Genomic DNA, 144,179 nt, shown 5'->3' with positions numbered 1-144,179 from the left:
CCAACAGGGAGGATGTTTCTGGAGCCTGGCTTTCATCCAGGAATCGTCCTGCATGTTAGCCTGCTAGAAGCCAGGTTGAGGTCTTTGTCACAGTCATGTGGCAGGTGAGGGGGAGCCTCAGAGGGGTATGTGCTGTGCAGTAAATCACAGAAGGATGAACAACTGCTGGGCGCACAGAAAGCTGGCGCTCACTCCCCAGCCACTCCCGAGCCAGCTTTGAAGCAAGATGTATTTTTAAACACAAGCCACGTACAGAAAATGTTCCCTTGCGTGTCCCCATAGCCTACTAATGGGGCAACGGTTGGCAACCAACACCACCAGCCCGTGCTCAGGGCTGTGTTCTCAATTTTTCTTTCTATTCTTGTCCCCTGGCATACGATAGGGGTTGCTGTCCCGGGAGACTACAGGCGACTGATGAAAAAGGTTGCAGTCGACTCTTGCCTGCTCTCAATTTTAAGACTCGGATTTCGTTCAGACACTGGGCCTGTGAGTCTGTGTCTGTTTACCAAGTGGGAACTATTATTTTTTTAATTCTTCCAGCAGATTCCATGAAACTGCCCAATGTTTCCCAGAAGGCTGTTGTCCCCCTGCATCATCCTGGGCTGAGAAGGGACTACGTTAGAAAGCCAGCTACCCCCTGGGGCTCGAGAAAGCAGCCTCTGTGATCCTGATAAATTTCACAGCAGGATCAAGGGCCTCATGTCCTTTTTTAGAAAATGAAAATAGCCATTTGGGGTCAACTTTGTGTCTTCCCATTACTCTGATTAGAATTCATTTCCTTGTGCTTGTACGTGCTAAGTCGCTTCAGTCGCGTCCGACTCTTTGTGACCCCACAGACTGTAGCATGCCAGGCTCCTCTGTCCATGGGATTGTCCAGGCAAGAACACTGGAATGGCTTGCCATTCCCTCCTCCAGGGGATCTTCCCGACTCAGGGATTGAACCCCCATCTCATGTCTTCTGCATTAGCAGGTGGGTTCTTTACCATTAGCGCCACCTAGGATCCTCTTTTATTTCCTTAGCAAGAGAAAAGAAAGTCACCTTACAAGTCCAAATTATAACTAGAATGATTCCTCTACTTAATTTATTTAGGCTATCCTCCTGAATTGTCCTGGTGTGTCCCTGAGTACTATTATTATCTGTTATTGCTGTTGTTGTTTTAAAGGAGCCATTTTAACCAGGGGCTGGAGGCAACCAGGGCTGTCCTCTGGGCCCCGGGTCCTAGCCCTCACCAAGGGAACCATTCCTGCACTGCTGTGTTGTTTCGAGTTATGCAATATAAACAGCTTCAAGGAGACAAGCTCCTCCAGTTTTGTTTTTAAACCCTGACTTCACTTGCCCTCTGCAGAGCTTGGCATTTGGGTGGTTTCCTCCTGCCTTCTCTGTTTTCCTTGCTAGAAAACAAAACACCCTTCCCTTGACCCTCCCCTAGGACCAGCCCTTTCCTCCCCAGACTCAGCAATGGAATGAGCCACTGCTGATGGAAGGAAATTCACCAGGAATTGGTGAAGAAGCTACTGAGGAAGTCTAATACACCCCTGCTTTGTCTCTGCTCAGTTTGGACACCTCTTTCCCCCTGGTGCAGGCTCATCAGCTTGGATGCAGAGTGGGCGTCCAAACTGAGCAGAGACGAAGCAGTCCCAGGTGTTAGATTTTCTCTGTAACTTCTTTGCCCATTCCTGGTTCCCCCAAGTCAGGAGTGTCCCCAGAACATCTGAAGCATAATTCTGCTTAGCGTATGGATTCACACCTGACTTTTCAGGAACACAGCTGATGTGCAAAACATGTGTGACTGGAGTTAGGAGAAAAGTTCAAAAGGTATTGCAAACATCAGCTCCACATTATTTTGCTATTTGCATCCCCTTAAAACAAATATTTGCAAAGCGTTTCATCGCTCATTAGACCAGACTCATGGTTTATCCTCCTAATGACTCCATGCAGTGGAGAAACCCTGCAGTCTTCTCGCTGAGTTTGGCTTGGCAAAACGGCATACAAGGCACAGTTGGATTATAATACAATTTTAGTCACAGGTTTCCTAAAACAACCATCCTAGGCTGAGTCACTGATTCCTTTATTTACACAGTTGTCTTAATGTAGACACGGAGAAGGCAATGGCACCCCACTCCAGTACTCCTGCCTGGAAAATCCCCTGGACGGAGGAGCCTGGAAGGCTGCAGTCCATGGGGTCGCTGAGGGTCAGACACGACTGAGCGACTTCACTTTCACTTTCCACTTTCATGCATTGGAGAAGGAAATGGCAGCCCACTCCAGTGTTCTTGCCTGGAGAATCCCAGGGACAGGGGAGTCTGGTGGGCTGCCGTCTATGGGGTCACACAGAGTCGGACACGACTGAAGTGACTTAGCAGCAGCAGCTTAATGCAGACAACCAATATTTTCAGAATAGTTATTAACTATCAAATTTCTTATGGTGGTGATCCTACTTCCATCCATAAAATTTTATTTTGCAATATTCCATCTTTCTCTCTAATCACCTCTAATGACTCAGGCTTGCCATCTATCTGGTGGGGGTCAGCACCTAACCCTAACCCTAACCCTAACCCTAACCCTAACCCTTTTCATCCTTCCAGAAGTGTGAGGTTGGGTGGAAGGCATAGAGGTTTGGAAAATCGAGTGCCCAGGGCATGGAAGTTGTGAAGAGGGAGTGCAGTGGTAGGAATGGCCCGGGATAGAGCAAGAGGAGCCCAGTGCTTGGCCCTTCCCACTGGATTCCAGAAAAGGACAAGAGAGAAAGAAAGAAAGAAAAAGGAGAGAAAGGAGGGATGAAGGAAGGGAGGGAAGAAGGGAGGGAGGGATGGAGAGAGAAGGAAAGAAAAGAAAGAAGGAAAGACAAAGAAAAGGAGAAGAAAGGAAGACAAAAGAGAAAGAAAGAGAGATGGGAGAAAGAAGGAAGGAAAGAGAAAGAAAAGAAGAGAAATTATAGCTGTGGTTGGGGGGGAGGGGTATGAGGAGGGGGGATGTTGGATAGGCCTGGATATTTTTGCATCAAGAAATGCTTCCAGTTCTACCAATTGAAGCTCAGCCAGGGCCTCCGACAAAGCCACACAGCATCCTCTTGTCTCTTCAAGCCTTTCAGAATTTCTCTGCATTTTTCCAGCAGTAGGAGCAGCTGCTGCCAACCCTGGCCCAGCCTCTCATTTGCCAGCTCGCAACCCTACCCACTCGTCTCCTTCTGTTTATCTCCTTCAAGGTCGAATCCCAGTGCACCTCAACTTTTCAGGGAGAGCCTCAGCCCTGAGTGTCCCGGGGGCGGGGGCGGGGGGTGAGGGGGCGGGGCTGTGAGCAGCACGGGGAGGGAGGGGATCTGCTGGGGCCTTGACTTTCTCACCCATGTTTCAGATGTGCTGGGGTGTAATGGTAAACAGCGTCTCCCTTGCTGCCAGAACGGCCTCTCCACCCCAGTCCTGTTCCCGTCACCCTAGGGGTTCCAGTAATAGGGCGTAAAACAAACAAAGAAAAACAGTAATCTGGTGTTCCAATTGCATTTTTTGTTTTTAGAAAATGTTAATGATAGGTTATTTGATTACCCTAGGTTTGGCTCTGCCTGCTCGGCATTAAGCACATCTGGTATTTAGTAACAATATAAGTAGCAGGAGTTTTTTTGGCACTTGAAAATAAGCTCATCCAATGTTGCCATGCAGTTTGGAAACTCGTCAGAGAGGCCAGCCAAACTTGCGGAGATACAAGACTTTTTCTGTAGGCCGGGCGGCTGGCCAGGACAGCTAAAAAATGTGAATTGGCTAAGAACTGCTGCCACGCAAACACTTCTGGAAATTTCTGTGCTTGGGCCTGCCAAATCCATTATGCACAACATGAATTACAAGACTTTCTATCTCTCCAAGCAGTTGCTTTTTGAGCTTAATTCTCCTATGCACTTTATGAAACATACACACACAACCAAAATGAGAAAAACACCCTCCCCCAAATCCACTATCATTATAAAAAAAAAATCTCTTTCCATTGGGGCTGCCAAGCTCACAACTTTTCCTGAATTAGGAGAAATAGCCTCAAACTTCGGGTTGAATTACATTAAATCTAACACGTGGGAGACAACTGGGCTTCCTGGAAATTCTAGAAAGGAAAGATGTCTCGCATCGTGGAGACAGCCTAATGTCTAGGTGGGAAACACAGAGTAACAGAAGAACTTGGAAGGAGAAAAACATATACACCCTTTACTCAGCCTGTCCCGTCACCAGGGCTTGGACTTTAATTGGGATTTGAATCAGACCAGGGAGCAAACCTTTTAAGCAGAATGTATTTCTTCGGCATGGAGGCTGCGGCCCTGCCTGGAGATGTCTGGGTCTGCCTTGAGGTCTGGCAGGCCTATCAATCATCCGGGCAGGATTTGAAGCAGAGGGTGGGCCCCGGAGGACAAGCCACAGCTGGCCAGGGGGAAGGCAAGCAGGAGAGGTACAGCCAACACTTCTAGTCAGATCCTGGGTCTGCCCGGGCTTCCCTCCCTCCCAAGGCTTAAAAAGCTTTGCATCATTTCTTTTCTGCTTCCAAATTGAGACTTGCCTCTTGCTTGTGATTCAGAGGTACTAGATTACTCAGACTCTGCCCGGGATTGTTGTCAAGGGCCTGGAGCTCCACTCCTATTCTCCAGAAGCGCTGGGATGACATTTTTCATAGGACACACATAATAGCTACTATGAGATAATCATATTAGCCCATAATGAGACAGAGAGTACAGCTAAATCCTTCCGACTCCCACTGGGGCTGACGCTTTCTCCATACACAGCCCTTTTCGTGAGAACTGTAAGGTCGCTGCAGGTCTTTTTGTCTGTCTTAGACAATGGTGTCAATTTCACTAAGTCCCAACTCTATGGCCTTCAAAAAGCCCATGGTCCCCACGATGTCATTGACCCAGTGAATGAATAATTAGCTACTCTAGCGTGCCTCAGTTTCCCTCTCTGTGTGCTGTGGGTTCTCCCAGGGCAGGGGAAAAGTCATGTGATTGGACATCGGTCTCTGCCTCATATTTTTGTCACTCTGTGACCTCCTTTGAGCCGCAATCTCTTAAGTCTCAGCATGGCATCCTCTTTTCTAAAATGGGGCCAGTACCAGCTTTCTCTTAGCGCCACAGTGAGGGACCAAGTGTGGTCATAATTACACAACTTCTTTGTAAACTGTAGCGCAGTATACAAATGTGAGTTGTTCATAGCATCTTTCAAGTCCTAATTGTAGAAATTTGATCACTTACGTTACTGGGGAAGTGACATAGAGACTTGTAGTGGGGTGAGGGTGGAGGATGGGGTCCGAGCAGTCCATGCACATGAGCAATGGAACCCGGGTCTTTATCGGGCTGTCAGTGAGAAGAGATGCTCGCTTTCTGCAGCCGTTACAGGACGACCTCTCTCGGTATAACTCTTCGTTAAAGTGTGTCCCCTCCTTCCTCTCCCTCTCCCTCCTGTCCTCTCTCTTTTCTTTTTCTTTTTTTTCAGGAATCAATTGGTAGCAATCACTCTTAATGTCCCATTGGACTAGATTGACCTGAGATTGAAGGTGAGGCTGCCAGTTGCTAATTAGATTTCCTTTCCCATCGTGAACTGTATCCCAGAACCATCGCTCACACGAAGCAGTTAAACAGGTTTGGGCATTTGAAAAAAAAAGAAAGAGCCAGGGCCCCAAGAAAGCAGTCTTGGCCTCATTTCTATTTGGCTCACATTGTCTGTCCTGTTCTTGCTTAAATTTGGATTACAGGACACATTTTTCTCAGTTTCCTTTTCTCATGTTCCTGGATCTTTGTTGTAGAATTGTAGGAAACACAGAGTCAGGGGAGTCAGCCAGAAAGGATCTCTTTCTTCCCGGGAAGGTCTGAGGCCCCATCTCAGACACCACGTGTGCGCGGCGCCTGTCTCCCCTTGGCCCCGGCCTCCTCTCCCCCGTGATGGTTGTTGTTTTCTTCTCGATGGCCATCATTCAGGGCTTTTAAATTCTGATTAGTTCAAGGGCCTTTTCCTTTCTCAGTCTGAAGACAGTCCCCCCAGTCACCACCACCACCACCACACACACACACACACAGCTCCCCCGGAAACCAGGCCTGCCTGGTCCCTGTACGCTGGGGCTGCCCAGCAAAGATCCAGAGCTTGTGAATCAGTCTGAGTTCAGTCAAAGCGGAAGTGTGGACAGAAAGGAGCACAGAAGGCCACTGTTCAGCCGCTGCAGAGGGAGAGGATGGAGGCTGGGGCTGGGGGAGGGGGCGGGGAGGAAGGCACAGCCATGCCAGCCGCTCCACCCTGGGCAAGGACAGTGACACCATGCAGGCGCACGTCTCATTATAGCACCAAGATGGCTTTGCCCGCCCAGCACTCAAGAGGCCAGGTACCATCTCCCCGTTCTAACCAGTGGGCACCAGTGTTGGTACGGTCACCAGGATGAGCATGGAGTTTTCTGAAACCAGAGTCAAACTGTGAAGCATTCCCCTGACATTGTAACACCCAGCCAGTCACTCCTGTCGTTTACCTTTGAGGTTCACCTCTGTGAATCATAATCATAAATATTCATGGAGCATCCCTCCTCTCTTGGCCCGTCAATGTGAAGTAGCTTCATTCTCGTGGGAGCCCTATCACCATTCTGCAATGAGGTAGGCAACATAATTATCCCTCACTTTCAAATGAGGGGGCAGAAGCTTGGGTGGGTGAAGTGGCCTGGCCAAGCTCACAAGCTGTAGTCGGTTGTGGGGGTGCTGTGTGGGGCAGCCTGGAAAGTCACTGTGTTACCAGTGCCTGGGGCTTGGCGCTGTTCACGTCTCACCCCTGTCCTGTTTCATTAATACTGCTTTTGCCCTGGATGTCAGAATGGTCTCCCCACAGGGATACACGCAGAGATGCATATCCTTCGTTCCTCCTACACGTGAGGTCAGCTGAGCGCTGTGTCATGTCACCAGCCTCGTCTCCCAGTTGCATGGTGACTTCTCAGAGTGGGTCTGAGACACCTTCCACCTGGCCAGGCTTCGTCTCCCTCCCTCCCTCATTCCACTCACTAGGCATCATCACCACCATGAGAAAAGTCTGCTCTTCTCCTAATCAGGTTAACAGGAGAAAGGATCACTAAAATGTCACCTTTCGGGTCAGATCCATGGGTCAGTGTTGAATACATAAACCATTCCATCTGACTTGTTTTTTCATTTATTTTTTTCTTGAGGTAACAGTTGACCTACGGTGTTGTGTTAATTTCTGCTGTACAGCAAAGTGACTCAGTTATACACATGTATGCAATTCTTTTTCATATTCTTTTCCAAATTATGGTTTATCACAGGATATTAACTACTGTTCCCTGTGCTACAAGCAGGACCTTGTTGCTTATTCATTCTATAGGTAAAAGTTTGCATCTGCTAATCCCAGACTCCAGTCTATCCCTCTCCCACCCCTCTCCCCCTTGGCAAGCACAAGTCAGCTCTCTGTGCCATCTGACATTTTTAAAGTGAAGACTGTTTTCCAGAGCTGATGCCATTTTCAAGTATTCAATATTCGCTGGGTACCTACTGTGTGCTTACTATGTTCGTAAGAGTCCAGACACTGTTTCAGGCACTGCCTTGAAGTGTCCACAATGCTTAGAATAGGATTAGATACCCCTTGAAATCCCAGCGTTTCAGAGAAATCTTTTCCTGTGACTTGGCACAGAATCCAACTTTTCCTCTCCAAGGTGATGGCTCTAACCCTGAGAGAAATTTAAAATGCCTTCTTGGAATGGTTATCCGATGTTTCTAAATGTGATTGCTAATGGCATTAATCAGTCCTTCCTATAAGCAACTGGTTGAGCTACTGTGTGTATGAGAAAAGGACAGACAGAGGGAGACGATACAGCTGTCACTACTGTTTCTAAATGACAAGACTGATTTTATATTATCATGGTGTAATTATTGGCATTACATATCACCTCTACATCTTATTTACATCTTGTTGTTCAGCCACTCGGTTGTGTCTGATTCTTTTCGACCCTGTGGACTGCAGCACGCCAGGCTTCCCTGTCCTTCACTAGCTCTCAGAGTTTGCTCAAATTCATGTCCATTGAGTTGATGATACCATCCAATCACCTCATCTTCTGTTGCCCTCTTTTCCTCCTGCCCTCAATCTTTCACAGCATCAGGATCTTTTCCAATGAGTTGGCTCTTTTACTTATACCTTGGGTTTGTGAGACATTACAGAAAAACCCAAACTTTTTGGCCTACCCAATAATACTCAAGAAGTTAATTTTTTTTTTTTTTTTTTTTACAAACCTTAGGTTTGACAGATACTGAATTCTGTTTCCCAGTAACTCCTTCCTAGATCATGAGTGTATTTGTTTTTTATTGCCCTGTAACAAATTACTACAAATCTAGCAGCTTAAAGACACACATATTTATGATCTCACAGCTGCCACAAGTGCACTGTGTCCTCTGCCCAAGGTCTCAGGAGCCTGCCATCAGCCTGTCACCTGGAGCTGGGGTCTCAGCCAGGCTCAGGGTCCTCAGCCAAGTTCACAGTGGTGGTGGTTTAGTTGCTAAGTCGTGTCGATTCTTTACAAGCCTATGGACTGTAGCCCGGCAGGCTCCTCTGTCCATGGGTTTCCCAGTCTAGGATACTGGAGTGGGTTGCCATTTCCTTCTCCAGGGGATCCTCCTGACCCAGGGATCAAACTGCATCTCCTCCTTTGCAGGCGGATTCTTTACCACTGAGCCACCAGGGAAGCTCACCCAAGTTCACAGGGCAGAATTCATTCCATGAAGCTGTAACTCTCCTGGCAGTTTACATCTTCAGAGCCAGCCAGGGAGATAGAGAATATGCTGCTTAGAGTCTCTGACCTCTAGACCTTCTTTTAAACGGCTTGTCTGATTAGGTCAGACCCACCCACCATAATCTGTCTTTCGATTAACTTACAGTAACTGATTAGAGATCTTAATTACATCTGCAAAAATCCGTTCACCTTTGCCACATAACATAATGAAATCACAGCAATGATATCCTATCACCTTTGCCAGATCCTATTGGCTAGAAGCAAATTAAGGTCCTTCTCACTCTCAAGAGGGAGAGATTATACAAGAGCAAGGGGTCTTAGAGGTCATCTTCGAATCTGCCTCCAACAATAAGCTACCGGAGTATAGGAAGGTTGTGATACGTTTTTTGATGTGGCATTACATTTAGCAGAGTGATAGGCACACAGTAATTCATGGACACTGAAAACTTAGCAACTGACAATAAATTCAGATAGTAAATATATGAATATAATAAATTCATATTTTTAAAACTGGGGTATGGTTGCTTTACAATGTTGTGTTAGTTTCTGCTGTACAATGAAATGAATCAGCTATATATATACATATATCCCCTCCCTCCTGGACCTCCCTTCCAACACCCCCATCATCCCACCTCTCTAGGTCATCAGAGAGCACCAGGCTGAGCTCTCTGTGCTACACAGAGCTTCCTACTAGCTGTCTATTTTACACATGGTGTATATTTGTTGTTATTCAATCGCTAAGTCGTGTCCGACTCTGCAACACCGTGGACTGTGCAGCACACCAGGCTTCCCTGCCCTTCACTATCTCCTGGAGTTTGCTGAAACTCATGTCCATTGATTTGGCGATGTCATCCAACCATCTCATCCTCTGTCATCCCCTTCTCCTCCTGTCCTCAGTCTTTCTCAGTATCAAGGTCTTTTCCTGTGAGTCAACTCTTCACTTGAGGTGGCCAGATTATTGGAGCTTCAGCCTCAGCATCAGTCCTTCCAATGTATATTCGGGGTTGATTTCCTTTAGGATCGACAGGTTTGATCTCCTCGCTGTCCACGGGACTCTCAAAAGTCTTCTCCAGCACCACAGTTTGTCAGTCCTAATCCCCCAATTTACCCACCCCCAACCCCTTCCCCATGTCTCCAAGTACCTACAACTGTGTCTCTATTCCTGCCCTGAAAATAGGTTCATATTTTTAAGACACGAAGTTTCTTCCAGAGCACACTCTGGAAAAGGTCCTTTTTTCCCTCCATAGGTCTTCACGGGTTGGGATGGAGGGAAGTGTGACTAGTTACCGATCCAAAGCGTCTGTAGTTGAAAGGAAGGAAAAATGAGCTGGGAAAGTGAGGCTTCATTCCAGCTCCTCCTCTGAAAGCTGTGAGTGCTTCCTCAGCCTGGAAAGTGGAGGAAATAGTACCCGCCTTCCCTGGCAGGGTTGCTGAACAGGCAAAATGACGCTGGGCAGAGAGGGCTTTGAAAAAACAAGCTGTGGGTACAAAGGTTTTATTGTCCTGACGCAGATTGCTATGGAACTGGTGATTAATAATACACTGTTATCTCAAAAGGTGGATGTGTGATCACATAACCAAGATGGTTTTTTTTTCCTTTGTTTTTAATGATAAGCAGGGAGGCACTCTCAAGAGACAGCCCAAGTGTCTCCCAGAAACTGGGGGATCCCCTCTCTGAGCACACGTTAGAACCCCTTCTGAACTTCCTTCAAAGTTTTACCCCAAAGCTGTTATATAACACAGGGAGCTCTGTGATGACCTAGAGGGATGGGATCGGGGGGCAGAGGGAGGCTGAAGAAGGAAGGGATAAATGTATGCATATAGCTGATTCCCTTTGATGTACAGCAGAAACTAACACAACATTGTAAATCAATTATACTCCAAGTGAAAAAAACAAATAAGAAAAAGTTTTACCTCAAAGTTGAGCTCTAAATCAATAACCTCTTCTGCCTGGATGGACCTAGAGATGATCATACTAAGTGAAGTAAGTCAGACAGAGAAAGACAAATACCATATGATGTCACTTATACTGCTGCTGCTGCTGCTAAGTCGCTCAGTCGTGTCCGACTCTGTGCGACCCCAGAGACGGCAGCCCACCAGCTCCCCGGTCCCTGGGATTCTCCCGGCAAGAACACTGGAGTGGGTTGCCATTTCCTTCTCCAATGCATGAAAGTGAAAAGTGAAAGGGAAGTTGCTCAGTCATGTCCGACTCTTAGCGACCCCATGGACTGCAGCCCACCAGACTTCTCCATCCATGGAATTTTTCCAGGGAAGAGTACTGGAGTGGGGTGCCATTGCCTTCTCCGGATGTCACGTATAAGTGGAATCTAAAAAATAAGATGCAGGTGAACTTATCTATAAAACAGAAACAAAACTACAGACTTGGAAAATAAACTGATGGTTACCAAAGGGAGAGTAGGGGAGGAGGGATAAATTAGGAGCTTGGGATTAACATAGACACATTACTATGTATAAAATAGACAATCAACAAGAGCCTACTGAATAGCACAGATAACTCTACTCAATATTTTATAATAATAATAATAACCTATATGGGGAAAGAATATGAAAAAGAATGGATATATGTATAACTGAATCACATTATTGGACACCTGAAACTAATAGAACATTGTAAATCAACTATACTCCAATATAAAATAAAAATTAAATTTAAAAACTCTCTTCCACAGCATCCGCAGCCAGATTGCACGGTCCCCTGGTCCTCTGTGTATCTGGACCTGGCACACTAATGAAGGGAGATAGACACTGGGGAGTCGGAGGCCAGCCCGAGTGGTACAGCTGCACAGAACCAATGCACATACAGTCCTGTCTGGGAAGACAGCTTTGCAGAGTAAGGGCCCGCTGAGCAGGCTTCCCTTCTCCAAGGAAAGAGTCGGCTACTAATGTGTTAAGATTCGATTAATGCAGGAAATAAACACATAATAAATAATAACAGTGTAATAAGCATGGTTGTCATTGCAATGGTTCTATCAGTTGAAAATATGAGATCTGGAGGATAGGTTTCTTAGGCTTATCTTGCTCTTATTTAAAAGAAACTGACATATGTAATTTATAAAATGGAAGGAAATTTTAAAAGAGTTGAATACTGACTCATTTTTCCCAGTTTAACCACTGCCTTGTTCTTTTGACTGAAAAAGGATGCTTATTTTTGTTTTTTAAGAACTGATATTTAGAGTCCAGGGCTTCCCAGGTGGCTCAGTGGTAAAGAATCCACCTGCCAATGCAGAAGACATGGGCTCAAAATCTAGGTTGAGAAGATTCCCTGGAGGAGGAAGTGGCAATCCACTCCAGTATTCTTGCCTGGGAAATCCCATGGACAGAGGAGTCTGGTGGGCTACAGTCCATGGGGTTGCAAAGAGGCGGACATGACTGAGCACGCGCGCACACACACACACACACACACACACACACACACATTTAGAGTATTTTTCATGTCTTCCATCCCTAAGTTCCCCCAAGTCAACATTGCTGCTGCTACTGCTGCTAAGTCACTTCAGTAGTGTCCGACTCTGTGGGACCCCAGAGACGGCAGCCCACCAGGCTCCCCCGTCCCTGGGATTCTCCAGGCAAGAACACTGGAGTGGGTTGCCATTTCCTTCTCCAATGCAACCCAAGTGAAGTTGCTCAGTCATGTCTGACCCTCAGCGACCCCATGGACTGCAGCCTACCAGGCTCCTCTGTCCATGGGATTTTCCAGGCGAGAGTACTGGAGTGGGAAGTCAACATTACAGACACACAAAGCCATGCCTGGGTCCTAAACTCTCTGGGAAGTGACATGACTTAACCTCCATCCAGGGCTGTGGTCAAGCCAAACAAAACAAGCATGGAAAAGCAAAGAAGCATTTTTAATGATCTGGAAGCCAGCTCAGTTTATGATTTGCACACCTCTGAGCATTCAGTTCATGGAACCGTCCTAACAGCTTTATCTCAGTGTGATGTTGCTGACTCCTCAGAAAGAAAGTGTGAGAACCCAGATTATTACTCCTCGTGTACTTGTAGCAAGTTAAACAGCATTCTAGGACACGAAGCAATTTGAGTAACTTTCCTCACTTCAGATATTTTTGTATCTGAGATGCTTAAAACAGAATTTCTACATGACACAGGGCCATATCTGAACATGGCAAAGTAAGAAACAGGAAGCTAAACTTCTTGAAATAACTGCCTGGTCTGGACTCTGGACTCTCTTAGAATTTTCAAATGAGGAGATCTTGTCATCTTAAGCCATGTTGACAAACTGATACCGTATTTTTAGCGTGCCTTGAATGGAAAACATGAAAGATATGTGAACAATATATTTCCAAATATGTCACATATTTATAAAACATAGAAATGCATGACAGATTGAGTAGGATATGTGGAAAAAATAACAGCTGTGGCACACCCAATTTCTTAGCAAATTCATACACAACAAATGACATTCATATCCCATGTTTTGTAAAAATCTATTTTTTAAGCATTTTAGAAAAGGATGTAGGGAATGAAAACAAAAGTTTGCAGGAGAAAAATCACAAGATGGATGTAAATTTAAATGACATGTCACGTAATGATCATGTATAAAACTAGCTCGGAGTAGGTTACCCACTTTCCTCAGCATGCCATCTTTTGATGGAAATGATATTCAATAAAGCATTAAAAGTGATCTGCATTTTAAGGTGGCCTAAAATGTGAGACATGAGGGAAAGCCTATGGAAAGTTTCAGGATATAAAACAATTTGTGGGTCAATGTTGTTAAGATTTCCTTGGATGGAGTAAAATTGGCATCAGAAGGCATAGTTGGTTGGCACCAAGGACAAGATTGGCTTCTGAATTAAGAAAAGTCTGACCAGACACATCCTGGTAAGTTCTACAGCAGAGAATTAGCATGAGAAGCAGTAATTTTTAATATTTATTTACATGGCTGCACCAGGTCTTAGTCACCACAAGCAGGATATTTCGTTGTAGCATGTGGGATCCGGTTCCCCGACCAGGGATTGAACCCTGGCCCCCTGCATTGAGCGCATGGAGTGTTAGCACTTGACCACCGGTGAAGTCCCGAGAAGCAGTGTTTTTAAGGGAATAGTTTTAGCAGTTTTGAGTATAATCGTGACAAAGCAACCTCTAAGGGTAATAGTATGAATTCCTTCTATTGATAATACAGATATTTGTGCTTTCAAATGAGTTTTCTCATTTTCAAATCCATAATCTAATTTGAGCTGTGTAGCAAGTCTGGGAGGCCTGCAAGAAAGGTTTTATCATCTGCATTTTTCCTCCCAAAGAAACCAAGAGTTTGTGACTTCAAGGTCATGGTTAGAAAGAGGAGAAGCTAGTCCTAACAATGAGGATGTTTATTCTTTTAGGATCATACCTGGGAGAGATGGGGTTAGATATTTTTTTTCCTTCCTCTTCTCTTTACTTTTGTTTTTCCCAAATTTCCTACAATGAACAAATATGATTTTAGAATGGTAAAATGACATTAAATGTTACACTTTTAAATATTTATATTAAAATCCCTACTCTCATGCTTTCCAGTCCACTTTCTTTTCTTGCGTTCCTACTTGAGGACTTTCTGTGCCATCCATGGCTGACCTTCCCCACAGGCAGGAAGAATTCGATTCAAAATGCAGGTCTTGATTGCTAGGCTGAGCTGGTGTTAGTCAGTGTAGAACAGACCAGCCTGTGAGTATGGAGAACTAAATTTGCATCCTATTTTCTACAATGCTGGGAAGTCCCCTCCTATCTGTGTGCCCTAGTTTCCTGTTCTGTATCCTTTCTGCCAGATAGGAAGTGTTTCAAGATTCCAAAGCAAACATCGCTTTATCAAAGAAAGGTGATGCTAAAATTACATTCTTATGTGAGACTGTTAAAATGTTGAAATTCTGCAGTTGAGTCTTCTGCTTAGCCTTGGCCTCACTGAAAGGAGATTTTGGGTAGCAGGAGGGGGGCCCGAGAGGGCAGAGTGGGCGGGCATGGGAAAGGATGGGGGGGAGGGGCGGTGTCAGTTGAGTTGAAATTGACCTCATCAGCAGGCATCCCAAGCTTCCTCTGGTCCTTCCCTTGTAAGCAGTGCTCTAAAGGAACATTCCTGACTAATGGACATGCCACAGAAACTCATACAAGGGGACCATCTGATCTTAGTGTCACTGATAATAATAGACCACTTCATGACCTTGGGCAATCAACTTAGCCTCTCAATTTCCCACTTTCTTTACCTGTAAATAAATGATCTCCCTGGGAGCTAAAGGATAATTGAGATCAAATTCCTGAAGGATGTTTAACTCCTTAGAATTCATCAGTTTTCACACTGGAGGAGCTTTTGGACTTTTCTGAAAATCTAATGAAAGGTGGGAGACTTCCAGAAAAATACGTATATAGCCATAAACTTTTCATATAAATTCATGAGGCTTATTGACTCCCCAGAGCTTAAATTTCCTTTGGGTTGGGAAAAAAAAAGCTTCACTATCTTAGAAGGAAAGTGTTTTAAATATGTCAAGGGTGAATCGTGTGTCATTGCTATCACGTCACTGCCATCCGAGTGGACTTGATTCCTGAGTCTAAAGTGCTGTATCATCATCATTATATTCATCTCATTATTATTAAAAAACAACTCTATCTCCATTGGTGCTCATCCTTCCCTTTCACCCCACCCCCATTTTTATTATTATTTAGACTCTGAAAGTCTTGGAATGAGGGAAGCTTTTGCTGTTGGTCTTCTGTGTAAGATTTCACATCAGTTCCTTCCATCTAAGTATGACCTAGAAAATAAAGAAGAATGTGCATAATTGAACTGAGCTTTTAAAATGGGTTCTTCTTTATCACTCTTGGACAGTTAAAATTGCCGTGCCTGAGAAAGAGAAAATGCAAAAGTGGCCCCTTAGCCCATTATAGAGGACACTTGACATAAGCATTCAATCCAAGGCTGATTAAAATTTGCATAATTCATCTTATTATTTATTCTAAAATAATTGAAAAGCAGTGGTCTTGAAGATAGAATTTTTCAAAAGCAGTATTTTACGCAGAGGTTTTAAAAGGAATCAGCCCATTTATTCGATAATGAAAAAAATCATTATTTTCACATTCCCACCTAATGTCTTCTGTTTTCTTCCATCTTCATTTAGCTCAGCTGGGAATTAGGCATATTCCTTAGTTATGCTTTAAAAAAACTAATAGTATGAAATAATAGTATCTTTTGTCGACAACTGGCCTTATTCTATGGAAAGACACCTGAATGCATTTTTAGGTGCTGCTTAGCTTTGTGTTGGTCTTTCCTTCCTTTGCCTCCCTCGTTTTTGACACAATGTATAGGTTTTCAGCACACCAGAATCTGGGGTTCTGTCTCACTCTCTGTATACATATTTTTTCCTTTACTATCTTCTATAAAAGGAGCTTGCTATTGATTGCAGCTGACTGAGCCGCTTGAGTTGATATCCAAGCAACGCTAACCCAGAGAGGGATTAGCATTACATCAGCCGCCCGGCGAGGGAGCCTGGCAGCCGGCCCGCCTGTAAAAACGGAACGCGTTTGCGTCACTGATCCCTTGGTAATGCTTCTTGGAGCCTTGTCAGCTGTCCCCTGAGGTTGTTTCCTTAATATGTCAACAGACATTCCTGAATCTTTCATGCCGAATGGTTCTTTTCCTTTTCCAAAAACACTTAGATGACCCAGCAGCTGGTGCCTCCTGTTGCTGGAATCTTTCAAAATGTAATTTTTTTTTCATGAAATAGGTGTTTTTGTTCCGTTCCAAACATTCGAGGGGGATTTAGGAAGGTTTCGATTTCTGCTTCTCCACGTTAGAGAACCTATTTTTGAAGAAACAGGGCAGCCAGTTTAGGGCAGAGAGCTGTTTCTCTGCTTTTATCATCCCTGGGAAAAGCCTTTATTCCCTCACCAGCTTATCCAAACCCTCCAATTACCCTGTGACCTTGTGACCTTTCATAGAGCAAAATGGCTGGTTGAAAGACCCAGCTGAAATTTGCCTCCATTTGTGATTTGCTCTCTGATCTTGCTTTAAGAAAGTCAGCCAGACCTTGTGGGCAGTGACCTTGAGCAGCCCCTGCATGCTGAGAGCCACAGATAAGAAAGATGTGTCAACCACTGCCCACGTGATACCTATTTCCTCATTTTCCCCACGTCATTATTTGCTGATCTGGTAACTTGATCTCCACTTTCATCCTGGAATATTTTACTTTGAAGAATACCATAGCCAAGACCCTGGTGCTGGAAAAGATTGAAGGCAAGAGGAAAAGGGGGCAACAGAGGGTGAGATAGTTGGATGTCATTACCGACTCAATGAACATGAGTTTGAGCAAGCTCCAGGAGCTAATGAAGGACAGGGAAGCCTGGCATGTTGCAGTCCATGGGTTTGCGAAGAGTCAGACACAACTGAGCGACTGAACAACAACAACAAATAGCCAAGTGGATAAGAGAGCCTCCAGCTAACACCCCTGCCTTCTCTCTTTCTGAAAAGTGAGCAGAGCTCCTTGAAGTTCAAGGAGCTTCCCCTGCACAATAACCCTCCAGATTGTTATGCAGTGGCTATAGCAGTTAATCACGGTCAATAGTTGGAACATCGTAAATTTGGAGAGAAGTCATTTGGTTGGTGGGGAGGGGCATTGTTATTAAGTTCACTTAATCATGAGTGACGATGTTGGAGGATTTGGGGGAAAAGCCACTTCCGCTTGTGTGAGCATCAGTCTCCACCGTGGAGGGGCGCCTTTCATCACCAGCTCCCGGGGAGGTCGTAGGTCTGGTCCTCTGGAAATGCACTGAGAGCCCTGAGAGTTTTGTGGCTCTGAAATCTGCCTCTGAGCAGGGCTGTGGAGGATGCCACTTCCTCCTGCCAGTGGATGGAACAATCCCCCTTCTGTTCTATAATCCCTGTGCCCTTGGTGCACAGCCTCCTGGGAACTCGGCCATCATCCCCACTGAAGAAGGTCCCCTGGTTCACAGGAAAAGAATGGAAATGGGGCTGCCCAGGAGGGGAGACATTTAGAATCACTGGGTCTTAGCACTGAAAGGAATTTTTAGAGACTGAGTGAAACCCAAGCTCCTCATTCATTTTGAGAATGAGAAATACGAAATCCAGAGAAGTTGAATGACTCTGCTGGTACAGCCAAGTTGGTGTCAGGGCTAAGAACTGGTCTCACTGCCCAGGTCTGTGTCTTTCTCAGCATGACTGCCTGCTCTCCTCCGGGGTCAGTCCAGGGGTTAGACCATGGTCCTCTTTGCCAAGTGCAGTGCCCTGTCCAGTGGAATGTGAAGCCCAAGGACCATTGAGGCTATGGGCAGTGTGGATGTGAGCAGTAAGGATGAAATTCAACTCCGGGTGGGGTCGGGGCGGGGGTCATCTGCACCCACATCTCTCTCCTCCTTGCTTCACTGGGTACCCACAGAAGAGCTCTCTGGTCTGCACTCCACTTGGATCAGCAGGAGCCCATGGTCCCCAGACTGCACTTGTCCCCTGGTAGGACTGGAAAGGCAGCAAGGGAGCCCAGCAGTCACCACAGGGCCAGAGACAGAGAACCTGGGTGGTGCTGAGACCGCCTTGAACTAGACTCTCACTCTCTTTCCCTTGAGAGCCAAGCGGGAAAATAGCATAACTGTGTATAAGGCAGTGGAAAAAAGATGTGTTAACCCTCACCCAGAGCTTGTACATCCAGAATCAGTTTTCTCATCCTTTTCTTCCCTTTTGCCAAACTCCATACATCCCCCATGGGCTGAGATGCTGTGAAGCTGGCCAAGCCTGGTGGCTACAATTCAGAGCAAAGATTTTGAGGTCCAACCTCCTGAGTATCCACCTAGCCTCTGCCACTTGAGCGCTGTGTGATTTCGAGCAGGATTTTATTTTCTGGAAGCCTCAGTTTCCTCATCTGGAAAATGGACACCATGCCAGTTAGTTTAAGAAATACCCTAAGGCTTAAATAAGAGGAAGTTTGCAGTGGATTTGGCTAAGTGCCTGGCATGAAAGTGATGGGTACACCTCAACTGCTGTTGCTGTTAGCACATAGAGAACTTCACCAGACAGAATTCATAAGAGAATTTACTTTATTGTTTTTTAAAGCGTTCTCTTCGATGTGGACCATTTGTAAAGTCTTTATTGAATTTGTTGCAATGTTGTTTCTGTTTTTATGTTTTGTTTTCTTGGCTAAGAGGCATGTGGGATCTCAGCTGCTGTGACTAGGAATTGAACCTGCCCCCACTGCAATGGGAGGTGAAATCTTAACCACTGGATCACCAGGGAAGTCCCAGGAGAAAATTTAGAAGGACAGATCTTTGCAGTTAGCAAGTGAGACTGCATCAGTCATCAACATCTGGTCTTGGTGAAAAGGAAGGGCAGCTGCAGACAAGGAGACCGACTGGTGGAAACAATACAGATAACCTGCACCTTGCTGCTGCTGCTGCTGCTAAGTCACTTCAGTCGTGTCCAACTCTGTGCGACCCCATAGACAGCAGCCCACCAGGCTCCTCTGTCCCTTGGATTCTCCAGGCAAGAACACTGGAGTGGGTTGCCATTTCCTTCTCCAATGCATGAAAGTGAAAAGTGAAAGTGAAGTCGCTCAGTCGTGTCCGACTCTTAGTGACCCCATGGACTGAAGCCTACCAGGCTCCTCCATCCATGGGACTTTCCAGGCAAGAGTACTGGAGTGGGTGCCATTGCCTTCTCCGGACCTACACCTTGATGGGGCTACATATCAACATTGATCCCTTATAGAGGGTGGAGCCAGCCTGTCCTAGCTGGGGAACCCCAAATTCTGCTTTCAGTGACCTACAGCCCTAGCTGGGGGCACCTAGGTCTAGCAAGCAGTCCAACCATAGGGCATGACTGCAGGGAAAAGAGAGAAGCAGCACAAAAGAATGGGGGACTTCCCTGGTGATCCAATGGTTCGAATCCACCTTCCAATGCAGGGGACGTGGAGTCCATCCATAGTCAGGGAACTAAGATTCCTTACGCCCGGAGGCAACTAAGCCCCGGAGCCACAACCACTGAGCCCATGCGCCACAAGAGAACCTCAGGCGCTGCAACTAGAGAAAAGCCTGCATGCCGCAACTAAGACCCAGCACAGCCAAAAATAAAAATAAAAAAAGGAATGGTGGCATTCTCATGGCTGTGGTGCAGAGAGGGTTTGACTGATCTCTGAGAAGAGGACCTAGTGTTTTTCACTATCACTATATTCCGGATGCAAACATATTCTCGGGCAGGAGAATTGTCCCTAAAGGACTGGTCTACCAATTAAGAGTGAGAAACTCTTTAGAGTCACGCCTGGACTTCCTCGAACATTCCTCGTGCACACACTCACGGACACAGACGTGCATACAGGGTGCCTGACCGAGGGGCGGGGGGACCCAGCATTTGTGGGTCTATACTATGCTGGTCAGAGCTCCCTGGGGTCCTTAGTACCTGGAGAAGTGACAGAAGAGGCGAGGACTGGCCTCACTGCACCAAGGATCAGCTAAATGAACCTGGTACCCAGAGTTTTCCTTTCCCTGCAGAGGGACTGAGGCTGAGAGAGTGGAACACAGGAAAAACCGGAATGTCCCCATTTTCCTTCCCCAGTGTCTCTCTGGCGGTCATGACAACAGAAAAGGGGCTGACGGGAGTGGATCAATCTTTCTCTGGCTCTGGAATGAGTCATTTGGCAAATAGCTTCATGTGGAAGTTACAAAACCTCTAGGGTCACCTATGGAAACCCCAGTCTTCAGAAACCACAGCAAGGTTTCTGTTTTGTTTTGTTTTGTTTTGCTGTTGAGCCCACTTCCGCAGCGGCAGGGATACAGACGAATCACAAACCGCACACCAACCGCGCACATGCATCCCACCTGCGGATGTATACACGGCCTTCGGCCTGGAGGACCCCGGATGTTCCTTTCCATCTGCCATTACAGGTTCTTTTGTGTGTTGCCTCTTGGGTCTCTGTTGTACTAATTTGTCCCGGCCACACCCAAGATGGGGGGTGGGTGCTGCTACGGTCCTCTGAAGGGCCTTTCCTGTGGGGTCAGGAGAAAGCTTTTACTATAGGCATGTTTTAAGGGGGAATTTTCTTGCTTTGTGTTCCCTACACAGATTTTAAGGGTTTCTTTTACCCCCTTGGGGATAAAAATCATTACAAGAAAAACCCACAAAACTTTTGACGCCTGTGGTATTTCTGCTCTTTGGGCTGTTGCTGCTGCTGCTGCTAAGTCGCTTGAGTCGTGTCCAACTCTGTGCGACCCCATAGATGGCAGCCCACCAGGCTCCCCCGTCCCTGGGATTCTCCAGGCAAGAACACTGGAGTGGGTTGCCATTTCCTTCTCCAATGCATGAAAGTGAAAAGTGAAAAGTGAAGTCACTCGTCGTGTCCGACTCTTTGCGACCCCATGGACCTACCAGGCTCCTCCGTCCATGGGATTTTCCAGGCAAGAGTACTGGAGTGGGGTGCCATTGCCTTCTCCGCTTTTGGCTGTTAGTCTATTGAAAAATTTTTTGAAACAAAATAGCTCACGATTTTTCAATAGCCACCTTCTATCCCAGTGCCTGCCACGTATACAAATTCAGTCACTCAGGAAGTATTTTTGAGCATTGCCTGAGTTTGCTGAGTATATAGCTTTGAACAACACTGATACATTTCTTGGTTTCAGGAAGCTTACATCACAGTAATAACTAAAAAACCTTCACAGATATGCTATGAACTGAAACTAGAATTAAGGCCAGATGAAGACCCACTTAAACTTAATGGCCTACCTATATTAATATATATCTAACTATTGTTCTCAAGTCATTGTTCGTGTACACAGGGGCTTACCTTGTGGCTCAGTCGCCAAAGAGTCTATCTGCAATACAAGAGACCAAGTTCCATACCTGGGTCGGGAAGATCCCCTGGAGAAGGAAATGGCAACCCACTTCATGTATTCTTGCCTGGGAAATCCCTTGGACAGAGGAGCTTGGCAGCATACAGCCCATGGGGTCGGAAAGAGTTGGACACGACTTAGGGACTAAAGGTACCTACCTACTAGTGTACATAGATATACAACAGGCATCCCCCGAACGTTGCAGGGAGAGGGAGCTGTGTCACTGAAAATTCTGGACTCTGTGAATTCTCCTACAGTGATGACAAAGGCTTAGGTGCAAGGTTGAAAAGGGACCACCCAACCTGTGGGAAAAAAAAATGGGTTTTGCTGAAGCTTTATCTTGGAAAAGGACTTAGAAGTAAATACCATTTAAACAGTTCGTTTTTCTTTAGAGACATAGAAAACAGCTATTTAAATAGACTGCTGATTTTGTGAATCTGCTGATTTTAATTGGCAGCTCATCCATGTATTCATTTATTGTATACCAAGGCACTGTGCTTTATGACAGAAACACGAAGTGTATAATAAGACATGGTCTCTGCCCTCCTGAAGCTTATAATCCTGTAAGAAAAGCAGACATGGAAGCAATCTAGTAGGTGCTATGTTGAGGTGAGAGTGGGGATGGAGTCCACCCTGCATGAGCAAGGCAGTGGGAGGGTCATCAAAAGAAGACATCTCAACAGTCTCTTCAGCACACTTTTAAAGATGCCTCTTTTAAGAGCTGGTACCTTTTCCGCATCCTTGTCTTTTTTTGTGTTTCTTTGCTGCATGGCATGTGGTGTCTTAGTCTCCCAAACAGAGATTAAACCCACACCCTCTCCACTGAAAGCACAGAGTCTTAACCGCTGGACCACCAGGGGAGTCCCACACTGTCCTTTTCTCTGTGATGTTTGTCTATGGTAGCTGTAAGGAATTTGGCTGCATGATCCATACACCAATAAACAACTCTACCAGCCCTTAGATAGAGTAAGCTGCTTAGTATTCTATTTTGTGCAATCAGAGATTAAATTCCAAATTCACTGGCACCCGAAGATGAAACAGCTAATTATATACAGTAATTGCATTTAAAATCCATGCCTTTGAATGACTGATGAAATCTCTTTCAAATGCTCCTAAAACTCAGTATGCCCAGCAACCAACTGGGAAGAAGTGGCAGTAAGTTTTTAGTCTTGTAATGTGGGTATGGTGCCATGCTCTTTCACCCCTGTGCTTTCCTTGAATTCAGCCTGCGCATTTAAAGAATACTTTTGTCCAAGAGGAAGAAGTAAAATTGTCTTTGTTTGCAGATGAAATTATATTATATATAGAAAACCCTAAAGACTCCAGCAAAAATTGTTAGAACCAATAAACAAATTCAGTAAAGTTGCAGGATATAAAATCAATATACAAAAATCAGTTCAATTTCTCTACAGCAACAATCTTTCAGAGAAATTAAGAAAACAATTACCTTGACAATAGCATCAGAAAACATAAAATACTAAGGAAGTGAAAGAACTGTCTACTGAAAACTATAAACATTGATGAAAGAAATTAAGGGAGAAACAAATAAATGAATTAGAAGAATTAATATTGTTTAAAATTTATTTAAACTTTATTTTTAAACCTAGGAATCTACAGATTCTGTGCAATCCCTATCAAAATACTGATGGCATTTTTCACAGAACTAGAACAAACAATCTGAAAATTTCTGTGGAACCACAAAAGATCCTGAATAGCCAAAGCAATCTTGAGAAAGAAGAACAAATCTGGAGGCACCATCCATCCTGATTTCAAACTACAGTTGACCTTGAACAACACACAAGGTGCCAGCCCTTTACACAACTGCAAAGCTGCATGTGGCTTTACAGTCAGCCTTCCTCTTCATCCAGAGTTCAGTAGCCTTGGAGTCTACCAACCAGGGATCAGATTGCATTCTACTGCAATTCATATCTATTGAAAAACATCTGTGTTTAAGTTGACTCATGTAATTCCAGACTCCTGTTGTTCAAGGGCCACCAGTATATTACAAAGCTATTATAATCAAAACAGCATGGTATTGGCATTAAGAACAGACACATAGATCAAAGAAACAGCATAGACAGCTCAGAAATAAACCTATGCTGTGCTGTGCTGAGTTGCTCAGTCATGTGTGACTCTTTGCGACCCCGTGGACTGTAGTCTGCCAGGCTCCCCTGTCCATGGACTTTTAAGAATACTGAAATGGGTAACCATTCCTTTCTCCAGGGGATCTTCCCAGCCCAGAGATCGAACCCATGTCTCCAGAATTGCAGGCAGATTCTGTACCATTTGAGCCACCATGGAAAGCCCAGGGAAAAGATAACCTTTTCAAAAAATGGTGCTCTAAAAACTAGATTTCTTCATGCAAAAGAATGTCACTGAACTCCTATCTTACATCATACACAAAAATCACCTCAAAATGGATTAAACACTTAAGTATCAGATGCAAAACCATAAAACTTATAGAATAAATTTTATAGAAAAAGCTGTTAACCTTTGTCTTGGGTATGATTTTTTTTTTTTTAACACCGAAAGTAAAGGCAACAAAAGCAAAAATAAACAAGTGGGACTATATCCAACTAAAAAGCTCCTGCACAGCAAAGGAAACCACCAACAAAATGAAAAGTCATCTGTGGAATGGAAGAAAGTATTAGCAAACCATATATCCAATAAGAAAATATTTGCAAACCATATATCCAAAAAATAATAACATCAAAATTATACAAAGAACTCACACAACTCAATAGCAAGAAGCCAAATAACCCAATTTTTAAAATGGGAAAGGGATATGATTAGATGTTTTTCCAGAGAAGATAGTCTCATGGCCAGCAGGTGCATGAAAAGATACTCAAATCACTAATCGTCAAAAATCAAAACCACAGTGAGATATCACTTCACATTTGTTTTCTGTTATCAAAAAGACAGGTGATAACAAATGCTGGTGAGAACGTGGAGTAAAGGGAACCCTCATACACTGTTGGTGGAGACTGGACCAGCTGCTATCAAAAACAGTATGGAGATTTCTCAATAAATTAAAAATAGACTTACCATCTGATCCATCAATCCCACTTCTGGATATACATCCAAAGAAAGCAGAATCATTATTTCAAAGAGATATCTGTACACCCATTTGCATAATAGCCAATAACATTATTCAGAACAGCCAAAGTATATAAACAACCTATGTGCTTGGATGAATGGATAAAGAAAATGTATACACACACACTATGGAATATTATTCAGCTTCAAAAAAGAAAATCTGCCATTTGAAACAGCATGGATGGATCTTGAGGGTGTTATGCTAAGTGGAATAAGTCAGACAGAGAGAGACAAACGCTGCATAAGATCACTTATATATGGGATCTAAAGAGAGAGAAAAAAAAAAAAAACACTGATTACATAGAAACAGAGTAGAATGGTGATTGTCAGGACTGGGGAGGGAAATGGGGAGAGGTTAGTAACAGGGCACAACCTCTCAGGTATAAATGAGTAAGGGGACTTCCCTGGTGGCCCAGTAGTTAAGACTGTGTGCACCCACATCAGGGGGTGTGGATTCGATCCCCAGTCCGGAAACTAAGATCCCACATGCCACGCAGCATGGTCACACACAAAAAGAAAGAAATAGTGAGATAACCTATATCTATAGTTAAGATAAGATGTAATAGGTAATCTATAGTAGGCATAGATTGTAGCAAGATGACATGAATTTATAATAATTGTGTAATTTCATGATAGCATGATAGCCAATTTTTGTTAATATTTTAAGTTTCTTATGTAATCGTGGTTTACACTTCAAACATCTATAATTTACAGCATTTTAAATCTTTCAAATAAATACTTAAGACTCTGGGGTATTCTTACTCATAACCTGAGTCACTGGTTATTAAAATGGATTCAGTCACGTATTAGAATGTATTTATAGAATCCATGCTTACTATAAACACCACAGGAGGGGAAGGGACACAGAATATACCCAGGGCCTGCACTCAGGCCAGAGCTTCTGCTGGGGAGCTCAACTCAGGAAGTGGTGGTGTGTTTGGAAGACATTCAGTTTAGTTTTCTCCAAACATGATGGTTAGTTGAAGCTTTTGGAATTGTTTCAGTTGGATGGAAAACGGAGGAAGTTATGTCAGATGAATCATTTCCCTGTGTGTTGCTTTACAGAATCACTTCCCCTGAATAATTAATAAAAGATTGACAGGAAGAATGTCCCCAGAATAACTGGCAGGCAGTTTCAGCGGGGGAACTTTTATTTTTCTCAAACTGAGCACTTAGTTTTTGCCATTTGAGGATTTTAGACAGACATGGAGGTAGCCCCATAGAGCATCTTCAGAGCAGCTCCCAGTTAGAACAGGGCATGTGGAGTCCTGGAGAAGCACTTTCGTCCTTTTACCCTGAAGACCCCTGGAAATCAGCCTTGGCTTTGGGAAGAGCCCTGCCCCATTCTCTAGGAGACTCTCCAGCATCGCCTGTTCCACACACTGGTTTTGGCATTTTGTGGCCATGACCAGCAACTTTACAATGAGATGAAGTTTCCAGTTTCTAAGCAAATAAGTCAGGCAGTGCAAATTCAAAGGGTATAAGGATTTTTTTTTTTTTTTTTTTTTTGCTGTTTTTACATAAGACGGTGCCAAAAGTTTTCAAGGACTATACAGGAATCCTAAGTCCCATTTGGTCAAAACACACTCGGAGCTCACACTATGTTGAATTGCCCAGAATCCTACAAACACACGTGGGGACAAGAGAAATATTTGCTTTCTGGGTCAGAATGCTCCCCCTCTTTTTCTTTCCTGTACTTCTCATGTTTTTGCTTTTCCACTAATTTTATGCTTTCTTGCTCCTATACTCCCATATCTGTATTACTTTAGCCAAAGAGCACTGGCTGATTCAGCAGCCATGCTGATATCCATTGCAACTTTATTAATAATCTTGATAATATTAACACAAAAAATATAGCTCTGGTACTAATTAGGTGGATGACCTCCCACAAGGCATTTAGACGCTTTGCACATCAGTTTCCGGATCAGGTTAGAATATTTTTAGTTGTTTCAATGTCTACACGCTACAGTTCTGAAGGACCTAGGTGGGCTTGGGGCAGGACCATTCACAGATTGATGAGAACATAACCAAGGGCTCCCTGGATGTCACTCCGGACACTCTGCCTCTCTGTGCCTCCTGCCTCTCCTCTCTCCCTGAAACTAATCTGTCTTTCAGCCTATGCGTAATGAGGAGAACAGTATGGGGGATGCTTTGGGGCACATGGGGTTTCTCAATTCCCCCCTGGGGCCACCAGGTGAGAGATATAGCTTTTCAGGTGCTCTGGACCGTTCTTGGTGATTTAGACACATCCCTGCTTAGAGCAGATTGCTTCTCCTAATCTGAGACCTGCCCCCCAACCTTGCAATGTTCATCAACTTTTTTCAACATGGTTGAAAATTTTACTATTTTGAGTCCATAAAACCGTAACAGAGTATTTCACCATTTACCTGGTTAATTTCACGTACAGTGGATTGTTCTGTCTCATCGCTGTCAGGATTTTTTTTTTTTGCCTCTGGGAAGTCACCTCCTGCCAGACCACTGTGGGCTAAGGCCCTGGGGAGATGCTTCATGTTCGCTCTTCTGAGGGGACAAACCTCCACCGGGCATACCTCCAGGGCAGGAGCCAAGATGACTACAGTAAGTCCCCTACACGTGAACCTTCTCTTTGTGAACTTTCAAAGATGCGAACGTGTGTTTCCACGTCCAATCACGTAAGTTAGTTCACATGTCTGGTGTACATGCACTTGCATTGCCTATAAGTGGTTGTGCTTTTGGGTACTTTACAGTACTGCGTAGAGTACAGTAGGGTAGTATCCTTATTTCAAGCCCAGGGTGTCCGAATGCAGGCTTAAAAGCAGCGGTGATATGGCCGGTAGTGCTAAGGAGCACCAGCTATTGTACTATACCACTGTGCTTTTCAAGGTACTGGACTGTAAGATGAAAAACGTTCCTTAACTTTTTGTGCTTTTCTTAATGTATTTTGTGTGAAAAGTATTATAACTCTATTACAGTACACTACTATATAGTCGATTGTGTTAGTTGGGTACCTAGGCTAACTACGAACAAACTGGACTTCAGAACGAGCTCTTGGAATGGAACCAGTCCATACGTAAGGGATTTAATGTATTTCACACAAGAGCCGAGGTGCCTTAGCTAAACCCTATCACCCCATGGCTGCCCATCTACAACACGGTGCTAAAAGGGGACCCACCTCTCCAGGGACTGTGGGCACCCTTGAACTGATTATCTGTAGCAGGACGTGACTGCTAAGTATTATTATAGTAATAGAGAAAGAGCCTGCATTAGCATTTTTAAGCCCTGGGGACACTTGAAAATCAGATCCTCTCAGAGCTGCTGGTAATGGCTGCCTGAGAGCTGGGGAACCAGCTTCTTCACCATCCCCAAGCCGCCAGCATTTAACTCATCACGATGCAGAGCAATTTGGGTGACATTAGTTGGGAAGGGGGCTGCGGAGCTGAAAGGGGTGGTAATTAAAAAAAAAAAAATTCTTGTCTATTTGTTCATTTAATCAACAAATAACTGAATGTCAGTGTTTGCTCCTGGCAGGGGAGCGGCCCCCTGCAGCGCAGCAGGCAGCCTCTGGAAAGCGAGGGGCAATTCCGAGGGTGGGGGCTATTCCCAAGCTGACAGAAAGCAGCAGGATCCCTGGGGCAGATAGATGATACAAGTGCTCGGGATTCTCAGAGCCCTGGCACAGAGCCTGGCACCCTGTAGACGCCACAAAATATTTATGGAATAGATGGATAAATGAATAAAAAAAAAGAAGGAAGGTCCAAATGGAGTGGAGAGATAAATCCAGTCAAGTCAGAGGTGGCAAAGCCCAGGAGAAATGACCACATGCCAGGGTGTGGAGCCTCAAAGGGAGAGCCCGATGGTGGCATGGGAGCACATGTTCACATCTTTGAAAGTTCACAACAAGCGGGTTCACATGTAGGGGACTTACTGTCGTCATCTCGGCTCCTATCCTAGGTTCTAGGGGACAGACGGACAGGGAGACAGAAATGCAGCCAGGTCCTGGAAAATGAATGGAGCCGAGGAGCTCCTCTGAGCAGTGGTGTTGAACCCTCTGGGCACCGGCCTAGGAAACTTGTTCCCTCTCTGTCCACATATGGGCCACACCCTGCCGCCCCCAGCTTCTCTCCTGAGGTAGGTGCTTCCCAGCGTCGCCACCAGCAGTTTCTGACTCATCCTTTCATTTCTATCCTTGCTGTATGTTTTATAAACAAATTTTTATTTAATCCTTAAAGCCATGATTTGGTGGTTGACACTGGCCCAGGTTTTCAGATGAGCAGCTGAGGCTCAGAGAGGTTAAGTCACTTTCCTGAAGTCACACAGCCAGCACAGGTGGGAGCTAGGAGATGAACCCAGATCTATCTGGCTTCAAAGCCGGGATTTGTTTTCCCCACCAAGGCATTTCACAGACTTAAGAATCTCCCAGTTGCGAGGGCTTTGAAAGGTCAAGGTGAAGAACCCTCTGAAAAAAATGCAAGAAATCCTTTTCTAACATTCTCCATAAGTTGCTCATGCTCTCACTTAGGGAAATAACTAACATAGACAAAAAGAAAGAAGATGGGAAGGAGGGAAGAAAGGATAAATGAAAAAGAGGCAGAGAGAAGACAAAAGTTTAACTTCAATGAATGTATTCAGCGTTTAATTGACAGGAAAACCTAGCAAGAAGCTACTTTAATTTCAGCATACCTGAACACCTTGTATTTTAGGTTTAGTGTTCTTCTTCTTCCAGGTCTTAGGTATGGCATGCAGGGATGCAGCATGAGGGATCGAGTTCACTGACCGGGAATCGAACCCCAGGCCCCCTGCATTGGGAGCGAGAGCCTTAGCCACTGGACCACCAGAGAAGTCCCTAATGTTGTCTTATATGAAGTTACATTTGGAGATGGGCCCACCTGCCTTCTCCAGTTGAAGGTCTCCAAAGGCCTGGTCTGCCAGGCTGTGTCCTGGCCTCTGCCCTCAAAGACGTGCTCTTTCTTTCCCAGGCGAGATTTTGCTTCCTCTTGTTGTTCAGCCACTCAGTCGTGTCTGACACTTCATGATACCATGGACTGCAGCACACCAGGCTCTCCTGGCCTTCATCATCTCCCAGAGCTTGCTCAAACTCATGTCCATTGAGTCGGTGATGCCGTCCAACCATCTGTCGTCCCCTTCTCCTCCTGCCTTCAATCTTTCCCAGCACCAGAGTCTTTACTAATGAGTTGACTCTTCACATCAGGTGGCCAAAGGATTGGAGCTTCAGCTTCAGCACCAGTCCTTCTAATGAATATTCAAGACTGATTTCCTTCAGGATTGACTGCTTTGATCTCCTTGAAGTCCAAGGGGCTCTCAAGAGTCTTCCCCAACACCACAGCTCAAATGCATCTATTTTTCCTCTTGTTAAAGGTCCTAATTTGCCGTCCTCATAATGAAGCTTCTCCATCGCATGCCCCATTTGAACCATCCATATCAGTATCAGCCCAGGGGTGAGGCATCCATTTGGCCTGCCCAGGCTTCCTGAGCAAGACTAAACTAGGGAGATGGTAGAAAACATGCTTCAGGCACCCCCAACTGGCTTAGGGAAGGGCTGATGGATTCCCAGACCTCAGGAAGACAGAAATTCCAACAGACTGGAGTTGAAACGGGGCACACATACATGACTTTGGTTACTTCCTGAGGTTATTTGGGGTGAGACAACTCTCAGAACTAGAAGAGTAACAACTCTGTCTAAATATCCTGGTTTCTAACAACTATCCATAGGCAAAAAAGAAAGAAAATACTCTTGCTCTAAACTTTATATCTTACACAAAAAATTAACTCAAAAGTACCTGTGCTGTTTGGTCACTAAGACATATCTGACTCCTTGCATCTCCATGGACCACAGCCCAACAAGCTCCTCTGTCTTTAGGATTCTCCAGGCAAGAATACTGGAGTGGGTTGCCACTTCCTTCTCCAGGGGATTTTTCCAACCCAGGGGTCAGACTCAGGGATCAAACCCTGGTCTCCTGCTTGGCAGGCAGTTTCTTGACCACTGAGTCACCTGGGAAACCCAACTCAAAAACAGATGGACTTAAGTTTAAAGTGTAAAACTATAAAACATTTAGGAGAACTGTTATCATGATCCATAAAAGAAAAAAAATAAAAGGAAAAAATCATTATACTACTCTGTTTTTATGTATATTCACATTTTCCCCTAATAATTTTCATTGTTTGCTATATAGAAATACCGATCTATTCATCATGAGCCTCTCTGGAGTTCCAGGTGGATGGAGGGAGGGGCAGCCTGCAGACAGCACCCTGCTACCCCCCAAAGAGCTGACAAGGATGGGACAGGTTCAGGGCCACTGCCCAGCAGTTCCTAACACTTGGAAGCATGCTAAACAACAGAGGGAATCTAAGAGACCAATAAGGCTGGCCTCCTGCCCTCAGGTTGCTTAGTGTCTAGACTTGGGTCCAATCAGAAGAGTTTAGGGCTAAAGTATGTGAAAATAACTGTAAGGTTGCGTGCATGTGTGCAAAGTCACGTCAGTCATGTCCAACTCTTTGTGACCCCATGGACTGAAGCCCACCAGGCTCCTCTGTCCATGGGATTCTCTAGGCAAGAATACCAGAATGGTTTGCCTTTTCCTACTCCGGGAGATCTTCCCAACCCAAAAATCCAACCCATGTCTCAGGTCTCCTACATTGGCATTCAGGTTCTTTACCACCGGCACCACCTCAGGGATTATATTCAATACCCTGTGATAAACCATAATGGAAAATAATATGAAAAAGTATATATATAAATATATATATAGTAAACTGACTCACTGCAGATGGTGATTGCAGCCATGAAATTAAAAGACACTTACTCCTTGGAAGGAAAGTTATGACCAACCTAGACAGCATATTATGGAGAAGGCAATGGCAACCCACTCCAGTACTCTTGTCTGGAAAATCCCATGGACGGAGGAGCCTGGTAGGCCATAGTCCATAGGATCACAAAGAGTTGGACACAACTGAGTGACTTCACTTTCACTTTTCACTTTCATGCATTGGAGAAGGAAATGGCAACCCACTCCAGTGTTCTTGCCTGGAGAATCCCAGGGATGGGGGAGCCTGGTGGGCTGCCGTCTATGGGGTCGCGCAGAGTCGGATACAACTGAAGCGACTTAGCAGCAGGAGCAGGAGCAGCATGTTAAAAAGCAGAGACATTCCTTTGTCAACAAAGGTCCATCTACTCAAGGCTATGGTTTTTCCAGTAGTCATGTATGGATGTGAGAGTTGGACTATAAAAAAGCTGAGCGCCGAAGAATTGATGCTTTTGAACTGTGGTGTTGGAGAAGACTCTTGAGAGTCCCTTGGACTGCAAGGACATCCAACCAGTCCATCCTAAAGGAGATCAGTCCTGGGTGTTCTTTGGAAGGACTGATGTCGAAGCTGAAACTCCAATACTTTGACCACCTGATGCGAAGAGCTGACTCATTGGAAAGGACCCTGATGCTGGGAAAGATTGAAGGCAGGAGGAGAAGGGGACGACAGAGGATGAGATGGTTGGATGGCATTACCGACTCATGAGTTTGGGTAAACTCCGGGAATTGGTGATGGACAGGGATGCCTGGTGTGCTGCAGTTCATGGGGTCACAAAGAGTTGGACATGACTGAGCGACTGAACTGAACTGAAACTGAATCGCTTTGCTGTACAGCAGAAATTAGCACAACATTGCAACTCAACTACATTTTAATAAAATAAATTTTAAAACAACTTTTCTGGCATACATATGTATCTCATTTAATTGTCACAGCAATCCTGCAAGATTAGTCTTATTATTCCCCTTTCTTGGTCCACTTAGGTCTCAGAAAAGGATTAGGCTTAATGAGAAATGTGCCCCAAACCACCAACTTGTAAGTAAGTAACTGAACCTTGACTCAAGTTCAGAGTTGATTTCAAACTACAGTGTCTTCAACTGCTTTCCCATAGCACTCTCACCAAGATTAGTCTGCAAGGGTTGCCTGACAAAGTACCCCACCCTGGAGGGCTTAGACGACAGGAATAGCTAGAAACTCAAAGTCTGAGGTCAAGATCAGGCAAGGCTTATGGAGAACTCTTGCCTGCCTCGTCTAGATTCTGGTGGGGCAATCTTCACCTTGTAGCTGCAACGTTTCACCGCTCTCTGTCATCACGTGGCCTTCAGTCACTGTGTCTGTCTTGGTGGCTGTTTCTTTTGCCCTTACGAGGACACCAGTCACACTGGATCAAGGGCACACCTACCACCTCATGACCTCATCTTACCTTGACCACATCTGCTCAGACCCTATCTCCAAAGAAGTTCACATTCACAGGGGGTTAGCACTGCACCGTATTTTTTGGTGGGGGACACAATGTAACCCAGAGAATGAAATCTAACTGATCCGGGAACCGAGGGCAGGAGATGCAGCGATGTACCCAAGCTACCAAGCCCTCTGGCGGGAAAAGCGCTCTTTCTTTTTTCACACTATGAATGAATTGGGTAAACCTACCCTGTAGACACAGGAGAAATCACATAGACAATAATGAAATTTGGGAGGGGTTGGCAAAAACCTGATATTGATTCTTTGACATGTTTGCTAAAATAGAGCATAAAGCAGTCAGTAGGGGCCAGGGGTGAGGGAGAAAAAAGGAGCCAGCAATCAAATCACTGCAAGTCATCTGGGTGACTGTTCATTTATTCCATTATTAAACACAGGCACATGTGCAGTCAGTACAGTGAAGGGTCACTCACCTGGTAAATTTCCACCGAGTGGCCGCCATTGTCAGTGTGAGCTTATATGGTCAGTTGACATCCTTGTCTCCTGTCTTCTGTCATATGTCTTTGGATAATCCTGAAAGATAACTTTGCTGTACAGTCTTTCAGAAACCAAGATTTGACCTGTTTTTTTTGGAACATTGGTCATCGATTTTTCAGATTAACCTCCTTTGGGAAGAACCAGGACGTTATCAAGGGAAGAAAAAGTATATAGGAAAAATGTAACTATACTAAACATAATATGATAATTCAGGTCACCTCTGGAAATTCCTGGGAAGTAGTCACGTCCAAATTATGCTTCACATTCTAACCAACGGGCCTTGGTTACATCTCCATCACCCTCAAGCTTTCCAACGTCTCTTTGCTGTGCTGGTCTGTGCTTAGTTGCTCAGTCCTGTCTCTTGGTCGTGTCCGACTCTTTGCGACCCTACGGACTGCAGCCTGCCAGGCTCCTCTGTCCATGGGGCTTCTTCAGGCAAGAATACTGGAGTGCGTTGCCATGCCCTCCTCCAGGGGATCTTCCCAACCTAGGGATCAAACCCAGGTCTCCCACATTGCAGGCGGATTCTTTATAGATTCTTTACAGAGCCACCAGAGAAGCCCAAGAATACTAGAGTGGTTAGCCTATTTCTTCTCCGAGGATCTCTCCAACTCAGGAATAGAACCAGGGGCTCCGGCTTTAGTCCCAAGAAAACAATAGGACAACCAGGAAATGGCAGAGTAAAGTCCATGAGAACATGGACTAAATCATCTGGGTGTAGGAGACCTATATTTGTAGAGGACAGAGTCTAGGGGCCCCCGAAAATAGAAGGTGTACTGCAGTAACATTCTGAACAGAGCATGAATCTTCAGGAAGTAGTTGTTTAAAACAAAATAACTTCTCAGTTCCCCAATTTTCTCTCTCTTTACAGCTCATCACCTCAGTCATCCTTCCTAACACCTTGACACAAATGCCTTTATCCTCTCAGTCATCCTTTCTATCAGCCCAGGGCTGTATGGTGCCCTCATGGACCCCAGACCCCCTCCCCAGCTTAATAAAGCATGTTCAAAGCTCCCACCTTCCACCCTGACGGATGACGACATAAGAGCTGAGGGCAGTCACTGTTGGGACATTAGCATGTCACACTTTCAGACGTGTGATGAAACAGTTATTAGTTTATATAATTTTCACTTCATATTTTGAGAACAATGAGTATCATCTTGAGTCAGTTGAGCATGTTGGCATTTACCAAGTGTTGAATGGGCAAATCTATAGGGCATCAGCCTGCTCATTTGAGTTCTGATTCTTGGACTCCTTTCCCTCTCTCCCATGACCTTAGTTCTAGGTTTGCCTCAGGATCCAGCAAGACCACCTCCTCTTTCCACTGAACATTCCTCAAATTGTCACAGCCTCCAAAAGAAGTCCCTCTCCAGTCTTGCACTATGGGGTTTGTTCAGAGATGCTAGCAAGAGATACATACCCCAAAGATGGGATGGGAAGAGTCACACTGACCCTCCTTCACTTAATTAAGGTGCACTGTAATAAAACCAGTCCTTGGAAGTTCCTGTCCTCAGCTTACAAACATATATACCTGCAAGCCTGCTCGTATGGCCGCAAGAATTGAAGGAGCATTTTAAAACCCTGAAAGGGGACAAACCTGTGACAAGATGGGGTTTTCAGTATTTCCTATAAGCAAGCTTCACCTTGAATATTCAAAAGGTACTCCTTGACTCATGATGGGGTCATGCCCCTTTAAACCCATCGGGAATTGAAAATGCTCTAAGTAGAAACTATATTTACACACCTAACCTGCCAAACATCGTATCTTAGCCCAGCCCACCTCCAGGGTGCTCAGAAGACTTACATGAGCCTGCAGTTGAGCAAAATCATCTAACACGAAACCTATTTCATGATAAAGTGTTGAATAGCTCATGCAATTGGTTGAATACTGTACTGAGAGTGGAAAACAAAATACTTATCTGGGGACTCGATGGTTGTAAATGTATTAACTGTGAACACGCATGACAACGAGGCTGATCGGGAGCTGCTGCTCGTTGCCCAGCATCACCAGCAAGGATGGAGAGTCTCGACCCAAATCGCTAGCCTGGGGAGAGATCACAATTCAAAATCTGAACTTCTTTTTCTACTGAATGCCTATTGGTTTGTTGTTGTTGGTTTTTTTTTCTGCACTGCTCAGCTTTCAGGATCTTAGTTCCCCGAGCACGTATTGAACCCGTGCTCCCTGCAGTAGAACGGTGGGGTCTTAACCACTGGACCGCCAAGGAAGTCCTGCATGTTGCTTCTGAACTGTCACGAAGTTGGAAAATCACTAAGTTAAACCAGCATAAGTAGGGGACTGTTTCTTCCACTCTTAGTCCTGGAACTGAATATTTATTTAGACTTCCACCATTAAGGGAAAGGAGAAAAATAAGAACACCTCAGTCCAGTTTTCTGAAAGAGATCTAACTCATTACAGAGCACACATGTGTTCTCACAAGCGAACGTCTCTCTACATATAATTTATATTGACATAAATTATATACACAAATTTATAACACATATCATATATCTCATAATATACAATTAAAACATAATTATAATATATAAAAGTGTATGTCATATGTGTTTATATATATTTGATAATATATTTAATTTTTTGGAGAATATTTAGAGAATACTTTCCTTTATTCCCCTTCCCCAGCCTCATGGATATTCAGGCCACCATTTCCAGCCAGCAAGGGAAGAGAACCATTTCTGTCTTCCATAGTCGTTTGAACTTGAATTCTTGCAAGGTCTTTGGATGGTCTTGGAACCTGGTTTCTTCAGAGTTCTCCTAATTCCCTCAATTAAACTGGATAATTTCAAGTTGGTTGTATGGAGGGTCTTTGTAGTTTAAACCAAAACAAGACGTTCCCTACTTGGCCACGTCACTTGAAGGACATCTTCTTGACCTTCCTTCCCTGGCCTGGGACAGGAGCAGGTGCAGCCCTCATGTACGGATAGCCCATCCCTGGGATATGCCAATATAGGCTGGCCCAGTGGCCTGCCTCACAAGGGTGTTTTGAGGAGTTACTAGTTAGTGGATGTAAAATGCTATATGAGTATAATGTACCCCAAGTAGTGAGATTATACTTGCACCCCAGTGTTCACTGCAGAATTATTTACAATAACCAAGACATGGAAACATCCTAAATATCCATCAACAGAGGAAGGGATGAAGAAGATATGGTACAAATAAATAATGAAACATTATTCAGCCATAAAAAGGAATGAAATTGGGTCATTTGTAGCAACACAGAGACTGTCATACAAAGTGAAGAAGTCAGAAAAACAAATACTGCATATTAATATATATATGTGGACTCTGTAAAAATGGTATAGATGATCTTATTTACAAGGCAGAAATAGAGACACAGACATAGAAAACAAACATATGGACACCAAGGGGCAAGAGGTCGGGTGGGATGAGTTAGGAGATTGGGATTGACATATATACACAGTTGACACTACGTGTAAGATGGATGGGCTTCCCTGGTGGCTCAGTGGTAAAGAATCCACCTGTAATGCAGGAGACCTGGGTTTGATATCTGGGTGAGGAAGATCCCCTGGAGAGGGGAATGGCTACCCCTTCCAGTATTCTTGCCTGGAGAATCCCACGGACAGAGGAGCCTGGCAGGATATAGTCCATGCGGTCTCAAAGAGTTGAACACGACTGAGGGACTAAGCATGCATGCATAAAATAGATAACTAATGAGCATCTACGGTATAGCACAGGGAACTCTACTCAATGCTCTGTGATGACCTAAATGGGAAGGAAGTCCAAAAGAGAGGGGATATATGCATATGTGTAGGTAATTCTCTGTGCTATACAGCAGAAGCTACAACATTGTAAAGCAACGTTCAATAATTTTTTTTTAAGTACTATAGAAACCTAAATTGTTTCTGAAAATGCTAAACAATAAGACATTTCTCAAAAGAGCCTCAGTCCCTCCAGTATTTTCCAGGAATCCAACTCAAGCAGCTTTACACAGCCATTATCACTTAATTACCAATATAAATCTCACTAGCAACTTCCATAACTTTGTTTGCAAATGAATATGCACACCTCCTAAATCATTCCCTCCTTTTCTCTCTCTCCCCAGCTGGAGTGGAGAGAAACTGTAGCAGCTGTGATTTGCAGAGGCTCCTGGCCTGCAGTGTCACCCCGGGCCGCCCGTACCTGGAACATGGCACTGCTGAGGCTATGGAATTGTACCTGGTTCCCGCTCAGCCCCATAAATCCCCCCCTGGCATCGGCGGGGGCAGGCGCATGGCAGAAACCTGGCTCCATCTGCTTGAAAGGTTTACAAACCACAGTGAACTTTTTAGTGATCTCAGGCCAAGTTTCCGGTGTGTAATGAAAACTGAAACCCAGTGTTGGGTTTCCTTACCAAATTCACACAGGGCTGGTCATGACAAGGGACTAAGTGTGAGGCGGCAGGGCACAGCTAGGACACACAGCCATCAGTTCTATTTCTGGCTCAGCCACCGACTTGCTGTGTGGCCTGAGGCCAGTTCCCTACCCTCACGCCACCAGTTACCTGTCTCCAGTATAGAGGGGGAGCTCTTTACCGGAGCGTTATCTTTCTGGTTCAGAAAGGTGTTTTGAGATAGTAGCATTCCTCTGCATCCTTTTTAGTTCTAGCACACAGGCACTTGAGAATATTATGACCATCCCACTTGTGTGTATATATCCATTTTTTAAAAATTTTAAATAAAATTGAAACAAAATCTATTCCATTTATTTAGGCCCTCTGTCTGCATTCCGAAGTCTTGCTCTTATTTCTTTCCAAGCTTCAGATTCTGATTCCAGGCACATTTGTATTTACAACTTATGGAGAATGATGGGGAAGGGATTATTGAATGATTTAGAGGGTTTATCTAAATGACCTCCCAGACCTCTCCCAACTCAAAGGTTCTGTGAGTCTATGAAATGCCTTAATGAAGAACAAACCCAGGCTTTCAAGTCAAAACTACCTGTGTCTATTTTCTAGCTCTCACATTTACTGGCTGTGTGACTTCTGGCAGGCTGTGTGACTTCTGGAGAGCTACTTAACCTCTCTGAGCCTAGATTTCTCATCTGAAAACCTGGGCCAATGCCAAATACTAAGTTGTTGTCAGGAAGATGAAATAATAAAGTACTTTTCAGACATGGGACAGGGTGCCAGACAAAGAGTAGGTGCCAAGGTTTTGCTTGTCTTGATTCAAACAAATTTCTGATTGGGTCAAAAATGTAGGTCATATTTGAATATTGTCTTTGTCTTCCCTTCCAGGGCCCTACTTCAGAAAGAGAAAGAAAGAAGGAAATAAACACTGACTCGCTGAGGCCCTTCTGAAAGCATCACCCATGTATTGAAATATCCCTTCCAGTCAAAAACTAGGTTATTAATTATACATTGCTATTGGAACAGAAAATCAGAAGAGGCCTCACTGCTTATGACCCAGAACTTGACCATTGTTTGATTTTGATTATTTCCTGGTATCTGCGTAATGTATCCCAAATGTGAGATTTGCAGTGTTGAGAGTCCAACCAACTGTAGCCTGAATGACTGTCCGTAATATTTAGTAAATGCCCTGGAATTACTGTTCATTTCCACTCCAGGCAGCGCATTTCTAGGGGATTATTTCACTGCATGGGTGGCCCAGGTCCCTTGGCCTTCAGCCTCACAGCTCATTCCACAGCTCTGGGCAAGCAGTAACCACCCAAAAATGCGAGTCTTTCTTCCCGGCCCCAGTGGCGTGAGTAACATCATTAATTCTTCGGGGCTGAGGTCTGGGATGACGTCAAAATCTTCTACCCCACTGTGTTAGCTGACAGAATACCAGAGTAACGAAGTTTTGGCAGTTTGTTTTCACGCCAGCAACGTGCCTGCCCTCATAAACAATCTTGGGATATTTTTTTCCACTTCTTTTCCAGCAGGATTGTGGGTTTCAAAATGGAAGCAAAGTCCTCCCTGCGTCTAGCTCCAGTTCTGAGAACAAATGGGCAAGAAGGCTCTGAAATTCTACAGACAAGGGGAAATGCTGCTGACGTGTCCCCGAGAGGGACAGGACAGGAAGAGCACAGCTGTGCCGTGTGCTGTTTCACATGCTCCTTTGCCGATGAGCTTTCTAAAGTGTAAAAACGTTGCAGGGCGCTCCGTAAGAGGAGACACACAAACACATTTCCTCTGGGCCCCGGGCCAGCGCTGGGGCAGGCAGAGGCCGCGCAAGTGCACTGTGGATGCCGCGCGCCATCTGGTGGCCAGGAGCTGACATTGCGGGCACCATCCGGGCTTTTACACCATTGATCTGCAGTAATTTCACGGAAGGAGCATTTTTGTTGTTCAGTTGCTCAGTCGTGTCCGACTGTTTGCGACCCCTTGGACTGCAGCACGCCAGGCTTCCCTGTCCTTCACCATCTCCCAGAGCTTCCTCAAATTCATGTCCATTGAGTCGGTGATACCATCCAACCATCTCGTACTCTGCTGTCCCCTTCTCCTTCTGCCTTCGATCTTTTCCACCATCAGGATCTTTTCTAACGAGGTGGCTCTTCGCATCACGTGGCCAAAGTATTGGAGCTTCAGCTTCAGCATCATTTCTTCCAATGAATACTCAGGGTTGGTTTCCTTTAGGATTGACTGATTTGATCTCCTTGTAGTTCGAGGGATTCTCAAGCGTCTTCCCTAGCACCACAATTAAAAAGCAACATTTCTTTGACACTCAGCCTTCTTCATAGACCAACTCTCACATCCATACCTGACTACTGGAAAAACCATAGCTTTGACTAACGGAGCCTTTGTTGGCAAAGTAATGTCTCTGCTTTTTAATATGCTGTCTAGGTTGGTCAGAGCTTTTCATCCAAGGAGCAAGCGTCTTTTAATTTCATGGCTGCAGTCACCATCTGCAGTGATTTTGGAGCCAAAGAAAATAAAGTCTCTCATTGTTTCCATTGTTCCCCCATCTACTTGCCATGAAGTGATGGGACTGGATGCCATGATCTTTGTTTTCTGAATGTTGAGTTTTAAACCAACTTTTTCACTCTCCTCTTTCACTTTCATCAAGAGGCTCTTTAGTTCTTCTTCACTTTCTGCCATAAGGGTGGTGTCATCTGCATATCTGAGGTTATTGCTATTTCTCCCGGCGATCTTGATTCCAGCTTGTGCTTCCTACAGCCCAGCATTTCTCATGATGTACTCTGCATAGAAGTTAAATAAGCAGGGTAACAGTATACAGCCTTGATGTACTCCTTTCCCAATTTTGAACCAGTCTGTTGTTCCATGTCCAGTTCTAACTGTTGCTCCTTGACCTGCATACAGGTTTCTCGGGAGGCAGGTAAGGTGGTCTGGTATTCCCATTAAAGGAGTATATTGTGGGCTTTTAAATTCTGTTGGGAGTGATCATAGGGGATCCTGAAGGAAGACACCAAGGGCCAGGTGTTCTAAATTCCGTTTGTTCTTCTACAACTGGATGTTTGATGTCTCAGATTCTCCTAGAAACAGAAATAATGATCCCTGGGAAGCACTCAGCTCTGGGCCATCCAGCATCTCATGTCCTCGGGTCTTCCTGTCTCTGTCATGATCACACAGACCTGGACACAAGAGTCTCCTTCTTTCCACTGCCTGGAGCATGCTTAGGTTCTCTTCTCCAGCCTTCAGAATCCAACATTTCCCAAGGCTTGCTTCACAGCATCTCTACATTCTCAGGATATCTGCTTCATTTTTTGTGCACACTAGTGTTTGCAAAGCCTGTTCCAAGAATACTGGTTTTATTATTCAGAACTGTATCTTCTCATAACCAGTGTAGGAGGGTTCCTTTTTCTCCACACCCTCTCCAGCATTTATTGTTTGTAGACTTTTTGATGCCGGCCATTCTGAAGAGTGTGAGGTGGTACCTCTTTGTAATTTTGATTTGTATTTCTCTATTAATTCAGATCAGTTCAGTTCAGTCGCTCAGTTGTGTCCGACTCTGCGACCCCGTGAATCGCAGCACGCCAGGCCTCCCTGTCCATCACCATCTCCCAGAGTTCACTCAGACTCATGCCCATAAAGTCAGTGATGCTATCCAGCCATTTCATCCTCTGTCGTCCCCTTCTCCTCCTGCCCCCAATCCCTCCCAGCATCAGAGTCTTTTCCAATGAGTCAACTCTTGGCATGAGGTGGCCAAAGTACTGGAGTTTCAGCTTTAGCATCATTCCTTCCAAAGAACACCCAGGGCTGATCTCCTTTAGAATGGACCGGTTGGCTCTCCTTGCATAATTAGCAGTGTTGAACATCTTTTCATGTGCTTTATAGCCATCTGTATGTCTTTTTTAGAGAAATGTCTGTTTAGATCATTAAAAAACTAAACATCTGGCAATCCCACTCCTGGGCATATATCTGGAAAGAACCCTAATTTGAAAAGATACATGCACCCCAATATTCATTGCAGCACGATTTACAATAGCCAAGACATGGAAGCAACGTAAATGTCCATCAAGGGAGGAATGGATAAACATGTGGTACATATTAATATATACAATGGAATACTATGCACCCATTAAACAAGAATGAAATAATACCATTTGCAACAATGTGGGTGAACCTAGAGATTATCCTACCAAGTGAAGTCAGTCAGTCAGAGACAAATATCATATGGTATCACTTATATGTGAAACCTAAAAAAAAATAATACAAATGAACTTATTTACAAAACAAGAGAACTGTATCTTTAAAAAAAAAAAGGCATTCCAAGTTTGAGAAACTCTGGAATTAAAATAAGAATTATTGTAGGACATCTGAAGAACATTGACATATTGACATTGTAGGGAGTATTTAAGAAAGAACTATGATTTTTTTAGTTTCTACACTTGACATCAAAAATTTCCCCCTCTCCACTTTCAACTGTATCTTGAAAATAATCCATTTGATAAAGCAAATTTAGCAAGAAATTAGTCTAGCCTATTCCTTGACTCATGATTAGATAGCCTTATTTTAAAAGTGATTCATTTCTGGTAGTCTCTTGTGGCTATATAACAAAGCACCACAAACAGGGTGGCTGAAACTGCAGAAATTTATTTTCTTGAAATTTCTTTTGAAGCTTCTCTCCTTAACTTGTAGACGGCCATCTTCTCCCTGTATTTTCATGTGGTCTTCCCTCTGAATGTGTCTATGTCCTAATCTCCTTTCTTACAAGGATACCAGCCATATTGGACTAGGGCCCACCCTAATGACCTCGTTTTAATTACCTCTTTAAAGATTCTATCTCCAAATACAGTCCCATCCTGCGAGACTAGGGGTGGAGGTGGGGTTAGGATTTCAGTGTATGAATGTTAAGGGGGACACAGTTCAACTGATAAGACCATCTTATTTTTGTATCTGTTGGAGATAACTTGTGCGTCAGTGGAAAACAGCATTCTTTAGAGCAGGGTCGGCAAACTACAGTCAGTGGGCCAGATATAGCCTGCCACCTGGGTCTATAAATAAAGTTTTATTGATACAAAGCAATACTCGTTCCTTCCTGGATTATCTATGGTTACTTTTTGTTTAACAGTAGAGTTGAGTAGTTATACCAAAGGCCACATGGCTTGCAAAACTGAAAATATTTACTACCTGACCCTTTATAGAACAAGTTTCCCAGGTGAGTATATACCTCAGGGTCATCTAATTCTGACTCTATAGGGACTCTGCATCTTTCGTTGCCTTTGAGCTATTTTACAGCTTATTAGGTTGTAGAAAATGAAGAGCAATGTAAAATAATCCTTCCCTTAGACACAACGAGGGGCTTCCCAGGTGACGCTAGTGGTAAAGAACCCGCCTGCCAATGGGGGTAGATGTAAAAGACGCCGGTTCGATCTCTTCCCTGGGTTGGAAGATTCTCTGGAGGAGGAAATGGCAACCCACTCCGGTATTGTTGCCTGGAAAATCCTATGGACAGAGGAGCCTGGCAGGCTACAGTCCATAGGGTTGCAAAGAGTCGGATGTGGCTGAGCATGCACGCACACACATTAGACACAAGGAAGCCAGCTTTGCCTCCACTTGCTCATTCCTTTCAACCTTCCTCAGCCACAAATGTGCCTGCTCTTTAGATTCTCTTTTGAACTCGTTGTGACATCCTAACAGTTCCCTCACTGATCATGACTTCAATAAAATCTTTAACACATGTTGATTCTATATTGGGATAAGAGGCATCATTTTCCTGCTTTGAAAACTTTCCCTTAATGTATTGATGTCATTATTCTTGGGTGTGCTCATAACAATGGGATTATAAAGGACAATGTTTTTTTGTTCTTAAAAGATACACACTGAAGCATTTAGGGTGGAGTGTCATGCTTGTAGTTTACTCATGCTTACTTTTACACAGCTTGGCATGTGTGTGTGCACGAATTCTCACACATACTATATATATATATAGAAAAAGAAAAAAAAGAGAAAGTATATATAGTAAAATATAAACAACCAGTGAATCCAAGTGAAAGCCATATGATGTCTTTGAGTGGTGTACTACTCAGTCAACTTTTCCATAGATTTGACAATTTTCAAAAATTAAAAAAAAAATTGGAAGAGTAAAGTTGTGTCCTGCTCCCAGCTAAGTGTGTAGCTGGCCTGTGTCCTGTACTTATGGATGTCCTTTACTTCAGAGAGCAGCCAATTACAGACACTTGTTAGCCATCTGACTCTTGGCAGTGGGTTCCACAAATAAGAATAAGTAAATGAAATATTGATGTTTCTATTGTCATAGGCCTCCATTTTTTTCAGACTTTTTTTGACACGCTGCAGAGCATGTGGGATCTTAATTCCCCAACCATGGATCGAACCCACAGTCCCTGCAGTGGAATTGCAGAATACTAACCACTGGATCACCATGGAAGTCCTCCATTTGAAACAACAAAAGTTAACGGCACCATGTGAGCAGGATAATGTAGAATTTTTTAAACTAGATTTCTCATACTCCCCAAGAGTATTTTTAAAGGAAATGAATCTTTTAGGATGAACCCAGAATCTGAGGACCACTTAGAGCATGTTCATGTACAAGCTTTCTGGGAGTGGGTGGGCATTGAGGTTCATATCTCTCAACTGCTGTACAATTACTGCCCTCCCTCCCCTCAGCTTGCCATCATGGTCGTAATATGGTTAAGGACTCCATGAATTGCAATTGTCTGCTGCTTGAGTTGGGACTGTAAGATTTGGAGCTTTTAACATCCTTCAAGGCATGATGGCAAGGTAACAAAGCAGGAAGAAAGCCAGCTGAATGCTCAAACGCTGTGTCATTTAGTGTGAAGGTTTGGGATTGAAATTTTCTGCCTGAAGGAAGCAGAAAAAAATGAGTTTTTACAGAAAGCTGCTGTTTCTAAATCTAAAAGGCGCACTAAAAATAGCTGAAGGGACTGAGCTGCCCAGAGGCTTCTTGAGTTGCCCAGTGGGAGTTCCTGCTTGGAGAATCTGTCCTTCAAAGATGCTGCTCCAAATAGCCCCGATAGCTGCGTGTGTGGGGCTCTCTCCAGGGCTGCCTTTCATCCGGCCACAAGGAAGCAGGGGCTGGAGTAGACAGAGATGCTTCTTAACTGAAGGAAGGAACAAGACTTTCTCCCTCTGACAGAGGCTGATGGTTCTGAGAGAGAAGCACCATGTGGGCGGAGACCAGACCATTCTGAAATCAACCAGGAGCACATGAGCTTTGGCCATGACTAACTTCCCCGTTGGCTCAGACGGTAAAGAATCTGCTTGCGATGCAGAGGACCCAAGTTTGATCCCTGGGGTCAGGAAGATCCCCCAGAGGAAGAAATGGCACCCCACTCCAGTATTCTTGCCAGAAAAATCCATGGACAGAGGAGCCTGGTGGACTACAGTCCATGGGGTCACAAAGACTTAGCCACGACTGAGCGACTCACACACACACACACGCACGCACGCACACACTAACACAGACTCTAAAGGAAAATGTCTTTATCCATCCCCACCGATATCACTCTCGTTAAAGCCCTGATTTTTTTTCTTACCTGGGCCATCTGCCATATCCTCTGATCAGGGCACTCTATCTCCAGTTTAGGCCACTCCAATTCATTCTACTTATGAACTCCAAAACCATGTTTCTGTACCCCAAATCAGTTCAGATTTTTCTATTTTTAATTTAACTTGAAACAAATCAAACAACCAATAAGCCAAGCAAACAACAACAAAAAACCCCAAATTCTTCAATGATCACTACCTTTTCTTGAATTAACCTAATACCCTTACCCGGCCCTGTCTTTCTAACTACATCAGCCACCTCTTCTTTATCTACTTCACCAAATGCCTCCTCTCTCCACCAAAATCTGCAGAGAGAAAGAGGAGGCATTTTCCTGTCTACATTGGGCTGACAAGAACGGTGTGGGTCATATTCATTTTTCTAAGCCCCCATAGTTCGTCTAGTCAAGGCTATGGTTTTTCCTGTGGTCATGTATGGATGTGAGAGTTGGACTGTGAAGAAGGCTGAGCGCCAAAGAATTGATGATTTTGAACTGTGGTATTGGAGAAGACTCTTGAGAGTCCCTTGGACTGCAAGGAGATCCAACCAGTGCATTCTGAAGGATCAGCCCTGGGATTTCTTTGGAAGGAATGATGCTAAAGCTGAAACTCCAGTACTTTGGCCACCTCATGCGAAGAGTTGACTCATTGGAAAAGACTCTGATGCTGGGAGGGATTGGGGGCAGGAGGAGAAGGGGACGACAGAGGATGAGATGGCTGGATGGCATCATCGACTCAATGGACGTGAGTCTGGGTGAACTCCGGGAGTTGGTGATGGACAGGGAGGCCTGGCATGCTGCGATTCATGGGGTTGCAAAGAGTTGGACACGACTGAGTGACTGAACTGAACTGAAGCCCCCATAGTGTTTAGTGTAGAGCCATTCCTGTAAAAGGTATTCAAGAAATAGCCTTTGCAGTATATACTCAAAAGAATTGAAAGTAGGGATTCAAAAAATGCTACAAATGAACCTATTTACAAAACAGAAGTAGAGTCACAAATGTAGAAAATAAACTTATGGTTTCCAAAGGGGAAAGGGAAGTGGGGAAGGGGTAAACTGGAAGATTGGGATTGACATCCGCACTGCTATATATGAAATAGACAATCAACAAAGATGGACTGTATAACAAAGGAAACTCTACTTGACACTCTGTAACGACCTACCTATATGGCAATAGAATCTGAAAAGAGAAGATATATGTATAGGCATACCTGAATCACTTTACTGTACACCTGAAACTAACACAGCACTGTAGATCAACTATACCCCAATAAAAAATTAATTAAAAAAAAAGAAAACGGAGACTCAAAGAGACATTTGTACATCCATGTCCACAGCGGCATTATTCACAAGAGCCAATAGATGAATGGATACACAAAGTGTGTTAAATCCATACAAAGGAATATTACTGAGCCTTAAGAGGGAGGGAATTCTGACGCACGTTACAGTATGGATGCAGTTGGAGGACACTGTGCGGTGAAATAAGCCAGTCAGGAAACAACAAGCACCGCGTGATTCCCACTTATACCGGATCCTTAGGAAAGTCACAGTCATGGACACAGACGCACAGTGCCGGCTTGGGGTAGGTTGGGTCGGGGCGGGGTGGAAAGAGGGGGAGTTGTTTAGCAGGCACAGAGTTTCAGTTTTGCAAGACGATTGCACAGCAGTGTGAATGTACTTGATGCCACTGCACTGTCCACTTAAGAATGATGAAGAGGGCACATTTTATGTTATGTATGTTTTGTGTGCGTGCATGCCAAGTTGCTTCAGTCGTGTCTGACTCTTTGTGACCCTTTGGGACCACAGCTCACCAGACTCCTCTGCCCGTGGGATTCTCCAGGCAAGGACACTACAGTGGGTCACCATGCCCTCCTCCAGGGGATCTTCCCAACCCAGGGTTTGAACCCGAGTCCGTCTCCCGCGTTGGCAGGCGGGTTTTCTTTACCACTAGTGCCACTGGCGAAGCCCATGTGTATTTTACCCCAATTTTAAAAGAGAAAGAAATAGGCCTGGAACGCCGAGTTAAGGAGTTTTTGGATGATTTCAGCTGTATTTTTGTAGTGCTGCTCTTTCAACATAATGGCTAGACTTTTAAAACATGCAAATCACAGCCTTCAACATTCCCTTCTCCCCTCAAAAAGCCCTGCAGTGATTTCCTATCAAAATCAAGACTGAAACTCTTAATCTAGTCTATTGGCCTACCAGGCCAGCCTTGTCTCTCCCCCACATTCTGCCATTCTTTTGTCTTTCACAGGCCTTATGTCTGCTCCCTCCCATCTCAGGGTTTCCCCCAGGGGAACTGGTCAATTCCCCTTATTCTTTAGATATCAGCGGACGTACCTGTTATGAGGAAGTCCAGACCAGACCGGGACCTCTGGTTGCAGGCTCTCAGCACGCTCTTGCTTCTCGTACATAGTGCTTGTCATAACAGTTATTAATTAAAAAAAAAAATTTAGATTGTAAGCTCCCAGAGGACAGGACTACTCACTGACCTCCACATAGTGTGGGTACTCAAGTATTTGCTGGGTGAACAAGTCCGTTTTCAAGTTGTCCTTATTAATGTGGACTCTTTCTGCCAGTCCCATCTGCAGGGGTGTGACAAGTGCTAAGACCCAGAAAATGTAAATATATTTGCATACATCTAAGGTCCACTTTATTTTGGGGGGCTCCAAAATCACTGCAGATGGTGACTGCAGCCATGAAGAAAAGTTATGACCAATCTAGACAGCTTATTAAAAAGCAGAGACATTACTTTGCCAACAAAGGTCCATCTAGTCAAAGCTATGGTTTTTCCAGTAGTCATGTATGGATGTGAGAGTTGGATATAAAGAAAGTTGAGCACCAAAGAATTGATGCTTTTGAACTGTGCTGTTGGAGAAGACACTTGAGAGTCCCTTGGACAGCAAGGAGATCCATCCAGTCCATCCTAAAGGAAATCAGTCCTGAATATTCATTGGAAGCTGAAGCTGAAACTCCAATACTTTGGCCACCTGATGCAAAGAACTGAGTCATTTGAAAAGACCCTGATGCTGGGAAAGATTGAAGGTGGGAGGAGAAGGGGATGACAGAGGATGAGATGGCTGGATGACATTACTGACTCAATGGACATGAGTTTGAGTAAACTCCAGGAGTTGGTGATGGACAGGGAGGCCTGGCGTGCTGCAGTCCATGGGGTCGCAGAGTCGGACACGACTGAGCGACTGAACTGAACTGAACTGAAGGTTCACTAATGTAAGCAACACCAAGCTCTGCCATAGTCCCTAACCAATGGGAACCTGTATTCACAGAGAACTGTGATCATGTGTTAAAATCATGGCCCTGCCCATTCATTGGGACATTAAGTATCCATCATATCAGTTATAGATAGAAAAAGAAGTTGCCCAGGGACTTCCCTGGGGGTCCAGAGGTTAAGAATCTGCCTTGCAATGCAGACGACGTGGGTTTCATCCCTGGTTGGGGAACTAAAATCTCACATACCTCAGACCAACTAAGCCCACACATTGAAACTACTGAAACCCAGGTGTCACAGCTAGAAAGTCTGTGAATCAGCCATGAAAGAGCCCACGTACACAATGAAGACCTCGTGTGCTGTAAATGAGACCCCACGGAGCCTGATCAATTAATTATTGAATTGTTAATTATTTACAAAGTTGCTCAAGTACTAGATTTAATGCTAGTTTACCAATACCTGGATTTTCAAATTGAATGTAAACAAGATCAAGGATTATTTATCTCCTCTGCAGGCAACCTTTGCAGTTGCAAAAGGAATTGGGTGGGAGTGGGTCAGGATGGGATCAGGGCTTCCCAGGTGGCTCTAGTGGTAAAGAACATGCCTGCCAATGCAGGAGACATAAGATCAGGAAGATCCCCTGGAGGAGGCCATGGCAACCCACTCCAGTATTCACGCCTGGAGAATCCCATGGACAGAGGAGCCTGGTGGACTGCAGTCCATGGGGTCGCAAACAGTCTAACACGACTGAAGTGACTTAGCATGCATGCAGGTGGGGGGCACATTTGGCAAAACCTGACAGTTGTCATCCTCCCACTGTTTCTTTGTCCTTTTAAACATTTTGACTCATAACTCTCCTCTCTCCAACCCCTGTCCACCTGCCTACCAAAGTCTTCCTCTTGGATCTGACCTCCTGAAGTTAGATTCAGATTCTGCTCTCACCATCTGCTGCTGGGTATGGGGTGGAATGCTGTGTGTGTGTGTGTGTGTGTGTGTAGGAGAAAGCAAGGTCTTTTTCAAAGTCTGTTCATCTGTTCTCTGGGTAGAGGATCTTAAAGAACAATACACCCTGAAAAGATCAGCCTCCTCCTAGCATATCTCCTATATGTCCATAGGTTGAGTGGCTGTCTGCCTCCTCCCACCCCCCTTTTTTTATCTTAACTTGGGGAGCAAGATGTGTGTGCATGTTCAGTCACTCGGTCTTTGTGGACCCACATACTGTAGTCCGCCAGGCTTCTCTGTCCATGGAATTTTCCAGGCAAGAATACTGGAGTGGGTTGCCATTTCCTACTCCAGGGGATCTTCCCAATGCAGGGATCAAACCCATGTCTCTTGCATTTCCTGCATTGGCAGGTGGATTCTTTACCACTGCACCACTCGGGAAGCCTGGGCAGTGAGATAAATCTGCCTTGTTATGCTGATATTTGTAAACTATGCAGTTTAGGGAGCATATAGTGGATGAATACTAAATAAATTCATCTTGATTGATTGATTAGTTGATTGTGAAGAATTAAATAAAGAGCACCTATTTCCTACAGACTCAGAAACACTGAAATATTTATTAGCCAATGAGAAAACACTGAACTTAAATAAAAGTACCCATCATTAGAAAGATATGAGATTATCAACTTAAAATCACAACAATCTTTTAAGATGAACTTGAAACACTCAGCAAATACACCTTTTTCTTCTTAATTTATAAGCATTGCATTTAGTAAACAATGTTCTCAGACATACTTACATGTTTGGGAATTTGTATTGGTCATGATTCTCCAGAGAAACAGTCCCATAGGATATGAGAATATAGAGAGAAAGAGATTTATTTTAAGGCACTGGCTCACACAATTATGGAGTCTGACAAGTTCAAGTCTGCCGTGAGGGCTGGTGGTGGGACACCCAAGAGAGCCAACGCTGCAGATGAAGTCTGAAGGCTACCTTTTGCAGTGCTGCCTCTTACTTAGGGGTCTGAAGTTTTGTGGTTGCTGGTCTATTCAACCTGATTGGGTGTGGCCCACCCACATTAGAGAAGGCCATCTGCTTTACTCAAAAGTATGCGTGTGTGCATGTGTGCATGTGTGCTATGTCGCTTCAGTCATGTCTGACTCTTTGCAACCCAATGGACTGGAACCTGCCAGGCGCCTCTGTCCATGGGATTCTCCAGGTATGAATACTGGAGTGGGGTGCCATGCCCTCCTCTAGAGGATCTTCCTGACTCAGGGATCAAACCCCCGTCTCCTTCATTAGCAGGTGGGTTCTTCACAACTAGCACCACCTGGGAAGCCCACTCAAATTTATACCAATGATTAGTCTCAACCATAGATACCTAATTTGACATATAAGGTTAATCATCGCACCTCATACGTACACATTCACAAAGAAAGAGAACCCAATAGAGAACACACTTAAGTGAGGAAAAAAGCGTAGCGCCACCCTGCCCGAGATCCAGAACCAAGCCTGAAAACCATGTTGCAGAGGTGAGGGGCACTGATGGCACCTGCTCTGTGCCGTATAAACCAGTCCTGTCTTAATGAAGCAGGAAAAACAACAACCATACGATACCAATGCACGCAGCCTTGAAAACTGTCTCAAGACCTCACCTTTGGAGCCTTGTCACAGCCCCAGATGAGGAATCAGCAATATCTACTTACTGTTTTCTGGCTCTAAACCCAGGATAAACATTTAAATCTATGTGCCAAAGCCTCTGTTAGGTCTCCTACTCACCCAGCAGGGAAAGGAAATTCCCAGGATTCCAGGAAAAGCTCTTTGAGTCACTGTTATTATTGGTGAGAATTTGATTGGCCTAATAGGACCACGTCTGGCTGAAAGAAGCAGGTAAAGGGCTTTCTGTAGTGTTCAATCGCTTATCAGTGGGCTAGAAAAATAAAGACAGCCAGTAATGGATTTTACCTCCTTCTTTATTGCAGATGTAGCTGTTCAAGGCCCCTCCAGGGCTCTTCCACTGGCGACAATTCCCTGGGCTTCAACCTCTCCTGCAGTGATGAGCTTCTCGATACAGAATCATAATTCATCATTTAACAGGAATCCTCGTGTGCCTGAATATATTGCCACTGCCTCCCTAAGTCAGACACAGCACAGTGAGATTCTGCCAGTGACAGAAAGCCTGGGAGTTCTGATTCTGCCTCACAAATAGAGTGGATGAGCAGGCTTTGTCCTGCACTCCCTGCCTGCCAAACTCGGGGATCTGATGGGAACCGTGATACCCAAGGCCTGTGGACTGAAGCATCCCCTGGGTAATTCTACCATCACTGCATCAGGGAAGCACACTCACGCAGGACCACTTTGCAGAAAAATCAAAAACGGAAGGAAGGATGGGAGGAAGGGTGATTCTCAGATTGTTTTAAAAAGGTATGCTGGTGGAAAGTTTGATGGATTTCAAGGCAGTTTCCTTGGGATCCCAGGTGAGATACAGATGTATTTTGCCCAGTATGGGCATGTCCTTCCTGGGGACCTCAGTCATATCCCATCATTTTCATAGTTAGGCTGGTAAATTTCCCAGCACCCCCTACCTCTCCTTCTGTGCATCTCCAAGTGAGTGAGGCCATCTCGAGTGGAGATGAGACAGTATCTATCTATAGCAGGGTGGTTTTCTGAGTGTTGAAAGGATGGCTTGTCCTGAAAGTTTTTATCCTTTCTCTCCTGTAATTCTTGTGAACATCTATAATGAGTGACTAGGTGCTAGAGCAAGGCCAGCATTTCTCAACCCTCTTGCGGAGCTTTTTTAAAAAAATTCATATGGGACTTCCCTGGAGGTCCAGTGATTAAGACTTTACGTTTCCACTGTAGAGGACACAGGTTCAAGCCCTGGTCTGGGAACTAAGATTCCACATGCCATGTGGCACAGTTAAAAAAATTTTTTTTGGAGGCTTGCACCTTGCACTTGAAGTTTCTGGTTTCCCTGGTCTGGGATGAGGCCCAGACATTCTGTGTGAACACGCTGCTCCCAGGGATTAAAGATTCCCGATGATTCTACTGGGTCCTGAGATGAGAATCTCTGAGTTAGGCCAACACAAGTAACAATCCTTTTTTTTTTTTTCCTAGAAAGGCAGAGCTAACATGTACATATTCAACAGATGCTAGTGACAGTCCTTACAAACTTTAGCTTGACCAGCCCCTTGAGTATGAGTTGAGGAAGAGGAAAAAGGCCAGCGGATGCCCAGAGCCAATCGTGTAGCCTCCTCCTTCTTTGTTGGATCAACAAGGACCCGCAGGGCTTGGTCCAGCCAGTGTGCGTTTCAAGGCAGGAATGCTGGTGCTTATTTGTCAGAAAGAGACTCGTCTATGAGGAAAGAATAAGATGCTCAAATGAACTGAGCTTATACTACTAAATAACACACAACTGGGTAGGAGTTCTTAGCAGGGAGGAATGCGTGGCTGCACTTAACAGAAAAACCAACAAAAGAAGCTTGAGCAAATAGGGGCCGATTTTTCTCCTAGAAGAGTAAGCCCAGAAATGAACACTTGCTGGCGTGGGCTGAGCACCTCCAAGGAACACAGGCCCCTTCTCAGGCTCCTTCCTTGCGCCTTTCATGTGGAGTTTGCCCTTTGCTCCTTGTTCTCTTGTGGCTTGGAGATGACAACTGGAGATGCAGAGAACACACTGCGTTCAGGCAGACAGGAGTAGAGGAGGGATGAGGCAGCGATGGTCTCTTTTATCAGAAAACAAAAGCTTTCCCAGATGGGGATGTTCCTGATGGTCCAGTGGCTAAGACTCTGCTCTCCCAATGCAGGGAGCCTGGGGTTCAGCCCCTGGTTAGGGACCTAGATCCCACATGCCGCAACTAAGAGTTCACATGTAGAAACTAAAGGTCCCAAGTGTCACAGCTAAAATCTGGAGAGCATGCATGCTAAGTCACTTCAGTGGTATCTGACTCTTTGCAACCCATGAATGTAGCCCGCCAGGCTCCTCTGTCCATGAGATTCTCCAGCCAAGAACACGGAGTGGGTTGCCATGCCCTCCTCCAGGGGATCTTCTCAATCTAGGGATTGAACCCACATCTCTTACATCTCCTGCATTGGCAGGTAGGCTCTTTACCACTAGCGCCACCTGACCTGGCATAGCCAAATAAATAAATATTTTTAAAAATTAAAAAAAGAAGAAGAAAAGTGTCATCTCTTAAAAAACAAAAACAAAAAAAAACCATTCCCAGACTACACAAGCCACCTTCCACTTCAGTCTCATTGTCCAAGACTGGGACTCAGAGCCAGCCCTCGCCTCTAACTGTAAGGATGGTTGGGTCTTGTGAGCATGAGACCTTGCCCCAGGGGTTAACATATTGTCATCTCAAAGGAAACTGGAATTTTGTGAGCAAGGGAGGAGAAAGTATGAATATTGGGTTAATAACTGATGGTGTCTGACACTGAGCTCCACGGGGAATTTGAGTTTTCTAGATGTTGCCCTTCACACAAACCTATTACCAAGACTGTGTTGGCAATTTTCTCCTTGGAGATTCTCTGAAGGGTTTTCATGGGAGACATCACAAAGCAAGAATCAGGACTCTATCAAGCAGCTTGCTCCCATTCTTTGATCCTCAGAGGTTCACTGAAGATGCCAACTGAAATCTCGCTCTGCGATTGCTATTTTCTTTCTTTCTGTAGCCGTCTTCCACTTTGCAGCTCTGACACTAAATGGAAAAGATGGCAAAAGCACACTGCGTTGACAATAGCACCATCTTCTGTCCAGAGAAATGTCAGCTTCTTGACAGATCAGAGTTTTGGGTCGTGCCCGTCATTCCAGAGCAGACACGCATGTAAGACACTGCACTTAAGAAGAAGTCTTTTGAGTGGGGTCTTGAGCCCTGTGCACCAATCTTTTTAAAGGTATTTATTTTATTGAAGTATAGTTCATTTACAATGTTGTACTGATTTCTGCTGGACAGCAAAGTGACTCAGCTATACACATGTACATTCTTTTTCATATTCTTCTCCATTATAATTTATCACAGAATATTGAATATAGCTCCCTGTGCTATACAGTAGGACCTTGTCATTTATCCTGTCTGTAATAACAGTTCGCATCTGCTAACTTCAAACTCTCAAGCCATCCCTCCGCTACCCCTCCAACCTTGGCCACCACACATCTGTTCTCGATGTCTGTGAGTCTGTTTCTCTATCACAGATGCATCCATTTGCGTTCTATTTTAGATTCAGCATATAAGTGGTATCATATGATATTTGGCTTTCTATTTCTGAATCACTTAGTATAATAATCTCTGGGTCCCATCCATGTTGCTGTAAATGGCATTATTTCATTCTTTTTATAGTTGAGTGGTATTCCATTGCATACATGGAATCATGGTAGATCATGGCATCCAGTCCTATCACTTCATGGCAAATAGATGGGGAAAATGTGGAAACAGTGTCACATTTCATTTTCTTGGGCTCCAAAATCAATGTAGGTGGTGACTGCAGCCCTGAAATTAAAAGATGCTTGCTCCTTGGAAAAATAGCTATGACAAACCTAGATGGTGTATTAAAAAGCAGAGACATCACTTTGCTAAAAAAGATCCATCTAGTCAAAGCTGTGGTTTTTCCAGTGGTCATGTATGGATGTGAGAGCTGGACTATAAAGAAAGCTGAGTGCTGAAGAACTGATGCTTTTGAACTGCAGTGTTGGAGAAGGCTCTTGAGAATCCCTTAGACTGCAAGGAGATCCAACCAGTCCATCCTAAAGGAAACTAACCTTGAATATTCATTGGAAGGACTGATGCTGAAGCTGAAGCTCCAATACTTTGGCCACATGATGCAAAGAGCTGACTCACTGGAAAGGACCCTGATGCTGGGTCTCGCTCATATAGTCATGGATTCATGCACCACTCTCTCCAGCACCCCGTGGACCCCAAGCCTGCCCCATGCTCTTTCCTTGGGCAATACATGTGTGTGCTTCTGAGGGAGAAACTCCACCTGTGCTTTGCCTTGTGGACATGAGTGTCTGTGAAAGATTGAGGGCAAGAGGAGACGGGGGTGACAGAGAATGAGATGGTTGGATGGCATCACTGACTCAATGGACATGAATTTGAGCAAAGTCAAGGAGATTGAAGGAGAGGAAGCTTCGGGTATTGCAGTTCATGGGGTTGCAAAGAGTCGGACACAACCTAGGGACTAAATGGCAAGTATTCCATTGTACTTATGCACCACATCTTCTTTACTCATTCATCTGTTGATGGACATTTAGGTTGTTTCTATGTCATGGTTATTGTAAACAGTGCTGCTATGAATATAAGGGTGTATGTATATCTTTTATAGTTTTTTTCCTGGATGTATGCTCAGGAGTGGGGTCACTGAATCATATGGCAACTCTGTTTTTAGGTTTTTGAGGAAACTCCATACAGTTCTCCGTAGTGGCTCTACCAGACTAATTGCTATTTCAACATCAAAGTGTGGTGCCAGTGTGGACACGTGTTAGAGTACCCTGCCTCCTCTTGAGCTGCTTTACTCTTGCTCATACAGTCATGGATTCATGCACCCTTGGACCCCAAGCCTGCCCCATGCTGTTTCCTCGGGCAATACATGTGTGTGCTTCTGAGGGAGAAACTCCACCTGTGCTTTGCCTTGTGGACATGAGTGTCTGGCAGTGGTCTCTGAGGACCAATTCCTGGGATGTGCTCCATCCTCCACCTCTGGCTCTCACAGCTGACCGGCCATCTCTCCTACTGTATAGCACAGGGAACTTTACTCAATGCTTTACAATAACCTAAAAGGTAAAAGAATCTGAAAAGAAAAAAACCACATACAAGTACGTATCACTGAATCGCTTTGCTGTACACCTGAAATTAACATACCATGGTAAGTCAAGTATACTTCAGTTAAAAAAAAAAAAACTAGTCATAAACCCTAATTCACTTATGAACAAAACAGGAAATTCGAAAGCAGTTGGGGAAGCAAACTCTTCTAAATGCCTTTCACCACACGACTTCCAGTGCAACCCCACATCTTCATGGGAAAGAACAGGGGTAACTGGCTGTTTCTCACACAGGTCTCCTCTGTCCATCAAAGCAGCATATTGTTGCATGTTGAACAAGGCAACAAGGACTTCAGCTCTCAAATGCTCATGTTTGAGTCATTATGTCCCAGAGAAGACTTTCAAGATGGTGGAGGAGTAAGATGGGGAGACTCCCTCCCCCACTGCTCCCTGCAACAAATACATCAGAGGTTCATCAGCATGTGGAACGGTTTCTACAGAGCACCTTCTGAGCGCTGACAGAAGACCTCAGACTTCCAAAAAGGCAAGCCAATCTCACAGTGAGGTAGGGCAAAATGCTCTGCACCTGAAACTAACTAGTTATAAACTAGTGTCCCTGGAAATTTTCCAACTGATCAATTTATAACTCTCTCACTGTAAAATACGGAATTTGTATTCACTCTGTTCCAAACGCTTTTTGAGTGGCTACCATGCTTCTGGAACTACATTTGGTGTGTAGGCTACACAATAAATTAAAACTGAAATCCTCATTTGAAAAGGAGATCATGAGCTATGCCAGAAGCACACAAATTCATTCATTCATTCCTACCACATTCCTAGACCTTGGGAGTGCAGATTATGCAGGTAGTGAATCTAATTGCAATTGCAGATTTTGCGTTCTTGATGTTTTAGAGGTAATGTAGCAGAGTGCACAGCTTTGAGTCAGTTCTGCTGCTTTTTCATCGTGTGACACCGAGGCAAGGTACTTACTCTCTTCCCTGCTCGGTTTCCTCATCTGTAAAATGAGAAAAATAACAACACTTCACTTCTGAGTTGTTTTGAGAATTCAATACAGTATTATAGGTAAAGATATTACCATATATTCTTTTTAAGTATGATAAGTAACTGTTAGCTATTGTTATTACCACAATTGAAAGCTTGGGGAAGATAGAAGTACCATTAAGGCATTGTGAAGGGCTTCTTATAGATGCCCTATAGTTTGGGTCTTCCCTGAGGAGTAGGGGATAAACATTTCTTGAGCATGATACAACCAGAGGTGCAGATGCTGGGACTAGTGTGATAAAAGATATAGCCCATGATATGATATGACATGATATGAATGAGTGCTCAGTTATGTCTGACCCTTTGAGACCCCATGGACTGTAGCCCACCAGGGATTTCCCAGGCAAGAATACTACAGTGGGTTGCCATTTCCTCCTCCAGGGGATCTTCCCTACCCAGAGATCAAACCTGAGTCTCCTGTGTGTCTCCTGCACTGCAGGCAGATTCTTTACTGCTCAGCCAGCAGAGAAGCCCATAGCCCCTCATAGCCACCCATAGCCCCTGATAAGCCCTCAAATTGCTCACGGGGGGAGGAGACAGAGAAGTAAACCTGTGGTTACAACAGTGTGACAAATGCTGCATAAGAGATATGCTAGGACGTTTGGGGAGTTTGGAAGAGGGGGACACCACCTCGGTGGAATGGGTGTTGGGAGTGGGAGTGAGGTTTAAGGAATGGCTTTCTGGGATTTCCCTGGCAGTCCAGTGGTTGGGATTCCATGTTCCAAATGCATGGGGCACAGGTTCGATCCCTGGTCAGGGAACTAAGGTCCTGTATGTCACATGACACACCCCCAAAATAAAAAAAAAAAAAAAAAAAAGAAATGACTTTCTGGAGAAATGACAGTGTGAACTGTGTCTTAGTCAAATGGAGTAAGAGTCTTCCAGAAGAGGGAAAGCCTTTTGAAAGACAAAGTGAGAGCACATGGCATGTTCTGGGGACTTCAAAATCAAGGTGCACATGGGGCATGAGGACAGGAGGCTGGAGAAGTAGGCAGGGCCACCTCAAGAGGCATCTGGGATGTCATGCTAAGAAATTCAGCCATAATTCTGGGGGTCATGGGTAGCTGTGGCTTAATTTTAGGAAGGTCATCCTGGTAGCAATGTGGCATGTGCCCTTGGGTGGAGAGTGAATCAGGCAGAAAGTTATTGTTGTCATCTTAGTAAGAAATGAGGGGAGTCTAAAACTTCTTCTGTCAGCGCTCAGAAGGTGCTCTGCAGAAATCGTTACACATGTCTTTAAAAACCTTTTCCTGGAAGCCTTCAGTGAGTTCAGGCCTCTTGAGCACTAGCTGCCTGGACTCCTTGCTTGGCATCTGCAATAAACTTCCCTGCCACCTGGTGTCAGTAGATTGGCTTAACTGCACATCCAGGCAAGTGGACCAAAATCTGGCTTGATAACATTTTGGCTCCCAGGTTTTTTGACTTGGGCAACTGAATGAGTTATGGCCACTCCCCTAAATAGGAAATGTACAGGAAGAAGTACATTGGTGGGGATAGTAACAATGGGGGAAGGGATGAAAGAATTAAGATAATAAGGTGACCTTCTTAAAAGTGGAGATTGAGAGTGATGTCTTGAGGGACATTCAGTTTCGTAGGCAGTAGGTACATAGGTTTGGAGTTCGGGACAGCGATTTGGGTGCTGGACATCTAGAGTTTTTTCATCACTAAGCAATGTAAATCATAGTAGAATCTGGAGTTTTAATGAAGCTATTCAGGGAAATTTTAGAGAGTGAGAAGAACAGGAATCTAGAGATGTAAGTCTGGAAATATCCATATGAGCAGATCAGGAATAGAAAGAGGAGTCCTTCCCAAAAGGATGGAGAAGAAACAGCTGGGGAAATAAGAAAAAGAAAAAACAGAACAAAGGTATATGGTGAAAACTAGAGGAAGACAGACAGGTTTCAAGAAGAGGAAACCCTTAAGAGTCCTTTGGCAGTTTCAATCTTTAAAATTTTAGCCATTCAGATGGGTGTGAAGTACTATCTCTTTGAGGCTTGAATTTGCATGTCTGGGAGGAATAATGATTCTCCATACCTTCCCAGATGCTTACATTAGCCTATCTTTATTTGCTGAAAGTCTGCTCAAGACTTTTGTCCATTTTTGATAGATATATAAAGAATATATGTTGAAGGAAACTGATGTTTATTTATTCGGCCTTGCTGCAGGGCATGAAGGATCTTAGTTGCCAAGCCAGGGATGGAACTCATGTGCCCCCTGCAGTGGAAGCACAGAATTTAACCACTGGACCACCAGGGAAGTCCCCAAACTGATGTTTTTTAAATGCTGAAGGCAACTGATATTTGCTGACACAATCTAAATTGTTGTCATTGTTGTTTAGTCATGTCCGACTCTTTTGCGACTCGGTGGACTACAGCCTGCCAGGCTCCTCTCTCCCTGGGATTTCCCAGGCAAGAATACTGGAGTGGGTTGCCATTTTCTTCTCCAGGGGATCTTCCCGAACTTGTCTCCTGCACTGGCAGGCATTTTCTTTACCCCTGAGACACCAGGGAAGCCTTACAATAAAAACCTTTATGCATGCGGTCAATGGAAAACAGAATGACTCTGAAACATGGAAAAAAATCTTGCATATATGATGTTGGATAACTATATATTTAAATTATATAAAACATAAAATATAAAAATCAAATAACTTTAAATTGCATAAAATACACTTAAACTTAAGTAACTTTAAATTACACTTTATCCATTATGTTCATTACACATAAAGCTCTTTAAAGGGGCAACTGTGACTTCTCCATGGACTAAGGGAGAGATCTTTGTGGTGTGGTTGGAAGGCAAAGAAAACTCACCTCACTGATTCAGTTTGCCTAGGATTGAGCCATAAACCAAACCAGTATGGTGCATGCTTAGGTGAGGTTTTTCTGTTTCTGTATTTAGCAGTAGACGCTGTCAGAAATACAGAAAATACAGACAAAAGAACTATTTGGGGATTGCATGTGGAAGCACAAGCATTGTGTGGGAAGAACTGCATGCTAGAGTCAGCTTGGGCATTTGACTGCCAGTACTGGTGTGGGCATCTCGTTTTCAGCTCTATCCCGAGCTCATTCCTACAGTACTTTGCACGGCTCCTGAATTATTCTTGTTTTCAGTATTTATTTTTTTATGCAGCTGTCGGGAGCCCACTGCAGACCCACTATATCAATGTCTTTGTGGGTGGTGCCAGGCTGCTCCTTTTTAAAAACAATCTAGGTGATGGTGAGCGCACCTTCCAAATGTTCCTCTGGCCCATTCTCATGGCACTCTAAAATGATTTAGAGCCCCCGGACAGGCCAATCTCCAATTAAGAATCGATGGAGTTGGTGTAGATACTACATTAACGTTTCACGAGAGAGCCTCTTTTCCTTAAAAAGTTACCCAGGCCATTCTGGTAGGACCCGCCCAAAGCGCCGCGACTTGGACCAAGGCGAGGCTGCAAGCCTCCTACCTGCGGGCGGGTGCTCGGGACAGCCGCGCACGCGCACGCGCACGCACTCGCGCACGCAGGCGCCTTCCTTTGGGCGCCCGGGGTCGGCGGCGCGCGGGGCAAATGGAGTGGGTGCTGGCGGATGCGCTGCTCTCGCAGAGCCGGGACCCCCGGGTCCTGCTTGGGGCGCTGTGCCGCGGGGAGGCATCTGCGGAGCGCGTGGAGACCCTGTGTTTTCTTCTGCAGCGACTGGAGGATGAGGAAGCGCGCGGCGGCGGCGGCGGCGCGGGCGCGCTCCCGGAGGCGGCGCGCGAGGTCGCCGCCGGGTATCTGGTGCCGCTGCTGCGGGGCCTGCGCGGGTGCCCAGCGGGCGGCGCGGATGACCCCGGTCCCGCGGCCCGCCAGCGCCGGCGCGTCCTGAGGGCGGCAGGCGCTGCCCTGCGCTCGTGCGCCCGCCTGGCCGGGGGCCCGCAGCTGGCGGCCGCGCTGGCCGAGGAGGCGCTATGTGACCTGCTCAACGCGGGGCCCGCGCCCGGCCTCGAAGGGGCCGCCGAGGCGGCCGTGGAGGTGCTGGTGGCCGTGGGGTCCTGCCTGCGGCCTCGCGAGGACGCGCCCCTGCTGGAGCGAGTGGCGCGGGCCGCTCTCGCGCTGGCGCTGGGTGGGGACAAGGCGGGGCCGTCCCCGGACGCTGCGGCGCTGGTTGCCGGGCGGCTGCTGCCGGCTCTGGGCCGGTGCGGCGGGGCGGCGCTGCGGGCTGTGTGGGGCGGGCTGGTTGCGCCCGGGGTGTCTGAGGGGCCGGGCCGCGTCGGGTCGCAGCTGCTGATTCTGAGCGCCCTCGCCGAGAAGCTACTGCCAGAGCCCGGCGCAGACAGCGTGCCTGCCTCGCGCGAGGCGGGCCTGGACGCCCGGCGCTGCTGGCGCTTCTGGAGCACGGTGCAGGCCGGGCTGGCCTGGTCTGAGGACGCCCTGACGCGCAAGCGGGCGCGCTACCTGCTGCAGCGGGCTGTGGAGGTGTCGGCGGAACTGGGGACCGACTGCGCGTGCGCCCCCGGCGAAGGAACCGGTACTTGCCTCTGCTCCCTGGCCCATCCCTACTTGACTTTCTGCGAGGCCGGCCTTTCTGCTTCCGGTGCTGTCGCCGCGATTCGTACAGAATTTGGTTATTCTCGTGGTCCCCATAGAACCTGATAAACCTTGGGAACCTCATCTCCAGGGTGTTCTCTGAACTGTAGCAAATCACTGCAGCACTGTTAGAAGAGTCCCCATTTAGGATAAATTCTCTGACCCAGAGCGGGTGGAATACTGCATTCGTGGAATAATTTAGGAACTAGTCCAGCAGGATATTAACAGACCAAAATTGCACTATATCGTGGGCTCGTTCAAATAGAAAAGAAGGGATAGCACCCATCAAATTGAAAGGAAAAGTATTTGCATGTACTGACCTTCGAATTGAGCCTTGAGTATTAGAATTTTGTCATGGGAAACCCATCACAATCCTTCGGTAGTTCTCTTAGGAGGATTTATTAATATTAGTTAAGTATATGGGCCTTAAGTCGACCTTTGGCGGAAGGTATTTTTGCAGTTGATTTAATAGAATGAGGTATTAATTAATTTTACATTTTGAGCCTGTGCGTCCTACCAGTTTTTTACAGGATAAAAGTGGACAAAATAGCAAGGCCTCCCTTTAGTTTGGTTTGTTACTGTTGATCAGTTTGTTCACTGAAATGTGTGAAAATACACCTAAGTCATTTAAATTTATTTTGATCTATCGAAGTCCAAAATGAATTGATTGAGTCAAAACTGCCTCAGTGGATGGAAAATTTCTATCCTTTCAACTGTGGCTGCCTACTTATTTATTTATACTAGTAAAAGAGTTTTGTTCCGCTGAAGATGTGAGTAGATTATATTTTTATACACGTTTAAAACATCAGATAGTAGATATTTTAATAGCCCGCAAGTTGATGATCATCCAGTGAGAGCTGTCGCTGGAAAACATTTTTATTTTATTTTAAAATTTATTTATTTTAAAGCATCAATCATTCTGCAGTTTTAAAGATAAGCAATAGTCTTATGTTTGCCTCCCATCTATATTTCCTTTATTTCAAAGAGCAGCCACTTTTACCTCTTTGAGCTGATTATTTTGGTGTCTATCCCTATATCTTGACATAATCTAGTAATATAAAACCCATTATCTTACTTGCAATTTTGATTAAATGTGAGTTCAACAAAATTATGACTATGCAAGTACTGTTCACCAGTGATCTATGTAGTAATCTATGATTTATTTTTTCCTTCCTGCAAGTTTTCCCTGTATTTGTCATTTATGTTTGGTTGCCTCCATACTTAACCACTAATTCAGCCCCAGATTCTTAGTCGTTTAAATCTTTCCTGTACTAGTGAGATCATCAGTCATAAATTTTCCTGAAGAAGTCTCTAGAAGAGACTTTTAGAAAAGAGACTCTAGAAGAGACTTTAGAAAAGTCCCATTACAAGCTCAGCCTTGTGAACACCACTGACATTCTTAGATCTGCCTTCACTTTTACCTGGGGGACTCCCTTCACCTGCTCCTGTGTTGAAGCTCTTTTCCTGGAGTTCTTACCTTCAAGACCTTGAGTATCTGATAATTTAATCAAAGGATCCTTTATGTCTTTTCTGTGAATTCCACCTGACACTTTTTTAGTTTCTGTCTCCTGGAAATCCCCATCTGTTTGTGCCTGTTCACCTTTTCCATTAGATCCTTTAACATACTAATCACAGGTATATGTAGGTTTTATTTTTGGACCATCTTTGAATCTGGTTTTGTTTTCTGTTTTATCTCTTGGCAATGAGATTACTTTTTTTCAGTAGCAACTGAATTATTTATGCCTTAGAGATAGGTACTCTGTTAGATTGTTGGGGTTGAATCACTGGCTGAGCTGGCTTTGGATTTTGTTATTGCTGTAGTTGGTGGATTGTTGTCTCCTTATGTTTAGAAACATAAACTTTTCTATTTAGGAACTAAATCTAGAAACTGATTTTCTTTTTTAAACCATATCAGGCCCAAGTCTGTTTTGGTGGTCTGAGAAGAAAAAAGATGAGCTTCTAAAGTTTTGGGAAAACTATATTTTAATTATGGAAACTCTCGAAGGAAATCAGGTAAGTGTTTTCATATTTTATCAAATCATGTACAGGTGCAGTTTCTTTTTTTCCCCCAAACATTCTGTAGAACCAATACAGAAAGGTCAGCTTGGATATAGCATAATGGAATGCAAGCGTACCTTGTTTTCCAGTATGAGTGAGTGAAGTCGCTCAGTTGTGTCTGACTCTCTACAACCCTATGAGCTATAGCCTGCCAAGCTCCTCTGTCCGTGGGATTTTTTAGGCAAGAATACTGGAGTGCGTTGCCATTTCCTTCTCCAGGGGATCTTCCAGACCTAGGGGTCGAACTCAGATCTTCCATATTACAGGCAGACTCTTTACCATCTGAGCTACCAGGGAATCCTGTTTTCTTTTCCAGCATAGATTAAGGTTAAATGTAAACTCAGGAAGGAGGAGAGTGAAAGAGCTGGGTTAAAACTAAATATTTAAAAGAAAAAACTAAGATCATGGCATCTGGCCCCATTACTTCATGGCAAATAGAAAGGGAAAAGGTGGAAGCAGTGACAGATTTCCTCTTCTAAATGCTCTAAAATCACTACGGATGGTGACTGCAGCCATGAAATCAGAAGATAGTTGCTTCTCGGTGGGAAAGCTGTGACAAACCTAGACAGTGTGTTGAAAGGCAGAGAGATCACTCTGCCAATGAATGTCTCTATCGGCAAGGCTATGGTCTTCCCAGTGGTCACGTACGGTTGTAAGAGCTGGACCATAAAGAAGGCAGAGAGTCAAAGAATTGATGCCTTCAAACCGTGGTGTTGGAGAAGACTCCTGAGTCCCTTGGACAGCAAGGAGATCAAAGCACTCAATCTAAAGGGAAATCAACCCTGAATACTCATTCAAAGGACTGACACTGAAACTGAAGCTCCAACTTTTTGCTCACCTGATGTGAATAGCTGACTCTCATGTAACGTCCCTGATGCCTGGAAAGATTGAAGGCAGGAGAAAAAGGCGTCGAGGATTAGATGGCTGGATGACATCACCGATGCAATGGACATGAACTTGGGCAACTTGGAAAGATGGGGAGGGACAGGGAGGCCTGGCGTGCTGCAGTCCATGGGGTTGCAAAGAAGTGGACACAACTGAGGGACTGAACAACAACACAATGTAAACTCAGGAAATTAAAGAATACTTCGGTTGACTTAATTTATCAACCAAAAGGATTTGGTCTTATTTGATCTTCCCTTGACATTTACTTCTAAAGTGTTTGTTAGGTTTTAGTTTCTCTATGTTATAAATAATCTCCAAAGAAATACACAGTGAGGAAAATGTTACTTAAAGTCTGAGGTCAGTTTTTATTAAGTAATAGTGACCCTTTGATTTTGTAGGCTTGCTTTCTTTTCTTCCTTTCAGTTCTTACATCTTTGCATTCTTTGGTTCTGAGAGTAGAAACCTGAAAAATCATTTTCAGTTGACTTTGAATTAATCTTAGTAGGAACATGGAATTTTTAAGTTAGGAGGACTCTCTTTAGAGATTAACATTTCGATTTACATTCATTAGAATCATCTGGTGCCTTATTAAAGTATCAGTTGCTGGATCTGGTCTGCAGAGTTTCTGATTCATTAGGTCTGTGGTGTGGCCTGAGAATTGAAATAGTTTTACATATTCCCAGGAGACACATATGCTGCTGTTCTAGAGACCACACTTGGAGACCTTGTTATAGGAGTTCCCAGTATGTAAGCTGCAGATTGCTGTGGGACCAGCCATCATGGAGTCACTGTGAGGTGTCAGTCCAGATGCACTGACTGTTGACTAAAATAAAGAAGTACTCATATGTGCTAAATGTATGTAGGTGTGGGGATGAGGACTAAACGAAAACATTTCTAAATTTATATAAACTATGGTTTTCCTTAATCAGTGCATCCATAACACCCTCACTGTTAAGAAACTCTTAAGTTAGTTGCCTTTAGTTTCTAGGATATGTACATTAGACGCTGGTATCTGCAAGAGTCTAAGAAAAAAGAGCATTGAACCCTGAGCTGGCTCTATGTCTAAATGTGTGGCCTTGAACAACTTGAGTGACTAGAGAAAGCATTTCAGTATATTTTCATCTTTGTAATACTGGTGTTATCAGCCCTGCCTGCTTCCCAGGACAGTTAAGGATTACATGACATAATTTATGATACTCTATAAATATAATGTTACTGTAATTATGTTCTAGGTTATATTTATTAGCTTTGCCATACTCAGTTTTGAATTTGTATGATTTAAAAACTGGAAAAATCAGGCACCTTCTGCACATTTTTTTACATGGGTGTGGTGGGGTCAGGGAGGGTGGAGGTTGTGGGGGGAGGAACAGAAGAGTGACTTAAATAAATGTATAACAATACTTTGGTTTTTAAAGGTGAATTTTCATTTCCTATGGCTTTTTGCTTTTGTTTTCAGATACATGTTATAAAGCCAGTTTTACCAAAGCTAAACGGTCTATTTGAATATGCAGTGTCGGAGGAAAATGGTAATGGCTGGTTTATTTTGATTTTTTATGATGCATCATTTACCCCCTTATTTTATAACTAATTCTTGTTCTTTGTGGAGAATGTTATATGAATATATAAATTCGCTGCTACCGGGAGACAGCTGCTAATATTCCAGATACCTTCCTTGTGGATTGAGTGTTCATAATGTTTTTTCTGACTCAGCAGTATATCCAAGTGCACTTACCTATGTCCTTAAATAGTCTTTGAGAATTTAATTTTAAATGGCTGCAGAGTTTTCTATAATTTAGAGGCATGTAATTTTATAAACTTAGGATTATGGAAAATTTCAAACATTTACAGAAGGAGAAGAGTTTGTGTGATGAACCCTATCACCTAGCTTCTGCAGTGATCAGTTCCTGTCTTACATTGCATGGGGCCTCACTTGCTCACTCTTCATCAAATGATTTTGAAGCATATTCCTAGACAGCATATCATTTCATCTGTAATTATCTCAGTATATATCCTTAAAAGATAAGGACTCTTTGGTAATGTTTTATGTATGGTGTATTATTCATTTTTTAATAAGCGTTGTTTGGTATTATATATTCTAACTGCTTTCCAGCTTTGTTCTCTTAATATATCTGTTTCATTGTTAAAGTTGCTTTCTTAGCATTTCAGCCATTGTTCTGTAGGTTAGACTTCTGGGGAAGGGAAAATTCTAAGGTACTATTTTAAATATAGTTTTTAAGTCCTTAATCAGTACTATATTATGAGGGCTTTTTAGGAGAAATAAAATGAAGATGGAGCTTCCTAAAATTATCTTACGAAATTAAGTTTAGATAAATGAGACAGCTAAATGCAGGCTAACTGTTTTGTATTCATATGAATGATGAAATGCTGCATTATCGTGTTTACACATGAGAGTTAACCTAGGTAAATGGGTTTCAGTGCCTGCTTTAGATAATTACAACTTTAATAGTGTGACCCCTTAGGAATTGAGCTTTATTCAGCTGATTGCTATGGTTGTTTTCTGATACACTAGAATTTTTCACAGACCATAAGAATCTATAGTCCCACCTGGGGCTAGAATTTAATTAAATCCTGTTGTGACTTCACTTATGCATTTACTGTTAAAATGATTCTCTTATTACCACATTTTGCCCACAGCTCTCGGCAAAACAAATCAAATAGCAGTGACAGATTTTGAAAAATTACCACTGCCAAAGAATTGAACAAGCATCTTGATGTAAATAACACACACAAAGGGACTGATGTATTTATAGAATGCCATGAGTTTAAAATGCTGAATTTTTTTCCTAAAAATATTAAGGATATTTGAAAAGAGTTAGAGTATCTCTAAGGTACATACTTATTTCATTTTTTGTTTATCACTCATTCATGTAATTACTTAATAGATGCATACTTAGTGTCCAGTACGTACTGAGCACTGGGGTGAAGTGGTGAGACAGAAGAGCTATTTTCACTTGATTTTTGGTCCGTTTTCCAGGAAAAAATGGTTTTGATTATAAAGTTCTAGAGAGATGACAAAAAAATGACAGCAATGGAATACTAGTAAGGCCATACCTTGGTGAGGCAAGCCAGCCAAGGCCTGCCTTAGGACTGACTAGAGTGGAGCAGACAGCTCTGGGTGCAGAAGCCCTGAGATGGGAGCGGCTCCATGGGGTAGAGCACCCGACTAGTGAGGCAGGCTTAGTGGTGCTGGAGGGGTGGCCTGAGGCTGGAGTAGTTGTCAGGGGCAGTTTCATGCCTGGTTTGGATTTTATTCTGAGTTTTGAGAAGCCACTCAAGGGTTTTAAACAGAGGAGGGACAGTTTCAGATGAAAAATGGATTGAAAGTAAGGTGAGAGAATTGGTTGAAATCACCCCAAACCTAAAGTTCCAACCTGTGTGTATGGAATCATATTTAATTTTGTACACTGTAGTCACCCTGACATTTGCTTGCAGTCTTTCTAAATGACACTGAAAATGGAAAATCGAATACTGAAGTGATTTTTGTTATTCAGTAGTTAAACACCTTTGAACGTGATTGTGGTAATGAAGTTAATGTATTTGTGTGTGTGTTTATTTATGAATATATAGTCTATGTGGAGCCATGTAATGTGAGAATCAAAGTCAACTTTGGGTGTTTATTTTCACAGGATGCTGGCTCTTTCACCCATCCTGGCATCTGTGCATTTATAAAAGAATGTTTGAAAGTGAAAATAAAATCCTGACTAAAGAAGGCGTTACCCATTTTTTGGAACTGTATGAAACAAGGATTCTTCCATTTTCACCAGAAATTTCTGAGGTAATGGCACCCTCTCCCTCCCTTGTTCCCTCTGTCAGAAGATAAGAGGAGAAGGCATTTGTTGTATCTTATGTGATCTTCAAAAGTACATACTGGGGCTTGAAAATCGCAAATAACACTTCAGAGATTTGCTGAAAACAAACCCTATATCTCTAAACTAGGCTCTCATACTTGGGCTTTGTCGACAGGCTGCTGCATCATTACCGTGATGAAAAGTAGTCCTTGGTTATCTGTATTCTGAACAAAAGTCAGCAGCGTGAACCCTGGACTAGAAGTATGGTAGTGATACTCTCTCCATGGTTCTGAAGCACTGAATTATTGCTCTTTGTCTAGTGGTGCTACTCCTCCGGTTCTGAGTCAGTGAATTACTGTCTGCTGTACTGAGCAGGGGTTGCTGTTTGAGCTATGTTATTAGAATGTGTACTTTTCCTCTTGTCAGAAATCACACAGAGTGATGACCCTGTGGGAATTACAGCTGTGATTTTAAGTCCTGTTATGATGACATGAGTTGGATGATCATAGACTTAGGAATAGTAATTTACCTGTCATTTAGAGGTAACCTAAATGTCCCTAATTATCCACGTACATGTACGGTGTTTTAGTATGCATCCTTTTTCTACATTCTCCTAGCCTTCTTGCGCTTCCTGAAAGCATGCTTTTGTCTTCTAATGTTTTCGAAGATATGGTTTTCCCCATTTATCATCCAGGTACAGGGGCTTAAGTTTTCTCTTGGGTATCTTTCTGTTTTTCACTAGTCACTACCTTTATTTTCTACCATGTGTCCCTTCTTTGGATTCCTTTCTTCTTTCTCAGCACAGCATGTGCTCTCTTAGTATTCCATACATTTTTATCAGGTTGGAAAGTTTGGTTTGATACCTGGGATTAAGGTATCCTCCAAGGCTATCATAAATCAGCCTGCAGCATAAGAGATTGCTTATAACAGCTCTTCAGTAGGCCTGCGTAGGATGTACAGTTAGGGCAAGTTGACTTTTCAAAATTACAGTTACAGCGTAACGTCAGATTTTTTTTTCCTTTTTTTTTTTTTAGTTTATCATTGGACCATTAATGGATGCACTTTCAGAGAGCTCTCTATACAGCAGGTAAACATGCATTTTATTTAGCAGCAATGCAGTCATATGTATTTGATTATAAATTTAACTTGATTATGAAATATGACCAGATTGTTAAAAATGCATTTGGTGGATAAATATATGTTGCCTCGTAGACATTCAGCTTTTTCTTACCATGTTGTCCCTTCTGGGTTTGTGATTCTTCTTGTCCTTCTAGTAGTTGTATCTGAGGTTTTCTCTTTTTCTTTTCTTTCCTACTCTGAACCCATCCTTTCTTGGGTTTTGGGGAAGGACACCTCACATAGGCACTTTCTTTCCCTTACTCCTGACTTCTGCCCTCTTGGAATTTATGGTGGCTTTGGCTAACCAACACGACACTTTTTTTTCCTTTAACTTTCAGTTTTGACTTATAGAAAAGTTGTGAGAATAATACGGAGAATTCTGACTTACCTTTTATCCACATTCCCTAAATGATAGTGTTTGACCACATTTGTTTAATGGGCATCTTTATGTATGTATATGTGTCTTTGCATCTCCGTTTCTCTGTTTCTTAGCTCTGTCTGTTGAGCAGACTCACCCATCTACATTTCAGCATCTGTCCTTCCATCCATATTAAAAACCATCCGTCACACCAGTATACCCATTTCTAGTCCACTACCACGGGGTTCGTTCTAACGTTTTCCTTTCCGTGTCAGATGGTGGAGGCCATTCTCTACTACATGTTGCTCATTTAATACCTTTACGCTTCATCAAGCTTGATACTGAGAAGAGTGTCAGCATTGTGCCTTTCCTCATTTTTTGAGCTTTATCTGTACTCTTGAATTGTATCTTCAGAAATTTCCCTTGCTTTTGAAATTATGTTGTATTAATATTTCTAATTCTGATAACTAAGTTTATACTTGCTAGTCTTTTGTTTGATATATCTCTAATAGAGCAAGCCACCCTGGTGGCTGGCTCAGTGGTAAAGGATCCACCTGCAGTGCAGGAGACCCAGGTTCAATCCCTGGGTCGGGAAGATCTCCTGGAGAAGGAAATGGCAACCCACTCCAGTATTCTTGCCTGGGAAAAACCATGGACAGAGACACCTGGAGGGCTTCAGTCCATGGGGTCACAAAAGAGTTGGACACGACTCAGTAACTAACACTTGCACTTTTGCTCTTCTGATAGAAAGTACTCTGACAGTCAACTTCTTTAAAGATTTTAAATCAACCTGTGCTAAGTTACATTAATATTCAGTCCTATTTACTATCAAAAAAGCATATCAATGCTTGATTTGTCAATTACTTTTATTTTTCAAATAACTCATTACTACTGAATAGCTTTCTGAAGCAGACAGCTGGAGAGCAGTAAAACCAACTTGGTGGTTTCTGAGAGTTGACAAACACATTTATTATGAAATGCCTTCGGTTTGCTCCCACACTAGTGTGTTCAGTTAACAGATAATGTTCCTGGCAGAAGCAAAAGAAACAAAAATAAAAGTGTCTTTAGTAGATGTTAGCAATCAAATGCTTCTGCAGAAGTGGTTTATTACTAACATATGTCTTTTACTTAATACTTAAAGGTATTAAATCATTGGAGTATGTGTTAGAAATAATAAAATATAATTTTAAATTACCATTTCTAGACTTTTCTTAAAATGATACTGTTTGGCAAGGTTGATGCATATGTGTCAGATAAAGTGTCATAAAAGGAGATCTATGCCTGCTTAGTATAACCCATTACTAACTCACATCAGTTTTTCAGTAATATCCTGATGTTTTTGTAATCGGAGGGATTCTTAAGATTTTACTGAAAAATAAAATGCAGGTTCAGAAGAAGATGGTTTTATTGTTGAAAGACATTTGAGCCATATTGCACTTAGTTTCAGTATGCTTAACTGTCAGTAGATTTTATATATTTGTTTTTTAACCCCCTTTGTCTATAGGTCCCCAGGCCAGCTGATAGGAAGTGTTTCTCCATTGGGACTGAAATTACAGAAGTTTTTAGTCACTTATATTTCTTTTCTTCCAGAAGAAATAAAGAGTATGTATCAGTAAAGAATTTCTTTTTAACTTATTAGCTTAAATTGAAAAAATTTTTTAGAATGTTGATTATAAGCACCATCCTTCTAGGAGAGTCCTGCTGTTGGCTGATGTTAAGTCGCTTCAGTCGTGTCCGACTCTGTGCGACCCCACAGACGGCAGCCCACCAGGCTCCTCTGCCCCTGGGATTCTCCAGGCAAGAACACTGGAGTGGGTTGCCATTTCCTTCTGCAGTGCATGAAAGTGAAAAGTGAAAGTAAAGTCGCTCAGTTGTGCCCGACTCTTAGCGACCTCATGGACTGCAGCCCACCAGGCTCCTCCATCCATGGGATTTTCCAGGCAAGAGTACTGGAGTGGGGTGCCATTGCCTTCTCTGAGGAGAGTCCTAGGATTATTATAATCAGTATTGTCAAACTAGTTCCTTTTTTTCAGGATAATGCAAATTTTGTCAGAATTATGCAAGTGTCCATTGAAATTGAGTACACACTTTCACCTTTGTATATAGCACGGTACCAGTATTGGGATCTGTAGCATGGAAGCGATTATGGAATATATACTGCAGTTTGCCATTCTTTCTAAGTATCTCTATTCAGTTTAAAAAATTAGCAAAATAAGTCAAAGAAAAAAGGAACCTGGGCTTAGGAAAAAGTTATAAACAGAATATCCATTGTGTCAAAATTGTTGCTTTATACATACTGACTTAGAAAGATTAAAAAAGAAGAAAACTTTTTATAAGACCTTGTATCTTAGAAGTGTCCCACTTCTTCGGATTGAGGATGTGTGTTTCTTTCTGATGAGCTCTGTTGGTAAGCAAAGCATGGAACCCGTGTTGCTTTGTTTGCTGAGTAGCAAGATTTCCCCTACTAAGCCTTTTCTTCATTCTAGGCTTTGTGATGTAGAAAGTGACCCTGGTTATGAAATATATATATATATTTTCCTTTTGTATTTAATCTGCATATAGGATGAACAGTGACCAATAGTAATATGTATTCAAAAGTCAGGAAAGAAAGGGAAAAGATGGGCGTTTGTATATCGCAACCTTAGATTTATAGAAATTTGATTGTTTTGGTTACTTTGAAAAAAATTAGAGTGGAGAAGGTAACTGCCAGAACCATTGTTTAGTTTGCTAGCATTTGGAAGTTTATAGCCTGGGGATTAATTTTCTGACCACATGGGCACGTCCTGTGTGTATACCACAGTGTGAACGAGATGTTGGTGGTCAGCACCCCGCAGAGTCTGAGAGCCTGGTGTTTGTGGTTGTACCAGATGCATGACAGACCCTTGTTAATGTGGTGAGTGAGTGAGAAATAGAAGCTCGACAGTTGCCATCTTCCTTGTGTCGTGAGAGAGGCGTTAGGCAAAAGATGGGAACTTAAATAGTCCAGCAAGAATGAGGGCAAGTAAACTGTCTACTTACAGGTTTTACTTTGTAATTTTTTTCTGTCAGTGATTCCCAGTGAATATATTAAGCATACCTGGCTTTGGGCTAGGCATTTTGGGAAATACAAAATACATGTCATATCCTTTTGGGATTGTCCAAGGATTTCTTAAAAGTGATTTCTTAAAAGATTTCTACAATGATGATCTGAGGAAACAGGCATTTTCATTGACTATGTGACTTAAAGACCCTTAAGACATCACATATTAGCAGAGAAAGTGGGATAGAGCACCATCCTTGTGTATCTCAAAATAGTTAAGTAATTGTAGTGTAGATAAGAAATAACCTGTGAGAAAGAGCTAATATTACTGTTTGCAGATTCCAGAGGCCAGATACCAATGGTATTTTTCTTTAACATCTCCAACAAAAGAATGGTTTCCAACAGTAAAAAATTTATCTTTTACCTTAACTTAAAAAATATACATACACACACAACACACACACACACACATATATATATAAAACTGCTTGTTATCAGAGTATGTACAATATACTAGAATACTCACCTTACTAAAAGGGAATGAATTTGAAATAACATTGATTTTTTTTTATCAGCTTTATTGAGATATAATTCACACATCATAAAATTTACCCTTTTAAATTGTTCAGTGGTTTTTAGTATATTCACAAATTTGTACAACCATCACCACTAATTTCAGATATTTTCATTATCCCCCAAAGAAACTCCATGCCCATAAGTAATCATCTCATTTTCCGTCTCCCCCAGCTTCTGTCAGACACGAGTTTATTTTCTGTCTCTATAGATTTGCTTATTCTAAACATTTCATATAAGAAGAATCATATAATATATGGTCTTTTATTTTATGTCTGGTTTCTTTTTGCTTGAAAGTGAAAGTGAAGTCGCTCAGTCGTGTCCGACTCTTTGGGACCCCATGGACTGTAGCCTACTAGGCTCCTCCCTCCATGAGATTCTCCAGGCAACAGTACTGGAGTGGGTTGCCATTTCCTTCTCCAGGGGATCTTCCCAACCCAGGGATCAAACCTGGCTCTCTCGCATTCCAGGCAGACGCTTTAACCTCTTATAACGTGTATCATTCCTTTTTGTAGCTGAATAATAATGTAATAATAATATTACAGATAATTCACACTCTATCCATTCATCAGTAGATATTTGGATTGTTTCTGCTTTTACTAATATGAATTACTCCTGTGGCTATTCATATACAAGTTTTTATACGAATATAATATTTCACTTCTCTTAATTATATACCTAGGGGTGGAATTATTGGGTAATATGGTAACTCCGTTTTTAATTTTTAGAAGAGCTGCTATTACATTCTCACCAGGAATGTCTGAGACTTCAGTGCCTCCACATCCTGTTAACACTTGTTATCACCTGTCCTTTGGATTAGAGCCATCCTAGTGGGTGTGACGTTGTATCTCATTATGGTTTTATTTGCATTTCCCTATGTAGTGTCTGATGATTTGAGCATCTTCTCATGTGCCTGTTAGCAACAATGATGTCTTAAAACTTTTTCTTTCAGGTAGTTTCCTGTTAAAATTTATTCAGAAGATGACGAGCAGACATTGGTGTGCTGTTCCCATTTTGTTTCTATCCAAGGCTTTGGCAAATGTCCCAAGATGTAAAGCCTTGGGTATGGAAGGACTTCTTGCCCTCAGGTAATTTTCTCTTGTGTATCTTCATATGTGGTTATTTGTCATAACTTTCCTTAGTAAATTAAGTGTTCTCTGCTGCTTTAATCCATGGTGAGTGGTTTTAGTTAATATTGGCATCCTGATTTTCACTCTTAATTTTATAGAAGCAAAAAGCAAATTAAAAAATCTATTCATGGGGATTTCCCTGATGGTCCAGTGGTTAAGACCCCACACTTACACTGCAAGGGGGCACAGGTTCAGTCCCTAGGTGGAGAACTAAGATCCCACATGCTGTTGAACTTAACTTTGTTTTATGAATTACTAATTTAAATGTTAATAAATGCCATAATATATACTGTTGGATTTTGACCACTTTAAAAATAAGGCCAGTGTTTTTATTAAATATCGGTATTGATTACCAATTATTTCCAAAATGTGCTTTGAAAGTGTCTTGTTAGTTTTTAAAGATTCTTTTTCATATTAAAATTGTACTCTACTAGAGGCCTTACTTATTTAATAGCTTTGCAGCTCTCCTGACAGTGACTTTCTGCGTTAGAAAGTGTAGATATTATAAATCAAGTTGTCAGTAGCTACAGATGATCACAGTATTCTCTGAGCCCATGGGAGTGCGTGTGTTTTCTCCACCATCAGGGATGTTCTGCAGTGCACCATGATCACACATCAGATCCTGCTGAGAGGGGCAGCGCAGTGCTATCTCCTCCAGACCGCCATGAATCTGGTAGACGTGGTAAGCTGATCTTTCTTACTCACCTTAACTTCAGTTTGAGAGTCTTTCTCAGTGAGTGGGAGTTCGTTAAAGAGTTTACACAGCAGGCCTGTGATGCTGTCATTAGAAAGCCCTGTTCATAAGATTGGCCCTTGGCTGGCATCTGGAACCTGGATTTCAGGAGGGCTCCCACCATCCCGGTACCATGCCTGCAGGGCTCATGAAAACAGTGTGATCTTCACTGAAAACTGCTTTCCTTCTGGGGCTCTGAAGTTGTAGGTGCCGTGCGCAGGGCGTCTGTGTGACCAGCGCCCCAGTGAAAATGCTGGGCACTGGTTCTCTAAGGAGCCCTTCTGGTAGGCATTTTACCTGTTGGTAGGGAAGCTTGCGACCATACTGGGAGACTATTCTTGGAATCTTTCACCTGGTTTCCTCTGTATTTTTTCTGCACATCTTCCAGGAACTTGACATTCAAAGAACATCCTTATTCTTTTTTTCACAGAGCTCCAGTAACACACTATTATTGAGAACAGGGGTCAGCAGACTTTTTTGTGAAGGGCTGGATTGATATATTTTAGGTTTTTTGAGTCATACAATTTCTATTCAGTTCAGTTCAGTTCAGTCGCTCAGTTGTGTCCGATTCTTTGCGACCCCATGAACCACAGCACGCCAGGCCTCCCAGTCCATCACCAACTTCTGGAGTCCACCCAAACCCATGTCCATCGAGTCAGTGATGCCATCCAACCATCTCATCCTCTGTCGTCCCCTTCTCCTCCTGCCCCCAATCTTTCACAGCATCAGGGTCTTTACAAATGAGTAAGCTTTTCACATCAGGTGGCCAAAGTATTGGAGTTTCAGCCTCAACATCAGTCCTTCCAATGAACACCCAGGACTGATCTCCTTTAGGATGGACTGGTTGGATCTCCTCGCAATCCAAGGGACTCTCAAGAGTCTTCTCCAACACCACAGTTCAAAAGCGTCAATTCTTAGGTGCTCAGCTTTCTTTATAGTCCAACTCTCACATCCATACATGACCACTGGAAAAACCATGGCCTTGACTAGATGGACCTTTGTTGGCAAAGTAATGTCTCTGCTTTTGAATATGCTGTCTAGGTTGGTCATAACTCTCTTTCCAAGGAGTAAGCGTCTTTTAATTTCATGGCTGCAGTCGCCATCTGCAGTGATTTTGGAGCCCAGAAAAATAAAGTCTGACACTGTTTCCACTGTTTTCCCATCTATCTGCCATGAAGTGATGAGGCCAGGTGCCATGATCTTAGTTTTCTGAATGTTGAGCTTTAAGCCAACTTTTTCACTCTTCTCCTTCACTTTCATCAAGAGGCTCTTTAGTTCTTCTTCACTTACTGCCGTAAGGGTGGTGTCATCTGCATATCTGAGGTTATTGATATTTCTCTGGACAATCTTGATTCCAGCTTGTGCTTCTTCCAGCCCAGCACTTCTCATGATGTACTCTGCATATAAGTTAAATAAGCAGGGTGACAATATACAGGTTTGACGTACTCCTTTTCCTATTTGGAAGCAGTCTGTTGTTCCATGTCCACTTCTAACTGTTGCTTCCTGACCTGCATACAGATTTCTCAAGAGGCAGGTCAAGTGGTCTGGTATTCCCATCTCTTTCAGAATTTTCCACAGTTTATTGTGATCCACACAGTCAAAGGCTTTGGTGTAGTCAATAAAGCAGAAATAGATGTTTTTCTGGAACTGTCTTGCATTTTTGATGATCCAGCAGATATTGGCAGTTTGATCTCTATTACAGCTACTCCAAAGCAACCATAGACCATTTACAAATAAGGGGGCATGGCTATGTTCTAGTAAAACTTTACTCACAAAACAGGCTGTGAGTGACTTTGCCAACCCCAGATTTAGAGCTGCTGCTGCTGCTGCTAAGTTGCTTCAGTCGTGTCCAACTCTGTGCAACCCCATAGACGGCAGCCCACCAGACTCCCCCATCCCTGGGATTCTCCAGGCAAGAATACTGGAGTGGGTTGCCATTTCCTTCTCCAATGCAAAAAAGTGAAAAGTCAAAGTGAAGTCGCTCAGTCGTATCTGACTCTTAGCGACCCCATGGACTGCAGCCTACCAGGCTCCTCCATCCATGGGATTTTCCAGGCAAGAGTACTGGAGTGGGGTGCCATTGCCTTCTCCTAGACTTAGAGCAGGGTGTCTTAATTGGAGATGTGTGACCTTAAGGGAATAAAAAGATTTGGGTGGTTTTCTGAAGGCTGAGGGTAGTTTTTGTGGGTTTGAAAAACAAAGATTCACTTTTGATGTAAATAATAAGTAATTCTTATAGGATGTTTCTGGTTTTTGCGTTTAGATTATACCACTTTATCTCAGAGATAGTAATCTCGATTTTAAGGAAAATAGATTTATAAAGTAATCTTTCATTTTATATAACGGTTAGCTGTTTATAATCAAACTCTTCATTTTGAAAGTTGAATATTTCCTTTTTAAAAATATAGCTCTTGATTTAACTAATAGTATTCTACTTCAAATAATATGCTAGATTGGTTTTACAGTGATGTTCATTCAGTTAAACATTTTTCAGTGAGTAATTTTTTAAAACTGCCCTGCCCGCAGGAGAAAGTGTCACTCTCTGACATCTCAACTTTTCTCATGTCAGTGAGACAAGAGGAGTCATTAGGACGAGGAACTTCACTGTGGATGGAGGTGAGACTGAAAATAATGATAAGGTCTTTGAAGACTTTGTGAAAAATGGTTTCTGGTTGAATTCACTACTGGCCTTTCTTGTTATCTGTCAACAGAGGTTTTTAAAAAAAGTTTATTTGCTTTGAGTGGACCTAACCAATAATGCTGTTAGAATTCCTGTGGAGAAGTGGGAGACAGAAAGTGAAATAGAGATGGAACTATTCTAGAGAAGATAGTGTTACTGGGCAGATCTCGATTCCAGATACGAGTACTGAAAGTCCTGATGGGAGTACTGATGACGTTAGACTCGAGAACAGTGACACAAATATCTACTCGGGTTCCCGACCCTGACATTTCGGTGATCTGTAATTCTTCTGACTTCTTGCATCTCGTGCGTCATGAAACCCTAAGTGTGTTGCAGTGGATGGAGAAAAGTCGTGGTGATTATGAGTAAAGTTGGTATAAACATTTGCATACCGATTTTTGTGTGACCGTGACTTCTTAACTCATTTGCGTTGGTTTCAAGGAACACGGTTTCTAGATTGTGTAAGAAGCATATGTTTAGTTTTTTTAAGAAACTGCCTTCCATATCCATGATTCCTCCATGTCAGGACCCATACAACCATGGATCATGAAATGCCGTAGTATTTACTATTGAAAAAAATCCATGTGTAAGTGGACCTGCAGTGTAAACTCATGTTGTTCATGGGTCAACTATATTTTAAAATGCACATATGATAGAAAATAAACTTGCAAGGAGGGTAGGAGCTTTCCTTATAACTTACATTTCAAATTCTACATTCTCTCAAAAATAAATCCTTGTTTTAGTATATGAAGACGAAGTGCATTTTAAGGTTGTAATTTGTTTTACATAATGTGTTGTTATTCATAGAGATGTTCTTTACAGCACCTTATCAAAATGTACATTTTATATTAGATGCTTTAAAAATTCTTGCCTGTTAATGAAGTTTATAAGTTCTTTGAGGAGTTTAGAAAACAGTCACACACGTATGTGAATATACTCACATACATACATACATACGAACATTTTTTCTGTATGAACTGTGTGTGAAGCTCAATCATGACAATAAACATTCTGTTCCTTTGTTGTGTTCAGTTATCTAAATTCAGTTTATTGTGGAAGAAAGAAAATTAATTAGGGAAATTAGAAGCCCTTTGTTCAGTTAGACTTTCAAAATAAGTGATAACTGTTTTCTTTTTCAGCTTTGTGATTGGTTGCGTATTAACGAAAGCTATTTCAAGCAATCCTCAAGTTGTAGCTCCACTGGACTTCACGAGACTTCTTCTTTAAATGCTTATGTCAGGAACCTAGTGCAAGAGTATATTAGGTCATCTGCCTGGGAAGGTAAGTCTGAGATCATTTTTATGGACTGATGTAACCAAAACATTTTCTAAGAACTTTCTATTGGTTTTTCAGATTGAAAATATATGCCAAATATATGCTGATTTATGGATGTCAAACTTGTATTTCAGCCAAGTAATGTGAATAAACTTTATGTAAAAATACTGTTTCCTAACTTGCACTTTATCTGTTCTAGAACTTGAGATTTTAAACCATCTTAAATGTTTTGAGAAACTAGTAAGTTGTCTGAGAAGGAATTGAACACAAATACATTTATTAATTTATTCTACAGTTACTGAATCTTTGTCAGCTAGATTTTGCAGATGTGTGTTTGGAGCCTCTGTAGTGGAAATATTTGTAGATAAATCTGTTTATCTTTTGTTTGTTTTCCAAGTGTTACATTTAGTGTCAGCTGATTATGAAAAGTAGTTTTAGAGAAAAATTGTATTTGAAAGAATGGTTTTGTTAGTTTCTTTTTTTACCAGATACTTAGGAGAACATCAAATGCACTGAGTGAGGGAAGAACTATGAGTAGATTCATTAATTAGGATTCTTTCTACATTTCTAACGCTTCCTCATCATTAAAGTCATTAGTGATAATTTGGGTAAATTGCGTCTTTGAATTTAACATGTCTTCAATTTGCTGGCTTTGTCTCAGACCAAGTCATTTTTATCTCCTGACTTCTCTAATCTGATTATGGAATAGGTCTTAAATGATCAGATAATTATCCTTCCAAAATACATGAGTTTATCTGTTTGTCCTTTTTGGAACATTTTGCTTTTGTGTTTTATTGTCTCTCTTGTCTAGTAAATTTACAGTTTCTTGGAAGGTTCTGTTGTTAGGCCTATGCTGCTGCTAAGTCGATTCAGTCGTGTCCGACTCTGTGCGACCCCACAGATGGCAGCCCACCAGGCTCCCCAGTCCCTGGGATTCTCCAGGCAAGAATACTGGAGTGGGTTGCCATTTCCTTCTCCAATGCATGAAAGTGAAAAGTGAAAGGGAAGTTGCTCAGTCGTGTCCGACTCTTAGTGACCCCATGGACTGCAGCCTACCAGGCTCCTCCATCCATGGGATTTTCCAGGCAAGAGTACTGGAGTGGGGTGCCATTGCCTTCTCCGTGTTAGGCCTATAAAAGTAAACAAATTTTAGTCCCTATTGGAGGGAGCATAGATTAAACTCCCTGAAATATCTATATAACTTGTCTTAAAACTCAGTCTATAACAGCATCAGGTCTGATTAAATCATTCAAAATTGGATAAAATAAGATTTTTAGAGTTTCTTCCTTAACATTTCTGGGACTTAAACTGTTTAATATAAGTTTTTAAAAAACTGATCTCAAGTGCAAAGGAGGCGTGTGTGTGTATGTGTAATATTTTGTTTGACTCTTAATGCCCTTGGCTAAGTGCCTTTATAAAATTTTAGTTTGATTGACAATTACTGGGCAGTTTTCAGAACAAGGCAATAAATTCCAAAGCAAACATGATTTAGCTTGAATTTTTGAGCATAAAATACATATAACACTCAGATTTGTTTTTATAAAAAAAATCATCAGCTCAAACATTTTTTAGTCAAATTCTACACCTAAAGTAGTGTTTTTCTTTGGGTTTCATGTGATCGGTACAGATAGATTTTACACTGATTATTCAGCAACTGTATGTCAAGTGTTTTCGAAGTGCCAGACACTGGAGTTACAGAGATAAAAGATATGTCCTCTACCCTCAGAGAACATTGGCCAACAAGGGAATTGATAAGTAAACAGCTAATCTTAACACGATGCCTTGAAAGCCATAAGCACTGGGATGGGGCCCCAGGGTCGGGGCTCCTGATCAGAACTTGTAGACCTGTGGGGGATCAGGAGAGGTCGCTGGATGAGGTGAACAGAAATTAAGGTGGAAAGGGAGGAGTATCCTGCAAGGCTTGGATGCACTTACATCCAGGGAGCTTGAAAGTAGATAGACCTCCACCAGTGTCTGTCCAGGTTGGAATGGTTAAGAGGTGGTTAAGAGAGGATGGATATATATTCGGTAGCTATATATGTACCATATCATATATATGATGTGTACAAAAAATGCAGCAACAACTAAAACCACACAAAACCAGCATCATCAATAAGCAAAAATGTTGGAACACTTTCAGAGCAGGGTTTCTGAATCAGAGAAAGTGAGACAGTTTGCAAACAGCAGTAACAGTGGGTCAGAGCTTGGAATTGTTGAAATTAACCAAAGAGTGAAATATATTGAAGAAATTTATACTTACACAGTTCATCAGAAAGGGTGCCTACTTAAAATGTAACCAAGATACCTGAGGAAAAATCCCAAAGTAGTATATACTACAGCTGAACAACCATTTTAGAAACAGCTTTATTGACATATAACTGACATACATTAAATTGCACATATTTAAACTTTATACAGTGTGATGGGTTTGACCTCTGTGTATTGCGTATGAACCATTAGCATAGCAAGATAATGAACCTGGCAGTCACTCCCCAGTGTCTTCGTGCCTCTTTGTCATCTGTGGCTCCTGCTCCTGCCTGTTCCTCTGCATCCGCAGACCACCTGGACACGCTTTCTGACACTAGTTTGCATTTTCTAGAATTACAGTCAGTTTTTAGAATTCGTAGTAGCAAAATTTGACTGATAATTCAGGGTTAACTTGGCATTAAGATGACTAAAGATAGCCAGTGACCTTTCGTTTCTTTAAAACCATTCTTTCAGTGCTTTTAGTATATTACTCTGTCTTCTTGCTTGTATTGCTTCTGACAAGAACTCTTTTTTCATTTTTATCTTTGATCTTCTGTATATAATGTGTCCTTTTTCTCCTGTTTCCTTTGGTTTTCTTTGGTTTTCTTCGCATTATGACTCATATTTCCTTGCCTCTTTTTGTGCCTGATAACTTTTAGCTGGATACCAGATGTGGTGAATCTTAACTTATTGGGATGTTGAATACTTTTGTATTCTCACAAGTATTCTTGAACTTTGTGGTGGGATCCAAGTAAGTTAGATGGAAATAGGTTTGGAGTCTTGTTTTCAAAGTCTGCTAGGCAGGACTGGAGTAGTGCTCCGTCTCAGGCTAGTTATTCCTCACCACTGAGGCAAGAATCCTATGTGGACTCCACTTAGTACTCTGTGCATCATGGTGTTTTCCAGTCTGGTAGGTAAAAACAGACACTATTGCAGATTCTGTGTGGTTCCAGGCACTGTTGCCTCGAATCCTCTTCCCTTGGCCTCAGGTGGTCTCCAGTCTTGCATGCACTGATCTGTACTCAGCTAAATATACAAGGGAGACCCTCGGTGGACCCCCAGATCTCGGTGGATCTCTCTTTGTGCAGAAGTCTCTCTAGTACTCTTCCCTGAGAACTCTGGCTGCCTTAATTTCCCTGACTCATAGTTTCATTTCCTCGACTCAGATTGTCCACTGGACTCCACTGGAGTTCTCTCTCTCTTTCTTTTTTTTTCTTTCTAAATTCCATATATATGCGTTAGTATACTGTATTGGTGTTTTTCCTTCTGGCTTACTTCACTCTGTATAATAGGCTCCAGTTTCATCCACCTCATTAGAACTGATTCAAATGTATTCTTTTTAATGGCTGAGTAATACTCCATTGTGTATATGTACCACAGCTTTCTTATCCATTCATCTGCTGATGGACATCTAGGTTGCTTCCATGTCCTGGCTATTATAAACAGTGCTGCAATGAACATTGGGGTACACGTGTCTCTTTCCCTTCTGGTTTCCTCAGTGTATATGCCCAGCAGTGGGATTGCTGGGTCATAAGGCAGTTCTATTTCCAGTTTTTTAAGGAATCTCCACACTGTTCTCCATAGTGGCTGTACTAGTTTGCATTCCCACCAACAGTGTAAGAGGGTTCCCTTTTCTCCACACCCTCTCCAGCATTTATTATTTGTAGACTTTTGGATCGCAGCCATTCTGACTGGTGTGAAATGGTACCTCATAGTGGTTTTGATTTGCATTTCTCTGATAATGAGTGAAAAAAATGCCAACCAAGAATTCTATACCTAGAGAAAATCTTTCAAAGTCAAAAGCAAAATAAACTTTAACATTTAAGGATTCATCACCAAAAGATTCCTTAACACAAAAAGTACTAAGGGAAACTCTTTAGTATAATTAGACTAAAGAAGAATTATACAAACAGAAATGTGAATCTACAAACTCCGATACTTTGGCCACCTGATGCGAAGAACTGACTCATTTGAACAGACCCTGATGCTGGGAAAAATTGAAGGCAGGAGGAGAAGGGGATGACAGAGGATGAGATGGTTGGATGGCATCACCGACTCAATGGACATGAATTTGAGTAAACTCCAGGAATTGGCAATGGACAGGGAGCCCTGGCGTGCTGCAGTCCATGAGGTCACAAAGAGTTGGACACAACTGAGTGACTCAACTGAACTGAGTATAAAGGAATAAAAACCACTGGAAATGGTAACCATATGAATACATATATTATTTTCTTGTTGTTATTTAAATCTCTCTAAAATAAAACAGATTGTTTAAACAAAAATAATAATAATTTATTGTTGGGTCTATAATATATGTATAAAAGTAAAATATATGACATTAAAGCATAAAAGCCAGAAAAAAAAAAAAAAACAAAACACCATTCTTGCCTATACTTTTCCAGCCTCAGTGAGAGAAGGGGGAGAAGGTGTAAAGAATTCTTTGCCAGTGGTTCTCAGAGCATGATTTCCAGACCAGCAATATCAACATCACCTGGAAACTGTTTAGAACTGCAAATTCTCAAACTCTATCCCACACCTGCTGAAACAACTCTGGGTGTGGGGTTTACCCTCTGTGTTTTAAGAGGCCCTCAGGGAGAATTCTAAACCACATGCTGAGGTTTGACACCCATTGTTCTGTAGCCTGGATTTCTCTTAGTATGGCAGTAGAGGACTCAGGAAGCAGCCCTACAGCAAAAATCTCTGCTAGAGTGTCCTCCACTGGGGTAGTCAGGCACTCTGTTGTTACTGACCTAGTCCTGTGACTCTCCTTAAAATCAGGAATCTTTAAAAATCCATTAAACATCTGATTTATAACCTTCCCTTTCACTTATCCAAAGTGAAAAGTTGTTTAGGACTTCAAAAAGTGCCACTGTGATTGGAAACATTCTCAAATAGCACCCCTGCCCCACTCGCATCTCCTAGAAGGGCCTCAAAAGGTATCTCACTATATGATTGCTAGAAAATGTAAGGAACTGAGTAGCGTATTGGTATTTCAGTTTAGTCTTTGTTAACGATGAGTTTTTATATGTAAATGTGGGATATAAAGCACTTAACGTGAGTAAAAAGGGTTTATCATTCTTATGATAGAATGATAGAGAGCAGGTTTCAATAATTCACTCTTATAAAAAGCACATAAATTTAACCTACTAAATTATTTTGGAAAGCACCAACATTTAGATTATCTAAAAATACACATTTCTTCAGTTCAGTTCAGTTCAGTTGCTCAGTCGTGTCCGTCTCTTTGAGACCCCATGAACTGCAGCATGCCAGGCCTCCCTGTCTACTGCCAACTCCCGGAGTCCACTCAAACCCATGTCCATCGAGTCAGTGATGCCATCCAACCGTCTCATCCTCTGTCGTCCCTTCTCCTGCCCTCAGTCTTTCACAGCATCAGGGTCTTTACAAATGAGTCAGCTCTTCGCATCAGGCGGCCACAGTATTGGAGTTTCAGCCTCAACATCAGTCCTTCCCATAAACACCCAGGACTGATCTCCTTTAGGATGGACTGGTTGGATCTCCTCGCAGTCCAAGGGACAATCAAGATTCTTCTCCAACACCACAGTTCTAAAGCGTCAATTCTTAGGTGCTCAGCTTTCTTTATAGTCCAACTCAATTCACATCTATACATGACCACTGGAAAAACCATAGCCTTGACTAGATGTACCTTTGTTGGCAAAGTAATGTCTCTGCTTTTAATATGCTGTCTAGGTTGGTCATAACTCTCTTTCCAAGAAGTAAGCATCTTTTAATTTCATGGCTGCAATCGCCATCTGCAGTGATTTTGGAGCCCAGAAAAATAAAGTCTCTCACTGTTTTCGTTGTTTCCCCATCTATTTGCCATGAAGTGATGGGACCAGATGCCATGATCTTCGTTTTCTGAATGTTGAACTTTAAGCCAACTTTTTCACTCTCGTCTTTCACTTTCATCAAGAGGCTCTTTAGTTCCTCTTCACTTTCTGCCATAAGGGTGGTTTCATCTGCATATCTGAGGTTATTGATATTTCTCCCGGCAATCTTGATTCCAGCTTGTGCTTCTTCCAGCCCAGCATTTCTCATGATGTACTCTGCATATAAGTTAAAAAAATAATCAGGCTGACAATATACAGCCTTGATGTACTCCTTTTCCTATTTGGAAGCAGTCTGTTGTTCCATGCCCAGTTCTAACTGTTGCTTCCTGACCTGCATACAGGTTTCTCAAGAGGCAGGTCAGGTGGTGTGGTATGCCCATCTCTTTCAGAATTTTCCACAGTTTATTGTGATCCACACAGTCTAAGGCTTTGGCCACTAAATGGTATTTATAACATTTTAAAGAATAATATACAATAAAGTTTATTCTTTTGTTATGTTTTTAAACTAAGTTATCCTCCATGCAAGTGTGTTTTTAGTATTATCTTCTGTACTAGTCTAACACATTTGTATCAAAATAAATTACTCCCAATATATATTAGAATATTTGAAAATATGTTTTAAGTATTTGAACCTCTGGTCTGGAAAACTAGATTAACTAAATCTTTCTTGGAAGTTGAGGCAAAGAGTATCATCTTATGATAGAATGAAAAGGAGCTCTAGCTATGTTTTACTTTACTTTACCTGGCTTTCAGGAATAGGAAAATACTGATTTTTATCATTTAACCACGTTCTTCCAAAAGTTGTTCTAGAAACTTTGCATATATTACTTAATTTTTAAAATAAACCCAAGAAAAGTCACAGGTTTATTTGGTTTAATTTTGTAGACAATGACCTGAGCTTTCTGAGAGGACAGTCGGCGGTCCCAGGCTCCCATAGCTAACAAGCAGTGCACCTGAGGTTCAGACAGGAGTCTGAGATGTCAAAGCCTTTGTATCTGTATCCACCCCATCCCCTTTCCAGTTCCATTTTAGGGAACTCTCACCTCTCATCCGAGATGCCAGAATTGCCTCTTAACCGGTTACCCTGCATCTAGCTTCCTCTACAATCTCTTTTCCACATTATACCTAGAAAAATCTGTTTAATATAGAAACTTTGATCTTACAGAAGTCTCCTCCCTGTCTTTGTATCCATTCACTTAGACCTCTAGTGGCTTCCTTTTGCTTTTGGGGTGAAGACAGAAACCCCTTACAAGCCTATAAAGTCCCTGGTCTCTCCTGCCTGTTCCTGTAAGGTCATCCTTGGTGCTCCCTCCCACTTTATACCCCAGTCCTTTACCTGGAATATGGCATGCTGTCTGCTGCTTCAGAGCCTGGACATGCTCTTCCTTCTGCCCAGGAGGGTCGTGTCTCCCTTCCCCTACCTCATTCTTTCCTAGCTTTTGTACCCAGCCCAGTTGTCCTTGCTTCAGGGTGCCTGTCTTACTCTCTAGTTGCACGATTTAGAACACTTCCTGCTACTGTCATTCTACATTTGTCTGTACGTTCTTTGATGAATGCTCTTCTCTTCTGCACTGTGAATTCCACGAGTATAGGAGCCATTGGGTCTGAGGCCAGTTCATGGCATGCACTCGGCATGCAGAGATGTCTTTGTGTTCACATTTAAGTGTATAAAAATGAACCATGCTGTGGGGTGTTCTACTGTATTTCTTCTCAGCTGTATTTCTCTCGTGTAATACTGATAAAACATATTCATTTAACTGTTTTATTTTGAAACATCATCTTTGAAGGATTTTGTTAATGCTTTGCAAACCTTAATTATTGTTATTTAAGGAGGAGAAAACAGCTGTATGCCTGATTGGTTTGAAGCCAAGCTTGTTGCTCTGATGGTGTTGCTGGCCATAGATGTAGAAAGAATGAAGAGTCAATATAGGTAAGTGTTTCTAAACTTGAAAAAAAAAGGTGTTTTTTTTTTTTTAAAAAAAGGCTAATCCTGTTTGTAGTCCATATTCAGACTTTTCAGTGATTGGTATGGAATTGATCACAGCTTATTAAAGGAGGAAATTAGAATATGGCATCATACTTAAAGAAATGTTTAAAATTAACAATAAATGAATAGTGCCAGAGTTTTGAACTTCAGAAGTGAAAAACACAACTGTGTATGCACAAATCACTGGTTCTGTATAAGAATATTAGAAGGATGGGTTGTAAGGTCCTAGCGTAAGATTAAGTAAAGACAGTTACTGGATTTTACCCCTTTATAAAATATGTAAATTAAAAAAAATAAAGTAATAACAGTCCCATTTATATTTTGAGAAATATGAGCAGATTGTCACCAGATTATAATTATTGCAAAAAGCAGCTTCCTTAGGTAGTCTCTTTGCATATACTATAAATCTCTTTTCTAGACCAAGTTTCAGTACTAAAGTTGGTTATAACAGATTTTCACAAATCTTTAGTTCTTTATATTTTTTTGTTAACATGTCTCATTTCCTTGATTGGTATATATTTGTTTTGTTTTTTTTTTCTGAAATATGGAAGCGAGGTCTCAGCATTTTAATTTGCTGATAAGTTGGATCTAGGATTTTGTTCATACTTCTGCCCAAAACCAAGGACATGTATTGTTCTTGTGCTTTCTTCTCCCGTGAATTGCTGCACTCACTGGGAAAGCATGAGTGGAAAGCCCCGTCCTAACAGGTCGTCCTTAAGAGTAATTCCGTCCAGTGGAATCTTTAGCTAACCAAAACTGTAGGTGGAAGACAGTTTCTTCATGCTTTTGAAATGCTTGATTTGGGCATGTCTTTTAATGTCTAGTGAAAAGCGGAGGACACAGAATGTATTAAGGATATTCTTAGATCCTCTCCTGGATGCCCTTGTGAAGTTTGGTACAAATGCCTACATGCCCTTGCTGAAAACTGACCGATGCCTGCAGTTGCTGTTGAAGTTACTGCACACTTGCTTGTTGAAAGGTTCCGGTACCCAAGATGGTGAGGATCAATAGCTTCTGTTGGTGTTTTGCCACGTATATCATTGGTACTCAGGGTATATCATTGGTACTCAGAATGAGAAGAAATACCTGACCTTTTTCTTTAACCTCATACATTCAGCAAATATTTGCTGCGTGGTGCTGGGGAGGCAGCGTTGAAGGAGCAGACTGCCCGTCCGGAGCTGACATGTTAGCATTTGCATTCATTGTGCACTGTTGATTCCATATTGATGGAATATGATTTCATTTGCTTTTACTTGTTTTGTTTGTTTGTTTCTATAGGTTCTTATTGATTTCTAGACTATTGAAAATAATCACTATTTCATATATGTTCTAAGCCTAGATCTGTTTCTTATTGACACTGTGTAACAGGTTATAGAAAATAAACTAAAGCGTGAGAATAGCAATAATTTTATAATTACTTGTGCACAGAGGAGCGTGGAGGGCTACAGCCCGTGGGGTCGCAGAGAGTCAGAGACGACTGAGCGACTGAGCACGCAGGCACACACGTGTCCTTAAGCACCTCTGTGTAGAAAATACTTCATCCAGGAAGTACATTGTTGGTAGATGGAAGCACTGAGCACTTCCTTCCTTCCTTAAACTAAGATTTATGTAAAACAGTATTTCAAAACCCATGGACATTAGATATTAGAATTATCAGTGGGTAAGCCTTGGTTCCCAATATTTCTGATCAATTTCATTTGGAATTTTAGAAATTTTCCATTTGGGAAAGAATACTCTAGAGAAGCTTTGGTATCAGGTTAAACTGGAGGATAATATTGAAAGGTTAGATTTTCATATAGACTTGTGAAATATTATAAAAGCTAGTGTCTGAGTTCTGATACTTGTGATAATGATAGCAGAGCCAAATGCTGTGCACATAGCAGTAACTTTTTATAAGATCTTACTCCTTTAGGGCATAAACTTGTGTTCGTTTGACACATCTCGACTGTTGAAAGCACTTGACTCAGTACCCTCAAGCCCAAGACTGGGTCACGGGTGCCTTTTGGAAAATTATTGGGATATTTGATACACGCAAGAATATGAGATAGTTGTATATAAATTATGATGCAAAATAATTATATATCTGTGAATGCACCACCATTGCATCTGTTGCTGAGAACGAATTTGCCCATAACTTCTCAGTCTCTGCCTTTTCCCTCCTCGTTTTGGTTTTTATCTGTGTCACTTCCATATACTTAAAAAGTGATTTTACCACATAAATCAGTTTTCTCACAGTATATTATCTCATTTTCTTGCTTTTAAGCCTTATAGAAATGGTACTCTACTGTAAGAAGTCTTCTGTAACTTTTTCCACTTAGTGCTCTTCTAAGATTAATCCATGTCCTTTCACATAAATACTTCCTCATTTTCCCAGTGGTGTTACCTTCTGCTGTGTGATGACACCACAGTTAAGTGTTCTGTTATTGCTGGACGCTGGATTGCATTTAGTTTACTGCTTTTGTGTACAGTACTGATTTGAACACTTGTCTACATGTCTCTTACAGCTTGTGTGTGTCTCTCTAGTGTATGTACCCCCAGGACCAAAATGAGTGGTTCTTAGGGTATGTGTGTATTCAGCTTTTAAGATAGTACAAAATTGTTTTTCCGAGTAGTTGTGTACATATTTTGTGTTCTCCCTTGCAGAATATAAGTTCCCATCGCTCCTCGTGCATCTCTTTTATTATACTGTGAGTAAGAGCCAAGGAAATCCACATTTAGTTTTGGTAGTAGTTGACTTCCAGATAACTGGCAAAACATGTTAGTTTAGTTAACTTTATTTGTAATTGAAGTCTAGTTGATTTACAATGTGTATTCATTTCTACTGTACAGCAAAGTCAGTTTATACACACACACACACACACACTTGCTTTTTTAAAATACTCTTTTTCATTATGGTGGTGGCTCAGACGGTAAAGCGTCTGCCTACAATGCGGGAGACCCGGGTTCAGTCCCTGGGTCATGAAGATCCCCTGGAGAAGGAAATGGCTACCCAGGCCAGTATTCTTGCCTGGGGAATCCCATGGACGGAGGAGCCTGGTGGGCTACAGTCCAAGGGGTTGCAGAGTCAGACACGACTGAGCAACTTCACTTTCACTGAATGTAGTTCTTTGTGCTATACAGTAGGACCTTATTTATCTGTCCTATGTGTAATATCTTACATCTGCTCATTTAGACCTATTTAATTAAAATAGATCTAGCAAATAATTTAGCAACTAACTGCAAGTCCTAGGATAAATGAACACATAATGGTGAAGTCAGAAATAACGAGGTGAAGTCAGCCCTCCATATTGATGGGTTAAACCAACTATAGACTGAAAATATTCAGGGCAAAAAATTCTAGAAAGTTCCAAAAAGCAAAACTTGAATTTCCCATGCTTCAGCACATTCTGCAGCAGACCTTGGCTAAGCCTGGATCTGCTGTGAAATGTGTAACATTAAAACACACTCCTGGGAAATGCAGACACATTTTCACCTACTTACGAGCCATAGCGGCTTATGTGGGAAAACCCATTTTACTTAAAACTCCCCCAAAACATGTCTTAAAATGTTCACAATAAACTAAAACCTAATTAATAACTTTGGTGAAATGGTCTCTGCTGTCTGTCAGCTTAAAGCTCTAAATAAATGATGTTCCGATGATTATTTTTTTTTATTCACAGTAACTGTACAATGTTTATTTTTATATTTGAGGAAACATACTATTAGTCAGATTGTAACTCTCCCCTTGTTACATTGGATTCAGTTCAGTTGCTCAGTCGTGTCTGACTCTTTGCGACCCCATGAATCGCAGCACTCCAGGCCTCCCTGTCCATCACCAACTCCCGGAGTTGACTCAGACTCACGTCCATCGAGTCAGTGATGCCATCCAGCCATCTCATCCTCTGTCGTCCCCTTCTCCTCCTGCCTCCAATCCCTCCCAGCATCACAATCTTTTCCAATGAGTCAACTCTTCGCATGAGGTGGCCAAAGTACTGGAGTTTCAGCTTCAGCATCATTCCCTCCAAAGAAATCCTAGGGCTGATCTCCTTCCGAATGGACTGGTTGGATCTCCTTGCAGTCCAAGGGACTCTCAAGAGTCTTCTCCAACACCACAGTTCAAAAGCATCAATTCTTCGGCACTCAGCCTTCTTCGCAGTCCAACTCTCAACATCCATACATGACCACAGGAAAAACCATAGCCTTGACTAGACGGACCTTTGTTGGCAAAGTAATGTCTCTGCTTTTGAATATGATATCTAGGTTGGTCATAACTTTGCTTCCAAGGAGTAAGCATCTTTTAATTTCATGGCTGCAGTCACCATCTGCAGTGATTTTGGAGCCCAAAAAAATAAAGTCTGACACTGTTTCCACTGTTTCCCCATCTATTTCCCATGAAGTGATGGGACCGGATGCCATGATCTTTGTTTTCTGAATGTTGAGCTTTAAGCCAACTTTTTCACTCTCCACTTTTACTTTCAGGGCCAAGTAACTGACCTCAGCACACTTCTGTCCTAAGTACAGGCTGAATTTGTCACAATAGTGGATATGATCCTCTTTGCTGAGTGTTACTTTTTTCCTGAGTTGCTTTTGTTTTCAGGCTTTGATCTTTTGTGTCTCTTTGAACTTTTCTTCCTAAATTAGGTTTTAATTAGTTTTTAAATTGTGGTAAAATATATGTAACAAAAGGTACACTTTAAACCTTTTTAAGTGTATGCGCAGTGTTGTGCAACTATCACCAGAGCACACCTCCAGGACTTTTTCATCTTCCCAGCCAAATCTCTGTACCTGCTAGATAATTACTCCCCATCCCAATCTTCCCTCCCCAGCCCCTGGCAACACCAGGAATTTCTGTCTCTGGGAATTTGACTGTTCTAAGTGGAATCATACAACACTTATCCTTTTATGTCAGGCTTATTTCACTTAACATTAGTATGTTCAAAAGGTTCATCCATGGTGTAGCCTGATTCAGAATGTCATTCGTTTTTAAGGATGAATAGTACTCTGTTGTATGTGTGTGCCATGCTTTGTTTATCCATTCATCTGTTGGTGGACGTTTAGATTGTTTCCATTTTTTGACTATTCAAATAACACTGCTTGAACATTAATGTACAAGTGTCTGTTCAAGTCCTTGCTTTCAGTTCTTTGGGGTACATACCCAGAAGTGGAATTGCTGGGTCATAGGGTAATTCTCAGTTGTGTCTGACTCTTTGCGACCCCATGGATTGCAGCACTCCAGGCTTCCCTGTCCATCACCAACTCTTGGAACTTGCCCAAACTCATGTCCATCAAGTCGGTGATGCCGTCCAAGCATCTCATCCTCTATTGTCCCGTTCTCCTGCCTTCAGTCTTTCCCAGCAGCAGGGTCTTTTCCAGTGAGTCAGTTCTTCGCATCAGGTGACCAAAGTATTGGAACTTCAGCTTCAGCTTCAGTCCTTCCAGTGAACACCCAGGACTGGTTTCCTTTAGCATTGACTAGTTTGATCTCCTTGCAATACAAGGGACTCTCAAGAGTCTTCTTCAACACCACAGTTCAAAAGCAACAATTCTTTGGCACTCAGCTTTCTTTATGGTAGAACTCTCACATCCATACAAGTCTACTGGAAAAACCATAGCTTTGACTAGACGGACCTTTGTTGGCAAAGTAATGTCTCTGCTTTTTAGTATGCTGTCTAGGTTTGTCATAGCTTTTCTTCCAGGGAGCAAGCGTCTTTTAATTTCATGGCTGCAGTTACCATCTGTAGTGACTTTGGAGCCTGAGAAAATAAAGTCTCTCACTGTTTCTGTTGTTTCCCACCTATTTGCCGTGAAGTGATGGGACCGGATGCCATGATCTTAGTTTTTTGAATGTTGAGTTTTAAACCAGCTTTTTCACTCTTAACTGTTCACTTTCAACAAGGGGCTCTTCAGTTCCTCTACAATCATGGTAATTCTGTGTTTAATTTTTTTTTTTGACTGTGATGTGAGGCCTGTGGGATCTTAGTTCCCTGACCAGGGATTGAACCTGGGCCCCAGCAGTGAAAGCGCCAAGTCCTAACCACTGGACAGCCAAGGGAATTCCCTTTGTGTTTAAGTTTTTGGGGAATCACATGTTTTTCATAGTGGCTGTACCATTTAGAATTCCAGTTGGTGGTGCACAAGGCTCTAATTCCTCCACATCCTTGATAACACTTGTTATCTTTTATTTTTCTTATTTTTGATAGTGGCTGTCCTCATGAGTATGAAGTATCATGATTTTGACTGAGCTAGCTTTTTGATCAATTTAGGTACTGCTTTTGGCATTCAGGTTGTGACTGTCAGTTACAGGAAACAAAACCCTAAACATCATTCTGAACCTCTGCACAGTTTGTATATTGTGATGCAGTGTTAAATTTGAGGATGTGGCAGTGACTGGGGGTCTAAGTGAGAGGTTCTTGAGTCCTGTGGTAACTGACAGGAAACACGATGGTAACAGCAATGCGAACACTGGAAACATGAATAGCACCAACTTCTTCATGTCACTTTGTTCTCTCTTTTTCAAGCCCTAAACCTTCCCTTGTAATCTCAAATTAACTTTCTTTCAGTCTAATGGGTTTGAATGAGTCTGTGAAAAGTAGATATTTTTTTATGCTATAAGTTTGAGATATGAGTTGAGAAATAAAAGGCAGAGATTATAGAGGAGAGGAGTTTTCTATTCTTAACTATATTCATTGGTCATTTTCTGGGTTCGTAAAAAACGTTAATTCCGGACTGTTTGCTGGTGGCTGCTTAAACTGGCAAGTGACTCATCCATGAGACACTTCAGAAGCCATAATAGGGCTGTCTTTATAATAGGTAACATGAATGTTTAAAATTAATACTGTGATTTTTAATGCGGTGTGTAATCTTTTTAAAAATTTATCTGTGAGTGATAGATGGCAACATTTTGCTAAATACCTATTTAAATCTTTTGCCTAGTTTTAAATCGAGTTGTTTTCATAATCTTGTATATAATAAGGAGAGTTTGTTATGTATTCTATTAATAGATACAAGTCTTTTGTTGAATATGTGATTTAAAAATATTTTCCCCAAATCTGGAGTTTCTGTTTTTCACTCTCTTAACAGGATCTTTTGTAGAACAGAAGTTTTTCTTTTGATGAAGTGCAGTTTATTTATTACATAATTTTATTTCTTTCTTTTTGGCTGTGCTCGGTCTTCATTGCTGCATGAGCTTTTCCTCTAGTTGCAGCAGGTAGGGGCTGCTCTCCAGTTGCAGTGCCCGGACTTCTGTGGGGCACAAGCTCTCGAGCACAGGCTCAGTAGTCGTGGTACAGGCTTAGCGTGTGGGATCTTTCCAGGTCAGGGATCAGTCCCTGTCTCCTCCATCGGGAGGCAGCTTCTTTACCACTGAGCCACCAGGGAAGCCTCTGCTTTATGGTTTTTTAATTCTTAGATCTAGGATGTAAGCAGAGGTAATTTGTTAAGGTGGGAGGTGAGGTTGAGGTTTGGTTTTTGCCTATGAGTTTCCAGTTGCTCCAGACCATTTGTTGATGAGATTTCCCTTTTTTTTGTTGAATTGTCAAAAATTAGTTGGCTGTGGTGGAAACAACCCAAAATAGATGGATGCGTGAATAGATAAGCGATATATGACTGTAAAAAGGAACACAGAAGTACTGACACATGGATGAATCTTGGAAATAATAAGTGAAAGGAGCCAATTGCAAAATGCCATGTAATATGTGATTCCATTTACATGAAGCATCCAGAACAGGCAAATCTAGAGAGACAGACAGTATATCAGTGACTTAGGGCAGGCAGAGGAGGAGGGTTATGGGGTGGTGGCTCAAGGGGATGGGCTTTTCTGTCTGTGGTGATGAAAATGTTCTAAAATTAACTGGTGATGGTTGTACATATCTCTTGACTGTACTGAACACCACTGAAGTACACATTCTTAATGGGTGAATTGTAAAATATGCCATTTATAGCTCAATAAAATTGTTTAAAAACAATTGGCCATGTTTCTGTGGATCTATTTCTGGCTTGTTTTATTGATCTTTATTTTTGTCCCTTTACCAATACTGTACTATTTTGGTTACTGTAGATTTACAATAAGTCTTTAAATAGGTAGTGTGATTCTTTCAAATTTATTCTTTTTTGTCAAAAGTATTTTGAGCTCTTCTAGTGCCTTTGCCTTTCAATATAAACTTTGTAATCAGCTTGTCTGTATTTACAAAAAAAAAAAAAAAATCCTACTGGAATTGATTGGAACTGAATTGAATATAAAGATCAGTTTTTTTTTGAGAATTGCTTTCTTTATTGAGGCTTATAATTCATGAATATGGTTTATCTCCCAGTTTATTTAGGCTGCCTTTTATTTCTTTCATCAGAGTGTTTTTTTAAGTCTTCAGCATCTATATCCTGTACAGGTTTTGTTAGGTTTATGTAACATATCTTTGGGGGAAAGATTATTGTAAATGATATATTTTTTAATTTTTTGGTTTTGAATTGGGCTTTGCTAGTATACGGAGAAGGCATTGGCACCCCACTCCAGTACTCTTGCCTGGAAAATCCCACGGATGGAGGACCCTGGTAGGCTGCAGTCCATGGGGTCACTAAGAGTCGGACACGACTGAGCAATTTCACTTTAAGTTTTCATGCATTGGAGAATGAAATGGCAGCCCACTCCAGTGTTCTTGCCTGGAGAATCCCAGGGACTGGGGAGCCTGGTGGGCTGCCGTCTATGGGGTCGCACAGAGTCGGACACGACTGAAGCGACTTAGCAGTAGCAGCAGTTGCTAGTATACAGAAATGTGATTAATTTTTGTGTGTTGACCTGTATCCTGCAACCTTGCTGAAGTGTACTTATTAGTTGAAGTTTTTTTTTTTTTTTTTAAGATCCTTGGGATTTTTTTGTAGACAGTGATGTCATTTGTGAATGAGGACAGTTACATTTGTAGGGTTTTTCATGGTTTATCCTTTAAATTTCTTTAGAATCTGGGGTCTGAAGTGATTCATTTGTAACTCCTGACTGGTGGTGGTGATCCCCTCTCTCTTTTTAAGACTGGCTAGTATTGACCTTTTCAGAGAAGCAGCTTTTGGTTTCATTGATTTTTCTCTGTTGATTTTTCTCTCTTCAATTTCATTGATTTCTGTTGTTTGCATCTTTCTGCCTGCTTTTGGTTTATTTTGCCTTTTGCTGAAGTTAAGGCAGAAGCTTAGATTATGATTTTAGATCTTCTTTTTTAAAATGACATCAAATGCTATGGATTTTCTTCAGTTTTGTATTATCTGCATCCCACAAATTTTGGTATGTTGTATCTTTAGTTCAGAATTTTTTTTTTTTAAGACTTTCTCTTTTACCCATGAGTTTAGAAATGTATTTGGAGATTTTCCTGTTATCTTTCTGTTATTGCTTTTTGTTTTAATTCTGTTCTAGTCAAGAGAGCACACTTAGTACAATTTCAGCTTTTAAGAATTGTTATTTTGTTAGGGTATGGTTTATTTTGGACTATGTTCCATGCACACTTGGAAAGAATGTGTATTCCGCTATTATTGGATGTGGTGTTCTGTAGATGTCAATTATATCCAGGAGTTTCTTGTTTTTCAGTTTTATATTCTTGGAATTTAGGAGTGTTGAACTCCAACTATAATTTTGGATTTGTCTCCTTCTCCTTTTACTACTGCCAGCTTTGCTTTATGTATTTTGAAGGTCTGTTGTTAGGTAGGTTGTGCTTTTTCTTGGGAGTTGACTCTTTTATCATTACGTAATGTCCCTTTTTATCCCTGATTGTTTTCTTCACTATGAAGCCTACTTTGATAGTAGTATAACCACTTGTACTTTCTTTTAATTAGAATTTGCATAGTACTTTTTTTTTCTGGCTTTGTACTTTTAGCCTATTTAATGAACATTATATTTAAAGTGAATTTCTTATGGACAGCATATAGTTGGAGCTTGATATTTTGTCTCTTCTGACAGTCTGTGTCTTTTATTTGGTCTAAACTATTTGCTGCTGCTGCTGCTAAGTCGATTCAGTCCTGTCCGACTCTGTGCGACCCCATAGACGACAGCCCACCAGGCTCCCCCGTCCCTGGGATTCTCCAGGCAAGAACACTGGAGTGGGTTGCCATTTCCTTCTCCAATGCATGAAAGGGAAAAGTGAAAGTGAAGTCCCTCGGTCGTGTCTGACTCTTAGCGACCCCATGGACTGCAGCCTTCCAGGCTCCTCCATCCTTGGGATTTTCCAGGCAAAAGTATTGGAGTGGGGTGCCAGTGCCTTCTCCGAAACTATTTGCATTTAATGTAATTATTTACATATTTAGTTTTAGAGCTGTCATTTTTTGTATTCTGTTTATTTTCCTGTTTTTCATTTCTTTCTTCCCTCTTCTGGCTTCTTTTGAGTATGAACATTGTTTTGTCTTCCATTTTCATTATCTTTTGTGTTTTTTCCTAAATGTCCAAAGTTTTTTGTGTGATTGCCTTGGGGATTATGATGTGCATACATTTTTACAGTCAGCTTAGAATTAACATTTTACCAACTTGAAATTCATGTAGAAATGTTACTACTTTATAGGTCCCTTAATCTCTTCTCCTTCATTTATTATAGTTGTCTTACACCTACATTTGTTAAAATCAGTACCAGACAATGTTGTATTTTTTGCTCTTAACCATCAAACACATTTTAAAGACTCAAGGGAAGAGTCTCTTGTATTTACCCATTTACAGTTTTTGCTGTTTCACCCTCGACATTCCGTGTTTTCCTGTGGCACTGTATACCTTTTGTTTAAAAAATGTCTTTTAATATTTCTTTGGAAACAAGTTTGTCGGCAATGAATTCTCTTAATTTCCCTCCATCTGAAAATGTTTTTATTTTGCCTTCTGGAGAATATTTTTGCTGAATATGAAATTCTGGTTTGCTAGGTCTTTTCTTCAGCAATTTAAAAACGTTCCCTTTGTTTCTGACCTCCACGGTTTCTCATTAGAACTCTGTAATCATTCACACCCTTTTCTCCCCAGGTAGTAAGATGTTTCTCTGTGCACTCAGTACTATGTCTTTGTTTTCAGTTTTGGGGAACTTGGCTGTACCATGTCAGATTGCCTTTTTTTTTTTTTTTTAAACCTGGCCATGCTGCACATGCCGTGTAGGATTTTAGTTCCCCGACCAGGAACTGAACCTGTGTCCCCTGCAGCAGAAGTGTGGAGTCCTAATCACTGGACCACCAGGGCATCGCCCAATTTGCATATTTTACTGATCTGTTTTCAAGTTCACTGCTAATTTTCCCTTACATTTCTTTTCTGTTATTGATCCCATCCAGTGAGTTTTAAAATTTTCAGTTATTGTACTTTGAATTGTAAAATTTCTATTTGGTTTGTGTGTAAGTCTTCTATTTCTTTGGTGAGACTTTCTGTTTTTCCATTCATTTCAAGAATAAGTATTGAGTGTTGAGGCATGTTTTAATAGCTGCTCTAAAGTCTCTGTCAGATTATTCTAACATGACTGTCATCTTGGTGTCGTCGTTTGTAGATTCTTTTCCCATATGAGCTAGGAATTTCCTCATACTTTATCCACCCAGTCATTTTGGATTGTATTCTAGATCTTTTGAATATTGTGTTATGAGACTCTGGATCTTGTCTAGCTCTGTGGACAGTGTTGATACGTTTGTGTGGCAGTCAGCCAGACTGGCTTGGTTCAGGCTTCAGTTTCTGTTGCTCCAGCTTCTGTGGGTGCTGATTCACGGTCAGTTTTGCTTTCAAGCCTTTTGCAGTGCTGTCTTGACCTGTGCCCTGAGTGCTGCATCCAGCGGCCAGGCTGGCACCTGTGTGGTTGTCTGTTCAGTGCTGAACGTGGTTGACCTTCTGAGTAGCATCATATCCAGGGCCAGCAGTTCAGGGGTGAGCCTAGCCACCCTCCATATACCACTTGCTGGGGCTATTTTCCTGATCACGTCCGTCTTTGGAATCCCCTAACTACTCACTGTCTAGTTCTCTGAGTTTCTCCTTTTTAATTTCCTGACCAGAAAGTGGGGGCTCAGTCTGCTGCCCGCCTTCGTGACTGCTCCTCCATCAGAGGGTCCAGTCTACAGCGGGACCAAAGCAAACTCACCACTGTTCAGGGTTATTACTTGCTAAATCCATCTGCTGCTTTTGACTTTTGAGAATCTTCACGTGACTGTTTTAGATATCCTGTCCAGGCTTTGTAGCTGAATTCAGTGAGAGAGGGCAGTGTACCTTTGCTGCATCTTATCCAGAACTGAAGCTCTTCAATGGTTTTTAAGATTAATTGTAGATATCCCAACTGTTATGTTATCAGAATTCATTTTTGGTAAGTGAGTCACACATATACCTAACAGAGTTGAACTTTTGCTAGAATATATGAGATGCATTGTATCAAATAACTTATTTCTGTAATTTTAATTGCATGCTTTTTTTCCTCCATACAGATGAAGTATTTACTCTTCTTCAGAACTTTATCATGTCTACTACAGAGAGCATTTCTGAATTTATTCTCAGACGACTTACTATGAATGAACTAAGTACTGTAAGTATTTACTTGAGTAACTTCAGTCTTTTCTTCAGTATTTTGAGTGATTACTGACTGGCAGGCACTGTTATTAAGTTGAAAGGAAAAATTAATGTGATATTTTCTTGAAAAGTGGCCTTGAGTGGCAGAAAAAATTGAAGCTTTAGAGTCTCCTAGTTCCAGTTCAATCAGTGTAACTGATCCTAGGAAAATCATATAGCTTTTCTGAGCCTCAGTTTCCTCATCTGCAAAGTGGAGATAAGATATCTGCTTCCTAGAATTTAGAGAGTACCAAATGGTATAACATATTTGAAGTACTTAGCATAGTCAATGTGTATTTGGCCCCAGGATCCAGAGATTCTGACTTGGCAGGTTTGGGATGGGACTGGGTGTCAGTACACATAATATATTTTTATGTCTGTATGTGATCTTCAAATGAAGTTAGAATTGGGAACAACTAGCCTGAGGATGGCAACCCACTCCAGTGTTCTTGCCTGGAGAATCCTAGGGACGGGGAAGCCTGGTGGGCTGCTGTCTATGGGGTCGCACAGAGTCGGACATGACTGAAGCGACTTAGCAACAGCAGCAGCAGCAGCAGCCTGAGGTGAAGAGGATGCTCCATGAAGATAGGTATCCTCTCTGTCTGTGGCTCACTGCATAATTGTTCTTTCTAGGACATCTGAAAAAAAAATTATAAAGTTTTCTCCTTTTCTTCGGGAATATTTTGAAAATATTAATTTTATAGAAATGGCTATAATTCTTAATTTGGGAGGGTTTGACATTCTCTAGGGCAGATGTTGGAGAAGGCAATGGCACCCCACTCCAGTTCTCTTGCCTGGAAAATCCCATGGATGGAGGAGCCTGGTAGGCTCCAGTCCATGGGGTCGCTAAGAGTCGGACACGACTGAGCGACTTCACTTTCACTTTTCACTTTCATGCATTGGAGAAGGAAATAGCAACCCACTCCAGTGTTCTTGCCTGGAGAATCTCAGGGACGGGGGAGCCTGGTGGGCTGCCGTCTATGGGGTCGCGCAGAGTCGGACACGACTGAAGCGACTTAGCAGCAGCAGCAGGGCAGATGTTGAAACAGTTACAATCATTACATTGTCAATAGAGTGAGAAAGCATACCTATTTTAACAGCTTTTATTAGAACATCCAATTAAGGACATTTGTTTGATAGCTGATAAGCAGTGTGAAAATACAAAAAGGCAAGTTTTATACAAAAACACCTGAGATATTTTGATAAGGCAAGGAACAAACTCCTCTGGAGGGGAGTGTGTTTATCTTTAGCATTTTTCTTATTCAACCATTGTTAACAGTAGTTCTGCTACACCTAAATTTCCAAGAAGACATTTAATAAAGAAGTAACTTTTCATATTTCGTTCCCCTATCACTTTATTGTTATCAGTATTACTTTTCCATTTTATTATTAGAAGTTTTCAGACGTACACAAAAGTATAGTGAACCTCCTTGTCCCCAAGGGGGGACAGAAATAATATTTTTGTTTGTTTGGAGTCTGAAGCTAAAAATAGTTTTAAAAAGGGGAAAGTTAATGTGATTTTGTCTTTCAGATTTTAGAAAGTGAACTCATTTCCAAAATAACTTTAAATTATTATGTAAATCCACTCTGTAATACATTTGGAATTAGAATTCCCAAATAAGTGCATTTGTTTGATAACTTATTATAGTTTAATAAAAGTCTCTTCCCCACTTTCCTTCCCCTCAGCAGCGTGATAGTCAATATTTAACAACAGGCTCTCCCGCAAATGTCCGTTCTCTGATGTGTAGCCGTAAAAGTCCGTTTTTCAGGCGTGTTTGGGCCCCTTCTTTGCTCACTTCCTCCTGTCTAGGTGGCCTCATCTGCATCCCCACGTTCAGTTGTGCCAGGCACCTCACACCCGTGTCCACCTCTGCCTGTCCTTCTGGCTGAATGCCGTTCAGCCAACTGCTGTTTGATACCTTGAGCTGGACTTTTCACACATACAGTGTTTGAAATGGAACCTCTTATCATTCCTGTAGGAGGTTATCCACCCTCCCCCACGCCCCTAGGTTCACTTCTCAGTGGATGTGTGTGATCCAACAGGCTTCTTTAAGCCTAAGACTTGGGAACCCTCCCTGGTACCTTTATCCATCACTCTCCCCCGCTGTGTTCAGTCTGTCACCACGCCCTGGAGTTGTCACTTCTCTCTGCACTGTATCCTGGCACTTGGCAAAGTGCCTGGCATCTAGTGGTTGCTCAGTAAACACTGATAAACTGAAGGAGTCCTGTGCTTCCTGTGTGCCACGGGAGCCCGAGGGTAGAGTACTTGGCACCGTAATAGTGATCAAGGCCACCACTCAGGGCCCATCTCTTCAGCATGCTTTCTGTCACTTAATTCTTCCAAACCAAAACCTTGTGATGGAGAGATACACCCTCCCCAGTTTACAAATAAGGAATCTGAGGCCCAAAGAGATTAGGTCTCTTGTCATAGGTCACAGAGCTAGACTGAAACCAGTCTGCCTATGTGTAGGAGTTTAGAAGACCTGCATTTAATTCTGTTGCCCTGCTTACTAGCTCTGAGATGCTGGGTAGGTTGTTTGACCTCTCTGAACTTAGTCGTCGTCTTAGGCAAGTGGGACAGTGACCATTCCTCGTAAGAATGGAGTGTTACAAGTGCCGAAAGCAAAGGAAATGGCGGTTGCTATAGTTGTTGTGATTATTTATGCTGTGTTAGCATGGAGGGCGGAGCTGTGCATCCCAGGCTGTGTGTGTGTGCTGGGCTTCCCAGCTGGCACTAGTGGTAAAGAACCTGCCTGCCAATGCAGGAGACTTGAAAGATGTGGTTTTGATCCCTGGTTTGGGAAGATCCCCTGGAATGGGAAATGGCAACCCACTCTAGTATTCTTGCCTAGAGAATCCTGTGGACCAAGGAGCCTGGTGGGCTACAGTCCATGGGGTCACAAAAAAGTCAAACACGACTGAGCAACTTAGCACACACACAGCCTGGGAGGCTTAGTTCCTGCCATCCATGCTAAGTCTGTTCAGTCATGCCCAGCTCTGCGACTGTACGGGCGGTAGCCTGCCAGACTCCTCTGTCCATGGGATTCTCCAGACAAGAGTACTGGAGTGGGTGGCCAGCATGCCTTCCAGGATGCTCATAATCAAGGTGGGGAGCCAGCTGCATGCTGAGTGAGTCGTGATGTGTGCTGTAACTGTGCTGAACACAGAGTCACTGTCTAAGCACAGAGGAGGGTGTGCTCAGCTCTGCCTGGGGAGTTGATGGAAGGCTTCTTGGAAGAGGTGATTTCTCCCCTCTTCAGCGCCATCTTTCAGTACTTTTAGGTAAACTTAATTTCTTTCCTGTCTGAACTCTCCTGGTTTTGTGAAAATCGTGGACCCTGCTTGTTAAGTGTTTTTTGTGTGTCTTAGGTTTCAGATCTGGATCGCTGCCATTTGTACCTGATGGTGTTAACTGAGCTTATAAATCTCCACTTGAATGTTGGGTGGAAAAGAGGCAACCCTATTTGGAAAGTTATTTCTCCTTTGAAAAATGCATCCATTCGGCATCTTCAGGAGATGGACCGTGGACAGGTAATCCTCTTTGCTTCAAGGCTTATAGTTATGTTGAATAAGGCATGCATGGAATACATACTTGACTATTAACAATATTTTGATACACAAAAAGCATCTGCCAAAATTTAATTTTGAAAATAATACCCTTTGTTCATAATATTTGATGAAGATTAAGACTCCTATCATAATATATAACATATATTATAATAATAGAACAACTCCTGTCATAATAGGTATATAGCAAAGATATGGTGTTCAGTTCAGTTCAGTCACTCAGTCGTGTCTGACTCTTTGCAACCCCATGAACCTCAGCACGCCAGGCCTCCCTGACCATCACCAACTCCGAGTCCACCCAAACCCATGTCCATTGAGTCGGTGATGCCATCCAACCATCTCATCCTCTGTTGTCCCCTTCTCCTCCTGCCCTCAATCTTTCCCAGCATCAGGGTCTTTTCCAATGAGTCAGCTCTTTGCATCAGGTGGCCAAAGTATTATTGGAGTTTCAACTTCAACATCAGTCCTTCCAATGAACACCCAGGACTGATCTCCTTTAGGATGGGCTGGTTGGATCTCCTCGCAGTCCAAGGGACAATCAAGAGTCTTCTCCAACACCACAGTTCAAAAGCATCAATTCTTCTGCACTCAGCTTTCTTTATAGTCCAACTCTCACATCCATACTTGACTACTGGAAAACCATAGCCTTGACTAGACATACCTTTGTTGGCAAAGTAATGTCTCTGCTTTTTAATATGCTGTCTAGGTTGGTCATAACTTTCCTTCCAAGGAGTAAGCATCTTTTAATTTCATGACTGCAGTCACCATCTACAGTGATTTTGGAGCCCAGAAAAATAAAGTCTGACACTGTTTCCATTGTTTCCCCATCTATTTGCCATGAAGTGACTTCAGTCAGTCTTAAAATCATTTGAGTGGATTTTCACTAGGTCTTTTTCCCAGGTACCCGTCAGGGACACTTTAAGGTGTCCACATTCAGCAGTGTGGTGTCGGAGCCTCCATACCTAGCCTTCTCCCTCATTTTCTAGCCTAGTCGTGCATAGCCTCTCCCCCTCCTTCCCACAGGACACCTGTGCTGCATTCCTGCTAGGCCAGCACAGGGCCTCCCAGACCACAGGCACGCGCCGCATCCTGCCTCATCTGGGCCTCCCCATGTTGGTCCTTCCGCTGAGAATGCCGTCCCTTCAGCATACACTTGCCGGTAGCTGGTCCATCCTTAATGTCCCAGCTCAAATTACACTTTCTCTTAAAGGCCTCGGATTGGTGTCTCATGCTTTCCTTCATTTATCTATTGCTTTTTATGCCTTCATTTTTGTACTTATTTCCATTTTACTTGTTTTTGGAATAATTTATGTGTATATGTCTTCTCCATTAGATTTTAGTACCTAGAGGCAGTTCTTAACATGATACATAATAAGATGTAGTGGTTATGAGCAGAGGCTTTAGAATTAGACTTCCTGGTTATGAATCCTGGCTTTATCCTTACCAGCTGTGTGACCTTGGGGAACTTACTTAACCTCTCTGTGCTTCATTTACTGCACCTGCAAAATGAGGGTTATAGGGTTGCTGTGAACATTAAAGCTAGCTCATTGGTGGTACACCTTTAGAACAGTACCTGGCACGTGGAAAGTCATCGATAAATGTTAGCTCTTGGCAATTAACACATGGTAAGGGTGTTTTAAAGTTGAGCTGAATCATAATCCAGTCTGGGCTGCTAATTAAAATAGCTCCTTAATTCCTTTAATAATCTAATTTTTGAAGTAGTTTTCAAGAAGTGTCCTAGAAGAAAATTATAAGGAGGGCTGATTAATCCTTCAGTATCCTATCTACTGCATATTAGTGTAATGAAGGGACATTGTGAGTTCTGAATGTGGACCAGAACCGTGAACCAGACCTCAGTGATCTTTAAAGATTGGCTTGCTTTCTTTAGTGATTCACTGAATTACATGAAGGTTAATAGAGCCCATATTATGCAACTCAAAAGTAACCCTGAATTTTATTTCCTGTATTGGCGGTGTTGCTGAGTAAAATTGATCTGTAGAGATACTCAGTTTACTTTGGGGGTGGCAGGGGCAGGTGTGGGATGGAGTAAGTACTAGAGGGTTCCTTTCTGTAGAGGTGTTAGTGGTGGACAGTACTGGGGAGAACAGCTTTGATCTCTCAAAGAACCTGTCCAGGTTTTTGCCTGCACTTCTAGTTAGAGATTGATTTTCTCTCTGTACGTACAAAGCCAGGCTATCTTGGTCTCCTTCCTTTGAGCTCCTACATGTAGAGTTCCAAGTGCTTTATGTGAAATAACCAGTTTATTTAATTTTCACAATAATTCTGTGAACTAGATTCTGTTACTGTCGCCACAGTACAGCAGAGTCAACCAAGGTGTGGTGTGTGTCCACAGTCAGCTGATGGTAAGTGCACAGTCAGGGTTCAGACCTAGGTTGTGCGGTTCATGAATCCAGCTCTTGTCAATAACTGCTGTGCTGCGTCACCTTGCCAAAAGCAGAATACAGCTGACTGAGGGAATTGTGTATGTATGTGCAAGGAGCCTGGTTTTTTCCTTTTTAAATGAATGGATGTCTCTCTCTCTCTCTCTCTCTCTTTTTTTTGGCGGCACCATGTGGCATGCGGGTTCTTAGTTCCCTGACCAGGGATCAAACCTGTGCCCCCTACAGTGGGAGTGCAGAATCTTAACTGCTGTACAGCCAGGGAAGTACCCCCACGTTTTGTTTTTAATTCTAGTTCAGCCAAACAGTTGAAATAAGACTCACTCATAGGAAAGTTGTATCCGAATTGTCTTTTAGTGTGAATTACTGAATTGCCATTGTTGTTGTTCAGTCACTAAGGTGTGTCTGACTCTTTGTGACGCCATGAACTGCAGCACACCAGGCTTCGCTATCCTTCACTATCTCCCTGACTTTGCTCAAATTCATGTCCATTGAGTCAGTGATGTCATCCAACCATCTCATCCTCTGTCTCCCCCTTCTCCTCTTGCCTTCATTCTTTCTCAGCATCAGGGTCTTTTCCAGTGAGTTGGCTCTTCGCATCAGGGAGCTAAAGTTTAGAGCTTGAGCGTCAGCCTCGGTCCTTTCAGTGAATATTCAGGGTTGATTTCCTTTAGACTGGTTTGATCTTGCTGTCCAAGGGACTCTCAAGAGTCTTCTCCAGCACTACAGTTCAAAAGCATCAGTTCTTTGGCGCTCAACCTTCTTTATGATCCAACCCTCACATCCGTACATGACTACTGGAAAAATTCATAGCTTTGACTGTGTGGACCTTTGTCAGCAAAGTGGTGTCTCTGCTTTTTAATATGCTGTCTAGGTTTGTCAATAGCTTTCCTTCCAAAGAGCAAGCGTCTTCATTTTGTGGCCGCAGTCACTGTCCGCAATGATTTTGGAGCCCAAGAAAATAAAATCTGTCATTGTTTCCACTTTTTTCCCATCTATTTGCCATGAAGTGACGTCACTGGATGTCATGATTTTCATTTTTTGAAAGTTGGGTTTTAAAGCCAACTTTTTCACCCTCTTTCACCTTTTTCTAGAAGCTCTTTAGTTCCTCTTCACTTTCTGTCTTTAAAGTGATATCATCTGCATATCTGAGGTTGTTGATATTTCTCCCTGCAATCTTGATTCCAGCTTGTGAATCATCCAGCCTGGCATTTTGAATGATGTACTCTGCATTATAAGTTAAATAAACAGAATGACAATATACAGCCTTGAGGTACTCCTTTTCCAATTTTGACCCAGTCTGTTGTTCCATGTCTGGTTCTAATTGTTGCTTCTTGTCCTGCATACAGGTTTCTTGGGGGACAGGAAAGGTGGTCTGGTATTCCCATCTCTTGAAGAATTTTCCACAGTTTGTTGTGATCCACACAGTCAAAGGCTTTAGCATAGTCAATGAAGCAGAAGTAGATGTTTTTCTGGAATTCCCTTGTTTTTTCTGTAATCCAGCAGATGTTGGTCATTTGATCTCTTGATTCCTCTGCCTTTTCTAAATCCAGCTTGTATATCTGGAAGTTCTCGGTTCACACGCTGCTGAATTTTTATTCCCACTTTGTTTGTTCACCACCAGTTTGTACAGAAATGGTACAACCAAGTGACGTATGTTGGATTTCCTTTGCTTTCCTCTGATATTCAGCAGCAGGCACCAAGCAGAAAAGATGGGCATGAGATTCCGGCAGACTGGAATTCACGTCCGTACTGGTTACAAAAGGTTGTCCCATTTCCTCCCCAGGAGCCCACACTGGGTAGACAGATTCAGAGAGCCGTTAGCATGGCTGCCTTGGCCATGGTGTGTGAGGTCAGCCAGAAGCCAGAGCTACAGCTGGACTCTCTGGATGTGGGTCCCCCAGAAACGTTCATCTCATCACTGCAGCTCAATCAAACTCTGCAGAAGCCCCACACAGAGGAGGAGAGCAGGTATGTTCACCACTTGGACAGCAGCATGTACACTAAAGGCTTCTTTTTGCTAATGTTTAAAAATCCACTTTTGTCTCGGTCATTGAGGTCATTAGTGGTCGCTCACCCTTACTTAAATAATTATTTAAGCTTTGAGAACAGGCTTCATTCAGATGATAATATATTATCACATTATTTATCTCTATTACTGGAAACCCATTAATTTTTACGCATTTCCTTTTCAGTGAATCATTTAAAGTGAGTGAAAACACCTGCTTTCAGAGTAGTTAGGAAATTGAGTTTTCTGCGGTTTCCTTGTTCTTTGGTAGACAGAATAATTTAATAATGGCTGTTTAATTTCTCCCCTTGCCCACTCCAGTACTCTTGCCTGGAAAATCCCATGGACAGAGGAGCCTGGAGGGCTGCAGTCCATGGGGTCACTAAGAGTTGGACACGACTGAGCGACTTCACTTTCGCTTTTCACTTTCATGCATTGGAGAAGGAAATGGCACCCCACTCCAGTGTTCTTGCCTGGAGAATCCCAGGGACAGGGGAGCCTGGTGGGCTGCCGTCTATGGGGTCGCATAGAGTCGGACACGACTGAAGCGACTTAGCAGCAGCAGTAGCAGCAGCTTGTAAGGATAGTGTACTACTACATGCAAAAGAAATTGAGACAGACCTAAGGAAGGATGGGGTTTGTGACTTGACTTTTTTGTCTCAGTTTTTTTGAAGAGTCATCATCTTCCCAAGGATGGGGGAAAATAGCTGCACAATATATTCATGATCAGTGGGTCTGCCTCTCTTTCTTGTTGAGAAAATGTCACACCCTTATACCAGCCTCAGAGGGTGAAATTCTGGAACCCACTCTACCTGCTGTTCCAATGGCAGTAAGGACTTTGCAGTCTGCACTGGAAGCCCTCACAGTTCTTCCTTCTGAGCAGGTCTTACCTGTGTTCCATTGTATGAAAATTTTGGTTCCCAAGGTAAGATATAGTGAGACATAAATTGAAGAATAACCATTGGAACAGACATCAGTTTCTGAAATTGTGATAAATCGTGTGTTTCTTTCTTTTTATTTTCCCCTACCAGCTTCTGACCACCTCTGAATCACTCTGCATAGAATCTTTTGACATGGCATGGAAAATCATAGCCTCTTTAAGCAACACTCAGCTGATATTCTGGTCTAATTTTAAAGCTTTTGTTCAGTTTGTTTTTGATCCCAAAGTTCTTACCATCGCTGCGAAAATCAAGGGCCAGGCATATTTCAAAATAAAAGAGGTAACTTTTTAAAAATTGAGATGAAAACGCCCATAGGATTTAGCATCTTAACCGTTTTCAGGTGTACTGTTTTTCAGTTGTGTTAACTTTATTTGCATAGCTGTGACAGATCCGAGAATGTTCTCATCTTGTGGAACTGAAACTCTGTCCCGTTAAACATCTCCCCCTTCCATCCCTCCCCACACGCCCCTGGCAAGCCACCATTCTACTTTTGGTTTCCATGAATCTAATCACTTTAGAGAAAAGAGGGAACTTTTTGTTTTCATTTTAATTTGTGTAGCCTGTAGCACATGAGGAAGAGGAGAGGTATATTTGTAACTGCATATTAGTTTGTTGTTATTTTTTCATTCAGTCAGTAAATATTTTGAATCTCTTTTAGTGTCATACGTAAGAACAAGAAAATCTGTTAGATGTAAAGGAGTAGGTGCAAAATGGTAGCCCGTGCACCATATCTGCCTTCCAAATAATTTGGTTCATCTAATCAAGTTAAAAAATTTTAAATAGTTGGCAGCTTTTAAGAATTGGGAAATTTGCACAAAAATCTCTATTTCTTCTTCTCTTGGAAAATTGCATGATTGGCCAGCCCTGGTCATTTCTACATGAGAGCAGCGGCTGGGTGTTGCCTAGTACTTGACTCATCCAGGTGGGCACACCCTTTCTGCTGCTTCACCCCAACCTCGGCTTGATTTCTTCTGGACCCTGAGGGCAAATCCAGGTGCCATTTGTCAGTGCATCTGTGCCTTTGCTTTTCTCGCACAAAGAAATATTTTTTTGAATATAACCTTATTGAAAGGTCTTTCTGGTTTCTGGAGCCATCTGTGTTTACAATCACTGATGCACAGGAGGGGACACGAGGCAATGGGACTGCATCGTGCCCGGGATGCACATACACTCCCGATCCAGAGGGGCCGATGGGAAATAAGTCTGTATATTGCCCTGCCGTCACTGTGCCGCCTCTGTCCTTTCCTGCCACACAGTGCACACTCAGAGATGGTGGCTTCTTTTGCTTTGGGGAAAGGGAAGCCTTGGCAAGTGTAAAGAAAACTGAACATGTCAAGGGTGAGGTGTGTCTTCTGCCTTTCATTCTATTTACTTTGGACAGTTGTTCCTCTGGGAAAGTTCTGGGTGAAATCAGTATCAATAACACTTACTTTTAGTATTAAGAAATGAAAAATTAGAATTCTGTGATTGGTTTTCATCTTTCAAACGATAAAGTTTTTAATTTTTTAGACTATTTATGATTATGTTGAAACTATCATTTGAAGCCATTCAAGTAACAAGTTTTGGCAACACAGATTAAAAAAAAAAAACTTGATTGATCAAATGATAAAGTAACTATTGTATTTTATTCCAGGTTATGTACAGGATAATTGAAATGTCTGCTATAAAAACTGGAGTCTTCAATATACTGATAAGTTATTGCTGCAGATCTTGGGTAGTTTCTGCTTCAAATGTGTCTTTATCAATTGCTAAAAATTACAGTGAACTTGTCCTTGAGGCATGTATATTTGGAACCGTGTTTCGGCGTGATCAAAGGTAAAAGGTGCCATTATTGCAGCCTCTCATAATTTTTTATATTAAGTATCTATTTGGGTAGAATTGTGCCTTTATATTAGCGGAGAAGGCAGTGGCACCCCACTCCAGTACCCTTGCCTGGAAAGTCTCATGGATGGATAAGCCTGGTGGGCTGCAGTCCATGGGGTCGCTAAGAGTCGGACACGACTGAGCGACTTCACTTTCACTTTTCACTTTCATGCATTGGAGAAGAAAATGGCAACCCACTCCAGTGTTCTTGCCTGGAGAATCCCAGGAACGAGGGAGCCTGGCAGGCTGCCGTCTATGGGGTCGCACAGAGTCAGACACGACTGAAGCGACTTAGCAGCAGCAGCAGTGCCTTTATATTAAGATTTTCAATTAGAAAAATATTACTTAACTTTTTATTTGGGACTTTAATTTTTTTCCTCTAAAACTTGTTCTTTGTTGCATGTTTTTTATGGAAAGACTTATTCAGGATGTACAGACGTTCATAGAAAATCTTGGACATGAGTGCGCAGCAAATGTTGTTATTGAAAAGTAAGTGTGGTGGGTCTTCCCATCTTGCTATAATTGGAATATTCAAAATGTAACATATGAGAGATATTCTGTGTAAGATATTGCATGAGCCTTCACAATTGTTAGAAATTATATTCCCTTACTAATATATTTTCTTCAGATCTGTCACTGTTTACTGAAATTTGATAAACTTAAAAATTAGTGCAGAAGTCCAGCATAAATAAGAAAATAACTATGGGAAGCATACAATCCCTATTCCCTTCTTTCTCTGGGTGGAAGATTGATCATCAGAGCACAAGTTTATTCTTTTTTGGTTAAAAATCACTATTTAACAGTCCCTATGCTCACGCAAAAATAAAACTAGTTGAAATAGACTCTAAACTTTTGATGTCTGGGATAAACCAATGATCTAACACTGAAATCATTGAGGTTTTTAAAAAGTTTTTATTTTCTCATGTAATTTTCAAAACTGTGTGTGTGTAGGTGTTTATAAATAGTATTGTCATGAGTTTAGAGTTTAGGACAATAAATGATAATTGTGTCTAGTTACCAAACGTGTTAATTATTCTGAGAGTCATACCTGTGTTTTAAACCGTCTGCCACTCTTCATTAAATATATACATTTGTCATTGCTCATTGTCTTAATTAATTTTTTGTTTTCTTGGCTGCCTTAGTATAACAATAAGTAAAATTTTTCAGTTGATGGTTCCAAAATATTTTGATTTCTACTAGACAGGCATAGTTAATTTAAAATAACACTTGTTCACATTATAACAGTTTTAATGGACTTGGAAATGCTCACTAAGAATTTCAGTGAGTTTATCTTTCCACATTTGGATACTGAAAATGCTGGGCTGCTCAGCACACAGTGCTTCCTGAGTTTGCCGTTCACTTAGAGACGTGCATTCACAGCACACAGTGAGAACAGCATGATGCTGATGTGCATTCTGGCCTCTGGGCAGGAGGTGTCTGTGGTCTTCCAGGAGCCGTGTCATAAGCTGCGATCTCTTTTGTCCACAGACAAGATATTATTGACCCAGTATCAGTGTGTGCATTGTTTTACCAGAAGTCTGGGTAAATTTGGGTTCTTTCAGACTTTTTGTACAGGCACTCCTGTTAATGCATTTTGTTTATCTTCCACTGTCTATCCTAAATTTACATTTATCCTAAATGTTTATCCTAAATTGTCATTAAATATGAAGCTACTTAAAGTTTTGATATTTCAAAACTAACATCTTACATGTTTTTTTTTTTAAATTTTGAAGATGTATTAACATCATCTATCATTTTATATATTTTAGTACCAAAAGAGAAGACCATTATGTGAGAATTTGTGCTGTCAAATTCCTGTGTTTATTAGATGGCTCAAATATGTCTCATAAGTTGTTTATGGAAGATCTTGCAATCAAGCTATTGGATAAAGTAAATATGCTTTGTTTTACCTTTAAGTATCTTAACTTACTTAAAGCACTGGCAGTGACATAGCAAAAGTAAATGTAGCATTTGACTGGGTTTAGGCAAAACGGACCATTAAAGCAGGAGAGGGCTCTGATGGCGCAGAAGGGCTCGCTGCTGCGCTTCTCCCGTGTCCGGTGTTGCCCTCACCTGTTCATTTACTCCTGTCTTAGTGCTGTTTGCGTCACAGTGCAGGTCCCATTTTTCCAGACTTACGTAGTCAAAGGGCCTGGAGGACCCCACGGACAGAAGAGCCTGGCGGGCTACAGTCCACGGGGTCGCAAAGAGTCAGACACGACTAAGCAACTAACACTTTCGCTTTCAGTGTGTGGCTAACATCTCAGGCTCTTCTCGCCCACGTGACCCCCGACCTCCCCTAACTGGGCACGAGGAGAGAGAAGGACATTTCCAAGTACTTTTCAGATTAAGCACAGGTGTATGGTTCCTTTTCTAATTTTAAAAGAAGTTTAAAAAAAACAAAAGTGGGTAAATACATTGTTTTGAAAGGAAACTTTAAAAAATATCATAAGAAAAAATAAAAAGTGTCATAAGAAAGTGTCTTTTTTATCCTTCTACCTTTCAAATAATAGGCTCCTGTGCCCAGTTTATACCTTTTAAACTTGAAGTTGTCATTGATTTTGTTTTCATTACAGATTCAGTGGATAGTTTAACATTGATCCCTCCCTCCCTCCCTCCCTCCCAGGATGAACTGGTGTCCAAATCAAGAACTCGATACTATGTCAACTCTCAACAACACAGAGTGAAAAACCGAATTTGGCAGATTCTGCTTGTACTTTTCCCCAAATTTGATCAGGTATAACGTTAAGTATATTTGTACCTCTAAGCATAATGTTTTCATATGGAACCTGTTATATGCTTCTTTAAAACTGAGAAAGTAAGCTGCTTAAAATAGGTATTTCAGTTCTTAAAGTTATTCAGAAGTTTTTAAATAGAATATTAAGACAGTTAGGTGTCATGGAAGTAAATTGGAAACTGATTTAAATGGTCCCACTTAATATATTCTTCCATTAGTATTTTATTATAATATTTTAACATATATTTATGCCACAATAAAACTTTAAGCTGTGTTTTTTTTTTTTAATAGTGACTGTTTCTTAATTAAAATTAATAGCCATTCACAATGGTTAGGACTTCAGATTTTCACTACTGTGGCCTGGATTTAATCCCTGTTCAGGAAACTGAGATCCCACAACCCACGCAGCATGGCCAAAAAAAATATTAATAGCCATTTCCAAGTTGATAAGACACTAGATTTGAATTGTTCCCATCACAAAAAAAGAAATTATTATGTGACATGATAGAGGCATTAGCTAATGGTCTGCTAATGACCATTAGCAGATGGTCATACTGTGGTAAATAAATGCATTGCATCAACATTCTGTAAACCTTCCCCTTGTTATATGTTAATTATAGCTCAAATTTTAAAATTAATAATGATAACAGTTTAATTTGTCAACTTTATTTTTCTCAGAATTTCTTGAATAAGATTATTGACAAGATTTTCCAGGCTGGCTTCATCAATAATCAGGCATCCATAAAATATTTTATAGAATGGATTATTATACTGATTCTTCATAAATTCCCTCAATTTCTTCCGAAGTTCTGGAACTGCTTTTCTTATGTAAGTAGAGGAATTGTTTTCATGTTTTTTAAATGAAAAAAGATTTGGCCTATGTTGGGAGATTGTTTCACTTTATAGATTTTTTCCGTTGCCCTGCCCCTAATATACTGACATCCTAAATTGTGTTCGCAGGATTTGAATTAATTTAGGAGACAGAAAGCTCTGGCATTTATCTTGAGTAGAGCATAATTTTTATTTGAGAGTTTTTCTATTCCAATGAAACAAAGATGGAAAAGGCTTCTGTTATTAAAACATGTGGGAAATGGGTGCCTTCTATATTTTTATTTACCGAGCGGTGTCTTTGTTTGATCTTAGAGATAAGAACGATGAGTCTGCCTTCTATACACAGTCTCTCCTTAACCAAATGATTTCTCATCCCCTGTTGGTAATGATGCTGAGCTGCTCATTCCTCTCCTGTAACCACCTATCGACTGTTTTTCCTGGTTATGCCAGGCTGGGTGATTCTGCATGTGGTGTCTGTTGGGCTGGGGACTGCAAACGGCTTCTTCCCCCATGTGTTTTCACTTCGGCCGCAGTCGTGGGGCCAGCCGAGGTGCCAGGCACCGCTCTCTCAGCATGTCTCCGGCTGGGAGGCCAGACCTCTCTCTGGTGCACAAGGTTCCAAGAATGAGCATTTCTGGAGGATGCGTCTCGGTGTTCTCACGCTCCCCCGGCCTCTGATCACATCCTGCTTTCTGATGGCTCATCAGCCCAGAGCAGATGCATGACCAAGCCCCCAGCCTGGGGAGGGTCTGGGTTAGGGCATGAGTGTTGGGGAAGCTTGTTTCACTTGGGACCCCTAGGAGACTGAGTAGCCCTCTCATCACCTGAGTACCTTTCCTCCTCATCACCAGGCTGTTTTACCATGCTGCAGCCTGAAATGGTCTTCTTTTTCATCTCTGCCTGCATAGCAAAGTTTTCCAGATTGAAGTTCACATGTGCTTTGTGTCTTTTCTTAAAGGAAGCCATCTCCCTGAGTACTTTGGATCTCCTTAGTGTGGGTTTTTGAAGCACAGAAATAGTTCTTGTTATAATGGGAATTTTAATTTATTGTTTGATTGGATTTTATCTTTCTTCCCCATAAGACTCTAATCTCCATGAAGGCAAGAATCTTAACCTATTTTCCTTTTCCCCTCTTTCTGCAACAGTTACTGGTCCATGGAAGACATTCAGTAACTACTTGTTACATAAAGGGATTATTAATCATCAAATGTTCCTCTTGGAGCAGTTTCTGAACTGTAGTGTCTATAGTCTGCAGTCTACCTGGCGTTCATCAGTTTTTCTTAAAAATAATGTGTAATTCCAAATCACGTACCGAGAAGGTTTCCAAATTCCGGGTTAACACTTTTACAAGCAGTTTTTCCTCGTGACTTTTTAAAGCGCCTGCACAGTCCCGTGTTTCACCTTTGCTGCCCCCCCTCCGCTTGGGGACCTTTGCCTCCCGTTTGCCTGTGTCCTTGTTTGTCGTCTTCATTTGCACTTGTTCCCTTTCCTTCCTGCTTCCCATGCCACACCCCACCCTTCCGACTCTGCAGAGCTCACCCTCACCTCCGCCCTTGCTTAACCCTTGGTGGAGTGTCTAGTGCCCTTGTGTCTGCTGAGGGTTGCGCTGTGGGCATTTGGCTTTAGGTCATTCCTGTCCTTTATTTGCTTGTGCTCGTCTGTTCCCCTCTAAGCTGTGGCTGCATCAGAGAGGAGCTGGCCTCTCATCACCAACCCCATGGCATCCATCCTGGTGCCTTGAGGGACGTGGGTTCACTGCAGCTGTGAATGACGGTTTGGTGTATCTGATATATTTTCAGGGTGAAGAAAACCTTAAAACAAGCATTTGTACATTTTTATCAGTTTTGTCACACTTGGACGTCATTACTGAAACCATCCTGGAAAAGGTGAGTATCGATTGTCTATAAGAAGAGCTCAGGCTTGACCATCAGAATAGAATTTATATATCTGTATGAACTTTTTGCATGTGGCGTATTCCTTGTGTGTTTTGCAGCTTCTCTGCTTCCACCCTCCCACTAATGACAGATGCGCTTTGACACAGAGGCATACTAAGGTGTCGCCCACAGGCACACACACACACTGAGGTCTGCCTCAGCACATGTTAATGGGCAGCTTGTAATGATAGGGTTCTTAATTTTATATAAGCATTTGTGTAAAATTATTTAAATAAGACTTCCCTCATTATATGTAACTGTTCTTTAGCCAGTGGAGTTACTTAACACATGCTTGTACAAAGAAACTTATGGTCAGAGTATTTACAAGCCATTGTGTTCTTGAAGGTTTATATGAAATGCTGTCATTACTCAAAGTGTGAAGGCCAGCTCTTCCATCTTTCTCAGGTTTAGAGCATCTTCCCTAGATAAGTAGAAATCCCAGCTAATTCCGGCTCATGACTGTGGCAACTGTGAAAAATTCAGGGAAGCCTGCCAGGAAGATTGAAAGCTGGCTTACAGCTCAACATTCAGAAAACTAAGATCATGACATCTGGTCCCACCACTTCATGGCAAATAGATGGGGAAACAATGCAAACAGTGAGAGACTTTATTGTTTGGGCTCTAAAATCACTGTAGATGGTGACTGCCGCCATGAAATTAAAGACTCTTGCTCCTTGGAAGAAAAGCTATGACCAACCTAGACAGCACGTTAAAAAGCAGAGACATTACTTTGCCCACAAAGGTTTGTCTAGTGAAAGTTACGGTTTTCCAGTGGTCATGTATGGATGTGACAGTTGAACTATAAAGAAAGCTGAGTGCCAAAGAATTGATGCTTTTGAACTGTGGTGTGTTGGAGAAGACTCTTGAGAGTCCCTTGGACTGCAAGGAGATCCAACCAGTCCATCCTAAAGGAAATCAGTCCTGAATATTCACTGAAGGACTGATGCTGAAGCTGAAAATGCAATACTTTGGCCACTTGATGCGAAGAACTGACTCATTGAAAAACACCCTGATGCTTGAAAGATTGAAGGTGGGAGGAGAAGGGGATGACAGAGGATGAGATGGTTGGATGGTATCACTGACTCAATGGACATGAGTTTAAGTAAGCTCCAGGAGTTGGTGATGAACAGGGAAGCCTGGCGTGCTGCAGTCCATGGGGTCCAAAGAGTCGGACATGACTGAGCAACTGAACTAACTAACTAAGATTTAGAGCAGGATTCTGTATTATTGAATCTGCAGAGAATGCACTGCAGTGTTGTAAACTCTGGGGGAAAATACAGTTGACCCTCAGTCTACACAGGAATTAGGGGCACTGACCCTCTGCCCAGTGGCAGATCAGCACACAGCTTTACAGTCACCATAATACAGGGTTACTCACCTGTATCTGCAGATTCAACCAACTGCTGATCAGGTAGCACTGTAGTAAGCATTTAGTGAAAAAATCCATGTGTAAGTGGACCTGCATAGTTCAGACCCCTGTTGTTCAACAGTCAGCTGTCTGAAATAAATATTGTGTAGGTTTGAAAGTGAGGTAAAAATATTCTGGGAATACGTTTCCTAGACTTTTTTCAAAGTCTTGGTCTTTAACACAGTCACAGTCAAATTTGTGGTTAACCTTTTTTCATCAATCTTAAGCCAGACCTGTCTCCCCAACACATTTTAACCTGAAAAACCATCATAATATCTTAAAATCAATGGTGTGTTACAGTGTCTGGCAGCCAGATGGCAGTCATGTGAAAATTTATGCTAACACCTTCTGGTAAGAGTAAGGAACGCTAGCATCAGATACTGTCCTGTGTTATCTTTCTGCTTTAAATATGTGCAGGGAAGAGATTTGCTTACAGTCTGTTGAGGGAAATAAGATAGACAAAAAACTGCACTGTTGCCGGGCTGTTCGCCTGGTGCAGCCAGGAGCGTTTTCCGGTGAGCCATTTAGTAGGAACATTAAGGTAGCTCCTGATATTTTATCAGATGTTTGACTCCATCTGGCTTCCACATTATTTCACATCACTTCCTTTGCTATTCAGTATCTATTGAACTGTGTGGTTTTACAGATTAGGGACTATTATTGGGTAAAATCTCTGGGCTGTGAAGATGGAAAAATCTGTGAATTCACTAAAAAAGACTATAGCAAAGTTTAAGTTATCTTACTATTCTTCTCCCCACTTCTTAATTTTCCTGCCACCAATCAATGTTATGTGGGTCCAAAGTCACCATTAGGGAAAACGGTGGTTCAGACCAAAGACCAGGGGAAACAGCACTTTGATGGGATAGCTTGCCTTAGAAGTAGTTTCCGGTTCACCTGAAGTAGAGCTCTTGAAGAATATGTCTAACTTTTTCAGCCCATGGTGAGGTAATAAGTGAGGGAGACTGTTTAAATATGGGTTATATTACAGTTAGCATGAAAGTGCTTTGTTCAGGTTGACCTTGGTACTGGAGTGTGGGGGAAATGTGTGGCAGCATCATAAATAAGAACTGAGGAGCTGGGAGGATCCTTTCCTTCTTGAGGAAAGGGCCAGGCCAGTGTATCTCTAACCTGTCTGAGAATGACAATGCAAAGCCAGTGAAAGATAATTACTGTGTAGCATTTTCACCGTCTGTAACCTTGTTTTTGGTCCTACAGTAGAGGGTCAAATGGTCCTGGTTTATACATGAAGAATGATTCTTTCTTTTCAGAAACTAATTCTGAAGCAAGCCCTTACTATCGTGCTGCAGTGGTGCTTCAATCACAATTTTAGCATTCGACTATATGCGTTAGTCGCTCTTAAGAAAATCTGGAGCATGTGTAAGGGGTTACACATTGAAGAACTTGCAGCTTTAACTTCTGTTATTGAATCCAGTCTGAGTCAAGTGGAAAACATGCACGGAGCAGGGTAAGCAGGCCTTGTCCTTTCCCCTGGCCAGCAGACCATGTGGAGAGGTGTCGGGGGTCTCTGGTCCAGCAGAGCATGGGGAGAGGCGTCGGGGGTGCCCAGCCAAGGAGTCGGGGGTGCCTGGTCCAGCAGAGAGTGTGGAGAGGTGTCGGGGTGCCCGGCCATAGCAGCTTCTCTTAAGCATATAACTGGCTGAGGTGTGCAGAGCCCGGGTCAGGGAGCATTTAAGCCGCTCACTGTTTGATGTGCAGTTTAATTACAGTTCTAAGTGCCATCAGCTCCATCATTGACTTTTTTTGGCCTTTTTAACTCTTGGTCTTTATCTTGAGCTGTTTCTCTTCAGTGCAGCTGAATGTTAGCATCCTCTACCATCAAAGAACCACTGAGAAGCAGCATGATCTGACTTCAAAGCCATGTGCTCGTCACCCCTCCAGTGTCCCCGCTAAAGCTGGGAGCTTGTCCTTTTTCTTTTCTAAGAGAACTCCTTGGTGCCCCAAACAAAATCCTACTCACATGCTTGATATCAAAGAGATAAAACACTGCTGTGGTGGATGGAGTTGGGAGGGGTGCACAGCGCAGAGCAGAACCCAGGGGATGGGAGCTTGGACATGTACTGGGGTGTTGTCCCTTGAAGAGGCTTTGGAAAGCCAAGGGGCAAAGCCAGCAGCTGTGTAAGGAGGGGGCTGATCTCCCATCTCACATCTCCTGTTTGTTACCCCACTGGTGTTGAGGCCTGGTCGTCAGTGACAAGAGGGACTGGAACTCAGGGGTGAAGAAGGCACATTGGTGGGAGCGGAGAAGGCGTCTTGAAATTCCTGCTTTAGCTTGGGGTTTGTTGATCATGAATTTAACCCAAAACCTTCTGGTGGCCATGTTTTATCATTTTTTTCCTACCTCTTTTGCCTTTTCAGCCTTGTCAGAGTTTTGGTTTGTTGTATTGTGTGTGTGCTTGTTAAAGTTAAGAAAGTAAACCCTTGTATTACTTCTGTTTGCCTTAACACTGCTACTGTTTGGCTGTGTGCCATGAATCTTCAGAGTAGAAAAAGTGACCTATGTAATGATTTTTTCTCCTGGAACAAAAATTTAAAAGCCTCTATGGCCAGAGGGGGATGTAAGACTCCCAGCCTAGATTTCTTACACAGTTCCCTTTAAGGATTCTTTTTCCCCCGGCATGTGAGGTGTACCTGTGGTAGCTATCATGCGATTTTCTAATCCACTGACCACCATCTCTTTGAGGAAGCAGAGACCTGGTTTTCATTCTTGTTGAATCGTTGTTGTAGGACTGGGAGAGAGGTGTTTAATTTCTTTGTCTGTTTTTCAGTTTTTATTTCAAAATATCGCATTTAGGATCAGCTGTTAAAAGACTTCAGTCTTGAAGATAGAGGTGTACAAATCTTGGGGCGAAATTCACAGATTTTCTACACATTCTAAATTCCGAAGTGCCTGCTTAAAAGACCTAACTGGTTTTCACTCTTACCGGAGGCGATTCACTAGTTCTGTTCCTCAGACGTGTTTTTAACCCCTAGGAGCGCGAAGAAGAACTGGCAACGCATCCAGGAGCATTTCTTTTTCACAGCATTCCACCCGCTGAAGGATTACTGTCTGGAGGTGAGCAGAGAAGAGCGTGTGTGAATTTTCTCCCTCGTATGATGAGGTTAACCGTCCCTGCAGCCGTCCTTACATAATAACCGTCCCTGCAGCACCGCCTTCACGTCGTAAAGCTCTCAGTGTACTTTGTCACCGTGTGCAGATGGCTTGCTCGCGCTCCGCTCTTGAGCAGTGAAAATTGGCTAGTCATTTTCACTTTCTGTTTCTCAGGCAGTGTCTGGCTTGTAAACACTGGAAGGGGGAATATTTAACTCTGAACAGAAATCTGTTCTGACATTAAAAGGAAATGAGTGAAAACATTTGTGCAGGTGAGATTTGTTGTATGAAGCCCATTGTTATGAAAGATCAAAAAGATCTACTCTTTTAAGTGCGTATTTTAGGTTCTGGATGATTGAAATTGTATAGCAAATGATCTATCACCTCACTGATCATAATAGATAATGTGCTTACGTAATTTTAAGAACCATAAACTTATTTATTACAGTTAGCATGTGAAATTAACAATATAGAGATTATTAAAATGTATGTAAATGATTACTACTTTCTTCCTTTTTCAACTGTAATTATCATGTTTTGCCTTTGATTTTTAACTGTGTGACCTAAATTTAAATACACACACACACACACACACACAACCTGGGACCTTTCCTCTAAGGAACTTGGAAGTATCAGTAACTTAAGCTACTGTGCATAAGAGTTGTTGTTGCTGTTGGGTTATTTTTGTGTGTGGATTACTAATAAGCTGGCCTTTTAAAAAAGAAATATAGAGATTTGTTTATTGTGAGATATTCATCATAGAACATTATTGTGTGGTTTCTGTTGCTTAATTGCAAAAATTATTTAGGAGTTTTCAAATATTTTAACATGCTCTGTTCTATGTCCTTTAGCACCCAGAATGCTTTGTTTGACATCTTTCTGAAGGACTCTTAATAACTCTGTAGTGCTAAGTCAGCCTTTTCTATTCACTTCTCCAGCAGGAGTAAGTCCCTTGCTTCCCCTCTTCCTTCATCCTGACTTTGACTGCCTCACCCTCATATATTTAATATATTTTATTGTCCATTAATTATATGAATCATAACCGTGTACGTGTAAATAAAATAGTGGCTCATGAGAACTCTTGTCTGTTTATGCATTTGGAGCTATACTTAGTAGCTGCTTAATAAACACTTAGCTGCATCCAAGCCAGTTAAAGTTTGCATGAATATTGTTAACAAAGAAACCGTATTCACTCTAAAAGCTTTTATGAAGACTTGCACAATGTTAGAAGTTTGTTATTTCATTTTTAAATTGCCTGTTGTGCTTCTGCTTCTTACGCGCCTTGTCACCTTTGAGGATTTCTGGATCTCACTTTTCTTGTGGTAGGTAAGAAAGGGGAAGGAGGATTGTTATGTAATGAATGAATAGCTGCTGTTTACAAATCACTTCCATGTGCTGTTTTAACCTGATTTTACCCTCATTTTATCAATGAGGAAGTTGAAGCTAAGAAAGGCTAATGGCCTATCTGACATCACACAGCTAAGATACAGCTGATGCAAATCCGGAGTCCAAATCTGTATAATGACAGTGAGGGTAAAGATCTGGCATCACAGGACCTTGAATTGGTTTGCTTGTGGAGGTATTTGTTTGTCGATAAAGAGTATGTATCCAAATACCTTCCAACACTAATGCCGGTTAGTTCCCACACACTTTCTTCTTGTGTTAACGGCATGGTGTGTAGTGCATACAGTAAGAAATACTGGAGCGGAAGATCTGCCTGCTCTCAAGGATTTCCAAATCAATCCCTTAGTTTCTTAGAGAAGATAATAAATTTAGATAAGACAATTGCTATAAGATTTAAATGAAAGTATGTAATCTGACCAGACATGATAGTTTGGGAGGATACATCAGTAATAATAAGTTGTACTTCAAACATTTTATCATGTATTTCTTTATTATTTTTAAGGGGCAAAAATTTTAGAGTTTACAATTCTCCTTTCAGACGATATTTTACACCCTTCCACGCCTCTCCGGCCTTACTGAGGATGAATGGATTGCCATTGGTAAATTTACCAGGTTCACTGACATTCCTCTAGGTGCAGGGTTTCAGTGGTACCTTTCTACAACTCATCTGTGTGAACTAAAGCCAGGTGACTGGTCCCAGCAGGACGCAGGTAAGCATTTTTGTTATCTTTTCCCCCTGTTGCCTGATTGCCTGATTTGTGTTACTCAGAAATGATAGTTGGTCACTTTTTCATTGATGTGCTGACCTCATCTCCCCCTGTGAGAGAAAAGACAGAGTGTGTGGTGTCACTCTGACTAGTACTTCTGTTCTAGTTTTAGAAGTACAGTATTATTCATTCATTTACTTTTTAGAAGTAGGCTTTTAAAATTATTTATTATTATTATTTTTGGCTTCACTGGGTCTTCGTTGCGGCACTCAGGCTTTCTCTCTAGTTGTGACTCACGGAGCTTAGGTGTCCAGAGGCATGTGGTATCTTAGTTCCCCAACCTTGGATCAGACCCATGTCCTCTGCATTGGAGGGTGGATTCTTAACTGCTGGACCCCCAGGGAAGTCCCCTGACTAGTACTTTAATCTAGCCAATGTCAGTTGGTTTTGCTCTTCAAAGCCAAAGAGAGCCTTATCTGCTTTACTATGTAAAGCTAAAGTCTTCTCTCTTCTTTGCCTTCTACTATATATTTCTGAAAAAAGAGATTTTTTTTTTTTTTAAGGGCCAAATTAAGCAGTCTCTTTTCTCGTCCCTTTTGGGAATGAAGCCGAGCTCTGCGTCCCATTCTCTGACTGGACATCACTTACTCTTACATCTTCGCCTAGGCTCCAGCCCTCAGCCACGCCCCACTTCTCTGCAGCTTTCTCTAGGACCTGCCTTTCCCTGTTCACCTCCTGCTCCTTCTTCCCCTCAGTCAGGCTTGCCCTTCCAAAACCTAGGATCAAGTCCTCCACCCATTTTTAAAATCACAATGAACCTTAAGAGATGTGTAGTAATGATCTGTGTTCTCAGAATTTCTGTCACGCACATTGTCCTCTTCACTTCCCCTAACCCAGGACCATCCCTGCAGCTTCTTTCAGAAAAGCAGAAATTGTCTTCATCTACTTCTGTACTATACCTGACTTTATGTAGCATTTATTTGCTTGTTTCCTGCTATCCTGATTTTCCTTCTCAGTCTGACTTTTCTTCCGCTCCTTGAGCTCTCCCACTTGTCCCTTAAATTTATACTTCTCTGAAATTTGAGTGTTTTTAAGCATCTCTTGGATAACATGTTAAAAGTGCAGATTCTTGAATCCTGCCCTTAGATTTTAACTCTGGAGGACAGTTCTGGGAATGTGCATTGTTTAATCAAATACTGTGGATGTTCATGAATGCATTTTAATACTATCACCTTAAATTTATTTACTCAGTCTACAAAGATTTACTGATTGCCTGCTACAGGCTGAAAGTTAAGACAAAGGCCATGCCCTCAGGGCACTAATTCCTGCTTGAGCACTGCTGCTACTGCTAAGTCGCTTCAGTCGTGTCCAACTCTGTGCAACCCCATAGACAACAGCCCACCAGGCTCCCCTGTCCCTGGGATTCTCCAGGCAAGAACACTGGAGTGGGTTGCCATTTCCTTCTCCAATGCATGAAAGGGAAAAGTGAAAGTGAAGTCGCTCAGTCCTGTCCGACTCTGAGCGACCCCATGGACTTCAGCCTACCGGGCTCCTCCATCCATGGGATTTTCCAGGCAAGAGTACTGGAGTGGGGTGCCATCGCACACAAATGGATAAGATGCCATAGCAAAAAAGTACTGTGGAGACAATAAAGCAGAGTAAAGAAATGGTGTGACAGAGGATTAAAAAGACCTTTTTCAGGCTTCCCTCATAGCTCAGTCAGTAAAGAATCTACCTGCAAGGCAGGAGACCCGGGTTCTATTCCTGGGTCTGGAAGATCCCCTGGAGAAGGAAATGGCAATCCACTCCAACATTCTTGACTGGAAAATCCCATAGACAGGGGAGCCTGGGGGGCTACAGTCCATGGGGTTGCAAGAGTCCCACACAACTTAGTGACTAAACCACCACCAAGGAGCTGAAGTTGAGCAGAGGCAGACAGGAAGTGGGAACAACTGAGGCAAAGCCTGGAGGAAGAGCTTCCCTAAAATAGAGATCAGCACATGTGAAGATCTGTGGGCAAAAGACTGGCGACAAGAGCCATTTCTGTGTGGAAGGGACAGCCTGCTGGGAAGGAGAGAAGGGAGCAACAGCACCTCCTGACGTCTGATTCGAGTTCCACTGTGGAGAGGGATGAGGAGTTACTGAATGGGGAAAGCCTGCAGAGGTCTTTCTGTTTGTTTGTTTTGGGTAAAGAGAGATATTGCAACATGATTTCTATGTTGTTGTTCAGTTGGTAAGTCATATCCCACTCTTGGCAACCCCCAGGCTTCCCTGTCCATCACTGTCTCCCGGAGTTTGCTCAAACTCATGTCCATTTAGTCGGTGATGCCATCCAACCATCTCATCCTCTGTCGTCCCCTTCTGCCTTCAATCTTTCCCAGCATCAGGGTCTTTTCCAATGAGTCACATCAGGTGGCCAAAGTATTGGAGCTTCAGCATCAGTCCTTTCAGTGAATATTCAGAGTTGATTTTCTTTAGGACTGACTGGTTTGATCTCCTTGCAGTCCACGGGACTCTCAGGAGTCTTCTCCAGCACCACAATTCGAAAGCATCAGTTCTTTAGCGCTCAACCTTCTTTATGGTCCAGCTCACATATCCGTACATGACTGCTGGAAAAAAACCATAGCTTTGACTGTGTGGACCTCTGTTGGCAAAGTGATGTCTCTGCTTTTTAATATGCTGTCTAGGTTTATCATAGCTTTTCTTCCAAGGAGCAAGCGTCTTTTAATTTCATGGCTGCCGTCACCATCTGCAGTGGTTTTGGAGCCCAGAAAAATGAAGTCTGACACTGTTTCCACTGTTTCCCCATCTATTTGCTATGAAGTGATGGGACCAAATGCCATATTCTTAGTTTTTGAATGTTGAGTTTTAAGCCAGCTTTTTCACTCTCTTTCACCTTCATCAAGAGGGTTTTTAGTTCCTCTTCTCTTTCTATGCTGAAACTTAAATGCTAGGATCCCCTGGGTGCCTTCATTTCTTCTTCCCATTCTGTTTGCTCTCCTTGCACATTTTTTACTTTTTTTACAGCTGGAAACCACCACCTGTGTAACTGCACCTTTCAGATCTTTGTCTCTCCCAGCCTCTTTCCTAAGCCTGCTGGATGCTTACACCAGCTCTTCTATAAGGTCTTTAAACTCAGTATCCAAACCCACATTAGCTTTCCACCCAGAGGCTCCTCCTCAGTGTTCCCTTTCTGTCAGTGGGGTTGCTTGCTCTCACAGAAGTCATTCTTTTCCTGTTGTCCCTTGCCATGTCTATCCGTTATAAGAGCTTGGCAACTCTGCCTTTCCTCTTCAGCCCCTCTCGCATTGTTTATTTGAGACTTTTTGTCTTTGCTGGGCTAGTGCAAAAGACGCTCAATGGTTTTCCATCCCCAGCTTCTCCTCCTCCACATCACTTTTGAGGATTTTTCTAAAACACAAAACCAGTACTGTTAACCTCTTCTTAAAACCCTGTACTGCCTCCTGTCTATATGATAAATTCTTTATCATTATACACAACGTCCTTAGGACCGGGTGTGAGTCACGTGCCTCCATCAGTTGACTGCTGTGAGAGCGCAGTCAAACTGAAAGCGCCGCCGCCGCCCGAGCCCTGTCCTGCTGCAGCCTGCATGTGCGCATTCCGTGTCCGCAGCCTGCACTGCCCTTCCCATGCTCTGCTCCGCAGACTAACTCTCCCTCCCTTGAGCCCTCCTGGGTCTGGCTCTTTGCCCTCCCCCAGCGTTAGTAACGCCTCCCTATGTGAGCACGCCATCAGTATAGGACTGCATCACCGTCCTGTTCAGGTCTCTTCTGTCCCCAGGAACCTCAGTGCCCCCGTCTGCTCAGTCAGGTTCAGAGTGGGACAGGGTTGAGGAAGAGCCTGGAAGGAGGATCTCAGTCCTGAACACACAGTTAGACAGGTCAGTGTGTTCTGTGTGCTCAGCGAGTTGGTGAAGAGATAATTGTTTCAAAGAATAGTCCTTATTTTAGAAAAGGGCCCCCAAGTACTTGTAAAATAAGATAAAAGCTGTTTATGTTGTTTTCTGGAATACAGTATTCCTACAGAAAATTCTAATCTAATAACACTGTTTGCAAAATACAGCATTATTTTCTGTATATCTAAGAAAAAATGCTACCAAACTATGAGGTGAGCCTTATGGATTCTAAGATGCTTCCAAATTTTGGGTATGCTAACATGGAAAAAAGGTGCATCTTTTATTTTCACAAATTGTTGTATTTTGCTTAGTAGAGTTGAATTTGAATATTTGCAACTATTACTGAAAATGGCAATTGTATCTGAATCCAGCTAAAGTTCTTTAGTTAGAAATCTCATTTTAAACTGTTCATTTAAGCTCTTAAAAAGTATATATAAGACTTTCCTGGAGGTCTAGTGGTTAAGAATCCTCCTGCCAATGCAGGGGACACAGTTTTGATCCCTGATCCAGGAAGCTCTCGAGAGCCCCGGTGCCTGCACCACGGCTCCTGAGCCTGCGCTCTAGAGCCTGAGAGCCGCAGTTACTGAAGCCCGTGCGGTTTGGAGCCCGTGCACCGCAGCGGAAAGTAGCCCCTGCTCAGCACAACCAGAGAAAGCCTGTGTGTAGCAACCAAAGTACCCAGCACAGCCAAAAGCAAATAAAATAAATCTTATCTCTATATACACACACACGTATATATATGCATGTAAATAAACAGAGGTTTATATTTTCTTTTTCCTTCCCAGGTTCCAACTCAGGTGAAGCAGATAACCAGTCAGAGTGGACTGATGTTCAGAAGAAGATTATCCCGTGGAAGAACCATGTTCCAGACTTTGACCTGGAGCTGGTATTTCAGGATCGTGCTGCCAAACTTGGAAAGTCAATCAGCAGACTGATTGTAGTGGCCTCACTCATTGATAAGCCAACCAATTTAGGAGGTAAAATGGCAGTTTTCCAGGGGGCTTGCTTACGGTCTTTTGATCCTGAAAATCTATACTCAACCCAGTGCCATTTGGGGCCTCCTGTCCACATTCCACCTTCTCCGGGAGCTTCAGAGGAATGCCCGGGTCCTGGTGGGCTTGGCCCTGGACTGGCGGCAGCATCCCTGCTTGTCCCGTGCAGGGCTGTGCCGGACCTGTGAGGTGTTCGGGGCCGCGGCGCTGGTCATGGGCAGCCTTCAGTGTGTCAGAGACAAGCAGTTTCAGCACCTCAGTGTTTCAGCAGAACAGTGGCTTCCTTTAGTGGAGGTGGGTGGAAAGTGCATGATTATTAAAATTTTCATTCACCAGACTCTTTATAGTACTCTGTCTTCACCTGTCCATCCTTTTGCAGTAGTCCAGCCTGTCATATTTTAAAAATAATACTAAAAAGTAAAATATAGCCCACTCTGTTCTCCCATTCTTTTTTTTATCTCTCACACTATTATATTTTTAGAAATCATCAATAATGTAGACTTTTTAGCAAAATGTGTCCTGTTGTAACTCACTCTGGTTTTATAAATGTATGTGATGTTGGGAGCATTCTTTTTTATAGTGTATAATTCTGTCTTTTTCCTGTTAACAAATTTCAGTTTCATCAGAAGTTTTTTTTTTTTTTTTTTTTTACTGCTTTTACTCCCAGCAGGGCTGTAAATGAACGATTTAATATTCTGCTCTTTTTAAACTAAGGTAAAACCACCTCAGCTGATCGATTATCTACAACAGAAAAAGGCAGAAGGTTACACCATCGTGGGTGTGGAACAGACTGCCAAAAGTTTAGACCTAACCCGGTACTGCTTCCCTGAGAAGTCTTTACTCTTGTTGGGGTAAGAACTTTGTCTTGAGTCTCTGTCTTGAAAATGTTTCATAAGATTTACAATTTTACCTGGGCTCCTGGTCCTACACCCACATCCGACTTCTGACTTCAAGGTTTATGAAAAGTGCCACCCCCCCCACCCCCACTCCCCAGGTTTTCCTTTTACTTTACCTGTTGGGGATGGTCCGGTGAACACAGAATCAACCCATAAACCTTGTTACACTCTTATTTTTCTGGTACCATAGATTTTTGTTTCATTTTGTTAACCTGTCTCTTCCAGTAATATCCAGGATGTCTAAGAAAAAAAATTGTTTTTTACAAGAAAACTAACCTTTCTCTTCCATTTCTCTTCATCAGCAACGAACGTGAAGGGATTCCAGCGAATCTGATCCAGCAGCTGGACGTGTGCGTGGAGATTCCTCAGCAGGGCATCATCCGCTCCCTCAACGTCCATGTGAGTGGGGCGCTGCTGATCTGGGAGTACACCAGGCAGCAGCTGCTGAAGCAGGGGGTCTCCACGGCCTGACGCCCGCGCCTCACCTGAGACGGGTTGTTGTCGGTGGTGCTGACATGTTTTAAAACTACCCGGACTCATGAGATAGATTCTGAAATCGACTGGGATAGTTTGTCTTTTTTATTCACAGTTTAATGCCAAAACTTTGTCATGTGCCTTAACTACATTACTATATATGTTGTCCCCTTTAATAAACCTTTTTAGCTAAGTTGTATTGCTTCTTTAATAAAATATTTTAATTGTGGAAATAAAACAATGAGTTTTAGAAAGATCTTTTCTTTCCTAGAAACTAGTACTGTCAGAAATGTGGATTATGGTGGGAGAAGGCAGGATTAAGGCCGCTGCAGTTATCTATGAATACTGTTTCCTTGCCAGGAGGAAGCACAGGGGCTGGGGCTGTGGGGTGGGAAGAAAGTTTTCCCCATGAGGAAGTCACTGGCCTCCTGCTGCTGCTTTGTATCCATTTCTCAGGGAGGAAATGTGCTTGGCAAGGTGTCAACCAGTGTTCCTGTAAAGTTCGTGATTTATTTTTAAAGCCATGAAATAGGCCATCAGTTCAGTTCAGCCGCTCAGTCGTGTCCGACTCTTGGTGACCCCATGTACTGCAGCACGCCAGGCTCCCTGTCTGTCACCAACTCCGGAGTTTACTCAAACTCATGTCCATTGACTCAGTGATGCCATCCAACCATCTCATCCTCTATTGTTCCCTTCTCCCGCCTTCAGTCTTTGCCAGCATCAGGGTCTTTTCTTGTGAATCAGTTCTTCGCATCAGGTGGCCAAAGTATTAGTTTCAGTTTCAGCATCAGTCCTTCCAATGAATATTCAGGACTGATTTCCTTTGAATGGACTGGTTGGATCTCCTTGCAGTCCAAGGGACCTCAAGAGTCTTCAGCACCACAGTTCAAAAGTATCAATTCTTCGGCACTCAACTTTCTTTATAGTCCAATTCTCACGTCCATACATGACTACTGGAAAAACCATAGCTTTGACTAGAAGGACCTTTGTTGGAAAGTAATGTCTCTGCTTTTTAATATGCTTGGTTTAATAAGGTTGGTCATAACTTTTCTTCCAAGGAGCAAGCATCTTTTAATTTCATGGCCGCAGTCACCATCTGCAGTGATTTTGGAGCCCCCCAAAATAAAGTCTCTCACTGTTTCCATTGTTTCCCCATCTATTTGCCATAATCATTCAGATAAAGTTTTTAGGGAATTTTCCTCTGTCACCTTTCCTCTGTCACCTCAGGGTTCAAATAATGACTAGATAGTAGTCTGTATTCTCAGTGTTTCTACAAGGACCCAGAGGAGGTGACTTTTGCTCATTGTTACCAAAAGTAAGACTGGAACCCTCAAGTGTTGATTTTCTGTTTCTATTCTTCAGAGGGTTTTGTTATTAGGATTACTTTATTATTTAATGGTAACTATCACCTTCCAGCAGTGAACATAATCATTGTCTGGGTCGGTTTAAATAATATTTAGATTTCAGAATCTGTTACCTGTATATATGCTTTTCTTCTGCAGCTTTATTAAAACAATTTTTGTTTTGCATTAGAGTTGCAAAGATAGTACACATGCACTTCACCCAGATACCTCTAATGGGATCTTACATAACCATAGACATTCATCAAAACTAAGAAATTAACATTGATAATGGTGCTGTTGACTAAGCAAACGATTCTGACCCATGTCCAGGTTTCCCTGTTTAGCACTGATCCTTTTTCTGTCCCAGGAGCACTGGCCTTGGCATCCTGGATACTGTATTGGTTCTACGCCATAGTCTCCTCCAATGTCTGACCAAGTTACGTGGGTCAGTTCCTTTCTTAGCCATTCCTTTCAGTGAGTTTATGTCATATATTTGTAATAGTTAGACTGATTTATCAGTCTTCATTCCAAACTAGAATTCTCCCAAAGTCCTATTGGATTTTAGTGTGCACAAAGTCACTCTTATATAACTTGTGGGTTCTGACAAGTGCACACCTCGATGCCATACAAAGCAGCTTCCACACCTAAAACTTCCTTTGTGACCCCTTCAGAGGCAGCCTCCTTCTCCACCAGCCGTGAATACCAGTTCTGTTTCCCTGCGTCTTCGTCAGCACTTGGTACCATCAATGTTTTTAAGCCGTTCTAATAGGTATGTAGTGATAAACTGTTATGGCTTTAGTTTGCATTACTCTACAAATAATAGGGAGTGTCTTCATAGTATTATTTATAACACTGAATAGATTCCTGAAAACACACAATTTGCCCATTTTTTAAACTTGCGTGATTTTTTAAAATAAGCGTTCAATATTCTAGATACAAATTCTCTATATTTATGACTTGCAAATATTCTCTCCCAGTTTGTAATTTATCTTTTCATTCTCTTAATAGTGTCTTTCACAGAGCAGAAATTTTTAATATTGATAAAGTCCAACTTAGCTTTATTTCCTCTTATGGATTGTGCTTTTGAGGTCATCATCTAAAAATTCACTTCCAAACCCAAAATCATGTAGACTTTCTCTATACTTTCTTCTGTTAGTTTTATATTTGACATTTAAGTCTGTGCTCTATTTTGAGGTTTTTTTGTATCTATTTAACAAAGTGCAGTTTGTTCCGGCGTTCATTTTACTGTGTGTGGACACCCCCTTTCCCCCTTGTCCAAGCTCCATTGACTGCGTCTGTGTGGCTGTACTTCTGGACTCTCTTCTGTTCTGTAACCATGTGTCTATCCTGCCAATACCATATTGTCCTTAATTACTGGAGCTTTACAGCATTAAAATCATTTAATATGAACCTTCCAATTTTGTTCTTTTCAGAATTATTTTGCCTTTCCATACAAATTTTAGAATCAGCTTGTCAGTATATACCAAAAATCCTGAGATTTTTACTGGGGTTAATTTGAACCCATAGAATAAACTGGGGAGAATTTAACAGTTCCTTAACAACACTGAATCTTCTAATTCATGAACACAGTACCTCTCCAATTAAGTTGTTCTCTGATTTCAATGTTTTTTAGTTCTGAGGATGTAGGTCCTACACATACTGTTAGATTATATCTAAGTATTCCTTTGTTTTTTTAGTGCTATTGTAAATGGTGTATTTTAAGTTTTAGATTCCAGTTTTTCATGGTGGTATACACAAATACGATTTTCTTTTGTATATTGACCTTGTTTCCTGCCACCTTTCTAAGATTCACTCACTAATTCTAGGTGCTTTTTTTGTAGGTTCTTTGGTATATTCTATAGAGATAATCATATTGTCCATGAATAGAGCCAGTTTTATTTCTTCTTTCTTTCCCATTTGTATGCTTTTTTTTGTCTTAACTGAAGTAGCTGGGAATCCAATACAGTGTTGAATAGGACAAGTGGGGACATTTTTACCTTGTTGCTGATTTTAGGGAAAAAGCATTCATTGTCTTGTTGTTTAGTAACCAAGTCATGTCTAACTCTGCAACCCCATGGACTGCAGCCCACCGGGCTCCTCTGTCCATGAGATTTCCCAGGCAACAATACTGGAGTGGGTAGCCGTTTCCCTCAGGGGATCTTCCCAACTCAGGGATCAAATCCGCATCTCTGCACTGGCAGCAGGATTCTTTACCCCCGAGTCACCTGGGAAGCCATTCATTGTCTTATCGTTAACTATATTAGCTGTAAGGCTCTTCTGTAGATGGTCTTGATTATATTACCTGTATATCTGAAGTTGAACCTTCAATTCCTCATTTTTTGGTGGCTGTATTAAAATGCTAACTCCCAGGACAATGGAAGTCTATCTCCTTTTTTCAGTATATATCTCTCAAATGGTATCTGGCTACTCCCCACCCTCCAACAGCACAAAGGCACACGTTTTTATAATTATGTGTAATTTTTTCTTAAAATATATATTTACTAAATTAAGCATATTTCATATCATTTTACTTCAATTCTTCATACTGTGAATAATGCAATCTTGTTACTTGATCATTTAAATTAAGAACCAGATATATGAAACAGGCTTTGGTGTCTGCCATCATGCAAACTACTATTGTCCCAGAGTCAAAGCATTTTTGAATGTCCAGAAAAAGTAATTTCAACCTTTCTGAAGTGTTCAGAACAGCCTAGGACTTTGCAGTCATTTTCGAAGGCTGGAAATCTCCTGCTTCAAATTTTTCTTTGAATTTTAAGTAGTCTCTTCTTTTATCAAAATATTTTATCTGTTGAGAAAAAAGGGTTTGAAATAAGGGTAAGCTATACAGATTAAACACAAGGAACAGACTTAAATGTAATTAATTATTCAATATAAATTATGTAAGTAGCCTAAGTAATTTATATTCTAGAGTCTCTATAAAGGGAGTGTAGACCAGTGAATTCTAACCCTTCTTGGGTTATGAACCCTGCTGAGAATTTGAGTGTGCTGTGCACCTTTCTCAAGAAGCGTATCTGTGCTTAGACATGTAAAATGTGCCACGAGGGTGCACAGAACGCTCAGGTCATAAGACTTCATGATTTAAGGCACTGTACAAGTTTTTCCTATCAACTATGAGTTCAATAAGCTTTATAATTCACCAGCCATGGTATTTCTATTTATTTTTGGCCGCACTACATGGCATATGGGATCTTAGTTCCCCAACCAGGAATTGAACTCAAACCCCCTGCAGTGGAAGCACAAAGTCTTAATCACTGGCCCACCAGGGAATACCTAATCAGTCATGATATTTTTATTAAGTTTATCTTATCCAGAAACATACATTTAAGGAGACACACATAATTAAAAATTATATGTATGAACTATGAATAAGGAAACTGATGGTAAAGCTTTAATAACTTAAAGATTTCATTTTATTATTTCTGTTTACATCCTCCTCTTGCCACAGGTAGTCTGGAGTATCGTAAAGCCCCATATCCTGAAACAGTAAAATCAAAGAAGTAGAAAACCAAGGCCAGACACAAAATCTTCATAGTCTTTATCTGAGCTGTTCTGCAGACAAGGCAAAGGCAGGATACGACACACATTTTCACTATCAGAATAGAAAAACTTTTCTTAGGATTTAATTGTTGAATATTTCAGTGGAGCCCAAGTAAGTAAAAATGAGCTTAGACTGAGAATGTAAAAATCTGCCCTGCCCTGTCTCGAGCTGGGATAAAAGATGTTAACATTCCTCCAGAGGATGTACTACAGGCAAAGACTGTCCTAAGAAACCCCTTTGAGTGACGCCTGCTTTCTTATTCACCAAAAAACTGTTTTCCAAAATCAAACTATCAGAAATTTGTTCTTTGAAGTTACTTTGGTAAAAATAAAACACCCCCACTTTTACCTGAGAGATCTGGCTGGCACTTTGACACAAAGAAGTAGTCCTGATCGCCAGCTCAGGTGCAGGACTGCAAGTAAGGGACTTGTGAGCATATGACATTCAGCATTTATCTTTGTAGGAAATAGGACCCTGGGTCCACTTCTCAGTCCGGAGTTGATGGCCTGCTTATACACAGAGCCCATCAAAGCATCACTTCACTTCAATTTCACCTAAACCCTATCCTTCCCCAAGCCCTCTGATAACTCCTTTCCACTTGGTGAGTGGCCCACAGCAACTCCAATGCATGGGCTCCCTGGTCACAGCATGCTAATAAATCTCACTGTCAGACTACATACCTCTGGTGGCCTTAGGCTGACTGAGCTGGGACGGATGTCATATGTAAAGGATATCAGATGAAGAAGTAGACAATGTCCTTAACATTTCTGTGGCAGATCAATAGATCTATGCATTTCTCCTGTTACATTTTCAAATGGAATTAAGGGATAATTCCACTTAATGGTCCTACTTAGATTTCACTCCCAACTTGTCCAGAACTTACTTCTCTACAGACATGTTTTTCCTCCTCTGTCCCCTATTTCAGTGACTGCATCACTATCCACCCAAATGCTCCGATCTCTTTCCCCGTCTTGATCGCTACAATACAGGCCGGCATCATTTCTCACTTGGATTGCTGTAACAGCTCTATAACTGGTTTCTCCACCTTCAATCCACCTGTCACGCCACTGCCAAGTATCTTTTGGAAATCTCAATTTGATCATGTCACTGCTTGTTTAAAGATCTTTCAAGGTATCCTCATTGCCTTCAAGGGCAACATCCAAACTCCTTGTTTGTAAGACAAACGAGGTCATTCAAGACTAAATCTCTGCCCACCTGGCTATCCTCTGGGCGTACCACCAACCCCTGAAATGCTAGCCACCCAGAGCTACCCCATTTCCCCAGTGTGCTGATTCTCATGCATCTTGCTTCCATGCCTTTCATATGTCATACTCTGCTTGAAAATCTTTTCTCTCTAGTCTTTACCACCTGATTCAGTTAACAGTGGAAGGCACATTTACGAGGCTAATGTCCAAAAAGGCTAACAAATCAACAGGCATTCCTTGAAAAGCACTGTACATACAATGCCAGTGTCCTCTAAGCCATTAAATGAGATGCAGTATAGTAGCATGAATGCCAAAATACTGGCATTTCTGAGACATTTCAAAGCTTGACAGGGAAAAGATAATATCCAAAGTTGACGTTGTTGTTCAGTCACTAGGTCATGTCCAACTCTTTGCAACCCCATGGACTGTAGCACACCAGGTTTCCCTGTCCTTCACTATCTCCCGGAGTTTGCTCAAACTCATGTGCACTGAGTTGGTGATGCCATCCAAATTGACAGATATCGCTGTCCAGTTGCTCTATTCATGGAAGCCTGCGTTGGATGATGCTAGAATGACAGACCTGATCCCTGCTACTTCCTCGGTTAAAGAACCAATAGGAGACTTTAAGTGGGACCATAATACAAGGCAAACTGATGGAAGGGCTAAGCAAGGGGGTGAGCATGCTTGCTCAGTCGCTAAGTTGTGTCTGACTCTTTGTAACCCCACGGACTGTAGCCCACCAGACTCCTCTGTCCATGGGATTTCTCAGGTAAGAATACTGGAGTGGTTTGCCATTTCCTTCTCCAGGGGATTGTCCCAGGCTAGGGATCGAACCCACGTCTCCTGCTTGGCAGGCAAATTCTTTACCACTGAGCCACCAGGGAAGCTCAAAGCAAGGAGGGAGGGAAAAGTAATTTGGTTTTGTGATGACATATTAGTTTTATGGCCTACATATTATGTAACAAATTTGTTTTTTTAGTGTTTTACGATAGAAGCATTCACTGTAAATCTCTATTTGGTTCTACTTTTATCTTTACTATTCATCTGTGACTTCAGCTAAGTGAAAGAATATAAATTCTGGAATTGGAGAGACCTCTGTTCTAATCCTCTCCCCACCACTTTACTGGTTAGCTGATCTTGAACAAATTATTTCACCTCTCTGAGCCTTAGTTCCTATTATATAAAAGAGATACAATGGCACCTCACAAGACTGAATGAAAATTAAAGCAAATGCAAACACAACATCTTGCATAAAATGCACTCAGAGGACACCCCATCACCTCCCTCCCTGTCACCCTCTCTACCTTCTCATACACATCTCTGGAAATATCTTTCATTTTTATTCTATGGCAATTGGGTAAGACTTCAACAAGTCTTGAGTAGAAAGAAAAGGTGAAAAGGGAGCAAAAACCTGAGGGCACAGGCTAGAAAACAGCTCAGTTATGGACTGAGTCTGCAGAAGACAAAGGTTTTCCAGGGGTGTGTGTCCCTGTCAAATGCAGCAGAAGTTACTTTGACTACTTTGCCCACACCCCTTTTTTCTTGGAGGTATCTATAACTTTTCAGGTTGTTGTCATTTTCTCTAACAACACTCATGTCATAACTCAGATGGTTTCAGTATCCATGTGGTTGATCCTTTCAACACCCTGGCCTCTCAGCTCCTTGACCTCTTTCTTCAATGATCTTTTCCTCCAACCTACCTCACTGCCAGGATCAAAGCCTAGCCCTCGTCCTTACCAACAAACATAGCCATGCCATAACCCCAATTCTGAACATTTCTGTTCTCTGAACGCCCACTCTTCACTTTCTAAGACCCTGATGCCAACAATCCATTGATCACACTACCTTTTCATTGACCATCATCCCCCTCATACCCTCACTTGTCTCCTTACCCTGAACCCAAAGCTTCTCAGTGGCTTCCCCTGTCACTCAGAGGAAAAGCCACTGTCCCCGGCTTCTCAGTGCTGAATATCCTAACTTCTATTCTCTCCTTGCTATTCCTTAAGCACACTGGATCCGACCCTATTGCAGGGGTGTTGTGTTACCCTGCTTCACTCCTGAGACCAGTCCTTCAACAATTCCCACTGTGGAGCCTGACACTCATTTCTGGGACTGTATTGATGTTAGTATCTTTGCCTGAGATGGGGAGCAGGTAAGGAGGGGCCTGTTGGATACAAGATGAGGAAGAATTCATTCGTGTATATGCAGAGGTCAAGGTTGGTCCTTGAGAACATCCAAATAGAGAGCTCTGGAGTTAGAGAGGATGTAGATTTGGGCCTCAACACCTAAGTGGTACTTCAAGCCATGGCTGCAGGTAAGACTGGCTTGGGAAAGTTAAGCAGCATAGAAGGGAACTCTACAGGGTATGATTTAACAGACACACGAAAGCCTGCCAAAAAGCTATGGCTGCTGGAGACAAGGAAAACTAGGGGAGTGAATTATGAAGGAAGAACGCCACCAAGGAGGTGAAGTGAAAGTCGCTTAGTTGTCTGCGACTCTTTGCGACCCCATGGACTATACAGTCCATGGAATTCTTCAGACCAGAATACTGGAGTGAGTAACCTTTCTCTTCTCCAGGGGATCTTCCCAACCCAGGGATCGAACCCAGGTCTCCAGCATTGCAGGTGGATTCTTTACCAGCTGAGCCACAAGGGAAGCCCACCAAGAAGGTAATGCTTTTGTATTTAAATAAACTTGCATTATGACTAAGTTTCCAGAACATGAGATTTGCACAGTCTAATCCACGGGTTCTTTTCTTGCATGACAGGGACAAAAAGAAGGATGTGGATCAGAGAAGAGCATGAGGTCTGGACTCAAGACTACTCAGCTTGAATGCAGGCTCTGCACTTACACATGACCTGGGCCCTCAGAAGTAAAATGGGGTAACAGAGCTACTGTGAGGAATAAATTATATAGATGATGCACCCGAAGTGCCTAGAGCCTGTACTAATAAATGTTAGCTGTGACTAGAATGCGGGAACCTGGACAGAGGGTGGGCCTGCATGCCATGGCACTCGGCCTATGTATGAGTGGAGGAGACATCAATAAAGAAGCACTGGCTGATGGTAAAAACCCTTTATGATGCTGAGAACAGAAGTTGTCCTGAAATCAGGGAGATGGGAAGGTCCATTAGCCATTAGGATGGAGAAAAAGCAGTGTCTTTTGGTGGGGAGAAAGAGGAAAAAAAAAAAAGACTGAAGTGCAACTTTTCAAAGGGGCTAAGACAGTGATTCCAGCTGTGGTTATCCACCAGAATCACCGGTTGAGCCAGAGCCCTTTTAAAAGAAGCTTCCAGAAGTTTGCAGATCTGAGATGAGGTCTGAGACATAGCTGTCTTTTTTTTTATATTTCCACATGATTCTGACATGTAAACCTGGAGTGGAAAATCCTGGCTAGGCTGTCAAAAGACACGTCTCAGGGTGAAGAGGTTCTCCTGGGAAAATGTCGGGTAGGGAAGGGTGGACATGGAACCTGCCAACACTCAACTCAAATGGCTTCATCACTCTCATCCTACATCCCTGTTTCTAAGTGACCACAGAGCCAGTGAGCAGAGAGTGAGAAGAAGGGCCTGTTGCATAGGCAGGAACAGTATCCAGGCCTTGAAGGAATTGGATGTTGGCCCAAACTCCCCCATTTTCCACCTACTTTGTAAACTAGGAGTTAAGTCTCTGTGCATCTATCTAATGGGAAAACCAGAGATGTATAATATTTGCCTAAGTCATTATCTACCCAACCACCAAGCTCCTGATTTATCACTTTTCAGTTTATATGGCAAGTTAGACATCTGATTGTCGTAGTAATCCCATGGGACAGGTTACACTGTGCTGCTTTTACACACAGAGAGTTCATCTAAAGCAATTATCTCTTCAATGCCATCATCCCTACCCTCCATCACAGCCTTCTTGTGGTCTTCAAGCCTCAGCTTCTTCATCTAAACATTTGAGGTGTGAAAAGGTGAAGGTCGTAAATCCACCTCATCTCTAAAATGATCTGTTCTCAAACTGCTTGGTAAAGTTTGGAGGAGCATGATGGTAAGAAATCAAATCAAAGTTCAAACCTCACAGTAGCCAGCTGGACCTGACTTAGAACTATGGTTCTGCCACTTACTGACCAATACAGAGCAAGCAAGTTATTGCAATGCTCTGGGCTTCTGCTGTCTGATCCAGAAACTGACAGCAATAACATGCAACTCAAAGGGTGTTAGTGAAGAGCATCAAGCACTTACTGAGCCTGGTGATGGGAGGTGCCTTTTCCACCCCATCCCATTTGAAGGACAGGCCCTACAGAGCATGAGCATGTGTCAGCGAGGCGTCTGGAGGGGCTGGTGGCAGAATCCCCCATGCGATCATTTTGTTTCTTCTACTCCCTGAGCTCCTTTGTGTTTCAGGTATATGATCACATGATTTTGAGCAGCCAACAGGGAAAGCTTTATTTCTGACAGGAGCTCTAGGAAGATGAACCTGCCAACTCTTGCCCAAGATTAAATACTATCCTTTCAGAAGATCCTGGAAAGGGATTTCCCTGGTGATCCAGTGACTAAGACTCTGTGCTCCCAACACAGGGGACCTGGGTTTGATCCCTGGTCAGGGAACTAGAGGGCTTCCCTGTGACTCAGAGATACAGAATCTTCCTGCAATGCAGGAGATGCAGAAATGTAGGTTTGATCCCTAAGTGGGGAAGATCTCCTGGAGGAGGAAAATTCCATGGATAGAAGAGCCTGAAGGGCTACAATCCGTGGGCTTGTAAAGAAGAAAGTGAAAGTGAAGTTATGTTGGACTCTCTGCAACCCCATGGACTATAGCCTGCCAGGCTCCTCTGTCCATGGGATTCTCCAGGCAAGAATACTGGAGTGGGCTGCCATTTCCTTCTAACAACAACATGGAACTAGATCCCACATGCCACAAATAAAGATCCCACATGCCACAACTAAGACCCAGGACAGCCAAATAAATATTAAAAAAAAAAAAAAGAAGAAGAAGATCCTGCAAAAATCTACCAATTTAGGGGGTTGGAATTTTTTGGTTATTTATCACAGTAGTCTTGAGTCCAGACCCCAGTTTGTTTTTCAAGGAACTTTAAAGAGTCTGGTGACATTTGCCAAAGGTCTGCGCGATATGTACATAAAACAAGCCTGTATTACCGGACAAGGTTTTCTCTGCTGCTCACAGAAACTGTTGACTTGATACACCTCAGAGGGTCCTTCATTTCATAGTTCACCACTCACTATAAGCTCTATGTATTTTGACAGTGAACAGCAACATGTGCAAGTGTAACTTACCCACTGTTGGGGACAACTTGATTCAAATGAGCTTCTTAACTTCTTGCACTTAGAAGCATCCTCTGTATTTTCATCTAAACACTTCCAGTACTCATCGCGGGCTCCCCAGCAAGCCTGCCTTTCTTTCATAGTTGGGGCTGCCATTCCTAGCGGACTCAAGCTGTCAACCAAAATATGTGATATTAACAAGGGACTTATAATACCAGAGAAGGCACGCCAAAGAAAAAGATACTGTCGTTCCCTCCGACCCCCTCTTTTTAAAGCTTTGCCTCCGGATTTTAATGATGCGACCACAACTAATCAGTTCTACAGGAACGTTATCATAAGAGCACTCGCAGGGGAAGCTTATCTCTTACTCCATGTAATTGCTCCGCTGCTGAGGTAGCAGCTTGGCCTCAGAAAGCCGCTGTTAGATTCCTGGCTCCCACATGGTCTGTCGCTTAAGCCAGTGCGTGTATTCTCTCGAGACTATTTCCCCATTGGTAAAACGAGGGTAGCACTACCCATTTTAAAGGGTTGCTGTTCGAACCAAAGTGCTGTACAAAAATGCAGGAGGGCAAAATCACCAGGCAGGCCAAGGAGAGCTACTTCGTCTGACAGAAGAGAAGCCCGAGGCTCGCGGAGAGTCAGCTACCTCCCGGGTCCGTAGCCTCTCGGGCGCGCCCCACCCGGCCCCGCCAGCAAGCCCACCTCTCCGCCCGCCCAGAACAAGGTTCCCTTCGGCGCCGACGGGAGGAAAGAATCACGCGGCCCAACAACCCGGGAAGAAGGGCGTGGGGCCGAGTTGGCGCCGCACTGTCGCCTCGCCCGCTTGGGCAAGTCACGTAGACCCCAGCACCTCAAGGAAACAATTCACTTAGCGAATTCGCTGGCCTTGGAATGACCCTTACAAGTTACCGTTCTGTTCCAGGAGGACGGGACTTCCGGTTCCCTTCTCTTATGTGTCGGAGTGACTTCCGTGCCTGCCCCAGCTAGGGCACCGGGTCCTAGCGGTCGTGGAGGTGAAAAGTGGGTGGGATCTGGTCACTCCTCAGAGTGGCTTTGGCTTTATTAATATCTCAGTGTCTGTCACCCTACAGTTTTTCGTAATTTTAACGAACTGTGCTCCTTTCGTGAATCTAAATTTGTATACACATTGCGCCAAGCGCCGGCCGGAAGATTTCATGTGCAAGCCCTGCCGGAAACGGCGACTTTGTGTGGAAGTTGGCACCTGAGGCGAGAAAGAGACGAAACCTCAAAGAGCTGTAAGGGCTTAACTCCTCGCTTCTTAGATTAAAAGAAAAAAAGAAATGGCCCCCAGAAAGAGGCGGTGACGCCCCAGGACACATGGCAAATAAGTGACTAAGCTGAGAATCCAGGGTACCAAACTCCCGGTTTCCAGATTCAGGTTTGATCCGGTTACATCTCTTAACATCATCCATCACCTTTTCCTTGTTTGAACTCTTGCGGATTTCTTCTATAGATGATTTTTAACAAGCCTTCCCCAGTGACTATTAAGCAAAAGAAAATCAGAAACGATATAGAAAATCTGAATAAAATGATGTGTGAATTTGACCTAGTGAATACTCTCAGAAAAACAACCAAAGTCAGAGCATAGGTTTTTTGGAAAGCGAACATACTGCCAACATCAACCACATACCTAGCTGTAAAGTGACTCGCAACAAATTTTAAAGGTCAATCGGCATGTGTTTTTTTAAGCACATGTTCTAGTTAAGCTAGAAATCAATAAAGAATTATAAAAATAAGCCCATATAACCCATAGCCAATCATAATGCTAATAATGAGAAATTACTTTGAGCCAAACAATAAAATACAATAGGAACACCTGTAGAATAAAGCTAATGAAGTACTTAAGGAAAATTTACAATCTTAAGTAAGTATACTAGAAAAGAGGCTGAAAGATCTTCAGCTAAACATCCCCTTTCCAGAAGTTAGAAAAAGGAGAGCAAAGTTAAGGAAAGTAGGAGGGAAATAATGCTAAAAGCAGAAATCTTTTAATGCTAAAAGCAGAAATCTTACCAATTCCATGATCAATAGTATCATACTGCTAGCTTGAAATTGCCTCTGATGGGAATCTTCACACTGTGGAAATCAAACAAGATAGTGTTTTGTTCTGTTCAATAGTGTTTTGTTTTGTTTTAGTGCACTAGCACATCACTTCATACAGTAGATTTTTAAAATCCAAAGTTGATTTTTTTGGGGGGAAAAGACTAATAACATTGACAAAAATTTAATGGGATTGGGCAATAAAAGGAGAGATATTAACAAATTATACCAGTAATGAAACTGTATTTTAGAAATCAAAAGAGAACATCTTATAAACAACTTAATGCAAATATAATTTAGATGATTGTGCAAATCTCAAGAAAAACAACTAGCTCACTCAAGAGAAGAAAATATGAATAGTCCCAAACCAGTATATAATTTGAATCAGTAGTAAAGAACTCACACACAAATTCCAGGTTCATGTTTCCACCAGTTAATTCCTCCAAACTTTGAAAAATTCCATTTTTTATTATATAAGGCTACCATAACTTTTGTACTAATTACAGAATCTCCAAACTTTGAAAACCCAACTCTTTGGAACTCATTTGGTGGAAAAAAAAAAAAAAATGTGACTTAGTGACCTGATAATCACTTATATATCACTTAGCTGATGATATGTTTTGCTGTGGAAATATTGGTATTTTTGATCATAGGTAGTGTCCCATTTCTTCTCATATAGTGTACACTGCATGTTCTGTGGTACCTTTCCAACATCCAGAAAAGTCTGTATTCCAGAACACATCTGACTCCAAGTATTTCAGGTAAATTAGGACCTATATGGGAGAATGATTTTAAGACTTTAGGTTTGAGAATAACTTTTTTTTAGCCATAAAGGAAAAGATCGATACATTCAACTACATTAAAATTAAGGACATTTGTTTACAAAATACCACCATAAAGTGAGTGGAAAAGCCACAATATGGGAGAAGTTTGCAAAGCATATAATGAGGAATTAGTACCCAAAATATATAGACACCTATGAATCAGTAAGAAACAGATGACCTAATACTAAAAATAGGCAAACAGCTTAAGTAGGCACAGCACCTATGAAGAAATATAAATGACAATAGAAAATATGCACATCCATATTAGTAGCCACAGACATGAACATGAAAATCACAATGCCATATTAGTACGCACCCACCAGACCAAAGAATAATTAAGTCTGACAGTAATAAACTTTCAAGCAGGATAAAGCAAAGAGAATCCTCGAACACTAATTAATGGTAGTGTAAATTGATACAATCACTTTGGAAAACTGTGACTTTATCTAGTAAAGTTGAAGATACACATTCACTATGACAGCAATTCTGTTCAGAATCTCATATATGTGCATCTTTATAATAGCTAAAAACAACAAACAATCCAAACATATCAATAATAGGATGGATAAATTGTGATGTGGTCATACAGTGAAATATAATACACCAATGAAAATTGACAACCATTATAGCCATCTATAATA

The 144,179-nt window shown here is 42.4% G+C and overlaps 2 protein-coding genes and 1 long non-coding RNA gene across 11 annotated transcripts in view; 1 reads left to right on the top strand and 2 right to left on the bottom strand.

The window, feature by feature from the left end:
* LOC132344118 (uncharacterized) overlaps positions 1-4,471 on the bottom strand; it is a 5,874-nt gene extending 1,403 nt beyond the window's left edge. The window contains exons 1-2 of the long non-coding RNA XR_009493232.1: positions 4,257-4,471; positions 1-1,015 (exon numbers count right to left, since the gene is read on the bottom strand). The exon at positions 1-1,015 is cut by the window's left edge and continues 1,403 nt beyond it. This is a non-coding gene — a long non-coding RNA (uncharacterized lncRNA). The remainder of the gene's footprint in view (positions 1,016-4,256) is intronic.
* Positions 4,472-60,861: 56,390 nt separating this feature from the next.
* On the top strand, positions 60,862-129,524 carry TARBP1 (TAR (HIV-1) RNA binding protein 1). Of its 5 annotated transcripts, XM_024986915.2 has the most exons (30): positions 60,862-61,824; positions 63,799-63,896; positions 66,283-66,352; positions 68,474-68,622; positions 69,670-69,722; positions 71,617-71,714; positions 74,657-74,792; positions 75,420-75,516; positions 78,094-78,183; positions 79,387-79,528; positions 87,448-87,547; positions 88,429-88,601; positions 99,977-100,074; positions 103,467-103,628; positions 107,850-108,034; positions 108,735-108,996; positions 109,103-109,291; positions 110,646-110,827; positions 111,293-111,364; positions 112,645-112,765; positions 113,502-113,612; positions 114,291-114,440; positions 116,243-116,329; positions 119,054-119,250; positions 120,777-120,858; positions 122,837-123,008; positions 127,707-127,898; positions 128,083-128,207; positions 128,628-128,764; positions 129,112-129,524. In XM_024986915.2, exons 1-30 carry the CDS (start codon positions 60,885-60,887, stop codon positions 129,278-129,280), a joined length of 4,839 nt encoding a protein of 1,612 aa, XP_024842683.1. In that variant the 5' UTR covers positions 60,862-60,884; the 3' UTR covers positions 129,281-129,524. The 5 variants fall into 5 exon arrangements, 3 of the variants coding, with proteins under 3 accessions (XP_024842683.1, XP_024842684.1, XP_059738628.1); XR_009493231.1 differs by lacking the exons at positions 127,707-127,898; positions 128,083-128,207; positions 128,628-128,764; positions 129,112-129,524 and adding an exon at positions 121,069-121,166 and having other exon boundaries at positions 122,837-122,923; XR_009493230.1 differs by lacking the exons at positions 122,837-123,008; positions 127,707-127,898; positions 128,083-128,207; positions 128,628-128,764; positions 129,112-129,524 and adding exons at positions 121,069-121,166; positions 121,746-121,972.
* Positions 129,525-133,085: 3,561 nt separating this feature from the next.
* Positions 133,086-141,598, bottom strand: COA6 (cytochrome c oxidase assembly factor 6). Of its 5 annotated transcripts, none has more exon segments than NM_001206643.1 (3): positions 133,086-133,432; positions 140,669-140,828; positions 141,559-141,598. In NM_001206643.1, coding segments are annotated over 2 exon segments (240 nt in total). In that variant the 5' UTR covers positions 140,813-140,828; positions 141,559-141,598; the 3' UTR covers positions 133,086-133,336.
* Positions 141,599-144,179: the final 2,581 nt, after the last annotated feature.

This window comes from Bos taurus, chromosome 28, assembly GCF_002263795.3.
Source record: "Bos taurus isolate L1 Dominette 01449 registration number 42190680 breed Hereford chromosome 28, ARS-UCD2.0, whole genome shotgun sequence".
In the NCBI taxonomy this organism is placed as follows: Eukaryota; Metazoa; Chordata; class Mammalia; order Artiodactyla; family Bovidae; genus Bos; species Bos taurus.
Note: the sequence above shows the minus strand (reverse complement) of the source record. Positions and strands in the feature narration are given on the sequence as shown.

Coding starts and splice junctions, on each gene's coding strand:
- TARBP1 (XM_024986915.2), top strand. CDS start 60,885: ATGGAGTGGGTGCTGGCGGATGCGCTGCTCTCGCAGAGCCGGGACCCC. Junction 68,623..69,669: donor TTTCACCAGAAATTTCTGAG/GTAATGGCACCC, acceptor TTTTTTTTTTAG/TTTATCATTGGACCATTAAT. Junction 78,184..79,386: donor GAACTTCACTGTGGATGGAG/GTGAGACTGAAA, acceptor TTTCTTTTTCAG/CTTTGTGATTGGTTGCGTAT.
- COA6 (XM_059882611.1), bottom strand. Junction 133,433..140,668: donor CAAGTTGTCCCCAACAGTGG/GTAAGTTACACT, acceptor TTTTCTCAACAG/ATAAAATATTTTGATAAAAG.